This window comes from Eulemur rufifrons, chromosome 7 (assembly GCF_041146395.1).
Source record: "Eulemur rufifrons isolate Redbay chromosome 7, OSU_ERuf_1, whole genome shotgun sequence".
Taxonomy (NCBI): Eukaryota; Metazoa; Chordata; class Mammalia; order Primates; family Lemuridae; genus Eulemur; species Eulemur rufifrons.
This window is the reverse complement of record NC_090989.1, coordinates 204,418,004-204,562,182: the sequence shown is the minus strand read 5'-3', so window position 1 is coordinate 204,562,182 and position 144,179 is coordinate 204,418,004. Positions and strand designations below refer to the sequence as shown.

Sequence of the window (144,179 nt, the reverse complement as noted above, 5' to 3'; positions counted from 1 at the left end):
AATTCTAAACATATTTTTCAATTTTCCCACTTATACCCTGGTTTACAGGAAAGCTGAAATTTGCTCCTGAGTCTGGAGACATATTTGACTAATGGAGGTGTAATGAACATTGCTGGATACCATCATTCTTACCTTTCTCCTTTCCAGCCTAGGACCCATATTTTCTTCAGTATCCCACCCTCCCTCATGTAACTCAAGTGACCCAAAGCAAGCTGACCCCAACCCCTAGCTCCAAGGGTAGGCCTGACAATCTAAGGCAGTTGTTCTCAACCTGGGGGTGATTTTGCCCCCCAGGAATATTTGGTAATGCCTGTGTGATATTTTTGAGTGTCACAACTGAGGGGAAGGTATCTACTGGGAGGAGGCATCTACTGGGTAGAGGCCAGGGATGCTGCTAAACATCCTACCATACCCGGGACAACTCAACACAACAAAGAATTATCCAACCAAAAAGACAATAGTCTGGAGGTAGAGAAACCCTGGTCTGGGGTGATGGTATCCCCCTTAGTACAGACAGATTTAAGAAGAAGGCTTTGACCCAATTAAGGATAGATTTAAGAAGGCTTTGACCTAATTAAGGGTCAAAGATGTAATAACAAGAGGTAGTTTGCAAGAGTTTCTTGAAAAGTTCTTGGTGTCTGGTGTCTCCTGCTGGACATTGTGGTGGGCAGATGTGAAGTTAGAAGCTGTCACTGCCATTATGCCACTCTGGGGGCAGCAGCCTGAGATGTCCACACACACAGTAGAGTACAACCACTGGATGAAGCTGGTATTGAGAAAAAAAATAGTTATGTGAGGTATGCAAAATTTATCAGGTCCATAGAGACATGAATATAGGACTTCAGTCACCCAGCACCATCCCCTACTCTCACACTCCAGGCCAATTGTATAAAGGCATTTTGTTCCTTACTAACTGTTTGACCCGTTACCTTCTTGTTCCTGGAATTTGTAATACAAAGAACAATGTATAGCCAATCAATAGCTTATGTTATTTTCATGTAATTCCTGGTAACAACTTAGGAACTGCCTCTTCTTTTTCCCTTAAAAACCCACTTGTAACTGCTGCTAATTGAAGTGTGTATTCGGGGCCACTTGAATGCATGCTCCTGGGTGGCCATCCTCAAGCTTTGGGCTCAAATAAGTGCTGTACTTAATCATATTTTCTGAATCTCACTGCTTATGGTTGACATTTTGGTGACCCAGCTGTGACCTGAAGCAGCCTTCGGCAATCCCCACCGCTTCACTGACAGGTGGAGCCTTGGTACCAGCACAAATGCGTTTTGTTCACCCAACCTTGCCAAAGTCATCAGGGATCTCTGGTAAGGCCCCTCACAACTCTTGGCACAGTTTAGGCTTTAGACTTCATCTGAGCCATGTACGTTCCTAACTCAAAAGGGTTGGAATTGAGGCCTTTCTGAAAGGTAAGCATTTAGTTTGTTATTCTGTAAAGCACCTGAAGACTGCAAATTTGTGATTTTTACTTTTCTCTTAGGTTAAGCTTTTGTTTGTCTTACTCATTAGAGTGTGTGAACTTTTCTCTTATTTGAAATTTGTCAAGGAGAAAACGGTTTCTCTTTGAAAAGAGGAAGTGAATCTTTGGGGCTTGAGCAAAAATTTTGTAATTTTTAAAATGGGCCAGATTCTGAAACTTGGTTCAGTTGACAAATCTAAACTTTCTTCTTGAGTGACCAAAACAATAAAAGTCTTTTTATGAGGCCTGCTAAGTTTTTGGTCATTCAGGAAGGAAAATCTAAATTATGGGCAATCATACTATAACAGAGGTAATGATCAGAAAAAATGCAATGAAATGTTTTAGGGATTGTCTCTCTAAAACCCCTACCCTTTTTGGAAATTAAAACCTTCCCGAGAAGGACATGAATAGAAATTTTTCAAAAGAATATTTAAGAATGGCTAACAAACACTTGAAAAAATGTTCAACATCTCTAACCATCAGGAAAATGCAAATCAAAACCACAATGAGATATCACTTAACTCCAGTGAGAATGGCCTTTATCAAAAAGTCCCAAAACAATACATGTTGGCGCAGATGCGGAGAGACAGGAACACTCATACACTGCTGGTGGGACTGTAAACTAGTGCAACCCCTGTGGAAAGCAATATGAAGATACCTTAAATAGATTCAAGTAGACCTACAATTCGATTCAGCAATCCCATTATTGGGCATCTACCCAGAAGAACAAAAGTCATTCTATAAAAAAGACACCTGCACCCGAATGTTTAAAGCAGCACAATTCACAATCGCAAAGATGTGGAAACAACCCAAATGCCCATCAATTCATGAGTGGATTAGCAAAATGTGGTATATGTATACCATGGAGTATTACTCAGCTATAAGAAATAACAGCGATATGGCATCTCTTTGGTTCTCCTGGAGAGAGTTGGAACCCATTCTATTAAGTGAAGTATCCCAAGAATGGAAAAATAAGCACCACATGTACTCACCAGCAAACTGGTTTCCCTGATCATCACCTAAGTGCACATTTGGGAATAACACCAATTGGCTATCGGACAGAGGTGGGGGCTGGGGGGAGAGGATGGGTGTATATCTACCTGATGAGTGCGATGCGCACTGCCTGGGGAATGGACACGCTTTAAGCTCAGACTCGGGGGGATGGGGAGACATGAGCAATATATATAACCTGAACTTTTGTACCCCCATAATAAGCTGAAATTAAAAAAAAAACCAAAAACCTACCCTAGGCCAGTAATCAAAGGGGAAGAAAAACTGTTGTTTGCTGTTTGTTTCCTAGTATCTTAAACCACAGGAGATGGCTCAAGAGAATTGTCTGCACAAGGATCAGAAGATCATTGACATCAGAGATAAGAACCACCAATTATGAACAACAATAAACAATTATTAAACAACAATAGCCTAAAGCCACAACATGTGACATTATGTAGACCCCAGTCCAGCCATTGAAAACCCCCCTTTTAAAAAGCCCTTTATTTCTGCTTAAAGACAGGATAGCAATCTTTGTGATGCTAGTCCACTCCCCTCCTCATTTGCAGGCAAATTAATAAACTTCCCTTTCCTTTTCCTCAAACCACCTGTCCTCCTTCATTCTCACTGATTCGGCCTCGGGGACAAGTACCGAAATTTTGGTAACGATACCTCTAACAACGGAGTCTTCTTCCTTAAGGAGAGATCCACCATTGGAAATATAAGCTGGATTCATGTTGAATTCTTATGGCACTTCTTTATGCACATATCTAGAAAAATGGTCTCACATACTTTATGAAGACCCCACGTTACAATGGCCAAAATGGAGTACCTTTGAAATACCTGAACTGGTTTATCTGCACACACAATTAGAAAACGCTAGTTTTAGAACCAGAAAAATTAAATGAGAACCTTGCTTTCAAGAAGCTTCCTTTTCCTCTAGCTTCTAAAAGAAATTCTGAAAGAAAAAGCTGCCTACATTCAAGAGGTAAACAAAAGGATATTTGAAACTGTATTTAAATTAAAAAGACTTTGGAGGCTGTCTTCTTTTTGCCTCTAATTGATCCTTCTCCTGCTCCCCCTGTGATCTGAACTCATCCCTTTCTGCTTGATCCCTCAGCTCCCATACATCTCTCAGGCAGAGAGTTTTGGAATTCCACAATGCACAAATTTTCTTCTCTCAAAGCGGCGAGGGGTAGGAGGGTGAATGTATTTAAATTTGGAACAGAAGGAACAAACAGAGCAACTACAAAAAGAGAATAAAACTATTCAGATTATAAAATACAGATTCAACATTTTTTTTTTTTCTCTAAACAGGGACTAATGAATTGACACTAATGATTTGTTGACCCAATAGCAGATGACACCCTTTAAAGGCTCTGCTGGACTTCGTAGTCCCTAGGAGATTTAAACCTTATCATGTTTTTGAATATGATATGATATGATCTTTGAATCCCCTGCAGAGTTTATAAACGAAATCTCCATTTGTAAGGATGTCCGCCACCATGCACCTGGAGGAAAGGAAGGGCTAAGTCATTAGAAACTGACCATTGGCTTAAATTTATATAACAAGTGTTTTCTTTAAGGTACTTTTTCTGGCCATCTTGTCTTCGCTGGGCTTTTACCTACACCCTTCTTCATTGGTTTGGGCTCAGCTCTGTGCCTTGAGATGTCAATTTTTCCCACCTTGTTTCACCTAAGAGTTATCCCTTTAGAATGCAAATTTAAGGTTGCCTAGCTAACAATTGCTTAGGGCAATGAAACAGTTAATTGGAAAACTGATAGTCTAAAAGGGGAAAATAAAAGCTATTTGAAAGCCTACAAATGAAAATTCTTTCTGAAAACTGTAAGATCTGCTTCTGTCTGTGTGTCTGTGTTTATATGTGTCTTTTATGTGTGATATTTATGAAAATATATGAAAGAGCTCTAATTCATTTCCCTAAAGAAAAAGTAGGTGCTTAAATCAACTATTAATATTTTATCAGAAAATTAGAAATTGACTCAAATGCCTTTTAGTTCATGTGACTTAGATACATCTTTGGTTAAAAGGGCCAGTTTAATACTGTCAGTTTTAAAAAAACAAATATGTCTTCTGAGTTGTCAATAAAAATACATGTACTTATTATTAAGGTCTTTTCTTTTATAATACTTGCCTAATATGGTAACATAAAAACGGTTAATAGAAAAAGTAACTTGAGATGATGGCTAGCTTTGTTTAATGAACTATTCAAGCATAATTGGTAAGAATGAATAAATTCAATAAATGTAAATGGGAGAAAAGTTTATAAATGAACTTTTCATAGTTTTAAAAATCTTTTTCGAGAGTGATAGCAGCAAGATGACAGACTAGACAAGTCTGCCATCCATCCCATCCACAAGGAAGGACAAAGGCATCGAGTAAACAGCTAAGATTTGACTGGAGTGTCAAAGCAAGAGTGCTGGAATGCAGCAGAGGAGTGGAGAGGTGCCTGTGGTGACTGGAAGTCCAAGAGGGAAGCAGGGAGACACCCAGCCTCTGTAGCCCCATCTCCTCCCACCCCCAGATCACATCTGCTTGGAGTCAGGAGGAACTTCTTGTCATGTGGAAAAGGTAAGCAGAAGATCCCCACCAGCCACCACTGCCACTACAAATACCTACAGTCCTTACAACAGGAGAATAGCATAGTCCTTGAAAGCCTTAAGCCCAGTTTGGAGAGCTGCCAGGAACACACATCAGCTGCATTGCTCTGGATTAGGAGCACAAGATGTGCACTCCCCAGACCCCTCCAACGCACTGTGAGCAAAGCTGTGGCAGCACAGCGCCATCCTGAGACCAGAGCCACCTCAGGAGGGCACGGGGTGGGGAGGGAGGAGGGCAATAGCACCTCTCCCGCACTGGGGCTCTGTCTTCATTATACCAAACCGATATAAGTGGCTGAACACCACAACCCCAAGTGTGTGGAGCTTGGGCCCAAGATCGGCTATGAATCTGCTCCTGCACAGCAGGGAAATCAACTCCTGTCACTGCATTTCCAGCCAGAGGAACAGTCAGCGGGTCCCACCTAGAGCAACCCCACCGTTGAGCAGGCCAAACTTCTGTGCACCCTCCCCCAAGGGGAGAGGCCCTTGAGCCTCCAAGAAGATAGCAGACTAGCTAAACATCCACACTTAGGACTTGAGAAACAGCCCCACAGCACATCCACTTCCCACAGACACACCCCTGGCTTGCCCAGTGGTCTTGAGTCCCCAATAAGACCATAAGAAATAGTCCTGCAGGCCACCCCAGTGGGCATACCCCAAGTTAGCAAAGCAGCTATGTGCGTTCATACCAACCCTGAGAAATAGCCCTGTGGGTCACCCTCAGTAGGCACAGCCCTGAGACGGCCAGGGAGCCTCACACCCATGACCCAGACCTAACAAACAGCTCCATAGGCCACCCCAGTAGACATGACCTCAGGCTGGCTGAACAGCTTTGTGTCCATGTCCTGGGCCTGAGAAATAGCCCTGCCAGTGACTTCTGGAAGACACACACACAGGCCAACTGAGCAGCCCTGTGACTACATCTCAGGCCTATAAAACAGCCCTGTGGGCCAACCCCCACCAAAATGCCCTTAGGCCACATGAGCAGCTGGGCAGCCATGAAAGGAGACTGAGAAAAGGCCCTATACCTGACCTTGGCAGACATGCACCCAGTCCAATTGAGCAACTTTGTGCCTGCATCACAACCTGGAAAGTAGCCCTGTGGCCCACCTCTAGCAGACATGCACCCAAGCCAATCAAGTACCCATGTACCTATATACCACACCTGAGAAATAGCCCTGCAGGCCACCCCTGGTGGGAATGCCCCCAGGCTAGCTGAGTAGACTTGCACCCACATCCCAGGCCTAACAGCCTTGTGGGCTGCAACCAGCAGGCATGCCCCTGATTTGACTGGAGTGTCTGGCTGAGCAGACTTGTACCTGTGTCCCAGATCTGAGAAATAGACCAATGGGCTGCCCCTAGCAGACATGTATTCAGGCAAGCCCAGCAGCAGTGTGCCCATGTCCTGAGCCTCAGAAACAGCCCTGTGAGCCAAGCCAGGCAGGAACACCCCCAGACCAGCTGAGCAAGTGTGTATCTTTGTTCCTGGCCAGAGTAACTGTCCGATTGCCTCAACCACAGTGAACCAGACCCCAAGTTGGCTGACCCACCATGTGCACACATGTAGCCCCAACGTGAGAAACAGTCCAGTGATATCATTCCTGGCAAAGCCACACCACCATCACCACAAACTCTCTCAGCCTAAGCCACTGAGAAATATAAATGCCACTAGTGTGGATTATAGCAGAGGAAACTATGTGGGGACTACACTACCATGTCCATCAAGAACGAAGGCCAACACATGAACCAAACTGACATCCCAAAATCCATTCATACAAATATATCTTTCCCTACAAAACCTAATCCATAAAATTGGAAGAGGTAACTTTTCCAAGACATGGGTAGAAATCAATGTAGGAACACATCAACCAAGAAAAAGAAAGAAGAAAATATGTCATTTCTAAAGGAAAACAATAGTTCTGCAGTCATAGACCCCAATTATAAGGAAATACATGAAATGTTAGAAAAAAAATTCAAAATAATAATCTTAAGGAAATTCAGTGAGATACAAGAGAATACAGATAGACAATTCAATGAAATCAGGAAAACAATTCATGATTTCAATGAGAAATTCAACAAAGAAATCAATATAAAAGAGAACCACACAGAAATCCTAGAGCTGAAGAATTCAATGAATGAAATAAAAAAATACAATCAAGACCTTTAATAAGTGACTAGACCAAGCAGAAGAATTTCTGAACTTGAAGACAGGTGTTTTGAAATAATGCAAGCAAACAAAAAAGAAAAGAATAAATAATAAAGAAGAATGAAGCAACCCTACAGGATTTAAGGGATACCATTAAATGAACAAATATTCACACTATTGGCATTCCAGAAAGAGAAGAAAAGGGAAAAGGTGAGGAAAACATATTAAACAAAATTATAGCAGAAAAATTCCCAAGTCTTGGGTGAAAGACGGACATCCAGATCCAGGAAGCTCAAAGAATCTCAAATAGATTCAGCCGAAACAGGTCTTCTCTGAGGCACAGTATAGTCAAGTGGTTAAAGACAAAGACAAAGAAAAAAAAATTTAAGCAGCAAGAGAAAAGCATCAAGTCATATATAAAAGAATCCACATTAGACTAACAGAGGATTTCTCAACAGAAACCTTACAGGCCAGGAAAGAATGGGATGATATATTCACAATGCTGAAAGGGGAAAAAAACACAACAACAACAACAGCAACAACAACAACAAAAACCTGCTAACCAAGAATATTATACCCAGGAAAGTTATCCTTCAGAAATAAAGGAGAAATATAATTTTTCACAGACAAGCAAAAAAAAGGAATCCATCACCACTAGACTGGTCTTACAAGAAATGCTCAAGGGAGTCTTACATCTGGAAGTGAAAAGATGATAATTATGATACCATCATAAAAACATGTAAAGCTATAAAACTCACTGGTAGAGTTTATACACAAAGGAGAAAGAGAAAGAAATCAAACTTCATCACTACAGAAAACCACACACTGCAAAAATAAACAATAAGAGAAGAAGTAAGGAACAAACGATATACAAAACAATCAGAAAACAATCAATAAAATGACAAGAGTATGTCTTCACCTATCAATAATAACCTTAAATGTAAATGGATTAAATTATCCATTTAAAAGATATAGACCAGCTGAATGGATAAAAAAAAATTAAGAACCAACTATACAGTGCCTAAAAGAAACTCACCTCAGCTGTAAAGATACCTATAGACTGATAGTATAGGAATATAAAAAGATATTCCATGCAAATAGAAACCAAAAGCAAGCAGGAGTAGCTATACTTACATCAAACAAAACAGACTTCAGGTTAAAAGCCATAAAAAGAGACAAAGAAGGACTTTATATAATATAAAAGGAATAAATTCAGCAAAAAAATGACAATTGTAAATAAATACGCATCCAACACTGGAGCACCCAGGTAGTAATATAAAGCAAATATTATCAAATCTAAAGGGAGAGATAGAATAAATACAATAATAGTTGGAAACTTCAACACCCCATGTTCAGCATCAGACAGATCATCTAGACAGAAAATCAAAGAAGAAATATCATATTTAAACAGTACCATAGACTAAATGGACCTAATAGACATTTATAGAACATTTCACCCAATAGCTGCAGAATACACACTCTTTTCACCAGTACATAGAACATTCTCCATGATTCACCATATATTAGGACATAAAGTGATTCTGAAAAAAATTTTAAAAATCAACATTATATCAAACATCCTATCTGACCAAAATGGAATAAAACTAGACATCAATAACAGAGGAACATTGAAAACTATACAAACAGATGGAAATTAAACAAGATGTTCCCAAATGACCAATGCATTAAGAAATAAATGAATAGCACTCTGGGAGGCCGAGGCGGCAGAATCGCTCGAGGTCAGGAGTTCGAGACCAGCCTGAGCAAGAGTGAGACCCCGTCTCTACTAAAAATAGAAAGAAATTATCTGGCCAACTAAAAATATTTATAGAAAAAAATAGCTGGGCATGGTGGCGCATGCCTGTAGTCCCAGCTACTCAGGAGGCTGAGGCAGAAGGACTGCTTAAGCCCAGGAGTTGGAGGTTGCTGTGAGCTAGGCTGATGCCATGGCACTCTAGTCCGGGCAACAGAGCGAGACTCTATCTCAAAAAAAAAAAAAGAAAGAAAGGAAGAATGAAATTTAAAAGTTCCTTGACACAAATGAAAATAAAAACACAACATACCAAAAACCACAGGACACAGCAAAAGCAGTATTAAGATGCAAGTTTACAGCAATAAATGCCTATATGAAAAAACTAGAAAGATCAAATAAACTACCTAACCATGCACATCAGGGAACTAGAAAAGCAATAACAAGACAAGCATGAAATTAGTAGAAAAAAAGAAATAATGAAGATCAGAGCAGAAATAAATGAAATTGAGATTTAAAAAAATAGAAAAGACCAACAAAACAAAAAGTTGGTTTTTAAAAAAGATAAACCAAAGTAATAAACCATTAGCTAGACTAAGTGAGAAAAAAAAGTCACAACAAACACCACAGAAATAAAAAGGATCACAGAGACTGTGAACAACTATATGCCAATAAACTTAAAAACCTAGAGAAAATAGATAAATTCCTAGACACATAAAATGTATGAAGATTGAACTAAGTAATAGAAAACCTGAACATACCAATAACAAGTAATGTGATTGAAACAGTAGTAAAAATTCTTCCAAAAAAGAAAACTCCAGGATCAGATGGCTTCATCACTGAATTCTACTGAACATTTAAGGGTGGATTAATACCAATTCTTCTTAAAGTATTCCAAAAAATTGAAGCAGAGGGAATTCTTCCTAACTCATTCTATGAAGACAGCATAACTCTGATACCAAAACAAGACAAGAACACAATAAAAAGCAAGAAAACTACAGGCCAATATCCTTGATGAACATAGATGCAAAAATTCTCAACAAAATACTAGCAAACGGAATCCAAAAACATATTAATGATCAAGTGGGATTGATCATGGGAATGCAAGGATGGTCCAACCTTTGCAAATCAATAAATGTCACATCACATCAATAGAATGAAAAACAAAAGCCATATGGTCATCTCAATAAATGCATAAAAAGCTTTTGATAAAATTCAACATACTTTCACGATTAAAAAAAACTCTTAATAAATTGGGTATAGATGGAAAGTACTTCAACATAATAAATGCTATATAGACAAACCCACAGCTAACATCTTACTGAACAGGGAAAATCTGAAAGCTTTTCCTCTAAGAATGGGAACAGGATGAGGATGTTCATTGTCACCACTCTTATTCAATATAGTATTACAATTCTTAGCCAGGGCAATTAGGCAAGAGAAACAAACAAAGGGCATTCAAATTGGAAAGGAGGAAGTCAAATTGTCCCTGTTTGCAGACAACATGATCTTATACATAGAAAAATCTAGACTCTACCCAAAGCTCTTAGAAGTGACAAATGAATTCAGTAAAGCCACAGGATACAAAATCAATGTACAAAATCAGTAGTGTTTCTATACATGAACAAGAAGCTATCTGAAAAAGAAATGAAGGCAATCTCATTTATAATAGCTACCAAAAAATAACATCAAATATCTAGGAATAAATTTAACCATTAAGGGGGAAGAACTCTATAAGAAAAACTAGAAAACACTGATGAAAGAATTTGAAGAGATACAAACAAATGAAAAGACATCCCATGCTCATGAACTGGAAGAATACTGCTAAAAATGACAATATTACCCAAAGCAACCTACAGATTCAATGTAATCACTATCAAAATACCCATGACATTCTTCACAAAAATGGAAATAAAAATTCTAAAATCTGTGTGGAACTGCAAAAGACCCTGAATAGTCAAAGGAATCCTGAGCAAAAAGAATAAATTTGGATGTATTATACTACCAGACCTCAAAATATATGACAAAGCTACAGTAACAAAAACAGAATGATACTGTCATAAAAAGAGATACATAGATCAATGAAACAGCATACAGAACCCAGAAATTAATCCACATATCTAAAGCCAACTGACTTTTGACAAAGGTGCCAAGAACACTCACTGGGGAACAGTCTCTTCGGGAAACGGTGTTGAGAAAACTGGATATCCATATTCAGAAGAATGATACTAGACACCCACTTCTCACCCTATACAAAAATCAACTCAAAGTGGTCAAAGACCTAAATGTAAGACCAAAACCTATGAAACTACTAAGAGAAAACATAAGGGAAATGCTTCAGGCCATTGGTCTGGGAAAAGATTTTACGAATAGTATCACAAAAGCACAGGCAGAAAAAGCAAAAATAAACAAATAGTAAACTAAAAAACTTCTACACAGCAAAGGAAACAATCAACAGAGTGAAAAGACAACCTAGAGTATAGGAGAAAATATTTGCTAAATATTTTATATTCTGGGACTAATATCTAGAATATAAAAGGAACTCAAACATCTCAACAGCAAAAAAATAAACAATCCCATTTAAAAATGAGCAAATGATCTGAAAAGATATTTCTCAAAAGAAGACATACAAATGGCTAACACTGAGCCTGAGCAATATAGTGAGACTCTGTTTCTATAAAAAATAAAGCAAACAAACAAAAAAATGGCTAACAAATGTATGAAAAAATGCACATCACATCAGAGAAATCATCAAGGAAATGCAAATCAAAACCACACTGAACTATCATCTCACCCCAGTTCAGATGGCCATTATTAAAAAGGCAAATAAATAAATAAATAAATAACAAATGCTGGTGAGGATGTGGAGAAAAGGGAATTTTTATACACTGTTTGTGGGATGTAAACTTGTACAGCCACTAAGCAGAACAGTATGAAAGTACCTCAAAAAACTATAAATAGAACTACCATATGATCCAGCAATTCCACTACTGGGCATTTCTCACTCATATGTGGAAGCTAAAAAGTTGATCTCATATAAGTAAAAAGTAGAACAGAGTATAGTACAGGCTGGGGAAAGGGATTCAATAAAGAATACAAAATTAAAGTTAGATAAAAGGGAAAAGTTCTAGTATTCTATATCATTGTAGGATGACTATACGTAACAACAATATATCATATAGTTTCAAATAGCTAGAAGGAGAATATTAGGACAATGACATTTTTCAGACAGTAGTCTTCATCTTCCTCATTTGCCTACAAATTAATAAAATCTCTCTTTCCTTCTCAAACCACTTGTCCTCAGTTCTTCTGATGTGGCCTCAGGGACAAGTGCCAAGCTTTCAGTAACAGATATGGTGTCCCTGGGTCGGCCCGTCAGCACCCTGGTGGAACAGCATCTTACAACCTCTGAAAGTGGCAGGGATCTTCCAGAAGCAGGGAGCAGCCCCAGGACAAGCCATGGGTCTTCTCTGGTAGGAGTGGCCTCTTTTCAAGGTGAGAGAATACAGGACGGTGCCAGCAGCTCCTGAGGCATGTTTTCACTCCAGGGAACTCCTGTCTCTGTCACCCCAAAGTAGATGGAGCTTCCCACAACCTGAACTGAGTTGAGAGGAAGAAAACAGATTTGGGAACTGTCTGGATGCCATGGCCATTTGTTTGTTTGGTAAGTTCCCAGAGGTGCACCCTGAGACCTTTGATCCCAACCATTTGGGAGGTTTTCAGACCTCCATGTGTTCGTGGCACCAGTTTGGGGGAGGGAGACACAAGGTTGAGTAGAACTGGGGGACCTGGTTTGAATTGGGAGCTCATTTGCAGTTCCCAGGGAATGGGGGTCCGGGGAACTAGACCACCATTTGAGCATGGTTTTGAAACTTCCAGCCCTGTCGTGGAGCAGTGGTTTGGAGCTCTGCAGCAGGGCATTTTGGGGTGGTGTCTGTCTCCTTTGGATTCTCATTTGTTTGATAAGCCTGGCGTTTGTGTTGAGAATTCTCTGTATAGTCTGTTTTTGTTATTTGTGAGTGTCGTTGCAACAGAAGAAAGTTCCATCTCAAAGTCACTGGGGAAAAATTTTGGCTGAACAGTCAATTTACAGTGACAAACCTATATGTAAAAAAAACAGTGTTATTGTAATTCAATGTTTGTACTAGAGTGTGAGGAAAAGTGGCTGTTAAATAAAACCTTAAATAGAAAAAAAAGAAGAATATTAAACATTCCCAACATAAGGAAATATAAATGTTTGAGATGGTGGATATGCTAATTACCCTAATGTCATCAATCTACCTTATATGTATTTAAATATTACTATGTACCCCATGAATATGTATGATTATTATTTAACTTAAATTTTTTAATTAATTAATTTAAAAATCTTCTTCAGTAACTTAATCTTAAAGGCACATTATGTTATTAATAAGCTCAGTAATAGGTAATCATAAAATGTCTGAATCATTTATATGGTATAGAAAAACTAAATATATTTAGATCTGTTAATAGACAAAAAAATTCAGGAAACATCTTTCTAAAAATTATGAAATAGTTTTCATCTACAAATCCTAGTATAAAACAGCCCAAAATTACTTTCTAAAATTTTCACTGAAAATTAGGGTTACTAAGAGTTAAAACTGTAGTCAACATGTGTAATTAAAACACTGGTTATAAGAGAAGCAATTCTATATACAGAGCGTATGAAGAAAGTAAGATGTGCTTTTGGTAAATAAAGTTGAAAGGAGAGAGTGACTTTTCTTTTTACAGAAGAGAGAAACTTGTATGGTCAAAATGATAACATAGAAAGGAGAGCAAACTTTTGTCCTAAGGTAGAATGTCAATATCAAAGGAAGTTTAGGACAAAACTGAGGGTTTAATTGAGTTGTGGCAGATTAATATTGTGAAATGAATTTTGTGTGTGATCAAATTGGCCAAAATTACAATAAAATATTTCATTGAAATCAAAAGTATACTGATGCAAGGCCAGAGTCTGATCCTTTGTATCAGAACAACAGAGTTTTCTTGGAGCATTGATCTGTTCTTTAATAGAAATTTCTAAGAGATTATAAAAGGTTTATGGAAAATCTTATTCTGTGTGGTCAAAGCTGACTGAGAATGGATGGATTTGTTTATAAGGTTTTGTGGAAATTAGCTTCAGTATTGATAATACACCTATGTAAATGTAAATTTTGCTTTTCTCCTTTGAACTAGAATTTCATTTAGTATTAATAAGAGATAGTAGGCCAAGTGTGGTGGCTCACACCTGTAATCCTAGCACTCTGGGAAGCCAAGGTGGAAGGATTTCTTGAGCTCAGGAGTTTAAGACCAGCCTGAGCAAGAGCAAGACCCTGTCTCTAGTGGAAAGTAGAAAACTTAACTGGGAGTGGTGGTGTGTGCCTACAGTCCCAGCTACTCAGGAAACTGAGGCAGGAGAATTACTTGAGCCCAGGAGTTTGAGGTTGCAGTGAACTATGATGATGACGCCACTGCACTGTATCCGTGGCAAAGACAGAGTGAGACTCTGTCTCAAAATAAGAAGAAGAAGAGAGACTGAGACCAGAGCTCTTTCTCTCCCACATGTGAGTACACACATTTGCAAGCACAGAATAGAGCTTTAATATAATTTAAAAATTTTTAAATAAATTTAAAAAATAAGAGATAGTAAAAGATTTTTGTTCACCTTTGAGTGAACTACAAAAAAAAAAAAAAAGGGAGGAGAAAGGAAGAGACAGATTCTGTTGGTCTCATGCTGTCTTTACCGGGTCTTTTCATTGCTTGGGAAACTGAGTCTCCTCTTGATCAAAGAGTAAAGGTTTTTGCTTTTCAAATCTTTGAATTATCATTTTGGCTAAGTGAATGACCATCATTTCACAGTGACCTGTGATCCTATTTTGATCATGTAATTTTTTTTTTTTTTTTGAGACAGAGTCTGGCTCTGACATCCTGGCTAGAGTGCAGTGGCATCATCATAGCTCACAGCAACCTCAAACTCATGGTCCCAAGCGATCCTCTGCCTCAGCCTCCTAAGTATCAGGGACTAAAGGTGTATGTAACCACCTCTGGCTAATTTCTATTTTTAGTAGAAACAGTGTCTTGCTCTTGCTCAGGCTGGTCTCCAACTACTAAGCTCAAGCAATCCTCCTGCGTTGGCCTCCCAGAGTGCTAGAATTACAGGCATGAGCCACTGCACCCAACCTGACCATACATTTTAAACCTTTCTTATTTTAATATCTAGTGTTTTAAACTTTTAATATTTGATATACTTCCAAAAATTAAATCTTAAATTCTAAAACTAAGTCTTTTTGACCCCAAACTAGCTTGAACATAACACATAGGAACCCCTGGAAATCCAAGAGAGACATATTAGGCTTATTTTATTTATTTATTTATTTATTTATCTATTTTTGAGACATAGTCTCACTCTGTTGCCCAGGCTAGAGTGCCGTGGCATCAGCCTAGCTCACAGCAACCTCAAATTCCTGGGCTCAAGCAATCCTCCTGCTTCAGCCTCCCAAGTAGCTGGGACTACAGGCATGTGCCACCACACCCGGCTAATTTTTTCTATATATATATTTTAGTTGTCCATATAATTTCTTTCTATTTTTAGTAGAGATGAGGGTCTCGCTCTTGCTCAGGCTGGTCTCGAACTCCTGAGCTCTAACAATCCACCCACTTCGGCCTCCCAGAGTGCTAGGATTACAGGCGTGAGCCACCGCGCCCGGCCTAGGCTTATTTGGTATGTTAAAATTATACAGGAGGCATTGTCAAATAAGAAATGGTATCTAACTCTCTTTAAGTTATATTTGTATATATGTGTTATTAATATGTGTTCCAAAATTATGTGAGTTTCCTAAAATTCTTCTATATGTTTTGGTATATATTACCACTCTTAATTATGATTATTATGTTAAGTCACCATATGCCACAGAAATGATCGAATTTCCTTGTTTATTGCATCTTTAATTATGGCTACTCTAAGTCTCTTGTTATCCACAGACAATTATTTTTTTACTTTGAATCTTCTCAAAAAGCATTTTATAATCAGTTACAGTCCAAAATTTGTTTCTTCTTGAAGGAAATTCATGAAAAGGACCCAAACAAGTACTCTTAGATATAGATTTCTGATAACATTGACAATCATACAGTTGAACTAGTAAAAATTCCAGGACTGTAATTTAAAAGCTGATGAATTCATGAGAGCTACTAACCTAACATCTAGCAACACAAGAATTAATTACATGGACATGAACTGATAGAGGACTCAAATGATTTTTAAGACTTTTTTTTATTTGAAACCTTGCTGATTCTTGTCATGTTCTGTTTTCCAGAGTAAAGAAAAGTTTTTGTTTTTCTTGACTCTTAAAAGTACAAGAAGTTATATGATTTTGATTCAAGCAGTAGAGAAAAAAATTATAAAAGCTATAAAAAGTTAAGCTATTTACAGCTTATAGCAGTTGGGTAAAGTATTTTTTGTGAGCAAAATTGAAACAGTTACTTTTTTTCCTATTTTTTTTTTTTTTTTTGAGACAGAGTCTCAGTGTGTTGTCCTGAATAGAGTGCCCTGGCGTCAGCCTCGCTCACAGCAACCTCAAACTTCTGGGCTCAAGGTATCTTCCTGCCTCAGCCTCTCGAATAGCTGTGACTACAGGCGTGTGCCCACCATGCCCGGCTAATTTTTCTATGTTTAGTAGAGGTGAGGTCTCACTCTTGATCAGGCTGGTCTCGAACTCCTGAGCTCAAGCGATCCTCCCGCCTCAGCCTCCCAGAGTGCTAGGATTACAGGCGTGAGCCACTGCACCCAGCCAGAAACTGTTAACCTTTCTACCTGATTTCTCCAGAATTCAGAAACTATTCATGAGTATTCTTATTTCATGACAATATGAGTATTTGCATAAGTTTAATAAGAATCTGTTTTCTTTTGTAACAAGACACAATTGGAGACACTGGTTGTTTTAGCAAAGCTTTGACTGGAATGGCACACTTTCAGATACAACCAGACTGCTTTGAGGAATTGAGGTTGACTTTATGGAGCCAACAAAAAGCCCTCTTAAAAAGACTAGCCTGGTACTTTTTCTATACAGTTCCCTTACATGTTTTCTGACCTTGTGATAAGTAAAGAATATCACTTTCTAGCAGGCCTGGGAACCTCAAGGTGTTTTGAGACCTCAAGAAGAGGTAAATTCACTCAATTTATACAGGTATTACAGGCATAGTCTGATGGTGAATGCTTGCCTTGGCTTCCTATCCTTGAGGCTTATAAAAGTCTTGCCTGAAATTCCTTATGAAGGTTCCAGTAAAGACAACTTAAAATTAGCCTATAAGGCCAATGACTATTATTTTTGCACTTTGTCACAAATAATCAGGCTGTGTATAACACTAAAACTTACTTTTCAAGAAAATTGGTCCTCCTAAGACTTATCTTTGGTAGAAATCAGGAACTAGAGAAAAATATCTTTCAGAAGAAAACTATAGCACACCTATTAGTAGATTCCAGCCCTGACCTTTGTTTTTGAGGTTTTTATTATTTTCTTACAATTTGGACTAAATCCTGAATTATTTCCCAGCTAACACAAATCTCTTCATAATGTTTTTAGTCGAGTCCTCAGTGGAGGACTGTTTGTTGTTGTTCTGGCAAACAAACTCTCTTCTTGATTATAATTATTACATGCATTTATATTTCTCTGATGTATCTCTCATTGTCTTACATCTTCTGAGAAGACTAAACTCGTGGTATTCCAAAGACTAGAGATGATTCAACAAGCAACAACACCTATATAAATCAGTGACTTGACTGAAGTCTCATTTTGCCACCTTGTAATGCTGTCCTAATTTGGCTTTTGGCATCTTAAAATTCCTCAGTGAGATGTATCCTCCCCGTCCCATCTATGTGGGACAGGACCATCTGGGAATGAGCCTTCCTACTGGTACAGGACTAGCTCCTCACTATAAAAGAAGCCAAAACCGTCTGTGTTCATCCATGATACTTTCTTCAAAAGACCTTAATGAAAAGGGGGGCAATGAGAAAAGAAAGATAGCCCAGAGCAGTCTGAGCTACGTGAGGTATACAGAATTAACCAAGCCCAGAGAGACATGAGTGTGGGCCTCCAGTCATGCCCCTGCACCCATTTCTAGGGGCAATTGTTTAAAGGCATTTTGTTCTTGACTAGCTGCCTCACCCATTATCTTCCTGTTCCTGGAATTTTTGATACTAAGAATATACAGCCAATCAATATCTTATGTTACTTTAGTGTATTAGTAAATTCTTGGTAACAGCTTAGGAACTGCCTCTTCTTTTTCACTTAGAAACCCATTTGTAACTGCTGCTAATTGGAGTGTATATTCAGGGCAGCTTGAATGCATGCTCGTGGGTGGCCATCCTCAAGCTTTAGGCTCAAATGAACTCTAAACTTAATCATATTTTCTGAATCTCATTAGTTAAGGTTGACACATTGAAACCCGCACCACCCCTCTGAATTCTTAGTTTTGTGAGTCACTCAAAGTCCTTATTCCTCAAGCTAGTTTAAATCAGGTTTTATATTAAACTCAAGGCTATATGCATCCTAATTGATCCAAGAAGTACTCTAACACAACTATCCATGAATTTTTTTTTTTTTTTTTTTAAAGGGAAAGCTATTATGAGGGTATTGAAAACTCTAGCTAGAGAGTGAGGGAGGGGTACACTATTTTCAGCTTTATTTTTACTCCTACTGTAGCATTAGACATTTGTAAGAGAACTATCATACCTTAGTAAAAACAGGAGAATCAAATGCATGAAGAACCATTGCTATAGAGTCAGGCTTGCCTGTATCTTTCATTCATTCCAGAAATAGTTTTAGAGAGCCTGCCCTGAGTCAGGTGGTGTCCTAGGTCCAGGGATGACGTACCAGTAAACCTAACAGGCAAATCTCCCCCCTTGTTAAATTTGTCTTCTAGTGGAGGGAGACAGAAAAGAAACAAATAACAATAATAAATATTTATTTATGAGAAGTGACATGGCGTATATATCTCTATAACAGAAAAAAAAAAAAAATAGACCAGGTATTGGGAAAGCAGAGAGAGAGTGGTGGACTACAATTTAAAAGGGTGGTCAGCGTAGGTCACATCGAGAATGTGATCTCTGAGCAAAGATACGAAGGGGAAGAGGAGGTGAGCAAGACAGATACCTAAGGAAAAGTGTTCTAGGCAGAGGGAATACCCAGTGCTAAGCCCTAAGACCGAAGCTTTCCTGGTGTGATAGAGAAATTGCAAGGCTAGTGTATCTAGGGTGCAGGGGAATAGGAGTGGGGCTGTCAAGGAAAAAACAGTTTCCTACTTTACACTCATACTCAACACAATACACTTCTGTGACCATATTGGGGTTCTCCACATACCAAGTGTTGGGGTTCAGAAAATAATACTCCAAAATATGGCACTTTAGCATGCTGAGTGCTTTGAATAAAGGAAATTGAAAGGCCTAAGAAATAAGCCTCAGAATCAGAAGCTTCTCTCAGACATTTTCTTGCCCTCCCCCCCAACTCCACCCCAGGGGCTTTCTCTGAACTTCCCTTATCTGATTAAGGAAAGTTTCTCCAGGAGAAATGCAATCCACTTGGATCTCCTCCCTGGAATCTATATTAACCAGAGAAGATTAACTCATATTTCAGTAGAGAAGACTAAAAGTCTTCGTGCCCAGGACACCACTCCCAGATAGATTTTCATCAATTTTATTTATTCATTTATTTTTGAGACATGGTCTCACTCTGGTCTCAGGCTGGAGTGCAGCGGCATCATCATAGCTCACTGCAACCTCAACTCCTGGGCTCAAGCAATTCTCCTGCCTCAGCCTCCTGAGTAGCTGGGACTACAGGTGCATGTCACCACACCCAGCTAATTTTTTATTTATTGTTTTGTTGAGATGATTTCATTCTCTTGCCCATGCTGGTCTCAGACTCCTGGCCTCAAATGATCCTCCCACCTCAACCTCTCAAAGTGCTGGGATTACAGGTATGAGTCAGGACATCTGGCTTTCCCCTATTCTTTTAACTATTGTTGTAAGGGCTGTTACTTGAGAGACATCTGCATAAGACAACTTTTGCTGGCCATGCACTTCCTCTCCCCCACCCACCCATGGCTTGTGTCACCATTTCCCACCAGAAGCCCTGGTTTCTTTCTGTAGCTCAGGGTGCGATTGAACCTTCAGCCATCTGGCCCTTCTTTGAGGTCCATATTTTGTGTGGCTCTCCTGAGCTTGCATGTTAATAAATTTGTATGCTTTTTCTCCTACTAATCTCTCTATTGTCAGTTTATTTTATCAATTCAACTTACCAAAACTTCAGACGGTAGAAAGTTCCTTTCGCTCCCATAGAAATAATTCTCCAGCAGACACGAACTAGGTGTCCTATAATTCAATTCAGATGCTGTCTATCTGGTGACATGTCAGATCCCACGGGTTGGCAGCTCAGTCCCCCCAAAACTGCCCCCACTTCAGATGCCAATTGCAAGTCTGAGCCACCCATACTTCTGGCTGTGGTTTCTGGGGTTCCCATGCCCCGATCCTTGGGTTCAGTTAATTTTCTAGGATGGCCCACAGAACTCAGGGACATACATTTATTGGTGTATTATAAAGGATATTATAAAGGATACAGGTGAAGAGGTACATAGGGCAAGGTATAGGGGTAAGGGACACAACTTCTAAGCCCTCTGGACAAGCACCTTCAACTATACGGACTCTCATCAAATCTTGTCATTTAAGAGTTCTTACAAAGCTTGATCTCTAACCCTCCTCCCCTTCCCAAGGTCAATTGGTGGAACTTATGCTTCTAACCCTCTAATCCTCTAATCCCTTGGTCTTTCTGGTGACTGGCCCCATCCTGAGGCTATCTGAGGGCTCCACTCTAAATTGCTTCATTAGCATAAACTAGGGAATTACTAAAGGGGCTCATTATGAATAACAAAAAGCACTCCTATCAGTCAGGCAATTTCAAAGAATTTAGGAGCTCTATGACAGGAACCACTGGAGTAAAAAGAATAAGAAGTGAGATCTTAAGGTAAAGAGAGGGGCTCTGTAACTACGGTAATGACTTGGGTTTTACTCCCAGAGTAATGAAGAGCCATTGAAGGGTTTTGACTGAGAAAATGACATAGTCTGGTTTAGGTTTTAAAATGAGTTTTTTTGGCTACAGTGTTGAGACTAGATTGGAGGACAAAGGTGGAAGCTATTTATTGCAGCAATCCAGCCAAGCAAAGGTGGTGGCTCGCAGTATAAGTGGTGAGAAGTCATTGAACTCTGGGCAGATTTGAAGGAGGAACCAACAGACTTAGCTAACAAAGTGGATAAAAATCATTGCCCATTGCGTTTAAACAGTAGAGCTCTTTTAAAAAAAGTGTCAAAAAAATTGGCTGATAAAGCTATGAATATAATTCCTGCACTTCTGACTCCATGGCCCTATAGGGAAAAAGAGAACTGGGTTTGTTAAAAATTGGCTTGTCAAGATGTATCAAACTATTAAGCTTCTGGTTCAAGACACAAGATATATTGTAACATATGGAGCAATATTAATGTCCTCTGAACAAGTTACTATAGTATAGTTATCTTCAAACCAAAGGGCAGCCTTTCCCCCCACATTTCTGCTCCAAATTGTTGGAAATATCCCTAGATCACAAAGTAATCACCACAAAGATTCTGAAAAACTCAGTAGTCCTTTCAGTGACATCCAAAGAAAGAGCAAATCAAACTTTTCAAATGGATTGTAAGGATTCCCATGACCAATTTAAATTTCCATTACAGTATAACATGTACAGAAAAGGGTATATTATGCTCTCAATATCGTTTGATTAGTATTGCATCTTATTTTAGAAAGCCTCCTGTATCCTCAACATGAATCTTAAAAAGCAAGTAATTTAGAATAAGAGAAGTTAGGCTTTGGGGAAACACATGGAATTAAATGCAAATAAAAATATTTTATTTTATTTTTTTTTTAACATCACCTTTTTGAAATCTAAGAAAATATTTTAAATCCTTAAAAAAAATGTATCCTCTGCTGCTCTTCCAGAACTCTAGGCAACTGAGGCAGACCTTCCCTAAACCAGTTCTTTTGTACAACGATTACTTACTCACTTGGGTGTGGTGACGCTGTTGTCCCATAACAAATGTAATCATGTATCACCATGCTCTCTTTGGCCTTTTATATAAAGGACCATATCTGCCTGTCGAACATATCATTAGTTTGATTCTCATGTATTTTCAGAACCAAAGTATCTAAATAAGTAATTATACATAAAATTGTAGGAACATGTTTTAAATCGCCTTTAGTATGGCCACATGGTTAAGAACAGACTCCTCTATTGTTCGGATTCCAGCAGTGCCATTACTCATTGTAAATGCTAACTTTCCACATCTTTAAAATTGGAGGGGCAGGGTGAGGTGGCTCACACCTGTAATGCTAGCACTCTGGGAGGCTGAAGCGAGAGGACTGCTTGAGGTCAGGAGTTCGAGACCAGCAAGAGTGAGATAGAAAAATTAGCCGGGTGTGGTGGCACCTGTAGAGCACGAGGCAGGAGGATCCCCTGAGCCCAGGAGTTTGAGCTTGCTGTAAGCTAGGCTGACGCCACAGCACTCTACTCAGGGCAACAGAGACTGTGTCTCAAAAAGATAATAATGAAACAAAATAAAATAAAATTGGAATTCCCAGGTAGCCAGGCCGCCAAGCAGGAAGATAGCTTGAGCCCAGGACTCTCTCTCTCTCTTTTTTTTCTTTTTGAGACAGGGGGCTATATCATAGCTCACTGTAACCAGAACTCCTTGGCTTTACCAATCCTCCAGGTTCGGCCTCCCAAGTTACAAGGACTACAGGCACTAGCCACACGTCTTCCCCCGAAACCTGGGCCCCCTCAAATTTTTAAATTTTTTTGTGGAGAGGAATTTCACTATGTTGCCCAGGCTGGTCTTGAACTTCTGGACTCAAGTGATCCTTCAGCCTTGGCTTCCCATAGTGGTTACAAGCATGAACCACTAAGCTTGGTGTCACGTCTTTAAAAAAATAAAAAATTGAATTGGAATAATGATATTTTCTTCCTCAGGTTGTGAGGATTAAATGAGTTAATATTTGTAAAGCCCTTAAAACAGCTCCTGGCAATAGCCAGTCCTTCATGTGTTCATTATTATCCTAAGATCATTGCCCCACATAACCTCATGGATTTAAATTTATATGCTCTAAAAAAAAAAAAAAGTAGAGAAATGAAGACTCACATTTTCCCAGCGCTCCCTAATTTTATGAATTGCTTGAGGCTTTTGAAAGCATTTAGAATACCACATATAGCAAGGAAAGTAATATAAGAAACGGGAAAAAGCAACCTTGAGTTCGAGGTGTGCATTCTTTGTTCAAAAATTCAAGTTTTACCCTCCTTGATCATCCTTTACCATTACACATATTCTTCAAAACACATTGATTTCTTTAAAAGTAAAACTAATCGTCCCCACCCTTTCCGCTCTAGCCCTGCCCCTTTGCCTTTCCCGAGGGTGGGGTGGGGGGAACTAATCCTTACACAATCTAAGGAAAAGGCTAAGCATTTCCCTTGACCACATCGAGATCTGGCTCAACAATGGATGTTTAAATGCTGGTATTTCTACAAGGTCGGCAATTACGACCTCTTTAAAACATTAAACCACTCCAAATATCAGGAAAAACAGCCGCATCGCTACGAGGCCTCGGAGCTAGGCTTAATTCCCTCTGGAAGCAACCAAGGAGCATCCAGAGGCAAAGCCCAGCCCAGAAGCGCGCTGGGGAAGGCGCCTGCGCCTGCCCGCCAACTCCACATCCCTCTCCGGGCGCAGGCGGCTTGGCGCCCCACGCCTCCCCGGGGCAGAGGGGCTTGGCTCCCCACGCCCACAGCCAAGGGGAACCCGAGGCGCGCCGACGCCGGGAACAAGGAGGGGCGCACGCTGCTCACGGTAGAAGGCCGGGCCCGCGCCCCTGAGCGCCGGAAGAGCCGCTGAGCGGCGGACCTGCTGGCGCCGAGGAACTCGCCCCGGGCCGGACCCAGCAAAAAGGAGCCCGCGACACCCGCGGCGCCAGGCCGGGCGGGCCCGGGCGCGGCGGGGCGGGGCGGAGCGGCGATGGGCGGTGCTTCGAACGCTGCGCGCGTTTCCGGCGTGCGCGGCGGAGCACTGGGGCGTGGGCACTGCCGGCACCCAATCACGAACAATGAAACAGCGCTGAGCGCCGGAAGTGGGGCCGAAGGAAAACACGGAGAGGGAGCCCGGCCGGGACAGGAATAAGCTGGGGACCACGGCAAAGGTGGTGAGTGTTCCCGGGTGTCTTCTCCCCGCGTCCCTCCCAGACTCGCCTCTGGGCTGCGTCTGCAAGGGGTTCCCTGGTCTCCAGAGCAGAGGTTGGGCCTGGCCCCGGAGATACGTTGGCTCCATCCTCCGCCGGCCTCCTCGCCCCAGTTTGAGTGAGCGGAGAGTCCCCAGGCCACCGGGGACTGAGGTCTCGGGTTGTAGTTCGCGTCTTCACTTTGCGTCAGACTGTGCGGAGGCAGAAGAAGGGATTTGGGGCTAGGCACTCGGTCCTGGCCCCTTTGCCGGCCAGGGGGCCCCGGAACCCCATTGAGGCAGCAGGTCACTTCCTGCTTCCTGGTCCCCACGGTGGCTTCGTGGCCGGGAGTGCAGGGACGCCTCCTCTTTCTCCGCCTCGGGCTCTGAAGGGTGGAAACTGAGGCAGATCGAGGGTGGGACGGTCAAATGGGGATCGAAAAGGAATGTCATACCGCAGAGAATTGCTTTCGTAACAAAGCCAAACTTGTCTGAGGTTGGAGAACGAGGAATGGCGAGGTTAACTGGAGTTGTCCCTTGGTCTGAAACCTAGCCCCTTTGGCTAGAGCGGTACCTTGATCGGGAGCCCAGCCCCTCCGTAGCATAAGCGATTGAAGCCGGTCTGTTGGAGTTGAGATGGAGCATACTTCGTTCACGTAAAGTTTCGGTTACTGTGTAACACTTAAAAGTAAGGCCAACTTTTTTTTTTTTTTTAACACTGTTTCGAGAGTTTTGTAACAGTATTGGCTTGGGACGAGGTTTTCTTTGAAGAAAAGCACTTTTATATAGGTAAAAGGCGACCGACTTGGTATGAGTAACATTTTACTACACTACAGTTCTGGAACTTTTAGGAGCTTCTTTTATTCATAGATTTAATTTTCATGCTAAATAAGAAGTACTACTTTTCATGAAGGATATTATTAGGATTAAGCCTCCTAATTTCTAGGGTAATGTACTGATTATTACGAATGTGATAGAAATTGTATTAAAAGACAAAATGGGAAAAGAGGAGTGTCTTCTAAGCTTTTGGGGTTCTGTATGATAAATGTGCCATTTTGTGTACTTGTTATGATATCTTGTTACAGTTTGATGTTTCACCAAAATACCTTCTTTCAGGTGCAAAGTAAGAAAATTGAAGTCAAGGACCATGGGAGATACAGCAAAACCTTATTTTGTGAAGCGCACAAAAGACCGAGGGACTATGGATGATGATGATTTCAGAAGGGGTCACCCCCAACAAGATTATTTAATAATGGATGATTATGCTAAAGGCCATATCAGTAAAATGGAAAAGGGCCTTCCAAAAAAAAAGATGACACCAGGGAATTATGGGAATACCCCCAGAAAAGGACCACATACTGTTTCCAGCAATCCATATGCATTTAAAAATCCAATCTACAGTCAACCTGCCTGGATAAATGACAACCACAAAGATCAGAGTAAGAGATGGCTAGCTGATGAACTTACTGGTAATTCAGACAATTGGAGAGAATTCAAACCTGGACCTAGAATTCCTGTTACAAGCCGACCTAGGAAAGACTCATTTCAAGAAACTGAAGATGGTTATAGATGGCAAGATGCAAGAGGCTGCAGAACTGTAAGACGACTGTTTCATAAAGACCTAACAATCCTTGAAACCATGTCAGAAATGGAAGCAGGAAGTCCTGGTAATGTGTTCCAGTTTGTCAGGTTACAACTCCTAAGTCATCAGTGTCTTATTCTTTTTAACCAAACGAGTTTAGTTATTTTTAGCAATTCAGTTTCAACTTTTCATAGTTTTTCTGTTTTAAGAAGTGATCACTTATTTAATGTGATTAAGGGTTTTTATCGTGGTATTTGGGTAACTTCTACACATTTCATATATTGAACCCTTTAAAAGTTTGCTTTGCCCCAAAGTTCATTTTACTTTAGTAAATATTTTCCCTTGGTGTCTTTTTATAGAAGAGGGTGGTTATGTCTCCTTGGAGACCTTATCATAATTGCTGAGTGGTGTGTATATATTTTTAAAATTTTGATTATAATTTTGTATTTGAATAATGCATGTGTTCTTAGTATAAATGATAATATAAAGCTAAAAAACAATTTTGTTGATGTAAAAACAAGATAGACTACATATATCTCCTGCCACAAAAGGGATATGTGTCTCGGGTGGTGTATGAATCTCCCTAGAAGGATAACCTAAGATTTTTGTTTTTCAAAAGAGAGCATGGCAAACAGATTGAGAAACATGATAAGAAATACAGATAAAAGCTTTGCTGTTTGGTTTCAGGAAAACCAAAACCCATTTCTAAGTGCCCTCACATGCTTGGTTAATTGCCTCAAAGTGATGCATTATATGTTTTTGTGAAAGGTAAAAAGTAGATTTTGTCCATGTAGCAATGATTTCTATAAACAGGAATGTTATTTTTATCTAATGGATAGTATTTACTGAAATGAAATAAAGTTACAAATTGGATGGAAAAAATGAAACAATATTTAGTGTGAAAATGAAAATTATACTTGGAGAAATGGACTTGTAGTTTTATTGGCTGAAAGCCTTTATTAGTGGCCATATAGAATGAGTTGCAAATTAGCTAGCACTTTTAAAATTTTTTGAATTTAAATTGCATTCAGGCAATATGTACACTTTGTAGATCTCCAGAGGCCTTTTTTCTTCATGTTATCTCACAGTGGTCAGTTCATATATGTTACCTGTAAGCCATTTGAGTTTGTGAATATGCATGTAGAATACTTGAAAAAGATCATTTTTTAATCTTTAGGAGGTCTTGTGGTAAAAATGAAAATCTCAAGCACTTGTTAATATTAAATGGAGGAAAATGTGCTGTTGTTCTATATTTTTAATAGGAAAATTAGGAGTAAATGCCAGTATCAAGTAGCAGAAACAGAATGAACTGTTACAAAGGAATTAAATAGTAGGGTGAGATAAAACTTTAGCCATATAAATCTTTAAGCTAGAAATTACTTGAAGGAGTTATCTGATGCAGCACTCTGTTGTGATATCTCAAAGGTGGAATCACAATTTTACAAATTAGGCAGCCGCAGCTCCAAGAGGTTAAATTTATCCAGACCTGCTTATGCACAGTTGTAGATTAAAAAGTGGAACTGAAATCAGGAACTCTCTGGCCATTAACTCAGCCTCGCCGGACCTGGAATCTTGACAGAGGAGAACTAAGCTGTTGATTTGTTTTTCTTTTTTAAAAATTATGTATATTTAAGTATTTCTATATTACTGTGTCCAGGTGGGATGTGGACATTTAATTTAGTTACCAAAAGTTGGACTTTTAGAAAAGAAGTTGATCTTTAAAAGCATTTTAAAAATAAAGGTTTATTAGATCAAAAATGTGCAACTAGACATATTTAAAGGAACCATTTGCAGACCAAAAAACTCTTAATATGTATTTATTTGGTTTTAAAAACAACTATAAAGAAGTTGCTTTTAAGTATGTTTGAACAGGAAATGCATTTTCATTCATTGTCTTTATTGAAGGTAATCCAAAATCACGCATGTTTTCTCTATATGAAGTACAGATGTCTGCTTTCGGTTACTAAATGAACTATTCAGCTTCTATCCCTTGAAAATCTTCATAAAAGAAGTATTAAACATGGGTATAACATTATTTACTGTAGAGAGAAATTTGGTTTAAAGTATAAACTTTGCACTACAGTCAAAGGATCCTAAAAAGGATCTCATTAAACAATGTGAGAAGATGTAATGAAAATTATGTTAGAGTTACTTTTTTAAAAAAATATAGTACTACCTTCTGTTTTTTAGTTCTATATTACTCCTACCTCATCCCTCAAATGTCCTAGATTGCCAATTTAATGTATTTGGGACAATGCCATTAATGATCTTAGCTGGAAAACATCCACTCAAATACATGTGTCCTTTGTGAATGGAATAATGGACGATATGCAAATAAAATATGTGAAACGTAGAATGCTGTATATAGAGAATTCTTATTACAATAAATCTGGAATGAACCACGTAGTCTTCTAAGTAATTGTGGGAAGTTTCCATCAGTACCCAGTTTTGCCTTCCAAGAGTCCCTCCAGCTAGATTTTATTTGTTAGTTTTTACGGTGCAGGCCTGTGAAACTCAGAAGGTTATATTGCCTTGTCTGTTCTAGTCTATTCTAGATGTGAATGAGTATGTTCCAAGAAGGGATTTTAGTAATTTCAGTTTTTATATTGTTAGATAGAAGGCTGAATTTCAGAATTCCATCTATATTTTAATCTATATTTCAAATCCCATGAGTCCTTTGACTTAGCCATGTGTCCTTGGACAAGTTACTTAGCCTCTGAGACCAGCATTGTCCCCATCTGTACAAAGGGACAATATTAGCATCCATGACAGGTTACTGTAGTGATTTAGCGAGGCAGTGCATATACAGTGCTTGCTTTACATCTGTTGCATAATACTCAGTATGGTAGCTGCTATTATAGTCATCCAACAGAATTTCTGTAGCCATCCACTTCTCTGTATAAAAGCACTAGGAATAAATTAAGTGAAAATGTACACATCGATAAGTAAAAGAAGTGCTTATCTCAAAAATTTGTTCAGACCAAGAATATTAGCCTTAAAAGATTAATGATAATTTAAGTGGGAGTAGGGCAGGTGTTAAGAAGAAAGTGTTAAGGTAGCCTGATTTTTTATTTAAATGACTACGTACGTTTTAGCATTTTATCTGTTCAGTCCATTTTGATTGAATTTTTGAAACTATGTTTTTTCTGACACTTCCTTAATTTTCCCATACTGGTAATGAGTTCCTCTGAAACCTTGATGGGGGAATTGCCTCATGCAGGGCATTTCAGTAGGTTTATATTTCCAAGGACTAATTTATTTTAATCGTATGTGTTACTACTAATAGCTTCATTTTTCAGAACTTGATAGGAGTTATCAAAACTATTTAAAACATTTTTTTGTAGTTCAATCCCACAGTTACTTTGTTTGACAGGTTGAAAAGTTAGAAGTTTAAAAAAAGAACAGATTCATTTATTGATTATAAAGATTGTAGAACTAACAGCAAAGTTTATAAAAACAAATGTACTTAGAGAAAACTTTTATTTCAACTACCAGTTTTTTTGTTTTGAAATATGCTCAGTATGTAGGCCATTCAAAAAAGCTAAAATAAAAGTAAAGATAAAATGGGAAATAGTCCTCAGTAAATAAAATTTTGGCTTGGACTTCATGTTAATGGAGAGACCCCATTATGTGTTATTGAAGGCTAAATTTGCAGCTAAAGGGTTGATTTTTTTTTTTTTTACTGCAGATACGGATGTAGTTGATTGCTAAGTTCTCCAGATGTACATTGTCCATTTTTGCCCTATAGGAGATTATTTACTTATAAAAAAGTGAAAGCAAATGTGTATGGTTTTAATCAGAATAACAAATGTACTTTTTGGTATTCTAGAGTATATTAGAGGCCGGGCGCAGTGGCTCACGCCTGTAATCCTAGCTCTCTGGGAGGCCGAGGTGGGCGGATCGTTTGAGCTCAGGAGTTCGAGACCAGCCTGAGCAAGAGCGAGACCCCACCTCTACTAAAAATAGAAAGAAATTATATGGACAGCTAAAAATATATATAGAAAAAATTAGCCGGGCATGGTGGTGCATGCCTGTAGTCCCAGCTACTCGGGAGGCTGAGACAGGAGGATCCCTTAAGCCCAGGAGTTTGAGGTTGCTGTGAGCTAGGCTGACGCCACGGCACTCACTCTAGCCTGGGCAACAGAGTGAGACTCTGTCTCAAAAAAAAAAAAAAAAAAAAAAAAAAAAATAGAGTATATTAGATATATGTACATTATGTATTGTAATATATTAAGTATAGTCGAATTATAAATATGCTTGCCTTCTGAGGATAATTAAGTTTTTCAAAAAGATGGTTTCTATGGATCAGTGCCTCCAGGTATTAATATGCTTCCTGAATACACTATTCAAGCTTTTTGTCCGTGGGAAAGCTACTTTTCCTTTTGCTTCCAGTTCAGATGTGATTTATTCTCTCACATGATTTAATTAATATAGGTATAAGTTCTGTTTTTTACTCAGGAGTGGTATTATTCAATATTGCCAACAATATTTTTCCCCTAACTTAAGAAAACAAGAAGCAGAGGTCCAGACCTAGGAAGCCACGGAGGACCAGAAATGAGGAAAATGAGCAGGACGGAGACTTGGAAGGCCCTGTGATTGATGAATCTGTACTTTCAACGAAGGAGCTACTGGGCTTACAGCAGGCTGAGGAGCGATTGAAAAGAGACTGCATTGAAAGGCTAAAGAGGGTAACATCTTTGTACATATGTTTATTAAAATCCTTGTTTTGGTTTAAGCTATATTAGTAATTGAGAGTACATGCTTTGATGAATAAAGTATCCTATCAGTATTTAGGCACTAAAAGTTAAAAGTGATATTCAGTGTTATCTTACACAATTAAGAGTAATTGCTGTTATACTTAAAATGACAATTAGGATAATGATAAAGCGAAACAATAATAGGTAACAATTTTGAAAGTGAAGGAGAAGCTGGGCATGTTGGCACAACTGTAGTACCAACTACTTGGGAGGTTGAGACAGGAGGGTCACTTGAGCCCAGGAGTTTGAGGCCATAGTGTGTGCACTGATCATGCCTGTGAATAGCTACTGCAGTCCAGCCTGGGCAACATAGTGAGTCCCTGTATCTAAAAAAAAAAAAAAATGCTGAGGGGGAAATAATTTTCTGGCTAATTCTGTTTACCTGTATGTTTGGAGATACGTATGTTTATTTATGTACATATATGTATAAATGAATTCATATATATACCAATCTCTTCATATTATAGCGACCACGAAACTACCCTACAGCAAAGTACACCTGCAAACTCTGTGATGTTTTAATTGAATCGGTTGCATTTGCCCATAAGCATATCAAAGAGAAGAGGCACAAGAAAAACATCAAGGTAGGTTTAATGTCACCCAAACAAATATGCTTACCTGTGAGTTATTACTTGTCATCTTTGTGGCTTTCTTCTTCTTAAGGCTATAAAATTGATAACTTTACTACTTTATACTACTTTATTTATTGAATTTATTTTAGCCAAAATACTTTATACTGGTCATATGTGTTTTGCTGGGCAGTCTTATGAATTTCCTTCAGTATCGGGATGCATAAAGTCATTAATAGGACCTAGGTATATGTCCTTGTCCCTGTAATAAGCAAATAATCAGTTTATCATTGCTGGTTCTCTTCTCCTTCCTCCTGCCCATTCTGTTATCACTGATCCATATTGTAGGCATAAAGAAGTATTTATATGTTTAATAGGATGAAGAGTAACACAGCTAAGATGAGAAGGGGGGCTAAGAAAAGGACTCCAGAAAATTTTATAGGATGTTGTCTCAGTGAATGGTAGAAGGTTAAAATTGTGTGTAAGTCATTTTTAATCTCAACTTTTCATCTTAAAAGGAGAAGCAGGAGGAAGAATTGCTCACTACATTACCCCCGCCGGCACCCTCCCAGATAAATGCAATTGGCATTGCTATTGACAAAGTGGTACAGGAGTTTGGCTTGCACAATGAGAACTTGGGACAGAGGCTAGAAATTAAACGTATCATGGAAAATGTGTTCCAACACAAGTTACCAGGTATTTTCTAGATTTTTCTATTTAGCTACCTAAAATTACCTTATTCATTTTTCCTACCACTGTAATTTTCAGCCAATACAATTTCGTTTGCCATGTTCTGAAGCTCTTGGTTTTTGTATTTTTGTTTTTCCTGGCTTCCCCCAAAGTAACAAAGACTTTCTCATGTGTATTGTCATTATAAACCTGTTTTCATTATAAATTTCATTGTGTGCATGAACTTTAGTTGAATGCCTCATTGGGGTACTATGGGACTCTTTGTGTATATTTGTTTACTTGTTTACCTTTCTCCCCATTTAATCGACACAATATTTTGAGTTAAAATCAAAAAAAGTATCTTGAAATTATTTTTAGGTTGTTCATGTCAAAAAAGGTTTTATTTAACCATATTAACATCTAAAATGAGCTTAGAAAACTAATTTATAAGTAATTTATAATGGGTATTGTTATTTTTCCAAGTTATGTCTGTCTTCTACCTATTTTTAATTTTAGATCCTTGGCTTGGGGGGGCATAGTATTTGGAGTATGTTACTTAATGAAAATTTGAGGCTGGGTATGGTAAATGCCTGGCACAGCTGCTGTCAGTCCTTGACAGCAACAACCCCTGCCCCTGCATGGGCACACACACGCACACACATACACATACACACCCTGTTATTCATGTGTAGGTAAATGATTGGAATAGGTTAATTATTCTTAATTCTTGCTGTGCATCATAATTATCTGTGGAGCCAGGGACAGCTACTTCTAGAAAATTACTACAAGTACTTCTGATCCATAGCTAGGGTTAGAACTATTTGTTCTACTGAAAGATCATAGAGGCTGGGCAGGTTGGCTAACACCTGTAATCCCAGCACTTTGGGAAGGCTAAGATGGAAGGATTACTTGAGGCCGGGAGTTTGAGACTAGCCTGGGCAACATAGTAAGACCCTGTCTCTACAAAAGTTTAAAAATTAGCTGGACTTGGGGATGTGTGCCTGTAGTCCTAGCTACTTGGAAGGCTGAGGTGAGAGGATCACTTTAGCCCAGGAATTCAAGGTTACAGTGAGCTGTGATTGCTCTGCTTTACTCCAGCCTGGGACATAGAATGAGACCTTGTCTCTTTAAAAAAAAAAAAAGAGAGAGAAAGATGATACGTATAGTAATTATAACATGTATACTTTCATAAGAATAAGGGGAGAGAAGCCATTCATTTCATTATAGGTATCTCCTGCAAACTCAATTGTGATTTTGATGATTTTTGCTATAGAATTCTGTGTAGAATTAAATGTACTTTGTTATGAAAAAGTATTAAAACCCAAATAAATCAGTTGAATTAGCAAACCTCAAAAAATAAAAAGCTCTGATGAGAAAGGATAATATTTTGGCACAACAGTAGTAAAATATTGAAAATAAATGTCATAAATATAGGTAGTACACATATACACATGCACCTTCCTCTGTAGAGTGAAGTAGCATTTTAAATTATATCAGTGATATTATAATTAGTTTTCAAAAGTTTTTCTAAAGGGATTGTTCTGTCAAATGCTTTTTGTTCATAATATAATGAGTAATTCAAATTAAAAAATAACTTTATGTCGAAAGACTATTTTTGTTATTACTGTTTTAAACATGCTGTTTATAATAAATTATAGTATGTCTGCTTCCAAAAGGTAAAAAGAAATATTTGTATTAGCTCTTGAATCAGGGTTATAAATGTAAAGCAAAGACATCATGGTTTACATTTTAAAAGTCATTTCAGATACTGTTTTCTGCACATAATGTGAGCATGATAATATAGGAATTTTACATGTTTTATAACTTGCATGAAATGGATGGCTATTAAGCTAAACCACAGTTCATACGGTCTTCTCTATTAAGTAAAATTAAGAGAAGAGCGAAGGAGCCACCTATTCCTGTCCTTTGTTTATGCCAGACCTAAACAAAATTTTGCTTTTGTGTGTTTTATTTATTCATTTACAGTGGCAGGCAGGCCAGTGAGCCATGGGGACAGGCAAGCAAGGACATGGAGCTGTGGCCCCACAGCCTGAGCTTCATTCCGGCCACACTCCCAGCTCCAGGCCAGGGCTAGGCTCCTGAGCCTACCTGCCACTGTGCATAATTGTAATTGGCTCTGTTTCTGAAATAGCAGTGTTTTGTTATAACTTTTGAGATATTTTACTTTATTTGTGACTTTTATTTATTTTTTTAGATTGTTCTCTAAGATTATATGGGTCATCCTGTAGCAGTTTGGGTTTCAAAAATTCGGATGTAAACATTGACATTCAATTTCCAGCCATTGTAAGTAAAAAATGAAATGTTGGGATTTTCAGAGTGGTATGGAAATTCTTTCAAATGTGAACTGTTTATGAATATATTTTAGATATTAGAAGATACTTTAACTGTAATGGCAGTTTTCTTTCCAAAAATTTCCATTTTTATGTCTTCTTCCTACCTATGGTTTCAAAGCATTTTTAAAAATTTTCATACTTATTTTACTCTACAGATCTTTTATGCTTCTAACACTGTTTTTTTTTTTTAATCATGTGAATCTATTTAGGTTCTGTTAATCTAAAAAAACTAAATTCTCTTAGTAAAATCGACTTTCCAATGGCATGAAAGGAATTCAGATTTTAAACAGTATAGATATGTAAACATTTATGACTTGAAAGCTTAATTAGCTCCTGAGTTTCCTCTTTTTATGTACTTATTTTGTTAAAATAATTAAGCTTTTAAAGAACCATACCTAGCCTGGATTTCTGGTTTAAACATGATTCAAAAAGACATCGATGAGTCAGAATTTTAAAACTGGTACATACCTGTAGTTCCAGCTACTCTGGAGCTCAGACAGGAGGATCACTTGAGCCTGGGAGATTGAGGCTATAATGCACTATGATCATGCTTGTGATTAACCGCTGCACTCCAGTTTGGGCAGCATATTGAGACCCCATCTCTTAAAAAAAAGAAGAAAAGAAAAAAGAACTGGAAGGCACTTTATGATCTATGTGCAGTCATTTGAGTTGCTTGTTAAAAACCCAGATTCTGGGGTCCCAGCCCCAACTATTCTACTTATACCTGACTGGTATAGATACCTGATCAGCTAACCAATATATCTTACTATTCTTTTAACTTTAAATTCTGATCAGTGATTTACCAGCCATAGCAGTTATTTTGATCTGGTATTCATTCATTTAGCAAATATTTACTAAATCCTTCATGTGGTAGGCATTATACTGGATTATAATGGACAAAACAGAAATGGTTCTTCTTTCCTGAAACTCGTGTCTAGTGAAGGAGATAAGTAATTACCAGCATAATTAATTATAGTGAGAGCTGTACAGGGAAACAAGGTTCAATGGTAGAAAGCAAGGACTGTGCAGAGATACAAAAGTCATGAAGGCCTCTTTGAAGAGAAAACATTTAATCTGAGCTCCAAAAGATGAATAGGAGCCTGGCAAGGGATAGAGGGAACAGCATTTGCAAACACCTAAATCAATAAGGAGCTTGGCATATTCAAGAAGCTCAAAGAAATGTTATATGGATGTGGTGAAGGGACCAAGGATAAGAAGAGTATGAGGTTATGATGGAGAGATAGGCTGGGGCCCCACATGCAGGATTGTGTAGGCCATGGTAAAGAATTTTATTATGACCTAAGAGCAGTAAGAAGTCATTAAGAGTTTTAAGAATCCAGTTTATGATTTTATATGGTTCTCATTCCAGTGTGGAACAAGGATTGTAGGAAGGCAGTACTGGAGCTGGGACCAGTAAGCTGTCTATTGCAGTAGTTTTGCAGAGTGAGAGGTGATACTGTTAGCAGTTTAGTAAATTTCCAGCTACCACTTTAAGATTTGCTTAGAGGAAATTACCTCAAGAAGTAGTTAATCAGTAGTTTACTGTGTAGTAGGTCTCTTTTGCCCATGCTCATCCTTGTTTGGTGTTCATCTGTCTGTCTGTGACACGTGCATACAGCATAATGTTAATTTCTTCACTCTGGTAGCAATGTGCATTTCTAAGTTGGAAGGCAATTTGGGGAACTTCAGATGACTGTATTACATCAGTGAAACAAAAATACTTAGGGATTATTTCATGTATTCATTGATTTATTTCCTAGATGTCTCAGCCAGATGTCCTCTTACTTGTTCAAGAATGTTTAAAGAACAGTGGTAAGGCCAAATTCCACATTTTAAAATTTTTCTTTTGTCTATAATTTGGATATATCTTATTTCTCAAACTTAAAAATAGGAAGTCACATTTTTAAAATTACTCATCAGTAATAGACAAAGCAAAAAACCAAAGCAAATGCCCATGAATTATTAACTAGTTAGAGTCCTGTTAGTAGTTCTATGCAGAATAACCGTTTCGAAAGTAAAGCTTTTAGCTTGATGATAATGTTACTATATGTGGCGGTTAAATGAGTCCTAGATGTGACTAAGAAATGCAAAGTATGTAAAATTTACTCTTCAGTGTAAAACTAAAGGATAATCTGCTTTATTCCATGGTTAAAATTAATATTTTACAAATGGTAAATAGGTGCAAATACTAATACCCTGATTAATGGTAAATGCCCTGATTAATGAATATGCTGAGTTCCCATTTAGGTTTATCAGGTGTCCAGTATAATGTCCAACTTGGGGCTTTGTGCCTTTTTGTGCTTTACATAGGCCTCATCAAACTGGCTCATCCCTTGGATTAGTCAGCCCCATCCTTCTTGTTTTGGTTTAATAAAATATTTAAACATTTTTTTTTTACTTCAATCAATACATACTTTAACACTGAACATTTTAGGAGCTTTTGTAGCAATTTTGTTTTTTAATGTCTTACCCATATTTCTAATTATGTTATCCACAAAACATTTAATGTTCTGATCCAATGATATAGTCTTTTCTAATTAAACATTAGCTTTGCAAAATAAAGATTCTAAATTAATATGATTACTTGATTTTTGAATGTAATATTTTTTTCCTTTTCAAGTCATTTCAGATCTTTATTTAGTAGTGGTCTTTCAAAAGGCCAAACAGATAAGTCACAACTGGTACTTGTACTTTATCTGGTTCTGCTTTTAACCAAAGCTTTAATTAACCTACTTAATTTTTTTTTTCTGCTTTCTTCAGACTCTTTTATTGATGTTGATGCAGATTTCCATGCTAGGGTACCAGTGGTGGTGTGCAGAGAAAAGCAAAGGTCTGTTTCTTTAAGCTGCTTATTTATTAACTATTGACTTGCCAAAAGCACAAGTACTTTACTAAATCCTAGTGTCCAATTTCTAGAATTGTAAACTTTTTATATGCTTATCACACATATTTCCCACTAGCGTTCTTCTTATACTTTTGGCATTTTGATGCAAGAAGGGCAAATCTTCTATTTTAAAAGAATAAAATTACTTAATAGAAAAAAATGTAGGAAGGAAGCATTTTGACCCATATGAACTAGGTAAAAAACAGCCTTATCAAATGGTTACTTGCTCTCATCACCTTTATTTGCCATTGTTTTTAGCAGCATTTGTGGCAGTGCTGAGTAACAGTTAGTGTGAAATTCACCCGTGTATCTCTCGGTCTGAGAGCATTACTATCACTAGTGTAAATGGGTGGTTTGTAGGCTATAATAATTCTTCATTAGGCAGATTCCTCCAACTCTTGGGAAAACACTCGTACTATTACAAAGGTGAATCATGCTCCCATTTGAAACGTTTTATAATATTTTCCTTATTTGCATTTCCACCTCAAAATAGTTTTTTAATGTTTGACAACACAAAGTTCTAGTTCAGCAAGATAAAATTTACTTAGAAAATAGCTTCCATATCTTTTTTTAAAATCCAATTTCTTAAATGCCCTATAAAGTGTTAGTAAATTTTTTACTTTAAGCTTTTTTTCATTTTTTAGGTATTTATTATCAGTGTAAATTAGCTATTGGTGTAAAAGATACCTGAGGCCTGTATAACACTTTTATTCTTTCTCCTTTTCCTTCCCATTCTCACCCCTCACCCCTGCCAGTGATCTTGTTTGTAAAGTGAGTGCAGGAAATGAAAATGCTTGTCTGACAACGAAGCATTTAACTGCCCTCGGAAAACTAGAGCCAAAGCTGGTTCCTTTGGTGATTGCATTTAGGTATTGGGCAAAGGTAGGTTTGAATTCTTTAAATGCATGAATACGTTATATGTATTCATAAGCAGTATGCTTTGATTTTTTTACTCACTAATTTAATCTTAAGCATTTAGATGCATATTTATAGACATCAAAAGGGAAAGCATCTGAATATTGGAACAGAAACGTTAATGTGTACAGAAGGGAGATTTAGTGTTTCTATTTTACTTTAACAATATTGGTCAAAAGATCAAATGATTTATAGTACATATTAAAAATCTGATTTGTGGGTCAAATCCCACAGGATATGGCCCAAGAATTTGCATTTTAACCAGTTTGCCAAGGTGATTCTTAGGCACAGGAAAGGTTGAGATAAAGCTTCTCATATCATTTCCAATAACATACAGAGACTCCAGAAAAAACGAAAGACACTGTATCTGTTCTTGCTCACATTTCTATGATGTTTTAAATATAGTACCCCAATTGAAATGCTCTGATAAACAAGAGAGCATTTAACATTCCCCCAAAATGTAAGGTCGGATCATGATTATCAAGTTGAGGTTCTGTGTATGTACTTTATAGAAAAAAGTAAAAGCTTTACTGATTCAGGTATAGTAGTAACAATAGATAGTTCCTATTTCTGGGATCCAGGATGAACAGAGGATGCCCCATTCACTAGGGGAATGATAATTACAATATGCCTTCCTTTGAAAACTACTTTCTGCTTTATCACAAAGTAGAACATGCTTTTTTAGTTATTATTTGTATTTTCCTTAGTGCTAATGAGTTTGCCCACATTCACTCCCCAAATGGCCTTTGTGACCAAAGCATGCATTTGTAAGGCTGTAGGTTAGGAAGTCCAGTTGGCTTGCACTTGGAACCGAAGCATCATTTTTACTTCATGAACATGTGTTTTAAGTAAGTGAATGGATTTACTGTGGGTATGAAAAAATGAAATAGCAAATAATATTTTAGGGCCCTTCAGGAGTAAGTATACTTAACAGGATTAAATATTTGAAATTGAAACTGTCACTAAAAACCACAATATTTGGTGTCTGCAAAAGTATAAAGAAGTTGTATATTTTGTCACCCTGCTGTTACATTCTGAGGAATCATTGTAAATCATGTAAAACATGAGAATGAAGTTACAGGTTTTAGGCCAAATTGTGTAAATGTAAAGTTGGTACAAAAGGAATGCTTATCCTTTTTTCTCTGTTTGTAGCTTTGCAGTATAGATCGCCCTGAGGAAGGAGGTCTGCCACCTTATGTGTTTGCCCTGATGGCCATTTTTTTTCTTCAGCAGAGGAAAGAACCTCTTTTGCCTGTTTATCTAGGATCATGGGTATACAACTTTTTTTGCTTATACATCTTTTTTGATTATACATATTTTGCTCAAAATATATATATATATATATGTTGCTTATGTATACTGATTTTATTACAGACCCACAATTAGGTTTTGTATAATTTCAAAATCTAAACACCTAACAAGAACTGACAAGGATTTCGTCTACTAGTGTAAATATGTATACCTTTCACTTCCAAAATATTAATGTGTTTGCTTTCAAGATACTGCCCCTGTATCCTGCTAGGGCTATTACTGCCTTTCTAGAGTGCAGAATCTCTTAATTTTTGAAACACATATGGTCCTGAGGGTTTCAGACAAGAAACTGTGACCCTGTACTAAATTTATCATTTGGTACATTCTTTCTTTGGGTACAGTTTTCTAAATTGATACTTGAATTTACATACCACCCTCAGACAGACTATAAGAAACATTTGGTTCACTGTAACTTACCTTCTGTTTCTAGTCTCTTATTTGTCTCCTTAATCTGTAAAACAAAAGAAAATAGAAGCATTGAGATTGCTACCTGTAGCACAGGATGCAGAGCTTAATAGTTACCTCTTAGCTGGGTGCAGTGGCTCATGCCTATAATCCCAGCTTTTTGGGATGCTGAGGCCAGAGGATCACTTGGGCCCAAGAGTGTAAGACCAGCCTAGGCAATATAGTGAGACCTCGTCTCTACAAAAAATAACAAAAATTAGCCAGGCATGATAATGCATGCCTGTAGTCTCAGCTACTTGGGAGACTGGGGCAGGAGTATTGCTTGAGCCCAGGAGTTCAAGGCTGCAGTGAGCTATGATCACACCACTGCACTCCAACCCCGTGTCTTTAAAAAAAAAATCACCTCTTGAATAATATTTGAGTATTACCTTTGAGATGGATTAGAATTCATTAATGTGACAACTTTCTTGATAAATTAATGTTGAGTTGATTTGTTCAAATAAGATTTAAGAAGAGCCCATCTGAGTCAGAATGATGTTATTCCCATCCTCTTAACCTTATTTTCAATCCCTAGGTGTTATCTTGACAAACTGTTAAGTATACATTTATTTTATAGAACGACTCCCTTTGTGAAAAGCTTACTTTGGCACATTGGATATTTTAACTACTTTTCATCTTACTGCACACAGGTTTCTCTCATCATTTAAGTAGGGTATGTTCTAGAACATCAGTTCTTAGCTATGGGCACATATAAAAAAATAATTATAACGGATTTTTCCTTTATACTTAATAAATTGAGATTAAGCAGGGACTTTCATTTGCCAGGCCTTGAGAATAAAGACTGAAGTAGAATAAGCTATCTGTAAAGCTCTGTCCTGGCCCAAGGGATCACAGTATGCTGTGTATCCTAGTTGCCTAAAGGTAGCTTTCTTTGCCTATGGTACTGAAATGGAAGAATTTAGGACTGAGAGAGGGTATCTCTACCAGACTGCTCTCCTGGTGGAAAAAAGAGTTAGAGAACAGTCAACTCTTAGTTGATAAATAGCCCTTTCCACCAGACCCAGGTAGGAATCTGTGAAAGTCTTTGAGATTTTCCATTCACTTTGATCCAAGAGAGAGTAGTTTAGGATGGAACTAAACCAGTTGGACTCCTGTACCTAAAAGAGCCTTGGAGCAAGTTGATTCTATTGGCTTGTTCACTGCTGTCTTACTGAGTGAGATCTGCCTCTTCATGTGTCCTGATCCTGTCTCATTGTTGTCAGGCTGCAGGGAAATAGGTGTTTGTCTTACAATGAGATTCTCCTCAGGATGTGCTTACTTAAGTAGTATGAATACCCTTTTCTGTCGCCTGTATATGACTTCCTTGACAGTAATACTGGAAACTCTCTAAAGTGACACTGAATTTGATTTTGATTGTGTCATTTATTTATTCAAGATTTAATGACAAAAACAGGTATGTGGTGATCAAATACTGGATTGAATTCTGTGGATTAAAAAAGGTAAAGTCTGGCCGGGCGCGGTGGCTCACGCCTGTAATCCTAGCACTCTGGGAGGCCGAGGTGGGCGGATCGTTTGAGCTCAGGAGTTCGAGACCAGCCTGAGCAAGAGCGAGACCCCATCTCTACTAAAAATAGAAAGAAATTATATGGACAGCTAAAAATATATATAGAAAAAATTAGCCGGGCATGGTGGCGCATGCCTGTAGTCCCAGCTACTTGGGAGGCTGAGACAGGAGGATCCCTTGAGCTCAGGAGTTTGAGGTTGCTGTGAGCTAGGCTGACGCCACGGCACTCACTCTAGCCTGGGCAACAGAGAGAGACTCTGTCTCAAAAAAAAAAAAAAAAAGGTAAAGTCTACTACCTGAACCAAAATGATCTGTAGTTTTCAGCATTTTAAACTTGTCAGGCATTGTTTTGCTGGTTTCTGCCAGAGTCTTAATCTAAAATATAAAGTAAGTGAGGAGAAAGGAATTAATATTTATTCAGTACCTTATTTTTGCAGAAAAACAAAGGAGGCCCTCATCATTGTGTATATGGAAGTATCTAAACTGTTAAGTGTTTCAGTATCTTTAAAGCATTGTGTATACTTGTCATTGTGCTTGTCCCTGAAGGAAATACGAAGATAAACAAGACTAAATTCTCTGTCAAGTTTAGTGTAGTGTGCCTCTGTGCTCTGATCTGTCATTTGAAAAATCTTTTAGCCATTCTGTTCCAGCCTACTCAAATCTCTTCCATGTTGGAATCTGTCCCTTCCAACTTTTACTCCCAATCAAAATTCCCATTTTATTGTCATGAGATCTTGATGTGAGTAAAGTTAATCACAATCAAAGTTGTGAATGGTGAATAGGTTTAGATGTCTTTTCAGCATTTTTTACCTAGTACAGTATGTTACTGGTTTCCTAGTAGATACTATTTGGAATCTGACTTATTTTGTATTATACAAAGCAAATCCTTACCAAACAGTTACTCATACTTTAGGGATGCCAGATAATGTAGTAGAAAAAAGAATAGTTTTAAAGTTTGACAACACTTACATCCTTGTGACCTTGAGCAAGTTTAATTTCTGAGTGTCAGTGTCATTCTGAACCTTAAATGAGATAATGAATATAAAGCTCCAGAAGCAAGGTAGGAGAACACATGTTAGTCCTTTTCTCCTTCAATAGAATGTCAAGTTCCACTTAAATGGTATGGAGGTGTGAACTCCTAACCAAGTGAGCCATCTACAGATAACAACTATGAACTCTGGACAAAATACAAAAACAATAGTATGAATGTCCTGCAGACTGAACAAATGCAAACAGACTTTGGAGGGAAGTCAAAATTTGGAGCAAGTGACCAACACACAGAGTGAGTTTCCTGTTTTTCTGTGGCTCTACCCCTAAAGGCAACTCTGATAAAAGCAAATAAAGGCCTCTTTCTGGCCAGAGGAACCAGGGCCACCAGAAAATAAGGGAAGGGGGGACCAGAAGGAAAGTAACAGAGAAGTGGAACCTTTAATTCTGTGTAAAAACTCAACGTGTCTCTGGCCGACTCCTAAACCAGTCTAGTTCTGCCTGAAAGCAGCATGCAAATTGTCACTCCCGTCCTCACAACAAGAACAAAACTGAACAAAGTGAAAATCAACAACTCTTCGTAGATCCATCATCTAATTGAGGTCATGGGGCAAATCACTGTTCTCCAAACCGGAGACCAGGCTAATATGGTGAAGCATAGCTTGTTAGAACAGAAGCCTAGAAGCAGAATCCTCCCACCGGAGCCAGTACCAGGATAGAAATATTTAGTGTAGTTGACAAATTCCTAGAGCCTTTGTTTGGATAAGCTTGAGAGTTAGAAACTCCTCCCATTCTTAGGGCTTCCCCCAAATTTTATGAGCTTTTTCCTATAGGAATACCACCAAGTTTTGAAGGCGAAGATCTAAGAAAAATGCCTAATGCTTCTGGCAGTGTGGGAGGAAAAGTAGTCATTGAGAAGTACAGCCTGAACATTCTGTTCATCTTAACAATAGTCTGCCCTAGGCCGGGCTTGGTGGCTCACGCCTGTAATCCTAGCTTTCTGGGAGGCCAAGGTGGGAGGATAGCTGCAGCTCAGGGGTTCTGACACCAGCTTGAGGACAGTGAGACCCCGCCTCTATTTAAAAAAAAAACAAAACAAAAATAGTCTGCCCTCGAGGGGAATGTAAGAGCCTAACGTAGCCTAACTCCTAGCTCCACTAAAAGCCAAGCCTATTTGCCTCAGTTCCTCTTACCCTGTTCATCATGTCAAGCTTTCAACCAAAAATTACAAAGTAAGCTAAAAGGCAAAAAGCACACTTTGATGAGACAGAGTAAGTATCAGAACCAAACTCAGATATGGCAGGGGTATTGAAGTTAGACCAGGAATTTAAACTAACCATGATTAATATACTTAAGGCTCTAATGGAAAAAATGGATGACATGCAAGTACAGCTGGGTAATATTAATATAAACTGAGAGGTAGAAACCTTAAAAAAGAAACGGTAGAAATCAAAAACACTGTAACAGAAATGAAGAATGCCTTTAATAGGCTCACCAGTAGACTAGACACAGCCAGGAAAAATCAGTGAGTTTGAAGTTATAGGAATAGAAACTGCCCAAACTGAAAAGCAAAGAGGAAAAGGAAGTGGAAAAGAAAAGAAACAGGATATCTAAGAACTGGGTTAACTACTCAAGGTTGTAACATATGTAATGGGAATACCAGAAGAAGAAGAAAGAGAAAACAGAAGAAATATTTGGAGTAATGACTGAGAATTTCCCAAAATTAATGACAAGACTCCCAAACCACACACATGTGGGGCAGACTGAAAATAGGAGCTAAGGTATAAAGAGATCTGAGCCACCACCTAACTGGAGATGTGAAAATCTGCAATTTGTCAAACCAAGTTAATTATCTGCTAAAACAAAATGTCAACGCTTTTTGGACTAACACGAAGGATTCAGAATTCTTACAGTATAATATAATATTTATAATGTCTAGAATAGAATCCAAAATTACTCAGTATCCAAAGAGCCAAGAAAATGGGACCTACTCTGAAAGAAAAAGAATCAGCAGATGCCAACCCCAAGATGACCCAGTTGTAGGAACTATCAAAGACTTTAAAGCAGTTATTATAGCTGTGCTCCATGAAATAAAGGAAATAGTACACTTGGAATAAATGAAGATATGGAATATCAGCCAGAGAAATAGAAAATACAGAAAGAACCAAATGGAAATTTTATCTGAGTGGACAAGTAGAAAACAAATGCTAAAATGTTAGACCTAAAATCAATGATATCAATAATTATTTTTAGTATTAATGGACTAAGTACCCACATTAAAATGCATAGATTATCAGAATGAATAAAAAAAGTAAGACCAACTATTTTCTGTCCTGAAGAAATACAATTAAAATATAAAGACATACAGGGTGAAAGTAAATGGATGAAAAAAGATAATACCTATAAATTATAACCAATGAATGTGGACAGGGTGCATTAATATCAGATAGATTTCAAGGGATAAAAGGTACATTTCATCATGATAAGGTCAATTCATCAGGAAGACAAAACATTCATAAATGTTCACACCTATTAAAATAGCACCAAAATACATGAAGCAAAAATTGGTGGAATCCATTCCACCATTAGAGTAGATTTTAACACCCGTCTCAGCAGTTGATGCCTTTGTTAGCTAAACAAAATCAGTATAGACATAGGGGATCTGATAGACACTATTAACCACCTTGACCTAATTGATACTTGGGAACATTATACCCTAAAACTGCAGGATATACATTTTTTCCAAGTACATATAGTAAGTTCACCAAGATAGACTATATACTGATTCATAAAAGTAGTTTTGGTACATTTAAATGGATCAAAATCATAGTGTGTTCTCTGACCACAATACATTAAGTTTGAATTTATATGGAGATATAGATCAGTAAGATATTCAGGAAAATCATACATATTTGGAAATTAAGCAATGCGCTTCTAAGTAATCTATGGGTCAAAGAAGAAGTCACATGGGAAATTAGAAAATGTTTTTAACTAAATGATAAAAATAAAAAATTTGTGAAATGCAGCTAAAATAGTTTTCACAGGGAAATGTATAGGTTTAAATGTTTAAATTTAAAAGGAAAGATCTAAAATCAGTGACCTAAAGTTTTATCTCAAGAAGCTGGAAGTCAAAAGAAGAAAATAAATCCAAAGTAGGTAGAAGAAAGGAAATAATAAAGGTAAGAACAAAGTCAATTAATAGAAAATAGGCTGATAGAGAAAATTAATAAAGCCAAACCTTTTTGATCAATAATATTTATAAACCTAATAGACTGATAAAGAAAAAGAGGGATGTGAGGGCGATCTGGCTGTGACATCTGTCACCCCATTGATCGCCAGGGTTGATTCGGCTGATCTGGCTGGCTAGGCGGGTGTCCCTTCCTCCCTCACCGCTCCCTGTGTGTCCCTCCCGAAGCTGCTGCGCGCTCGGTCGAAGAGGACAACCTTCCCTGATAGAAAGAGGACCGTTCTTCAGTCAGGGGTAGACGAGTAGCTTCAGTCCCCTGCTAGAACCTCCAAACAAGCTCTCAAGAAAAAGAGAACACAGATTAATATCAGGAGTTAAGGATTGTCACTTCAGATCTTATACATAAATGGATAAAAAGAATATTCTAAACAACTTTATGCCAATAAATTTGAAAACCTATATAAAATGGGCATATTCCATATTATAAGACTACACACAAAAAGATTATTCAAGGGAAAATAACCTGAATAGCCCTATATCCACTAAAGAAGTTGAATTTATGATTAAAAACTTTCCTACAAAGAAAAACTCCAAGCCCAAATGTTTTCACTGGTGAATTCTGTCAGACATTAAAGGAAAAAATAATGCCAACTCTACACAAACTCTTTTGGAAAATAGAACAGAAGAAATTGGAGGCTGGAATTGCCCTGATACCAAAACCAGACAAAGATAGAAAAGATATATACCAATATACCTCATGAGCATGGACACTGAAACTCAGCATAATATTAACTCAACTCAAAAATAGACGAAAAAGAATAAATTGTAACCAAGTCGGACTTCTTCCAGGAATTTAAGATTGATTTAGCATTTGAAAATAATTATAGGCCAGGCACGGTGGCTCACGCCTGTAATCCTAGCACTCTGGGAGGCCGAGACGGGTGGATCGCTCAAGGTCAGGAGTTTGAGACCAGCCTGAGCAAGAGGGAGACCCCGTCTCTACTAAAAATAGAAAGAAATTATCTGGCCAACTAAAATATATATAGAAAAAATGAGCCGGGCATGGTGGCACATGCCTGTAGTCCCAGCTACCCGGGAGGCTGAGGCAGTAGGATCGCTTAAGCCCAGGAGTTTGAGGTTGCTGTGAGCTAGGCTGACGCCACGGCACTCACTCTAGCCCGGGCAACAAAGCGAGACTCTGTCTCAAAAAAAAAAAAAAAAAAAAAAAGAAAAGAAAATAATTATAATTTCCTATCTTAACAGAACAAAGGAGAAAAGCCATATGATTATTAATAGATATGGCGGGGGGGTGGGGGAGGGAACTTGAAAATTCAACACTCATGATAAAAACTCTGCAAACCAGGAATAGAAGAAAACTAGGCATTCATGAAAAACATCTACAGCTAACATCATACTTAATGGTGGAATACTGGATATTTTCCCAATACCATTGGGAAGAGAAAAAAGAATATCCTCCCCTTCCCCATTCCTACTTAGCATTTCCAGGAAGTCCTGGCCATTGCAATAAAGAAAAGAAAAAGGCATAAAAATCTAAAAGAAGTAAACATTTCTCTATTTGCAGAGGACATTTTTTTTACACAGAAAATCCTCAGAAAAATACTAAGCCCCTAGAACTAATAAATGTAGTAAGATCATGGATACAAAATTAATATACAGAAATCAATTGTATATTTTCATGTACTAACAGCAATTTGAAAATATTTTTAAAATTCCATTAATAATGCCAGACAACATACAATATTTAAGAATAAATTTAACAAAAGATGTGCAAGACTTCTAAACTGAAAATTGTAGAACATTGCTGAGAAAATTAAGAGATAAATAAATGTAGAACTATACTAAGTTTTTATGGATTAGAAGATTCAGTATGTTGTAGTCAGTTGGCTTTTGATAAAGGTGCCCAAACAGTTCATTGGGGGCAAGAAAACTTTTCAACAAATGATGCAGGGAAAACTAGATGTCCCTAAGGGGGAAAAAAATGAGTATTAAACATTTGCCTTACAAAATACCCTAAAATTAACTTAAGATGTTGAAAACTATAAAACTCCCAGGAGAAAATCTTTCAGCAAGGATTTCTTAGAATACTGAAAACACACACCATATCAATAAAGAAAAATATTGATGAATTGAACTTCACCAAACCTCAAAACTATAGTGATCTTCAAAAAACATTGTTAAGAAAACAAAGAAACAAGCTACCTACCAAATTGCAGAAAATATTGAATACATATATCCAACCAAGAAAGTCACCACACCTAGTATTTTCTGAGGTGTTTTCTATGGAAGAGTAGTTTGATTAGTCAGCAAATGTTTACTGATTTGCGTTGGCCAGGCAGTATACTGGGTGCTAGGGTTAGAGTGGTGAACAAAACAATCTTTGCCTTAGAATTTATACAGTCAGTGGGACAAGGGACTAAGAAATACATAACAAGTGGTGGTAACTTCTATGAGGAAAAATAAACCAGGTTAAGAAGGATGGAGTGAAAAGTAGGGAGCTAATGAGAGAAGTACTTGAACAGAGCTGAATAAAGCAAGGGAGAGTGAGTCGATGCTAGGGGAAGAGCATTCCAAGCAGAGGAAATAGCAGATGTCAGGTCTGAGCAAGGAGGATGGAAGAAGGGTCAGACAAGTAGCAAAGGGCCAGATTATGTAGCCCCTGGAAAGGACTGTGAATTTCATCTTGAGTAAGAAGGAAACCACTACGAGCAGGAAAGCGACATGATGTCTTACGTTCTAAACCAATGAAGTAATCCTTTCGGTATAGAACACGTTTAGGAAATGTGATACCATATCCACACTTTACCCCATGTTTATTTTGTTCATTATCCTGCTTAAAGGCTGTGGTAAATCCCATGATACAGTAAAGAAACCTGTTCAACTCTGTTTAACATCTCTCAGACCTTTTGAGCCCTTTTACTTTAGCATTCATTAATAGCACATAAAATTTACTTTGGAAATTTCCAACTTAACCAGAATTAATATTTAAAATGATTTTCTAAATAGGAGGATCTAGCTTTTTCAATTGCATCTCTTATCTATGGTAGTAATTTCTATTTATTGTTTGATTACTACATACTACAAGCAGGTACTACCTGTATCTGGGTCTCTTGTGTCCATTATTTCATATCACAAGTGCCTTACCCAGAGTTATACAGCTGGTATGTGAGGGAGCTAAGATTTGGGCGCTGGCAGTTTTACTCCAGAAGCCATGGCCTTAGCCACTAGGGGCCACATTGCCTTCTCTTAGAATATTTGCTAAAGAATTATTTCACATAGTCATCATTCCTTTTGCAAATCAAAACCTTGTTTTTTACTTTAAAAATTATTTTTACATTTATAGATGTCTCAAATATTCCATAAATACCTTTTGTTTTGTATTTTCAATGAACTATGAATATGTTAACTTTTTCATTCCTTCCAAGATTAATATGTTCTGATTGATATAAAATTGTTTCTGTCTTATAATAAGTATGTATCTAATTTTTCCTAGATTGAAGGATTCTCATTAAACAAACTGGGGAATTTCAACCTTAAAGATATTGAGAAGGACGCTGTGGTCTGGGAATATACTGATAATGCTTCAGGGGACACAGACATAACAAAAGAAGAGGCACCGAAAGAAATACTGGTTAAAAGGGGACAGGTCTGTTCTCTAATTTTTAGTTTTATTTCAGTTGTCACTTGTGGAGTTTGTGGGTTAATCAGTCTTCCTATTTTATTTCCTTAACTATCTTAACTATTTCATGGCTATTTCATTTCCTAGTCTATTCAGTCCCTTGAATAGACAAGTAGCAGGAAAAGGTTTAAAAAAAAAACAACTTAAATTATTAAATCCGAGGTTATTTGTACCCTCTGTGTACAGGGTCCCTTTGAAAGATACTGAGAATTCAAAGGCAAATCCCTATCCATACTCTAAGAACTTAGTCTTAGATGGTATTACGAGGTTTAAATATATGAAAAGTTAACTAACTTTAAATTATTGAAATAACAGTGAATAAGTATGTAATTTGATATACTTATTCCCCAGCTATCCTGTTTGGGTGAGCGGGGGAGTTTGTGCACAAGGAAAGAATGGCTATTAGAATTTCAAACAAAAATCTGTGCAATGTAATAATCCTAGAAATAAGAATAGGATTCTGTCCCAAATAGTGAAAGGTCTTTGATCTTCCCATAACCCTTTGGGCTAAAACGACAATAACATCCACAAAGCATTTCTGAGACTAGGATTCTGATCCTAGTTCAATACAAACAAGTCACATCACTCCTCCAGTCCATGCCTAAAATGAGGAATAGTGGTGAATCATAGATTCTGTTTATGTTTTCTAGAATCCTTGAACATTAGTGGGAGGAAAGAGGTGGTACCACCCTTCCCCTGCTGCCGCCAGAACGGTACCACTTTTATCTGTCTTCTGTTCGGGGTTCCTGTAGTGGATAAGAGTACAGGCTGTGGAGCCAGAAAATGTGAATTTGTATGCCACCTCTCCCACTTCCTAGCTGTGTGCCCTTGGGCAAGTTACTTAATCTTTCTGTGTGCTACTTTCCTCCCTACAAATGGGGATAATATTGGTACCCTCTCATAGGGTCATTGATTTATAGAATGCTTAACTCAGTGCCAAGCATGTGGTAAGCACTCAGTAAATGTTAGCTACCATTGTTACTTTATTTGGAAAAGAAAGTGTTCTCAACTTAAAAAATTTAGTACCAGTAGTCTCGATATTTCAGAGGTCTCTTACGTTCCATGTTATGGTATTAAGTCATTTCAGTGAGATGCTTAAAAATCCTTTGTAATGCTGAAAAAGGCTATGTATAAAGAGGTGAAATTTAATAAGACGTAAAATTTCTGGGGGGTGTCTTTGTGTCCTCAACTATAGTGTTTGGGACATAGACAACTTCCATTTTTAGTTAGTTCTGCCTTGTAATTCTCCAAGATGACTTTATCTTATTGGCAGAACCTTTGTGATTGAGAAAAATACCGTACCACTTGTTTTGAAGCTTGATATATTAAAGTATGATCAGAGACGAATTTGTACACCTTAGGGGAAAATATTTTTTTCGGTGTGAATCATAGGAATAATGTGAAGGAAAAGCCATTACTCTAAGTCCATTTAATGCTTTATTTTTACATTTTTATGCTATTTGGAAAGATTAATCACGTTACCACTTCTGAAATTAAATGAGCTGTAGATATTATGGAGTTGCATATGGTGTAGTGAAAAAGCACCGTCCTGGGATGGGGAGACCTTGTTCTCATTCTGCCAGTGACAAGCAGTGCGACCTTCTGACAAGTCATAGAAATTCTTGGGGCTTCAATTCCTTCTCTTTTAATATATGGGAGTTGAACTGCAGTACCTCTTAAGAGCATCTTAAGTTGTGATGTTGTGTTTTCGTGATATGTGGATTTCTTGTACTTAAAAAGACTACCTAAGTGAAAAAATACAGAGAGCAACCAAGTCTGCTAGATGCTTTCCCTTGTTTCTGATTTAATCCTCATAACTATCCTGTGTTATAGGTGGTATCATCCCTACTCTGCAGATAATGATAGCGACCATTTTTTGAACACTGTGTGCCAGGCACTGTGCTAAGCACTTTACAGACACTATCTCACTCAGTCCTCCCAACAACCCTATGAGGTGGGTACTGTTATCCCCATTTTTCAGATGAGGAAACCAAGGCTTAGATAGGTTATAGTCCTTGACCAGGATCATACACAGCTAGTACATGGCAAGAGTTTGGATTTCAAATCTAAGCTTGACCTAATTCCAAAGCCAGTTCTCTTAGCCACTAAGCTGTACTGCCAGTCTGAGAACGAAGAAGCTAAGTCACAGAGTATTAAGAGTTATGACATGGCAGAATCACTATTTGGACTCATTTTTTTTCCTTTCCTAAGTACTGTGTACTTTCCAATATAATTACATCACAGTATGTTCCAGCTTATCAGAAGTCTGTGACCGTAAAACTAGTATCAGTTTCTCATATCAAGTTATTTGACTTTAAAATTAATTGCCACTGGCAGAGACAGTGTATTTTTATAGATTCTCAGGGCAATGAGAGGAGTGTTTTTCCTTTTTCTCTGTGCCTTTAGCTACCGTCCATTTCTGTGTGTCTGTGACTATAAAGGTGCCTCCAGCGGCAATAACAGGAAGAGTTCAGTGCAGAGTGTTAGCAGCCCATGCACGGTCCTCTCCGCATGTTATTAAGAGTTCAAAATTAGGAGTGCTGTCTGGTTACATAAAACTGATCCTGTCTATTCCTGTGATAATGACTGGATTTTAACATTATCTAATCCTAGGAGTGCAGTGAAGTAATGCTGTTTTACCATAAGCAAAATAGAACCTAGAATTTGATTTATCTAGATGGATTGTCAAGTTTATATTTTGCTAAGGATTTTCACATTTTTTAATTGGATGTCTGAATGATCTCTAATTTTTCAGATTATGCTTACATCTGAAATAAACTGTATGTTTCTCTTTGCTATTAATAGGTGTCATTAATATTTGATATAAAACACCAGCCTTCGGTACCAGTTGGGCAGCTCTGGGTGGAAATGCTGCGATTCTATGCTTTAGAATTTAATTTGGCTGACTTAGTGATAAGTATTCGTGTCAAAGAATCAGTATCTCGAGAATCAAAGGATTGGCCCAAAAAGCGCATTGCCATTGAAGGTATCTAACAATGTTTATCTTTAATTCCCCCTTTTTTTTAAGGTACCAGTCTAACAGCATGCTTTTTATTTCGGTCTCTTTTCAGCTTCTAGACGTAAGGTAGGCCTGGCCTCAGAGGTGAAATAAATAGTTACAATCTTGCATGTGTTACAGTGGGTGATTTCAAGTAATGAACTGTTCCCCCTGGGTTTTTAAAGTATAAGCAACTGGAATAATGGCTGCTTGAGACCTTGCTTTCTTTGTAAATTGCTTAAAAACTTAAATGCTTAAAAAGTTTTTTCACAGTGATGTGTGAACCCCCTTTCCTCTTTACAATTCTCACTTCTGAAATTTTAAACTCAGTCCTTTTGTAAATTGTTGATATTGTTTACGTTTGCAAAGGTGAGGAAAATATTTGTTCTTTTGAAAAATGACATTCTCAGTTGGATTCCTGTCCAATAGAGGGAACGAATAGTTATTTTTGACATATCTGCAGTAACATTAAGGACTTATTCATAAAATCACTTTTTTAGTGAAGGCTCATTTAACTGAAATCACTATATCAAAGACACACTGATATGCCCTGTAGATGTCATTAAATGAACTAGCTCTTCTCAGCTTTGTAAAGTCAGGAGGTTGAAACCCCTCTAGAAATCTTAATTCTCCTCCTTTAAATAATTTAAAGAACCTCCTAAATGGAATTCTCTTATTTTTGCTTGATTTTTTTTCAAGCTTTATGTTGCATAAGAGGGTTTTTTGCATTTTGCATAAATTCTGTGTGCAATCATGGGGATCTCACATTTTTAAACCCTCCCCTGCAGTTTCTCTGGCTCAGCTCTTCTGGCCAATTGCCTAACCTGCTGGAGTTCTAGGGGAGGAGAAAAGATTGAGAGAAGTGGTGTCTCCTCCTGGTGCCTCCCTCTCGCCCCTGAAATTCAGTCCAGCCAATTCAGTGATGGGGCTTCCCGGGGCAGAAGAGTGGAGGTAAGCTCGACAAACCTCAGGGCCTGGCTGAGTGGGGAGGCAGAACACTCAGCAGCAAAGCCTGTCGGGAAGACCTTGATTCTTCCCGAGGGCGTGAGAGCCACATCTTTTCCGCCTCCGCAGTCACAGATGTTTCAGAAAATGTTGCTTTTTGTTCTTAAACTATATTTTCTTACTCCCCACCCCCATTGGTTTTTAAGCATATAAGATACATGACAAATTTTACTATTGTTTGTTGTCTATTTTTATCTGCAGCAGGCTTAATTTTTAAAACATGAAATAGAAGTATATGAAGTGGTAGATTTTTTTCTTTTCTTTTTTTTTTTTTGTTACAGATCCCTACTCTGTTAAAAGAAATGTGGCAAGGACCCTAAATAATCAACCCGTGTTTGAATATATACTTCATTGTTTAAGAACAACATATAAATACTTTGCTCTTCCACATAAAATTGCAAAATCCAGCCTTCCAAAGCCTCTGGGTGTAGTTACATGTGCTTCAGAACATTCTAAAGAAGTAGTAAATCATGACCCAGCCGGACATGCAAAAGGTGATAAGCTCAAAAACTCAGTTTTGGCCCCAGGTCCCAGTGCAACTGCAAATACCTGTAAGATACATTTGCATACTCTTAAAGAGACTGCTGAAAAGTTTGGAAGCCCACCAACAGAGGAAATGGGAAATATACATATCAGTGTCCACCCAGAAAATTCTGACTGTATCCAGGCAAAGGTCAATTGTGATGATCATGAGGATGTTAAAGTACACCATCAAGAAACAGAAAGTAAAAATGAGAAAGAGACAATTGGGAAAAAGGGCAGGCATCCTTTGACTGTTGATCAAGGTTTAAGCAGTAGCGGATGCGGAGAGCTCGTAATCTGTGGCAGCACTCTTAATGATGAGACAGACAGCACTTTGAATTTAGAAGGCATCCAGAATCCTACAGCTAAAGCATGTGATGGATTTGCTACTTTAGATGACAAGGCTGATATTGATGAAGAAAGTATAGAAAATACTGATGAACTAGAAGACTCTCTAAACCACTCTGCCCCTTCAGTACAGGGCCAGACATCAAAAATCATTCACTCTGATGAAGAGGAGGAGGAGGAAGAGGAGGAGGAGGAGCAAGAACCCAGGCTCACCATTAGCCAAAGGGAAGATGAAGATGGCATTGCTAATGAAGATGAGTTAGACAACACCTACAATGGATCAGGGGATGAGGACGGCCTGTCTGAAGAAGATGATGAAGTAGGCGAGCCTGCTAAGTACGAAGACATGAAGGAATGTGGAAAACATGTAGATGGAGCTCTAGTAATGGAACTTAACAAAATAAGTCTTAAAGAAGAAAATATCTGTGAGGAAAATTCACCTGTGGATCCGTCCGGTTTCTTCTATGAATTTAGTAAACTTATCTTCACCAAAGGCAAGGTAATCGGTGCCAGTACTACACTTAGAACTAGGAGACCTTAAACAATTTTAATGCATGTAATTTCGGTTTTTATATTCTAGAGCGGAAGTCTCCCTGTTTTGCTTGTGGTTAACGAGTTGGTCTTTTGAATATGATCACTTGGTCCACTTCCCTCTCTAAGACTCATGGGAATTTGCATAGAAGGAAGGGAATGCTGTTAGTAGTGAAAATAAGTACCTTTTTCTCCTGAAGATACCATAGGGGGTCCTCTTCTCTCAGATCATTTGGAGTGGCTGCATATTGTATTTTCATTTCCTTTGGAAAGTGAAGAGTTGACTAGATATTTACAAAAAGATTCCAGACCTCACTATTTGGCAACTAAAGTGTTATCTTAAGTTTTGTTTTGCTTTATCATGTTCCTGCAGTCTCCTACAGTAGTGTGCAGCTTATGCAAACGAGAGGGTCATCTAAAGAAGGATTGTCCAGATGACTTCAAAAGAATCCAGCTGGAACCCTTGCCACCGCTAACACCGAAGTTTTCAAATATCTTAGATCAAGTTTGCATCCAGTGTTACAGTAAGTTATTCACATTTCTTTTGATTTGTTGAAATATTAAATTGACATTTACTCAAGAGTCATCAGAATCCCTATCCTGTTAGCTCTCTAAGCACTTACAGAGACTAAGTCTGTTCCATTCTCTGTGGTATCCACAGTGTTCTATGTCATGCTTGTCCCTTTTAGGACATGCAATAAATATAAATGAAAGACAAGGAAAGAAGAAAGGAAGACATTTTAAGTCTTTTTGTTTTGTTTTTTCTTTGTTTTGCTTTGTTTTGTTTTGTTTTTTGAGACAGGGTATCACTCTGTTACCCAGGCTACAGTGCAGTGGCATCTTCATAGTTCACTGCAACCTCAAACTCCTGGTCTCAGACAATCCTCCTGCCTCAGCCTCCCAAGTAGCTGGGACTATGGCCACATGCCACCATGCCCAGCTAGGTTTTTTTTTTTTTTTTTTTTTTTTTTGGTAGAGACTGGATCTCACTATTTTGTTTAGGCTTCTCTTGAGCACCTGGCCTTAAACTCCCAAAGTACTAGTATTACAGATGTGACCCACGGTGCCTAGCCCCTTTTAAGTCTCAAGATTAGAGTGCTAGCATTTTTCAGCTGGTGTTTCTTGAAAAGTTTTTCTAGATGCAGTTAATAATATTTCATGACCAGAAGTATTTCCAGGCCAAGGAGGGAATAACTCTATATACTGCCCTCTCACCTAGGGTAGTAAATCTCCCCATAGAGATTTCCAGGGCACATTGGCATAATGAAAGTGTCTGAGAAGTATTATTTCCAAAATTTGAGCATGAAGTACTTTTCGAGTAATGCTAAGTAATAGCCTACGTAACAGCCCTTTAAGGAACACCAGTTTGGGGAAGCCTTCATAAAGAGAGGTTTACAAGTTTTACAAAGAAAACATTTAAAGGAGAGGCATTCAGCTGATTAGAATGATAGAACTTGTTTGACATGGCTACACTGTGAGCTATCCATCTGTGCCAGAACACACTTCGCTTTTAATCAGTGATTTTTTTTTTTTTTTTAACAAACCTTTTTGGAGGGTATGAGCTATGAAAGAAAACTAGATTCTCTTTAGACAAAAATACATGCAGACACTCACAGACATTTTATTCACACTCTGTGAAGTTCCCAGAAGTCCCTTTCTAGACCCCGAGAGTCTGTGAAACCCAGGTTCAGATCCCCAGTTCAAATTAGTTTCCATTTCAAAAGTAGCTCTTGGTGATAGGCTCTTTATAAAGGGGCATTTTTTATTTCACATTACTAACACTATCTACCAAAAAGATACAAAAATTTAGGAGGTTTTTTTAAGCTTGTAAGTTTTATTTTCTAAAAAATATAATTTTTTCAGCCTTTTCAAAGTATATCTACAGTCTTATTTTCTCAATGTGTCTATTTTAAACAGAGGATTTTTCTCCAACTATTTTAGAAGATCAGGCTCGTGAACATATTCGACAAAACCTAGAAAGTTTCATAAGACAGGACTTTCCAGGTAAATGATTTTTTCATCTTTAAGAACAGTATTGTGACCTTCCTTCTGAATGAGTACATGGCTTACAAGCATAGTGATTTTGAGAATCATAAAGTGATCTTGTGGGGATGGCGGGTCAGGGTTTCAGGTTTCAGTTCTACAATATGCCTGGGATGTCTTTGGTCTGCCAAGTCCTAGTTTACCAATAGAAAGAGCAGTATCGGCCGGGCGTGGTGGCTCACGCCTGTAATCCTAGCACTCTGGGAGGCCGAGACGGGAGGATCGCTTGAGGTTAGGAGTTCAAGACCAGTCTGAGCAAGAGCAAGACCCCCACTCTACTAAAAATAGAAAGAAATTAGCCAGACAACTAAAAATACTTAGAAAAAATTAGCCAGGCATGGTGTCGCATGCCTGTAGTCCCAGCTATTCGGGAAGCTGAGTCAGGAGGATCAGTTGAGCCCAGGAGTTTAAGGTTGCTGTGAGCTAGGCTGACACCATGGCACTCTAGCCCGGGCAACAGAGCGAGACTCTGTCTCAAAAAAAAAAAAAAAAAAAAAAAGAACAGTAGCAGTTGTAGCATTTATCCTAGGAGATGCCACAAGTGAATTTCATTTAATATTATAACATGTTTAGAGTCAAAGTTCACATACCTCTAAAAAGTGCATTTATTTAGAAAGTAGTAAGCTTACATTATTAAATATGATGAGGTGATTTAACATTTTTCCTGAAATGTCCGTGCATTTAAGAATAAAGTGGCACCTGATAATCTTTCTTGCCATATATAGCTTATATTTCTTTAAAGGAAACTTCGAGAGGAAAAAATTTAGAATAAATGACTGATTAATAAGATCTGAACATAATTATGAGATTACTATAGGGTAGTTAACTGGGTATTTTTGATTCATGAAAGGACCATTTTGATCACAAAGTTAAATATATCAGGTAATTAGTTATTACTTTTCATATATCCCCAACAGGAACTAAATTGAGCTTGTTTGGCTCCTCCAAAAATGGATTTGGGTTCAAGCAGAGTGACCTTGACGTCTGTATGACAATTAATGGACTTGAAACTGCTGAGGTACAGTGACCACATGAAACTTCGATTTGCTATAGCAGTGTGATTTGACCAATCTTGACTGACATTACAGCTTGATATTTTCCAAATATATCAGGGCATACCATAGGGTATGTGCCATTTGACACAATCTATCATCAAAGACATTAAGCAGCTTAGAGGTGAATGTGAGGAATTACAAAGTGGATTGCAAAGTGACATCTAGGAATTCTACGAAGTTAAACTAGCTTCTCCTGGCCACTGCACCGACTTGGAAGCACATACCCACACAAGGTTATCTGTAAAGGTTTTTATCAGACAGGCAATGTGATAAATGATAAGAGCACTAACCTTATAGTCCAGAGACCTGGATTTCAGACAAACTTGGTTTCATCAGTACCAAGACATATGGTCTTTGGTAGATAATCTGTGAAATGGAAATAATTTCTATTCCCTTTTAGCTCAGGTGATTGTTGTACACATTAGTTTGAATCATGTGTGTCAGGAGTCAGCAGACTATGGTCCATGGGCTAAATTCAGCCCCCGACTGCCTGTTTTTGTGAATGAAGTTTTATTAGAGCAGAGCCACACCCATTCATTTAAGTATTGTCTATGGCTGCTTTCGCTCTGTAAGTGCAGGGTTTAGTACCTGTGACAGAGGCCATATGGCCCGCAAAGCAGAACAAGTTCGCCAGCCCCTGATGTATCTGAAGACATTTATAAAATATAAAATACCATATATATAAAGATACAAAGTCTGAGAAGTGCTGAGTCTCTATTCTTTTTTTAATTTTTAACAGCAGTTCAAATGCTGATTATCCAAATGAGTGATGTTGCTGTTACTGAAGACCCTTTATTCCTTTTCTTAGTTTTAGTCTTTGTATTTGGAGGATGTATCTGATTTGGGAAAACAGTCAAAAGTGATCTATCCTGAACTAGGTGAATAAAGTAGATAAGCAAGATTGGTTCAATATACAGAATGACTCAATTGTACATCCTTAAGGTTGAATTTTTTTTTTTTTAAACATGGCTTGTCAACTAGTTTTGAGGGCATTTCTGAAATAAAATTTCAAATATGTTCTGGGATGTATATAACCATCAAAAGGGCTTCTGTTGGTAGGGTCAACCTAAATGTTTTTAATTATGATTTATTTGAAATATTATTTATTTTTGGTATATGACTTTACTTTTGTGCATTATTATTTTGGCTAGTCCTACGGGGAAATAATGTGAGCTTAATCACCCTCCACAGCAATTCAGTCAACTCTTAAACTATAATGAATGTCTACCCAGAATAAATAAGAAGGGGCACAGAAGGCCTTCTTACATATTCTGGCACATGGGGTACTTCTGAGTGATATAAATATATAGTGGGAACAAATGGAGGTCCTCGACCATGATTCAGAGACTTTTTTGGAAACCTTGGGTCTGCAGGCTTCCTGACTAATTTTAGCCTTTGTTACATGTCCAAAAGCAATTAGGAAATATGGTATTTGGTGGTTTTTGTATCCACAGGATATTTCCTATGAATACTGACTATGATATTCAGCTATAAGGGAAAAATATATAGAGACTGAATTGAAATTAATTTCCTTGTTTCTGAAGGTAATGGAAACTGTTTATAATCAGTTTAGGAACCTGTCTTCCAGTGTTGGTTCAATTGTTTGTGCCATCTTTGTTTCAGGGGTTGGACTGTGTAAGGACTATTGAAGAATTGGCAAGAGTGCTCAGAAAACATTCAGGTACCTCTATAAACTTTTTCTGAAAATATTTTTTTTCTTTTTATTAGTATTTTACATAGTGTTCTCTCTATCTCAGGGGGTTTGGTTCCAGGACGCTCACACATGCGCGCGCACATACACACATGTGCGTGCACACGCACACATAGATACCAAAATCCTCATATGCTCAAATCCCTTATATAAAATGGCATAGTATTTGCATATAATTTGTGCCCATTCTCCTGTATACGTTAAATCATCTCTAGGTTACTTGTGATACCTAATACGATGTAAATGCTATGTAAATAGTTGTTATACTGAATTGGTTTTTGTATTTGTATTATTTTTATTGTTTTCTTTTTTTCTCCCGAAATATTTTTAGTCTGAAGTTGGTTGAATCTGGGGGTGCAGAACCATGGTTATGGAGGGCTGACTGTACTTAGAATTTACTGATGCTGTGAAGCAGTGTGGTGGCTCATTTATAGAATATTTGCAATACTAGCGTCTTTAAAAAATCTTGTGTGAATAAGTATGAAAGGCCGAGAAATTGGTGATAAATTATGTGCATATCGTTGCCTAGTTCAGTTTTTTTCAAAACAAAGCATACACCAGACAGGCAAGAAACTCTGGAAATCATTTTGCCTTATTGACATTGTGTGTAAGTCAGAATGTAGGAGTTGCTGAAGTATTTATAGCAGTAAAATGTATATTCTACACATCTATAAATTGTGCACAGAATTGAAGTGCCATTAGCATTCTTTTGCTGCCGGGGTAGCTATGGATTCTATTAGCAGTCAAAATCTTCTTTTAAAATGTGACAGCAAACTTCTGTGCTGAGGGCTGAGAATGAAAGTAAATATGGTCTGTCCTCAGGGAACTTAAAATCCATGATCTATCCATGAAAACCTTTTGTTTTGTTTTGTTTTGAGACAGGATCTTGCTCTGTTGCCAGGGCTAGAGTACAATGGCATCATCATAGCTCACTGCAACCTCAAACTCCTGGGCTCAAGTGATCCTCCTTTCTCAGCCTCCCAAGCAGCTGGCACTACAGGCAAGTGCCATCATGCCTGGCTAATTTTTCTATTTTTTGTAGAGATGGGATCTCTCCCTCTTACTCAGGCTGGTCTCGAACTCCTGGTCTCAAGCAATCCTCCCACCTCGGCCTCCCTAAGTGCTAGGTTTACAGGCGTGAACCACCGTGCCCAGCTGAAAAGCTTTCTTATATTTCAGTCGAGAATAGACTTTTACTCACGGCATCGACATGCACACACACCTAGGCACACACAAACATACACCTTGAGTGCCCCTTTTCTTTATAATTTTTATTTCCAGACCTTAAATAAAGCAGATATCATGTTTAAATAAAAGGGAAAAAATATTAATTTTGATTTCTTTCCAGTGAAAATTAACCTAAGACATCAGGTTTTTTGGTTTTGTTTTTTTCAGATATATATCAATATAGTTTTCATTGGTCATTGAAGGAGATGTTTCCCTCACTTGGGAATTCTGCCTGTACAGGATGTGTTTTTTGTTTTGTTTTGAAGATATGTAAAGAAAGTAAAGTACTAAGTTACCACCACTATTAAGCTTTTTAGTGCTGAGCTAGATTTTGACTTGTATTTTTAAATAATTTAAATAATTTCAGACTTAAAGGAGAGCAGCAAAAGTCACAAAAAGAACTCTGTATAACCTTCATTCAAATTCACCAATTAACATTTTACCACCTTTGATTTATCATTTTATCTCTTGCTTGCTCTCAATTTCTTTCTGTACCATTTGAGAGTAAGCTATAGACACTATGTCCCTTTCCCCCAGAAATATCTCAGTATATATATCCTAAGAAGGAACAATGTTAAAAACAGATCATTTTTAGACTAGAAATGACTTAGACACATGGATCATGATAATCAAATGCAGATTGCGTGGAATAGGAATTTAATAACAGCTAGAGGGCTATGTCTAAAACTTGATATGTTCGAAAGCAGTCTCCTCGGGTATTTTATTGTGTGTTTCCTCTGTGCTTATCTCTGTGTTAGCACTTAGGGATACTGGAAAAATAAAGAATCTGTGTAAGTCTTACAGTTCTTAAAATAAGTAAGATAGTCTCAAACTGTAACAACGTAAGGTAATATTCAATTAACTTTTGAGGAGAGAGAGAATATGAGAAAGAGTTGCATAGGGGAGGTCCATGGAAGAGATGGACTTGTTATCTCAAATGATAGTGACTACTACTTGAAAAAGATGGGAAAAGAAGTCATTCCTAAGTGCATAGGCATGAGCATGAGAATTACTTTGGAATATTCTGGAAGACAGAAGATTGGTACATTTGGAGAGGATTTTCAAGTGGGAAATATTAGGAGATAAGATGAAGTGTACAGATATTTGGAAGCCACTGAAGTTTCTTCAGTAGGGGAGGGACCCAATAAAAGAAAATCATAGGGTTTTTAGGCAGCTGGTGTCATCTCTTTTAGGAAAGGTACAATCTAGGTGACAGGGCAGCAGGCCCTCAGCCAGGACGCCACTGTATTAAAAGGATAAAAGATATGAGAAATTCCAAATGGGAAATTTTGCCACCTATAAGTAGGAAAGTAAGGGTTAAGGCTGATGGCTGGGTACTTGAGAAATGAGGATGTTTGCAGAAAACACCTGTGTTGAGGTGTTTAGTTTACTGTGAAGGTATGATCTCTAAGAGTTAATAGTCCAGCAAGCAATTAGAAATAGGTGGTTGTCAGTCAGAATTGAAGATGAAAATAAAACAGTTATGCATTGAAAGCCTCAAAGAGAAAGGGAGAGAAAGAGATCAAGAATAAAACAGAATTCCAAGGAATTGTTTGAGAGAAGTTGAGGACTGAGCCTCATTTCAGTGGACAGAAATTAAGAGACTGAAAAGGGAGGCTTTGGAATGGTTTTTTTTTGGATTTATTTGAAAAAAATTTTTAAACTGATAACCAGAGAGGCAGAATGGAATGGTTTATGAAAGGACGAGGATGGTATACTGTGAAGAAATGCTAGAGGACAGGCTCATGAGTGTTACAATGATCAACAGTGTCAAATTCCAAATGTGAAGAACATGAGGAAGAAGCTGTCTCATTTAGAGCCAGTAAAGCAAAATAGTTGATGGAGATTCTAGAATCAGACTCTGGTTTTAAATCCTGGCTCCCCACTTGCTGGGCTGTGTGATCCCAGAAAGTCACTCAGCCTCATTACAGACACTCAGTTCCTTATCTGTAAAGTGGAAATAATAGAACTAGCATTTAAGATTAAGAAAGAAAATACATTAAAGTACAGGGCCTACCAAATTCTAAGTATTCGGTGAATAGTTTCCTTTCCCCTTTTCCCAATCAGTGTGTTAGATTTGCTTTATCTGCCATACAGACCTTTCTTCCTGAAATTTCTGCTGTCATCTATCTTGTAATATCATAACCTTCATGGCAAACTAAACACCTCCACACAGGTGTTCTCTGCAAACATTCCTGTTTCTCAATGATATTTTGTCCTGAGTTGGGTGATACGATCACTATGCATCTGTCCTAGATACCACCACCTCTCATAACAAACTACATCTCAGAGTGAACTCTTCTTTCTCTTTACCACCTGCCTTCCACTGCAGCCACCTCCACTACCTGCCCTTGCTTCGGAATCCTCTTTCTTGGTTGTTGACATTGGCATCCTTGGAATTACCAAAACAGGTGAAGTGATGATTAGCCCTGACCTAGATTAACCTGACTAGATTCAGTAGAAGTTTGGAGTCAGTCTTTCCTAGATTTACATCCTAACTCCACAATTTATCAGCTGCGTATTCCTAAGCAAGTGACTTTTGCCGGGTCTCTGTTTCTTCATCTGTTAGGTGAGAGTGGTAAATAAGCCTTAGTGTTTGTAATGAAGTCTTCACGTGCTACTGTCACACTTTAGGTGCTCAGGAAGTGGTAACCCTTACTGTTAGCGCTCTTCCTCTTTTATCACCCTTCCCTTCCCATCCCGTTATAGAGAGTCTCAAACATGACTTGCTTCTTCTCATTCTGATGCCACCCTGAGAGTTCAGGCCCAGATATTGTTCATAAGCAGTCATCCTTGCCTGACAAAGACAAGATAAGAAAAAGCAGCAGAAAGTAAGAATATTTATAGAAAAGAAAAAAAGTTAAATAAAAATAAAAAAATAAGTGGTCATCCTGCCTCTGTTATTCCAGGTGCCTCCAGTCTACCTATCGCCTGGGCATTGTATAATTAGATGTGGTCAGTGATTCCTACCTAGTTCATTGGCTCCTCTTTGCCTCTAAGGATATTTCTTAGCAGGATATATATGTTCTCTGTTTGGGCTCTTCTGGTTTCTCCTGCCTTTCCTGTTCCTCGTATTCCTTTCCGCGAAGCTCATTCTACAACCTGCACAATTCCATGGAAGTTCCCTGAGCATGCCATTCTTTTTCAGGCTGTCTCTTTGTTCATGTGCAGTTTCCCTTGACTGGTAAATCCCCTCAGCCACCACTATTTTTGCCTGTTGTTCTTCTTTTTCAAAGCCCAGCTCAGGCAATTTTCTCCTCTCCTATGGAAGTTGATTCCTTTCTATTACCTTTGTAACTTCTAACTCCATGGTAAGTGGCTTGTTTTGAGGATTCGTAACGATTGCCTCTAGGGTTTTCTCCAAATTAGATACAGTCATATGGAGAGAATAGGTAGGACACATAATTCAGACTCTGTCACTTGAGGCCAGGAGTTTGAGACCAACTTAGGCAACATAGTGAGACCCCATCTCTACAAAAAATTAAAAAATTAACTGGGCATGGTGGTACACACCTGAAGTCCTAGCTATTCGAGAGGCTGAGGCAGGAGGATCCCTTGAGTTTGAGGCTGCAGTGAGCTATGATTGTGCCACTGCACTCCAGCCTGGGTGACAGAGCAAAACTTTCCTCAAAAAAACAAACAAAAAAAGACTCTAGTAGTTTTCTCTGTTTTGGTATTTGTCAGGCAAACCACACCCACACAGGTACATACATGCATGCACGTGCACACACCTGTGCACACAAGAAGTGAGTACACATGAACCATTAAATTCCTGGAAGGCAGTGGCTTGCCTTTTTGGTTCTTGTAGTTCAAACATTAACGTGTTTAACAAATGTAAACTTTGCCAGAATAGTCTTCCCAGATATTTGTTAATTACAGAGAAGTCTTTAGTCCTAGTGAATGCAGTGAAACAAGCCAAAGTTAGGCTTACATCATTTTATATTGGGACGTTAACACAAGAACCACTTATATCCGTAGCTGCTGCATTTAATGGTACAATCTTATTTCCCAAACTAGGTTTGAGAAACATCTTACCTATTACAACAGCAAAGGTGCCAATTGTGAAGTTCTTCCATTTGAGAAGTGGTCTGGAAGTGGATATCAGTTTGTATAACACATTGGTGAGATTTTCTTCCAGCTTTTTCTTTAGGGAGGTTAGGGGAACAAATGTTTCACTTGAGAAAATCTCGAGTGAACCATTTATTTTATCTTAATTCTTTCAAGAGTTATTTATGAGTGCTTGCTATGTACCTGGCAGTGTTCTGAAGCTAAGGATATAACAGAGAATTCATTTAAAATGAGGCCAGAGTGGCGGGCTCTTGTATTTGGTTTGAACTTTGTTTGATTATTTATTTAACTTTTTTTTTTTTTTGAGACAAGAGTCTTGCTCTGTCGCCCCAGATAGAGTGCAGTAGCACCGTCAGAGCTCACTTCAACCTCAAACTCCTAGGCTCAAGCGATCCTCCTGCTTCAACCTCCCGAGTAGCTGGGACTACAGGCGCATGCCACCACGTCCAGCTGATTTTTCTATTTTTTTAGTAGAGATGAGGTCTCGCTGTTGCTCAGGTTGCTCTTTAGTGCCTGAGCACAACCAGTCCTCCTACCTCAGCCTCCCACAGTGCTAGGATTACAGGCCTGAGCCACCGTGCCCAGCCTGAACTTTTGTTTTAATTTATGGTGTAATGTGTCTTTGGAGACACTGCTACGCTTTCAGATGGGCACAGTGTAATCTAGATATGCTCAATTCTTTTTACGCTCACACCTGTTTTGTTTCAGGGCTTTATGGGATCTCTCTGGCTGCTGAGGACATTTAATTGAAATAATACCATGGGTGAAGGGATCTTACATATACTTAAAGGGAACAGAGTATTTAGTTAATAGCCCTTATTTTCTAGTTGTTCACACTAAAGACATATTAACATAATGGAGGTCATGAAGTCAGATGTTACTTAAAATTCTTTATTATCTAGTGAATTAATGAAGCTTGTCTTCAGAGAGAGGGAAAGATAATTTCAGTCTAAATGTCTTCTCTGTGTAACGAACCACAGTGTAAACTTATTTAGAATATTCCAACTTAAAGCCTTTTCATCTAATCGGTAACCTTGTAGTGTAATTTCCCTTTTAACAGGCCCTTCATAACACAAGGCTTTTATCTGCTTATTCAGCCATTGATCCCAGAGTGAAATATTTGTGTTATACCATGAAAGTATTTACAAAGGTGAGTATGCTTCCTGTTTATTATGAAATTTCATTGCATCTTCATACCTTGTTGAAAACATGAAATCTGTACTTGTTAATGAATTATAGTCGTGTCACATGCTTTCTGTAACTATTTGGGAATCCCTGTGGAGAAAGCTAAAATTTTTTTATCTGAAATTTTACACTGTGATATGATTTTGCTTGTCCCTAATTGTCCACTGCTTTGTTGAATTGGGTTGGTTTGGGTTGGTTTTGTTGGCATATTTTAGCCATCGAAAATGTGATTTTTATTAGTACCCAAAATAAACATCTCTTACTTTTATGGTAATCAAATGGCTCCCAACTTAACCGTAAACATTGGTGCTCTTTTCTTTGTTCTTTGTTTTCCTTCCCTCCAGATGTGTGATATCGGTGATGCATCTAGAGGCAGTTTATCATCATATGCATACACTCTTATGGTGCTATATTTTCTCCAGCAGAGGAATCCACCAGTCATTCCTGTCCTTCAAGAGGTATTAGTAAATAACATTGTAATTGTTACCTGTAAAACTGGGTGATCTCTGAGCCCTCCTCCTTCTCTAAAATTCTGTGGTTCTATAGTTAAATTTTTAACTATTTTCCTAAAAGTTTTTGTATCAATGCATTAAGTTTGTAATCTAAACTAATAGTTTAAAATTTAATTTCAGATATACAAAGGTGAAAAGAAACCTGAAATATTTGTTGATGGCTGGAATATTTATTTTTTTGATCAAATAGATGAACTGGTATGTATTTTAAGAGTAAAGATTTTCCTATATCGTTGACTAAAAATCAGCTCTACTATGCTGTAATGTAGCTTTTCAACAATTTTTTTGTTTGTTATACTTATATCATAATAATGAAAAACTAGCAATTTATAGATGTTTTCTTTGAAGTGAAACTATTTTATTAAGCCAGGTGAGGGTCTAGGGACTATATACAGTATTTATTTAATGCCTAATAATTCTAAATGGTTAAGTAACTTTATTCCAAGTAAAGGAACATTTGCTTTGTGGGAGTCTTTGAGTTGTAGAGACGTAATAACCTAGGCAGCACCAAAACTCTCAGAATTTATTTCGGGATTCTCTCACTAACATGTTCTGAGGTTTAGCACTAAAAACTGAGCATTCCCTATCTCCAAGTCATATAGTTGAGATTAATAAACTCATATAAATGGTATTTTTAAATATGAAAGGAAAGTTATATATTTTTGTCTATTTAAACTAGTTAATTAGAAATAAATCCAAATTTACTCCCCAAGATACAAATAAATGTTGATTTTAACACTTTACTATAGAGTTTGATATCCCTTGTTCCCTTCTATTTCTAGCCTGCCTATTGGCCAGAATATGGAAAAAATACAGAATCTGTTGGGCAGCTGTGGCTGGGCCTTCTTCGTTTCTACACAGAGGAATTTGATTTTAAAGAACATGTTATTAGCATCAGGAGAAAAAGTCTGCTTACAACTTTTAAGAAACAGTGGACCTCAAAATACATTGTTATTGAAGGTACAAATAGAATTACAACTGTTAGAGTATAGAGATTGAACTATGAAGGCATTGTTCTTCCTCCCTACAGAGCTTTTCCAGAGCAGCTAGGAGCTGCTGCTCCAGATACGCAGTGCAGCAGTCCCACTGTTGCTCACACCAAACCAGCTTGTCTGTTCCTAGCCTAAAGGTTTATTTGTAAATGTCTACTGTCCTTTCACCATGACAAATCTTTTGCTATTATTGGGCACATACTGAAGAATAAGGTAGCAGTATAGATAAGACATCTTCAAGACAATGGGACTTTTAAAACCTTCCTGTTAAAGGGTTTGAAGAGTGCCACTAGGTGAATTTTCACGATCTTTGTTTACTGTTGATGAAGGAGTTTACCTGTAAGTCAATTATATGTAAATTTTGACATTTATTTCAACAGTGGACAAGCCTTTTCTTTTTCCATTGAGTGCAAGGATCCATTGAAGCTTGCCAATTATTAATGATTTGTTTTCAATTTTTGAAGGTTTATGTTTTGCTTTTATTTTCTACATTACTTTCAGATGAACTCTTAGTAATAGGCTAAACTATAAAGAAGTCTTCATGATTATATAGCCAGCTATTCTAAAATTGGGAAACTTCAGTGGTGGTAGTTGTAGTGTTTTTAACTATACAGTAGCTAATATTGTAGTATCTCTACTATACCAAGCAAATAACCAAAAATACCTGCACACATAAAAATCACCAGAAGAAAGCATCACCAAACTAAGTAGGTAAGCTTTTTATAGCAATTAAAATAATACTCCAAAACATATCAGGTATACAGCTATCTAAGACACTTGAGATGCAGACATAAAAGATCATATGAGAATCTGTATGAAGATTTTACTGGAAATTGTATCCTGAGACCCAAATAGCCTTTGGCATGACACTGGGAAAGGTGAATGTGTCTGTGTATATTTTAATTCATAGTGTGTTTTATGATCTCCATGCTGAATTATTTTCTAAAGTGATCTTTACGAAACTTGTTAGTTAGCAGGAAAATTCAGTGCTAAAGTGTTATAAATTTTGTGATTTCTATATGCATCCAGAACTAGTGTCACCTCATATCAGGCTATTGTGTCTTCTCCAAACAGTATTTATTAAAAATTAGTCAACCAATCATAATATACAGGATTTTGTAAGGAATTAAATATAAATCAACACCCTCTTTTCTGATGGACACTTCTGTGGAAAAACTTGCCTTAGGCAAGTTTTTCCACAAAAACTAAACATTAAAAAAATAAAATTTTAAATTTAAAAAATTTTAAAGCTGATTAAAAACTTTTAATTTTTTTTAAAATAAAGCTATATTATTTAGCTTTATTACAGATTTTAAGCTCATTATAAAAAGGCAGTCATTTAATACTGTTATTAATGATAAAGTAGATGATACTTTCTTCTCGTTATATGGGCTTCACGTATTAGATGAATAATGGCATTTCCTGTTATCTTATTTACTCTCCTTAATTTTGTTTCCTTAGATCCTTTTGATTTGAATCATAACCTTGGAGCTGGATTATCAAGGAAAAGTAAGTTATTTTGTTTGTAAATTTTAATGCAATCTCTTTTCTTTTTAATCCATCTAATTGAGTTCTTACTCTTTTCTTCTTAGTGACAAATTTCATAATGAAAGCTTTCATCAATGGTAGAAGAGTCTTTGGTATTCCTGTCAAAGGATTTCCAAAGGACTACCCCTCAAAAATGGTAAGTGTCTGTTGGACATGCCAAAAAAATAATTTCAAAAGTGCCTAATTTGTACATAGTCCATCAGTAATAACTATAATACTCTGAAAGTCTGGTGAATCTAGCCAAGATAAATAGTTATTAATACAATGCAAAATAATTCCAAAAGCCCGCCCCCCGCCATTTCTAAATGTCCCTGGGTGGAGGTTTTTTATCAGGAGAGCAGAGAGAGGTAGACTTAGGGTGGGAAAATTAATTTTGCTGCTGTTTCTTTTCCTTGGGTAACACATACCAAGGAAATGAATACCAGCACTGAAGCAACTTTGAAAATGAAAAAAAGAAAAACTACACCTTTAAGCCTTCAAATAGCTTCTTAATAGAGGTGAATTTAAATTTGTTAAATTTTTGGTTTTCCCTTTGATACCTTTTATTCTTGATTATCTGTGCCAGCCTTTGTAGGTAGCTTCGCTGTTCTGCTAGCATTCAGCTTTATTCGGGCCTCGGCCAAGCCCAGTTTGTACATATCTATGTACATCCTCCACTCTCCTGATGTGAATCTACATTTTCCATTCTGCTTGCAAGGGAATAATAAATCCTCTTAATAGGACTAGGAGAATGACAGTGCTGCCTGTACTAAAGAACTGTCTGTTCTTATGTAACCTGATACTCAGGTTTCTAAGGAACCACAGTTATTGAAGACAAACCCAAATGTTATTTCATAGAAAATATATTTCAGCGAGAGAAAAATGGTTAGAGACTAGATGATTTTGCTAAGACTAAAGTTATTTTTTCTGCATTAATTTCCTTAATAAAGACTTTTTAATTAATGTTATTTTAAATTGATACATAACAATTATATGCATTTATGTGGCACAGTGTGTTTTTTTTCTGTTTGTTTGGTTTTGTTTTTTTGTTTTTTTTTTTTTTTTTTTGAGACAGGGTCTCAGTATGTTGCCTGGGCTAGAGTGCCGTGGCAACAGCCTAGCTCATAGTAACCTCAAACTCGTGGGCTCAAGTGATCCTCTTGCCTCAGCCTCTGGAGTAGCTGGGACTACAGGCGTGCACCACCACACCTGGCTAATTTTTTCTATTGTTTTCCATCTAATTTCTTTCTATTTTTAGTAGAGCCGGTCTTGCTCTTGCTCATGCTGCTCTCGAACTCCTGATCTCAAGGAGTCCTCCTGCCTCAGCTTCCCAGAATGCCAGGGTTACAGGCGAGAGCCACTGGCACCTGGCCCACAATGTGTTTTGATACATGCATACAGTGTGGAATGATTAAATCAAGCCAATTAACATATCCACTGCTTTACTTGCCATTTTTTGTGGTGTGACATTTGTATTTACTCTCTTAGTTATTTTGAAATATATAATACATTCTTACTGACTGTAGTCACCCTGTTGTGCAGTAAACCTCAAGAGTGATTCTTCCTGTCTGTCTGAAACTTTGTTCCCTCTGACCAACAACTCCTCATTCCCTCCCACCCCACAATGAAGACTCATAAAACATCCAGTGTTGGATGACATCTGTACATCTGTTTTTTGCTGGATATTGCGGTGACAGTCTCCTACAACAGTGCATCTGAAACTTGTTCAAACAAATCAGCTGGTGATTTTGTTAAAAAGCAGACTCTGATTTGGCAGGTCGGGGGTGAGGCCCAAGATTCTGCATTTCCCGAAGCTCCCGAGTCATGCCAATGCTGCTGGTCCCCACTTTAATTTTAGTAGCAAAGAGGCCAAACCCATTGTCTTTCCTTTCTTCTGTTATTTTTCTGTCAGAAGCCACACTAAAACAATGCAGTAAACACATAGCTGTTTTCTTTTACTCAATGTAATCTGTGTAATACAAATCATGTTCCTCAGTTCACTAGGTGTTAGTCTTTACATTTTATGAGAAAACAAAGCCTTTGTACCTGGCCTTACTTCGTCACACGTCCTAGGGAAGCTGACTCGAGGGGAGGTGTAATGTGATTATTTAAAAATGTGCTTAAACCTTTAGGGTTAGTGTTGAACTGTATGACAAAAATGGATTTAGGTAAAATTATCCTGACTTAGACCGTGATGGTTTTAGATTTTTTTTTAATTAAGTGGTAAAAATACTTATTGAAAATAATTATACGTCAACATTAGTATGTAAGATCACTGTTTAATGTATAGTTATATATTTTGATTTTACGTTTAATAGTTGAGGCTTTTATACATTTCTGTTCTTCTAGGAATACTTTTTTGATCCAGATGTGCTAACTGAAGGAGAGCTGGCCCCAAATGATAGATGTTGTCGAATTTGTGGGAAAATTGGACATTTCATGAAGGACTGTCCTATGAGGAGAAAGTAAGTAAATGTTCAAAAGGGGTGGTTTCATTTTGTTTTCTTATTCCAGGTTTTAAATGGGGTTCTATCGTAAAAGAAAATAAGCTTGTATGAAATCCAGTATTTTTCAGATAAATGTTTTGTTGTTTTGTTTTTGTTTTTTTAAAGAAAACGAAGTGATTTAAAACATGGCTTTAAGTACAGATGACTAGGATTGACTCAGGGGTGCGGGTGGCAGTCTTTCAGGCCTGATCTCCTTTCCTGATTTTGATCACGGCCCTAATCATTAGTTAGCCTCTCCAACAAGGACAGAAGAAGAAAAGAGGAAACTAAAATTCTTTTCTCTTACAGTAGTGAGAAGTTCAGAATCTTTTAGTCAGTGAACAGTTGAATGAGCTTTTTCAGTATTTCAGTTACATTTCTAACGTACAACAACTGAGATGTAGCATGTTGGGATTTATATTCATGAACAGTTTCCTAGAATGCAGGACCCTTTGTTTGTACTCAGCCTAACCCTTATTAATTGCTATGATTAGGTGAGCTGCTCAGTTTGGTCACCCTGCTTTCTTCTGGTGATGCTTATAGGGAGCAAAGAGGGGTGTGTTTTTGACTGCTTGCTTGAGACATGTTGTTTGGGGCGGTAATAGTGGTGGTTTTAACTGTACAATAATATTCTTATTTTAAAACATGCTACTCAAATTAAGTCACCATCTGGAATTTGAGGAGCTCTTTTTGTAGTGCTTTTTCCTGTTACTCAAATAATAGTCAGTGATCACATAGGGCAAGGAGAAATGATATTGATAATTTAAGAACACAGATCTCCTTATAACCATTGTTCTTTGTGAACTTACACTTTCACATCTCAAATTTCCAGCGCCTAGTCAAGAATGCTAATGTACCAGAAAGGCTATTCAAAACACCACTCCAAGGACAATTTGAGTTTCACTGAACCAAGGAGTCCCACTAATTGCAAAAATTGGTTTTATAAGACTAGAGCAAGTTTGAAAATGAAAAATTATACCTTTAAGCCCTGAGGTAACTTCTTAATAGAGAAGGTGGACTTTAGTTTGTTAAGTTTTTGCTTTTCCCTTTGATACCTTCCATTTCTGATTATCTCATAACTCTGGAGTTGGCTTAATATTGTGTAAGGTTTCTATTAAGATTTTTCCTACTAGTATGATGTCTTCTACAGAGTGAGGCGACGGCGAGATCAGGAAGATGGCCTGAACCAAAGATACCCTGAGAACAAAGAAAAAAGAAGCAAAGAGGACAAAGAAATTCAAAACAAGTATACAGAAAGGGAGGTGTTAACAAAAGAAGATAAGCCCATGCAGTGCACACCTCAGAAAGCCAAGCCAGTGAGGGCAGCTGTCGACCTGGGGAGGGAGAAGATTCTCAGGCTACCAGTGGAAAAATGGAAGAGACAGGATGACAAAGACTTAAGAGAAAAACGTTGTTTTATTTGTGGAAGAGAAGGGCATATTAAAAAGGAATGCCCACAGTTTAAAGGCTCTCCAGGTAGGGACACCTATCACACCTTGATGTTTGCACTAACATCTCAAGGAAAATCTCCTTTTTAGAATTATTGACTATTTTCGTTATATTCATTGCTTCAACAAATATATTTACTCATAAGAGATACTGTTTTTAAGAAAGTGAAATCCCACTCCCCCTTTAATTCTGATCCTCTGTACATCTTAAACACTTATTCCTGGCCTTATTTAGAGTCTTATGAAAGTCATTTGATGGGCTTTTCTAAGATTATCAAGGAAATGAAAGTCTAATCATCCCTAGTACCTGAACAACGGAGCCTCAGTGACCAGAAAACGAGCTACAACTTAAGCTTTGCTACTCAGTATGTGCACTTTTGAAATCAAATCACTGGCCAGCCAACGGGGGAGGCAGTAGCCCAGGTTAACTGAGGACACTAGACCGTGTTTGCAGGCTCACAGTGAGCCACTGGTAGTTTTGTCTGTATGCACGCAGGCGCGTGCACCGGAAAGGGACTAGAAGAAGTATGCTGCACGGTTAACACTGCTTATGTCTGCAGAGGGGAATTATGGAGGATTTTTTCTTTAGATTTTATTTTCATTTTCTACAAGTAAGCATGATTATTCTTACGATGAAGAAAAAATATATATTATCAGTAGTTCAAAATCATGCACAGATCTTGCCCCCTTGAATTGTTGGATGTGAATTGGCCATTTTTACTAAATGGGTGAAGTGACTGTTGTGGGTACCTTTTTAAGAGTCTATTATGTGCAAGAGTACCTTGTGTGTGTACAGTAAGCTATAATTTACAAAGCAATTTATACATTCTCACTTTGTTTCTCAGAATAAATTTGTGCCAGTGGATGGAATTTGATAAGCATAGAAAAGAAACCCTGGGGAGTCATTTTTTTCTTTTCCTAATTGAAGTAGTTAACCCTGTTGCTATCCTTAGTGTGTATGTGTTTGGGAATAGCATTAAAAAAAAGAGTCGGCGCTGCTTTGCAATTTCCTTAAAATACTCCAGTGTTTATAGTTCTTGGAACAACAATACCTTTCTTCCATTTTATTTTATCATATTCAGCAAAATAGTGTACTATCTTTTTCAAGACAGAAGATTTTTAGATTGCCCATTCTTGTGGTTTTTTTTTTTTTTTAGGAACTTTATACAAAAAGAAATATAGTTTTTAAATTTTTATCCATTATTTTTTAAATAGGACTTAAATGTTTATGGGCGAAACAGCTTTGGCTAGCTCACATGGGACATACACCAGAATAAAAGGATTTTCTTTTATGGTAATAAGAGGAAAATGTGTTTAAGTGAAATTAAAGTAGTAACAGTTGCTAACATTCATTGAGCCTTTACTATGCGTCAGGCAGTATTTTAAGTACTTTACATGGTTTTACATGGATAATCTCATTTAATATTCACAACATCTCTGTTAAATGTGATGGTATTAATATCCCCAGTTTACAAATAAGGAAAGTGTAAATAGTGTAGATAACGATTTAAATCATTTTACCAAAATTATTTTTGTAGGCTGCCCTTCATAAGAACTCAAGGTCTGTGTTTACCAATAGCATGAAACAGATTATCATTGTGTTCCTCTTAGGTACAACAAAGTGGTAAAGTTGCCCCAGCTTTGATGGATTTCTTTTTTCTAGCTAGTTGCAAGTTTTAAGTTGTTTACTAGTGAAGCTCTCCAAACAGAGCAGTGATTCTGGCAGTCTGAGGGTGCAACAGCAAATCAAAGATGGGGGGTGCATATCCTGGTGGCAGGGGGATTATCAGGCCTAAGGATGAGCACACATCTAGGACTGTGGTTTCTTCAGAATGCAGTAGTCACACATGGAAGTAAGTAGTCATCGTGTTACAAAAGTGAAATCAGAAGGGAGGAGTGGGGATAGAGTATGGTGAATCTCCTTCAGTAGCAATTGAACATAATCAGCGTTTTCCTGTCTAAAAATTATGCTCCTACCTCTCATTTCTTCAAATATATTAATTTTTTGTTTGTACAACGTCCTGAGTGGTGCTTCTGTCATAACAACAAAAATTCTTTCTGTGAAAGTTTGAAAACAGAACTGCTTTGAGTTGAAAGTAGAAACAAAAAGTGCTGATTTCTTTTTTAGGTATGACTAAATCAGATTATGTATTTGGACCCCCTTCTTCACCTAGCCCTTTGAGACCAACTGGTACATTTGTTCAGGTAAACCTAGCTCAAAACTGAGAAGGAAGCCGCTCTGTCATCTCTTTATTCAAGAGACACTTACCGAGTGCTCACCCCTCTGTGCCAGGTCCCCATCGAGGTGCCAGCAGCCCCGGGCCCTCCTTCCTCCTGACTAACCCTCAGCGCTCCTCTGAGCCGCGCACCTGCCGTGTGTGGTGAGGCTTGCTGGGCACTGGGTGGCAGGGCCTTGTTTAAATATTCCAGCTTATGTGTCTTGCTTTTCAGTTAACTTGCAAAATTCCGCTACCCACACGACTAACTTCAGCTCTCCTTGGATACGGTTTCGGTGTTAAGGCTGTTTCAGATGCTATTCCTTCCGATTTTGTAAGCCAGTGTGTTTCATGTTTTAGGCAGTGCTTTTACATGAAGACAAAAAGAAACAAAAAACAACAGTTTTTTTGAGTCCCCAGTCAGGTATGTGGGTTTAAAAATGAAACAAATGTGTGTTATTTTATTTACTGTATACTTTACCACAGGCCTTTTGCACTCTTCCTTTGAATAAGTAGTTTTAACAGGGATGGACATCAGAATCACTTGCGGTAACTTTTAAAAATACAGTTTCCTGGCCTCTACCTTCATTTCCTAAATCTGATTTTTCAGTGGTTATGCATGGGCCTGTGTATTTTGTAAACGTTCCTGGTGATTCTTATACTACCCCTGAGTAGTAACCATGGTCTTCAATTATTTGTTCCTCCCCCGTGCTTTTTGTTTCTGCTTTGAAATTGCTTCTGTCTTAACAGCAGTGTTTTCTCCTGGTGGAATTATTTGCTATGCACCATAATAAGGAAAGAAAGTAATTGTTAGCCTGAACTCCACTCCTCACCTCTCAGCTACACCATTTATTCATTCCTTCAGCAAATATTTAAGCTTCCCCCTCCCTTCCTAAGTGCAGGGCACTGGCTTCAACACTAAAGATACCTCAGTGAGCAAGCAAAGCCCCTTCTCTCATTGCCTGTATGTTCTTGTCAGAAGATACAGACAATGAAGAAATGCGTAAATATTAATAATTCACATGCGTAAATATTAATAATATTTCACGTGGTGGCAGATGCTAAGAAGAAATACAATGCAGGAAAAGGGAAAGAGAGTGTTGGACGAAGAGGCAGCCTCTCTGATAAAGTAACATTTAAGCAAAGACTCAAATGAAACAAAGGGGCAAGTCAGGGGGAGATTGGCATTGGACTGTTACATGCAGAGCTGAAAACAGTTCTTTCTGCAGCACCACTGAGGCAGTGTGGCAAGAGTGGAGTGGGCCAGGGGGTGAGCAGCAGGAGGTGAGGACAGAGAGCAAATGAGTCTGAACTGGGAAGTGTCTTCAGCAACCGTAGCCACTGGAGTTTTTTTCTCTAAGTTAGATCTGAGAGACTCTTGCAGGGTTGTCAGCCAAGGAGTGATGTTATTTTAAAAGACCTAGTAGGAGGCTACCGCAGTAGTTGAGGAGAGAGAGATGACTGGTCATATTCGGGATGTTTTGAACGTAGCACCAACAAGATTTGTTGATGGATTAGATGGTGAAGTGTGAGAGAAAAGTGATTCAGAGATGAGAGTTCAATTTTTGGCCTAAACACTGGAGAAATGTAGGTTGAATTTACTGTGCAGGGGAAGACTCAGAAAATAGAAGGTTTGGAGCAGAAATAGGGTTCTATTTTAGACGTGTAAGTTTAAGATACCTTTTGGATACCCGAGTAGAGATGTCGAGCAGCCAATTTAGAGACTCCAGGAAAATAAACAAAGGAGACCAAGACAAAGTGGTCAGTGAGGGTTGTCTCTAAAGTCCATCGTATCCTCTGGGGATTGGTTCTAGGATCCCCCGCGGATACCAAACCCATGGATGGCCGAGTCCCTTGCAGGCCCCCTCCATAGCTGCAGGGAACCTTCCTGTACTTTGGATGTTATTAACAGGAGAAAAATTAATGGAATTATTGACTTATTTAAGTGTCTGTCAATAGCAAGATGGATTATCTCAAGTAAAAAATGATCTAAATAGAACTAGGCATTTTTTTTTTCTTGATGTGTGAATTTTACAGTTTTTTGGGTTTTTTTAGATGATTGAGGAAAACATTTGAAATGGCATCAGATCTCTTTATGATCAAAATTTAAAAGAAAGGTAAATAGGCAGATAAGTAGGCTCTATGAGAAAACATTAGAGCAACTGTGTCCTGGGAAGGTTTGTAATTATTCTCAGTGGAATCCATGGACTTAAAAATAAGAGTGTGGTGAGTGCAGTGTCTCACGCCTGTAATCCTAGCACCCTGGGAGGCCGAGGTGGGAGGCTCACTTGAGGGAGGCCGAGGTGGGAGGCTCACTTGAGGGAGGCCGAGGTGGGAGGCTCACTTGAGGGAGGCCGAAGTGGGAGGCTCACTTGAGGGAGGCCGAGGTGGGAGGCTCACTTGAGGGAGGCCTCAAGTGGGAGGCTCACTTGAAGTCAGGAATTTGAGACCAGCCTGAGCAAGAGTGTGAGACTGTGAGACCCCTGTCTCTACAAAAAATAGAAAAATTAGGTGAGCATGGTGGCGTGAGCCTGTAGTCCCAGCTCTTCGGGAGTCTGAGGAGGGAGGATTGCTTGAGGCCAGGAGTTTGAGGTTGCAGTGAGCTTTGATGATGCCACTGCACTCTAGCCTGGACAACAGAGCGAAATCTTGTCTCAAAAAAAAAAAAAGAGAGAGAGAATAGTTCTATTGGGAAAAACCCCTACATCAAATAAAAGTGAAACGAGAATGGGGCCTGCTGTGGGGTGAGCTGATATTGAGAGCAACCCTGAAAGGTAGCTGAGGAGATTGATGCGCTAGATCACACCCAAGTTGACTCTGAGAGTAAGTCCAAGAGATGAAAGTACATGGGAAACACTCCAACCCATGTTGGTGGAATTCTTTTCCCCATAGCTCCTCTGAGATTTTGAGATTCACATAGATACCATGTGTAGACAAACCAAAAGAATGTTACTTTTTTATAAGCTTCAGCCTTCAGATATTTTCAAAACATTTTACATAGGAAAAATACTCATCATTCTTTGGTCAAGATGTCCATTTTTCCAAGCATATAAAGTATCGTAGTGTTTAAGAACATGGTTTCCCGCAGTCAGATCACATGGCTGTGACTTCTAGCTTCGTGATCTTGAAAGACCTCCTTATCCTCCACGTGCCTCAGTATTCCCACCTGTAAATAGGGGATGATAATAATACCTGACTGGCAGGGATGTTGAGAAATTCATGCGAAAGTACTCAGACCAGCACCTGCATGTGTGAGAGCAGCAAAAAGCTTGTGGTGTTGATTCCATTGATAGGTCGTTATCTCTGCAGGGTATTGCCACGCCTGCAGGTCCCAGCATTGTTCCTGCTGAAGACTTCACACATTTGAAAGCAGAATTTTACTATAATTTTATAATTTGTTTTAAAGTGGGAGAAATAGGGATGCTTGGCATTACCAATTCACAATAAGATAAGATTTCTGTAATTATCTTATCAGTAAAAGACTTACTACAGAGAAAATGTATCACAATAACTATGCTACCTTATACGAGAAAAAAAGAAAACATTTATAGGTGGTTAAAATCCATCCAATAAATTAAACTCTTCAAGTAAGTATGTGACAGATTAAGTTTTTCCTTGATAAATGCATGCAAATCACCTACATTGTTGTAAGTGTGAAATAATGTCTCAACTGTAAGTAGTATTGATTTCCCCAAAGCTCTTCCTTTCCGTAGTATTAAGTCTGTCTGTGACCCACTAGTAGTTTCCTAAGAGAGTGTGCTGGTGTGGACAGCCCCTGCTCTCATACTTAGCTGCATGGACCTTTGGCATGAGGTTTAGCTTCTCTTGCACCAGATGTCAACTCCATTGAATTGGTGTTAACACTGCCGATCTTACAGGGTGCTAGAGAAGATAAGCGCACCCCCCCCAGTCAGGTTCTTTCCTCTCCTGATACTGCCTCCATGCCTTTCTACTAGGCTGCATAGAGTTCTTAACTCCCAAACTAGGTATTAGTAGACAGAAAGTTCCAAGGATTTCCTTGCTCTTCATTGTTACCTCCCTCCCCCACATACACATGGCTAACACAGTGCCTTATATATTCAGTAAGTTTTATTGACTAAATGTGAACAAATTTTGAAGAAATAAGACTAAGAGGGAGAATGGTCAAGAACATGAGTTTTGGCTGGATACAGTGGCTCACACCTGTAATCCCAGCACTTTGGGGGCCGAGGTAGGAGGATCACTTGAGACCAGGAGTTCAAGACCAGCCTGGGCAGCACAGCCAGACACCATCTCTACAAAAAATAAAAAAATTAACCAGGTATAGTGGTGCACGCCTGTAATCCTAGCTACTTGGGAGGCTGAGGCAGGAGGATCACTTGAGGCCTGGAGTTCAAGGCTGCAGCGAACCATGATGATGCCTCTGCACCTCAGCCTGGGCAATAGAGTGAGACCCTGACTCAAAAAAAAGCATGAGTTTTAGTCAGACCCTTGGGTTTGAAATCCAGCCCAAACATTTACTAGTTGTGTGATCTCTGTCAAGTTATCTAGCCTGTCTGTGCCTCGGTCTCCTTATTGGTAAATTGGGGCTAACACCTCACAGGACAATTGGTAGGATTAACTTCGTATAGATAAAGCACTCAACACAGCATCAGACACATCACACAATAAATTATCGCTTCCCTTTGTTATTGTAGTGAACAGAAAGTCTCCAACCTTGCTATAATGTATTTCTTCTGATTTATAGGACAAAATAATCTGTGTTTTTTCATTTATTTCATTTTGATCTTGGCTTGAAATTTTAAAAATTAGAAATGCTGTGAGAGATTGGTGGTTATCTTTTCATCCTCATGAGGATGTATACTTAAGTAACTTTGATCAGAATTTTAAAGCCTACTGATTTAAAAAAACAAAAACAAAAAAAAAAACAGTGATCTTTATGATAAATTTAGAATAATAGAAATACTTTTAAAAATAGTATGGGGAGATTTCATTGTCAGATATAACATTATTTACTAATCATTCCTTATTAATAGAGTGGCTGTTTTCAAATATTTGGTATATCAGTATCTTCAAAACTTTTTTTACTTACTTACTCTCTCCCAAAATATTGGAAGCTCATATATCATCTTGTACATTTTTAAGTCGATACATAAATTTTTCATTATAATTGCCAAGCATATAATTTTGAGGGGAAGTGTTATAAGACATTTTAAAATTTTTAGATCAGCTTTAAATGTGTTTTTTTTTTTTTTTTTTTTTTTTTTTTTGAGACAGAGTCTCACTTTGTTGCCCAGGCTAGAGTGAGTGCCGTGGCGTCAGCCTAGCTCACAGCAACCTCAAACTCCTGGGCTCAAGCGATCCTCCTGCCTCAGCCTCCCGAGTAGCTGGGACTACAGGCATGTGCCACTATGCCGGGCTAATTTTTCTATATATATATTTTTAGTTGTCCATATAATTTCTTTCTATTTTTAGTAGAGACGGGGTCTCGCTCTTGCTCAGGCTGGTCTCGAACTCCTGACCTTGAGCGATCCACCCGCCTCGGCCTCCCAGAGTGCTAGGATTACAGGCGTGAGCCACCGCGCCCGGCCTAAATGTGTTAAATGAAATATAAGTATCATTGCTTTTTCATACCCACTCACAGCTCTTCTTTAACAGACAGAAATTTTATATCATTTCCCTTTCCTCCTTGAATGCCTTTGCTGTACTTCCTCTACAGGATTTTATCATAAAATGATTTATTTTTATTATACATATCTTCAAGTTTATCATACTTACTATTAGTTTGGAAACAGAAGATGTATTGCAACAGTGCCACTCATTTATTTTGATTCCTTAATTATATGACCAGAAATCACATAGTGATGTAGCATCAAAAAGTATTTGTAATGGTTATCGGCTATCAATGTAATTTTACAAAAGCTAAACATTTGCATGTTTATTAGAGGCATTCACATTTACCACAGCTGTCAGCATTTTGTTTGCCTCCTGCCTTTCCGGGTTTTTTCACCTCGTGACACTGCACCACAGTAAGATTTGGTGGTTAGGAGATGACTTTCATTTGGAAAGTAGGAGAAGAATAATTGGTAAAAGGGAGTTGGAAAGGGAAAGTGGAGTGATTGCTGAGAACCGGCCCAAAGCTTTGACCACAGAGGCATTCACAGACTTACCAGTTTTAAGACAGTACGTGTATAAGTTGAGGATCTGGGAATTGACTCTCTTAAAACTATCCTTGCCTACATGCCCTGTCAAGTAGGGGCAGGGACACATGGACCCGAGTTCGAAGACCACTGTTTATATAAAGCACTATAATGAATGTTTGCGTATTTGCCTAGTTATTTCATCAGGATGAATCCCCACTTACACGAATGATAGGTTAAAAAGTATGTCCGTTTTGGTGGTGATGCCAAATTGTAATTGTTCCCAATCCTAGAGAGTCAGTGTTGACCTGTTTCCCATACCCTGACTTCAAAGGGTAGTCTTTTTTTATTTTGCCAATCTTCCTGAATTTCTACAATTACCATTGAACTCTAACATTTTTTTGCCTGTTTTCATTTGTATTTCTTTATGTCTTTATATTTTTGTACTATAATATTCATATCTGTTTTTAGGAGTGCTATCTGTGTAGGAATTGATTCATGCTTTGTCAAATATGTTGCATCATCCATTACCACCTCCGAAGCCAGTTTGTTATTCTTTTAACCTCACTTAGATGTGTTTGTCATACGGATGTATGTTTGTTTTAATAGTTTGATCTAGCCAACTTTGGGGTGGTTTCAAGTCATGCTTACAAAATTTTATAAATTTTATGTTCTTCCCCTGCATTATATAAAAGTTTATTCTTATTTTTAGTACTCTGTTTTTTTACGTGCAAATATTTTATATGATGTTCAGGAATAATAAAAAAGCTTTATTTTATTTTATTTTATTTTTATTTCAGGATATTATGAGAGTACAAACATTTTGGTTCCATATTATGTCTTTACCTCACCCAAGCAGGGATTAGAGGCATGCCCTTCCCCTCTGCAATGCTCACCATGTCCATTAGTTGTGAGTCTACCCCTCCCCAGTCTCCTCATCCCTGGAGAATATTACTACCCTGTGAGCACCATAGTGTTGATCAGTCAGTGCCAATTTGATGGCAAGTACATGTGGAGCCTATTCTTCTGATTCTGTGATACCTCACTTTGAATAATGGGCCAAAGGAAAATATAAGAGGTTGCTAGATCCCTGTCGTTTCCTATAATTGAGTAATATCCCATTGTATACATATACCACATTTTAATAATCCACTCATGAATCAACGGGCACTTGGGTTGTTTCCACATCCTCACAATAGTGAATTGTGCTGCCAGAAACATTCAGGTGCAGATGTCTTTATTATAGAATGTCTTTTGCTCTTTTGGGTAGATGCCTAATAGTGCTATTGCTGGATCGTGTGGTATTTCTATTTTTAGCTCTTTGAGGTATCTCCAAATTCTTTTCCACAGAGGTTGCACTAATTTGCAGTCCCACCAGCAGCGTAAGCATGTTGCCGTCTCTCCACATCCTCGCCAGCATTTGTTGTTTTGGGATTTTTTGATAGAGGCCAATCTCACTGGGGTTAGGTGGTATCTCATTGTGGTTTTCATTTGAATTTCTCTAATGATTAGAGATGTTGAGCATTTTTTTATATGTTTGCTGGCCATTATTCTGTCTTCTTAAAGTTTTAATGTGGTAGATTACATGTTTAAATGATATAGTAGTACAACTGTTAGTACTATTCTTAGAGTAACATTTTGGGGAAAACAAACAGGTACAAATAATGATATAACAATAACTCATCTTCTAAAGAATTGGCATTGTTTTTCCGTCTTTTTTAAAACAGATCAATTACTAAGGTGATGGAAGTGCCCTTGACTACCATCCCCAGGCCCACTTCCTCTGTCGTATCCCCCTTAGCCCTAGAGGCATCCATTATTATGAATTTAAGTGTCCTTCCAGTTCTTTTTCTTTTTTTACCCATCCCTCTTCCAGTTCTTTTTAAAATTCTTATATATGTATTCCTTAGCAAATGTATCCTTGGTAAATATTTAAATTTAAATGGCATATCATAGTGCATAATAAGAATGTTCTACAAGCTGGGTGCAGTGGTACGTCCCTGTAGTCCCAGCCACTCAAGATGCTGAGGCAGGAGCATTACTTTGAGCCAAGGAGTTCAAGGCTGTAGGACGCCATAATTGAGCCTGTGAGCCTGGGCAACATAGTGAGAACCCATCTCTTCTTTAAAAAAAAAAAAAAAAATCCTCGTTAATATAGTGATAAAAAAGTAAAAAGATAAAAAAAATATAAAGTAAAACAAAAGAAAAATAGAAAAAATATTCTACAACCTTTTTCATATCTAGTTAACAAAATTATCTTAAAAATTTTATATGTTGCTATATGTAGATTTAGTTTTGGTTTTATTTTATTTATTTATTTTTTTTACAATTTTCCATCATATGAATACAAAATATTTTATGTATCCATTACCCAGTTCATGAGCATTCAGGTTGTTTCTGATTTTTACTGTTGTAAACAGTATTATAGGGAGTATCCTTGTGGGAGTGTTCTTGAGCATGTATGAGAGATTCTATGAGGGTATGCGTATCTGCAAGTCAAATTGTTAGATCATAGCTTATGTGCATTTCAGTTACATATTTATCGAAATTACTCACTTACTGGCTGAAACAATTATAATTCCCACCAGCAGTATGTGGGTTATTAATATTTCTGCATATCCTTCCAAATACTTGATTCTTGTCAAAATTTTTATGTTTACAAATCCGATGGATGAAAACTACTTTGGTATTGTTCTCATGTATATTTTCTTGACTCTGGTGATGCTAAGGACATTTTTATTGGCCATTTGGAGTTCCTCTTCTTTGAATTATCTCTTCAAATCATTTGCCCATTTTCCTGTTGAATTATCATTTCCCTATTAATTTGAAAATATAAATTTTCTATTAATTTGTAAAGGTTCTTCATTTATTCTGAATATTGCTCTTGTATTATTATATACATTCCAAATATCTTCCTCCAGTATATCTTGTGTTTCAACTTTTTGTGTCTGTTGCTACTCTGAAGTTTTTAATTTTCAGATAATCAGATTATTGGCTTTCCACAATTAGTTTCATGGTCATGCAGCTAATGATTTAGGATCATCTTTAAGAAATTCTTCTCTAACCTGAGGTCATGAAGATACCCATCTCTGTTTTCTTCCAGCAGTTTTTAAACTTTTTTTTTCAACTTAGACCTTTAATCCATCTGGAGTTTCTATGTGTACAAAGTATAAGGTAGTGATCTAAACTTTTTTCCCTCTAATGAAAAGCCTAATCTCAATACTTAGTGCAGTTCAGAATATCAAAGATAGACCTATAAACCTCTAGACAGTGACACTCTGTGGTAGGAATAATAGAGTGGTTTGTTGCTTCCTGACTGATACTACAGAATTCCCTGGCTGATATTTTTCACTGTGAGTTGATTATTTAGATGCCTTGCTTTGAAAATATGCTTTTGGGGAGGATGTTTTTATTTGCATACTTAATATATTTGCTTTGTACAATTTAGAAGGTATAGTTAAGCAAAATGAAGAAAATAAAAACCATCTATACTCCCTCCATTCTATCATTAGCTGTTTACTTTTTGGAGGCAACATTTTCCTGTCTTTTTTGCATTAATGTAATAATATTTAACATTTATTGAGGATTTTCTATGTGCCAGGTACTGTTGTTCCATTTGCTTTATGTATATTCATTTAATCTTCACAATAACAAGGGGAATAGGTATTATTGTCCTTATTTTACAGATAAGATAAATGAGGCAATAATATACAATTGGTGGGTTTTCTTGTTTGTTTTCAATTTTTGGTTTTTATGAAAATGATATGTAATTTTGTGACTTCATTTTTTTCATATTAATTATCCTTTTGTGTATACCTAGTATTCCATTATATACATAGTTCATATATACCTAGTCATATCACAAGTTTGGGACATTTAAGTTGTTTATATTTTTAAATTATTAAAAGGTTTTTAGGAATATGTATTTAGCAAAATTTCTACCCGCCTTCCTGATTTCCTGATCATCTATTCCTCTAACAAATTTGATAATCAAAAATTGATATCTTGTTTTAATTTACATTTCTTTGATTACCCACTGATACTGAATATTTTTTCATATAGTCATGCCATTTTTTTTCTTTTTCACATATTGCCTTTTCGTTACCTAGTTAGTTATTGTTGTTTACCTTTTCTCTATTGACTTGTAAGTCCATTAGGGATGGTGGTTGGTGGTGTGCTTAGAAAAGTGTTCCCCACCCCATATTTATATAAATATTCACCTCTACTTATACTGTGTGTTTGCATGTGTGTATGTGCAGACAGGGTCTCACTGTGTTGCTGAGGCTGGAGTGCAGTGGCAGCATTATAGCTCAATGCAACCTCAAATTCCTGGGCTCAAGGATCTTCCTGCCTCAGCCTCCAAAGTAGCTAGACCTAGAGGCATGAAACACCATATCTGGCTGATTTTTTTTATACACTGGTCTCTTCACTATGTTGCTCAGGCTGGTCTCAAACTCCTGGCCTCAAGCAATCCTCCCACCTCAGCCTCCCAAAGTTCTAGGATTGTAAGCGTTAGCCACCAGCCTGACATTCTTATATGTACATTAATTATGTAATTCACTTGGAATGGCTGGAGATTAAGGTTATGGTGTGAGGAAGGAAAGCAACCCGCTTCTTGTCCCCCAAATTTACTTATTTGACATAATACCAGTTACTGAGTAATCCATACTTTCCCCTGTTGGGTTGAAATGCACCCTTCATCATATACTACTTTATTATACATAATCACTTAAGAATTTCTCAACTCTCTTCTGCTTCGTTGATCTATTTGTTCATACTCCAGAACAAAATTTAGTAACTGTTCTTTGGTATGGTTTTAATTAGTAATCCTCATTTCTGTCCTTCACCTGTGAATATAATAAAATTCCATTTTTTCCTTTAATATCAATAAGTCATTAATATAATATCACCATGTACAGCTTCATATTTGCAAAGTAATGATGCAAGATATTTATTTCTGGCTAGAGAATCCTTTGCGGTCTATTCTGTTTGGTTGCAAGTGAAGATACTGATTTATGCTTTGAAAAGTTTGGCTCATCTGGCCCTCCGCACCAATATGGAAATAGTGAACATGCAAATATATTAAAATGGTATCACTCTAGATCACTCTAGAAACTTGTCTGTATTTAGAAAGAATTTTGACTAAGCTTATGTTTAACAGATCATGTTCATATATACTTTTTTATATCTAGTCTAATTACTCGATTCAAAACAAATGACCAATTCCAGTGTGAAAACTTTCTGTGACTAACAATATAAGTAATTTTATGGCTTTTGTGATAAAGTGAGGCTTGTTTCATTTATGTTGGGTTTTGTTTCTTCCCCTCCTCCAGGTAGCCTTTCCAGTAAATACATGACTCAGGGAAAAGCCTCAGCGAAGAGGACCCAGCAAGAATCATGAGGGAAGGAAAATGCAGCACTCTAAATGGCCACTCAGGCGTTCCTTTTGACTTGGAAAATTAGGTTCATTTCACAGGACACAGCAGCATAGATCAGGTTTCAACTTAACATTTAAGGGAAATGTCAGATTTTTTTTAATTTAATGAAATTGTTAATGAAAAAAATTTTTTAATATAGTCTTATCTATCACAAATTACCATAGATTTAAGGATTTTAATAGAAAGCCATGATGTATGTATTTAAGCCAGGTTAAAAGTAAAGATATAACTATGGACCGGTATTCAGTGAATACAGCTTCATGGTTTTTAATTCTTTCAAAGCACATTAACAATGGTGTGCTGATAAACCCAAGTAAATTAACCCCTTTTTTCCTATAAATCCCTTTTTTGTTTTGAAGAGGGGAAATTATATTTATTGTTGTTTACCGAATCCTTGTGTGAAAACATATCAGATATGTGTGAACTGCTACTACTGTACTTCCGATTTACAAACATTATTTTATTGCTCTTTGTAGAAATGATAACATGAACATGCGCACCTGTTTATGTGGGCCTTCGGTGGGTGAGCAGTGCCACTCAGAGGTCTCTGGGTTTTTCCCTCTCTGATTTTAAATAAGTTGACATATAACTACTATGCTCATAAAAATGAAGTAGTCCTGTTTGCCACGAAAAACATTTTCAAAGAAAACAATGACAAAATGAAAGTGCTTTTTACATTTTATGATATTCAGAAATTAGGATGAAGAACTTTTTAAAATCCCTGAAGATCAAAGAGGCTATCTCTGCCAGTCACAAATGTGGTTGGTGACATTCTGGGTCTGACTGGAGTCCCCATGGAACTGTTTCTCTAACTTCACAAGCCCTGCAGAAGTAGTACATGGTCAGAACTACGCCTCGGTTTATTTATCATTTTGAAATAAAATCAAAATTTCAACCTGTAATCTTATCCACATTATTGTCCAGTGAAAGAGCCCTAAATTTCATAAGGAAAATAGATAAGGAGTAAGGATAGTGTAGATCTGCTGCTCTACTAGAGTGTACACAGAGTTCCCTTTGACTTGTGCCTCGCGATCATCGGTGTCTGTTGACACCTGCTTCATGCCAGGCTCTGGGAACGCACAAGTAAAAGGCACAGATTGCAGGGGAGGGATACATTACGGCTGGCCTTACAGTTCTTGTCACGCTTCCTTTGAAAAGCCTGTTGATGCTGTTCTGTTATCTTCTGGGAGAAGTCTAACCAGGCTAATTTTTGTTCCCTTGTAGGTTTTGTTTTTCTGCCTGGGTGCTTTTATTTTTTTTTTTTAATTTATCCCTATAATTAAGAAAGAAAAGTACCTCAATCTGGAAACATGTCTCTCCAGTGACTTTTGTCTGGAACGAAAGTAAATCCAGTGTATCTCCCTACTCAGTTTTTTGTTTTTTTGGTTTGTTTGTTTTGTTTGAGACAGAGTCTCGCTCTGTTGCCCGGGCTACAGTGCCGTGGCATCAGCCTAGCTCACAGCAACCTCAAACTCCTGGGCTTAAGTGATCCTTCTGCCTCAGCCTCCTGAGTAAGTAGCTGGGACTACAGGCATGCGCCACCATGCCCAGTTAATTTTTTCTATATATTTGTAGTTGTCCAGATAATTTCTTTCTATTTTTTAGTAGAAATGGGGTCTCGCTCTTGCTCAGGCTGGTCTTGAACTCCTGACCTCGAGTGATCCTCCCGCCTCGGCCTCCCAGAGTGCTAGGATTACAGGCGTGAGCCACCATGCCCGGCCAGGTTTTTTGTTTTGTTTTTTGCTTTTTGTTTTTTCACTTTAAGAGAGTATCTTACATTCTTAATTTTTTTCCTCAGACACTGTCCTACCTCTGTCATCTCCCCTTTTCTTCATGCTAGAAAAACTCCAAGTTTAATCTCCACATGACTGGCATGACTTTTAGTGTTATTTTTCTGCTTTGTGTTTCTAATGTGAGAGTTTTGTCATTGCACTTCTAATTTCCTTGAACTTACCTCACCCACCTTCCTTTTCCTCTCATTCCTAAACCAGCTAATTTTTTAATTTTTTGTAGAGACAGAGTCTCACTAAGTTGCCTGGGCTGGTCTCGAACTGCTGGCCTCAAGTAATCCTCCCACCTCTGCCTCCCAAAGTGCTGGGATTGCAGGCGTGAGCCACCACACTCAGCCACCCTTCATTCTTTACTTGGATGTTGCTCAAGTCCCCATCTCAGTGCCTCAGCCAGGGGCCTGGTGCATCTGCTCCATGCCAAGTCCATTTCCCTAGCTATCTTTTTTTTTTAATAAGAGAAAATGATCAAATTTATTTTAATATGTATATACGGGAACCTCCAGAAAATGAGTTGAGGATTCCTCCCTAGCTATCTTTTGAATGCAGCTGGCCTATCTGTTTTCACAGGCTCCACAAGTACCCCACTACCAAGGTTCTCCTTGTGACCTTCTCTCAGGAGCAAACAAATATATGAAATCCATTTTTTATAGCAGTGGTGCAATGGCCCCAATGTATGATTTTCAAAACTCTTGCTCAATGTGTACAGTATCAGCATGCAGATTTAAAAAAAATATTCTTGGATAACTACAATTTATTTTTCATCTTATGTGTTTAGAAATGGCTTCTATTTTTGAAAAATATATATTTCCTGGAAAAGATCCTGGATAGATAGGTCAGTGGGGCTCACATTGTTACAGATCCAATATTTTAAAAGTGCTGAAAACACAGAATTTAACAAACCCTCATTAAACTGTAAAGATGTGCTCAGTACTTTTTTCTTTGGAAGCAGGAGTGTTTGGACAGCAGCAGTCAAGAACTTCACACACTTTCACTGACTTGGGCAAGTCGGCCTGGCTGGTTTTCCAGCTTAAGCTCTGGCAGTTTGGTTACCATTCCTATGAAATGGAAATCATTCCTGCATCTCCACACAGTTGTGAGGGTCAAGTGAGGTCTTACTAGGAAAACGCTTTTTAAAACGCCTACAACTGTGAAAGTAATCCCTGAAGTCCAGTGTTGAACGTTTCCTTATTGTAAATTCCATCGCATATTAGTAGAAATGTAAAGTGGTTACAGCTTCTTAACTCCTTCGATGCTTCCCACACCCACCTCATTTTGACACCACAGGACAGCTGCTGCTCTGAGATAAAGGAGCTCACATACTATTAATACTTATATAATCATGAAAACTCTTCCAGTGTACCAACTTACTACAGGGGCTTGGCCAGTTTCCAATGACATTATAGGTATGCCTGATCCACTGACAAGTAGATTATGTGACATGATGCTTAATGCAAAACAACTAACCAAGTTAAAAACTGAGTAGTGGATATTAAATAGACAGAAAAAGAGTGTTATACATCAGATCCAGAATCAAAAAATTTACGACTAGATTTTTTAAATGATGTCTAATGCACTCTACTAAAAGACTTGAGTTTAAGCATCAAATGTAAAATAGCGACACCAGTGCTTTTGCCCTACTCAGTTCAAAGTTGTGAAACCAGTATGAATGTTCTCAGGGTTCCTTTGAAAACTGTAAAGTGCTACACAACTATGTAACATTTCAATAACTGGAAAAAAATGATTCATGGAATTCTTTTCTTAAATGTATTTTTAGAGCAGCTTTAGGTTCACAGCAAAATTGAGCACGAGTATGGAGTGCTCCATATATCCCCTGCCACCACACAGGCCCACCTCCCCCACGATCATTCCTCACCACAAAGAACACATCGTTATCACACAAATTCCATAGTTTACATTAGGGTTTACTCTTGGTGTCGTACACTGTATGGTTTTTGACAAATGCATAATGACATGTATCCACCAGTACAGTATAATACAGGAGTAGCTTCAGAGTACATGGCATCTTTAAATATCCACTAACAATTAGAAATTGTGTGCTTTGTGCCATGCACTCTTCTAGGGACTTTTCCTATATTAACTCATTTAATCTTCATAGTATCTGTAGTGGGAAGGGCATGAGAAGTAAAATGCCTCATCCCAAATTATCCAGCTAGTCAAAGATGTAGCCAAGGACAAACCTATCACATTGCTGCCTATTTCTTTTTTTTCTTTTTTTTTTTTTTTTGAGACAGGGTCTCACCCTGTTGCTTGGGCTAGAGTGTGGTGGCATCATCCTAACTCACTGCAACCTGAAACTCCTGGGCTCAAGCGATCCTGCTTCAACTACTGGAGTAGCTGGGACTACGGGACTACTCACCACCACGCCTAGCTAATTCTTCTTTCCTTCCTCCTTTTCTTTCTTTTTCTCTTTTCTTTTCTTCTTCTTTTTTTTTTTTTTTTTTGGTAGACATGAATCTTGATCTTGCTCAGGCTGGTCTTGAACTCCTCTCGCCTAAAGCAATTTTGCCCTGGCCTCCAAAGGTGCTAGGATTACAGGCATGAACCACTGCGCCCCCAGCGTCAGGCACCCATAGTCTTTTGTATGCTGCTGAGGCTTAGAAGAAAAACATCCTCGCAATTACGTTTCTGTTGCAGACAGAACTACTTGTGATTTTGAACTACCCCTTTGGACCTTGTAGCCTCTAGGGATCAAAGATAGATTGCGCTCAAAAAAATGCTACCCTGATTTTTTCCACATCAAAACATTGCGAAAGAATCTATCCTCCCCAGTAGTGCTCCATGGAACCCCTCCTGCCTTCTTCCCTTCTCTAGCATTTCGTGAGAAATGCCACCTGTCGTGATGTCCTCCTTTTCTCATCTGCTAACCCTGCTTGCACTTCTGTCCTACTAGGATCTCTCATTCTTCCCTGGCCCCTCTTTACCCGGCTTCCTGTGTGAGCAGGTATGGTACCTGGTGCTTAGGAATACTGCCGGGTCAAAAGCGGAATTAAGCCCCTTGAGCGGACAGGACATGGTCTGACAACAGGTGTTCAGTTAAGTTTATTAACTGGTACTCGCTATAAATGTGACTGTTCACAGTGCTGCCCAGTCATTTCTCAGAGTAGAATCGAGTTCCAAATTCAGCACTAGAACAAAAATTGCATTACTCACCACCCTTCAGCATCCCCAGCAGTGTGGAGGGGGGCGGGGAGTGGACATTTGTTTATTATACCTCTCGTTGGTAGTCCTATGCTCTTAACCGCCTAGCCTTACCAAAAAAGAATGCAAATGGTTGTAGATAGGGCATGGGAACTATTCTGCCTTCGAGAGCATAAGCTCCGCATGCTGTCTTGACTTCTGCGTTCTTGAGCTGCAGCAGCCTGTAAACAGTATTCATTTCAGTGAGCATTAACGTAGTAGGTGCCACCGCACCTTGCCCCTGGGGCAGGTGGTGAAGCGACGACGCACCTCCGGAGTCGGCAAGGGCACAAGTTATGGCCGGTCCTCCAGCCCCACTGGCCTACGACGCGCCGACTTCTTAGCAGTGACGACACTCCTCCCGGGCTCCTGCTCCCCGCCGCGTCTCCAGTCCCCACACGCGACTGCACGCAGCACCGCGGGCAGCCTGACCCCGCTGAGCGGCGAGACCCCGCCCCCAGCAGCCACCCGCCCCCTAGCCCGTCAATCACGCGGCTCTCCCAATGGTGGCGGCGGGGCGGGGCCGCGAGTGCCGTGCGCCGTGCGCCGAAGCTTGTGGCGTCAATGCGTCCGCTGTGTCCATGGAGAGAAGCTGAGGCTGCTTAGCTCCGGCCCGAGGCACCGGGGCGCCGGGGTGGCGAAGATGTCGGCTTCCTTAGTCCGGGCCACCGTCCGGGCTGTGAGCAAGAGGAAGCTGCAGCCCACCCGAGCCGCCCTCACCCTAGTAAGTGCCTGCGGCGCGCGGTCAGGCCCTTGACATTGGCGCATGTTCGCCCCCGGCAATGGGAGGTCACGGCGACGGGGAGCGGGGCGGCGGGGACCGAGCACGTCCGAGCGCTGGAGTCGCATCGCCGCGCCACCTCTTTCCTTTCTGGTCCGCAGCCCGAGCGATAAATAAGCCCCGGGCGAGGCTGCTGAAGGGACCGTGGCGTCCCGGAACTACGTTTCCCGACAGGCCGTGCGGTGGCCGCGTGCGGGGGAGGGGAGGGCCAGGGAAGCTCGGCGGTGGGTGTCAGCGCGGCAGCCACTCTGAGGCTGTGCGCCTCGAGCCTCCTGCCGGCAGCTGCTATGGGACTTATGTTGCTCAAAGATTGAGCTTGGTCAGGCCCGGGAATATCTGGATGATGACCCGGGAGCCCTACCCCGAAGGTGCGTGAGGAGGGGCGAAGCTCCTGGAAGGACACAGGAGTGTCAATACGGTGAGCGTCAGCGGAAAGGGAGCACAGCCGTAACAAAGCACCCTGGCCCTTGCCCAGGTCCAGTCTGCGGCGCACAAAGGGTTACTTCCTTGTGTCCTGGCTGGCGGAGGCTTTTGAAACACCCTTTGTGCCTCCAGCAATCCTAGGGTCTTACTGGGGACAAAAGATGAAGATTTCTGCCCTGAGCCAGTTTACAGTGTTTTCTGGGTGAAAGGTCAAACGCACTGGAAGGGCACCACAAAACAAACCACAGATGTTTGAATTCACCGTGCTTACTGCAGTTTTTTTAGTTAAGGGACGTCTACATAATATAAAAGTGCCCGTCTTAAAGGGTATGATTCAGTGGCATCTAGGACATTTACAATGTTGTGCAACCATCACCTCTGTCTAGTTCCAAAAGACTTTCACCTCAATAGGAAAGCTTGTGATCAGTTCAACATTCTTCTCACATGCACCCTACTCTTAGTTAAGGAGAAGCCTTTGTGCGAGCATTCACCTAGAGACTGGGAAAAAATGATTTAAATTGATTCATGGGTTCTAGTCCATCTAATGCCATTAGAACCTATAGCCAGAAATTAGTTATAGCAAAATAGAAGAAAATCGTGATTAGGTGGGAGAATTAATTTTTATAATCAATGTTTTAGGCCCTTGAGATTATCCTGATTATATATTGTACTAATCAGTACTAGCATTCTGATCATGTATCACTACTGTATTACTTTCTTCTGTACTTGCAAGCCCATGTTCATGTCTAGAAAACACTCCATGGAATCTAGAATTATTCAAGGTCTTGAGAATTAGAGGGCATAACTCATGCTTTGTGTCTCCTTTCAATTACAGTGAAAAGTATGCAGAATTTGAAAGTTTTCCAGTGGTAATGGTAGATCCAGAAAGAGTCACAAGGTGTGGGGACTGTTTTTTGTCTTCTCTTTCTTCATCACCCTTTGGCTTGTTACCTGTTCCTTCAGAATTTCTGAGTCACTCCTTCCTTTTCATTCCTACTCATTCAGCAGATGTTTATCAAGACCTCCTGTGTTTCAGGACAAGAAATGAGTTGTACAGTTCACCACCTTCAGGAACATAGATGCAGGCCAAGCCTCAGGCTTGGTCTCTTTCCACACTTGCTCCCGTCTACTTCAGTACCTCTTACAGCAGTTTGCAGTTCGCAGGTCACAGGGCTCTGTGTTGCCTGGTTCAACTGTTCTGATTAACTTGCAGGAGTCTATTTTCTGAACTCATCCTACTTACTGTTACTGTGGCTGACTTTAGAAGGTCCATTCCTTGTGATCTTTCTTAGAAGCTGGTACCAGAGGAAAAACACATCAATGCTGCTTTCCACCACAGCCTGTAGTAGTGGGCTTGCAGTCATTTGAGTCCTGGCATTTGTACCCTAGTCTCAGGATACTATAGCATGAATATATTGCTGTTCGTGCTTAGTTTCACCTCGACATGTACTGTCAAGTGCAAAAGCAGTAAGGTAATCAAAGACCTAATGAGTGGAGACAGATAAGAGCAAACAAAAGTAGAGATAATACAGTAAAACAGGTAAGAGATAAATATTACTTGGAGATATAAACTTTATACATGTCTTATAAGACATGTTGCAACATTTGAAAAGTACCGTTCCTGTAGAGTGTACCAGAGGTCAGCAAGAAGCTAGGAAAAGTAATAGATGACACGAAAACATGATTCAGTGTTGCCAGCACCAAATTATCTGCATTAACTGATGTTAATCCTGGAGACGATTGCTGATTTGCTGGAGAGAGGGGCTTAGACTGATGATGGGCTGCCTCGAAACTTTTATGCAAACCAGTGATGGATTCTTGACTGAATGCTTTAAGCTGCAGTCCCCAACCCCCTGGCCAGGCTGTGGCCTGTTAGGAACCAGGCTGCATCACCACCTGAGCTCTGCCTGCCCTCTACCCGACCCCCTCCCAAAAAACGTTGGGGACTGCTGGCTTTAAGGTTCCAACCCACCACATGAATGTGAGTATCCTTGGACACCTCCAGATAACATCCAAGGATGCCTGCCCACCCCAATTTCCTTACATATCTAGGAATTGACAAATAGATTTGAATTTATGGGAACCAGAATAAAATATGATTTTAAAACCTGAAGAGTAAACACTGCCCTTCTGCCTGGCAGAAATGTTTATTTCCATCATTTTACAAGTCAGGATTAGTGCAATCCTAATTTAGAAAGAATTAAGGATGGCCCACAGCTGTTGATAAAACTCAACCATCATTGTGTGAGAGAATGATGGTACACAGCCACTATCAGGTTTTTTTTTTTTTTTTTTTGAAACAGAGTCTCACTCTGTTGCCCAGGCTAGAGTGCCGTGGCATCAGCCTAGCTCACAGCAACCTCAGATTCCTGGGCTCAAGCAATCCTTTTGCCTCAGCCTCCCAAGTAGCTGGGACCACGGGCATGCATCACCATGCCCGGCTAATTTTTTCTATATGTTTTTAGTTGTCCAGCTAATTTGTTTGTATTTTTGGAGAGATGGGGTCTCACCCTTGCTCAGGCTGGTCTCAAACTCTTGAGCTCAAACAATCCACCTGCCTTCGCCTCCTAGAGTGCTAGGATTACAGGTGTGAGCCACTGTGCCTGGCCCAGCCACTATCATTCTTGAATTCATTGTGTACCAAGGGTGCCTTGGCTTAGCTTTTTTTTTTTTTTCTTTTTGAGACAGGGTCCTTCTCTGTCTTCCACACTAGAGTGCAGTGGTGTCCATCATAGCTCACTGCAACCTCAAATTCCTGGGCTTGAGCGATCCTTCTGCGTCACCCTCAAATAGGTAGGACTGTAGGGGCATGCCACCACACCAGGCTAGGTTTTCTATTTTTTGTAGAAAAATAGAAAAACTCTTGATCAGGCTGGTCTCAGACTCCTGGCTTCAAGCAATCCTCCCACCTCAGCTTCCCAGAGTGCTAGGATTACAGGCATGAGCTGCTGCCCGCTGTCCTGAATGTCTTAACTTTCTAGTGGAACCTGGGTTAGAAGGGCTGGGTAACCCTTAATGCTCATTAAGGAGCTGTGTGTTAAGTCATTGGAGTAGGATCAGAAGTCCTTTAGAATAGTGACCAAGCACTAAGATTTGTATGTGAAGGCAATTTAGGAGATAGATAATATTACACAGGAAGCATTGGAAGTAGCCTGTCTAACAATGAGAGAGTGGTTAAGTACATTGGAGTAGATCCTTATTGGTGAAGTATTATGTATTTAATGATTTTTTAAAAAGAAAATTTGAGTCATAACTCTTCACTCGTTGACTTACTAGCCCTATGCAAATTTTTTAATCTTTAATGCCCCAATCACAGAATTCTAAGAATAAAAAGATGATACATACAAACCATTAAACACTTAGAAGATACTCAGTAAATGCATATTTATTACCATGTATCAAATGAGAAAAATGCATGTTAAATTTTTTAAATGGAGGTTCCAAGATTGTGTGTTAATGTAAGTATATGTACATATACACACATATATATACATAAATATGAAAAACCACCATAATGCCACCCCATAGCTGGTAAAGAATGAGTTTAACAGAATATACTAAAGCTTATTCAGTGGCCGATATTTCTTTCTTTCTTTTCTTTCTTTTTTTTTTTTTTTTTTTTGCGACAGGGTGTCACTGTTTTGCCCAGGCTAGAGTACAGTGGTGCTGTCATATAGCTCACTGCAACCTCAAAGTCCTAGGCTTAAGTGATCCTCCTGCCTCAGCCTCCTCCCAAGTAGCTGGGACTATAGGCATGCACCAATTGGCTATTTCTTTACCATCTTTCTTTTCCCCAAAATTTCATGTGTTGAATATTTAGTTTTTTTAAACAGATAAAAATGAAAATTGCCTGGGGAATTACTTAAGGAAATACAGTATTGAGGATGAGAAGTTTCTCCTGCAAGGAATAGAAAGTGGCATTGGATAAAATACAAGTGTGTTGCTGTGAAGTAGCAATAAGACATGCTCATCTATAGCACCTTTCCCCATAATTTTAACAACAAAATCATTCTGGAAATACATTTTTTTAAAAACTGAGCCAGAATATCTTAAAGATATTAATATTTTCTTACTTTAGTGAGTTATGTTTCCATGGTTCACATGAGTAGATTAAAAACCATCATATTTCAAAATCCCTTAAATTTTTTTTTATTATTATTTTTTTTAGAATCCCTTAAATTTTAAAACATAGGACAAATTTCAGGCAAGCTATGGTCATTAATTGTAGTTAAATTTCTTGAGAAAGTTTGGGTTTTTTAGTTGTTCCAGGGAGTGTATTGATATTGGAAGGCTGCTATGCCCTGTGGCAAGCTGTTTAGTTGAAGATTTTATGCTGTTTCCCAGACCAGTTTTACCTAAGGACACAAAGTCGTCAGAGTATATAAATAGAGCAAAGTAGGATTCTTAACTTCTGCCTGGTACTAAGATACAAAAAGTACTTATTATAGCTAGAATATAAAAAAAAAAAAAAAATCCCAAGAATTCCCTGTTTAGTAATTCTGACTAGTTCTGAAAATCAGAACAGTCACTTTGAAAGTTGTAAGAACCTTCTTTTCCCCATGGTTGAGCACTCAGCTGGGTCATCTATCATTAGTAACACTTCCCCAGTGGGATATACTTGATTTTCTCCTGACACAAAAATTAAGATACTTTTTTGGTTCCTATAACAGCCTCATAGGCACACAGATTCCTATGTAATGTTACTTTTCCCTTAAGAGCCTTTCAGTATAAGATGTGAAGTTTGTGATAAGCAGACCATTCTCTCTGAATTCCTTTCATTTACTGTGTTTAAGTGTTTTCTACTAATAGTTGAAAAAAGAGGGAAGTGTATTGTTTTGTAAAACCAAATTAGATAATTTAGAAAACCATTTGGAGATAAAAATTCTTAGGGCTGGTAAACTAGTAGTATGAGAGCCTCATTTGTTTAGATCATGCCATGGTGCACTGGTCTACGCCTTTGACCCACCTGAGTTAAACCAAGACTGAGAGTCAGATATTAGTTCCGACAAATATTTTCCCATGGCTTTGCCGCCGACTTTTTTGTTTTTGGTGTGGTTTTTTTGGAGAAAGGGTCTCACTCTTGCTTGGGGTGGTCTCGAACTCCTGGCCTCAAGCAATCGTCCTGTCTTGGCCTCCCAAAGTGCTAGGATTACAGGTGTGCATCACCAGGCCAGCCGGCTTTGCCTTTTTTTAAAACTTATCAGAACTCTCTTTTTATTTGACAGTAGATTAATTTCTTCAGCACTCAAATAGGAAAATATGACCATGGAAATTTACCAGTGGCAGTTAAGAAAGCTAACTTTACTGGCAATCATTTAGAAGTCTAAAGGAGCACTTTTCCTTAAAAATAACTTTTTAAATAAATATTCCTGTCACTATTTGAAGTTGATATTCTATGATTAAGAAAAAAAAACACCATAGTTCTGCTCTTCAGCATTTCCCTCTTCTGCCCCCTGCACACTATTCCCAGTGTTGGGCTGCCTGGCTCCTCTTCTGATGGAACCGTCGGAAGAGGCCATTAGAGACCACTTACTGGTAGTGATTTTTTTTTTTTTACAGATATATATAAACACACACACACATCACATATTAACTAAAATAAAAGTTTAAACAACATTCATTTAAGTGCAGTACATTGGTTTTTATTTTTTTGAAAATGCTGTTCTCAACTTTCTAAATGGGTTTCATGACCCTTCAAAATTGGCCCCAGACTGTGTTTAAGCATCCTCCCCTGGCAGACCCCCACCCAGACACAACAGGAGAGTGCATTCTAGGGCCATCTATTGGGTCTGCTCCCCCAGCACGGGCTTGAGTTCTGGCTACAGTTTACTGTCAATTCATAGGTCATAATATCCAGGCTTTGGGACCTCACAAACCAATATAACGTCAGTACAAAAAAACGGTGAGGGGGTTAGCACAGCATTGCCAGCAACAGGAGCTAATACAACGGAGCAGGAAGAACATAATCCATTCTCTCATGACTGTAATAATAGCTGGCATGTATGGAGCTCTTTGTGCCTGGCCCTGTCCTGAATGATTTTTAGGGATTTGAATAGTTAATCCTCACAAGAATCCTGGGGAGGGACTATTATCTCCATTTCCCCAGTAAGGGACTAGAAGTCAAGACAAGCCACTTAACGTGACTGCCCTTGGGGCATAGCTAGGAAGTGGACCAGGAATGTCCTGGAGCAGACTGTTTCCAGCAGCCTCCTTCCCAAGAAAGTGGGGTTGATAACTCTGACCTATATACATACAAAATGTTGTGGCCTTTGTCATTCTGAGGCCCCCTGGGCTAGGTTAAACAGCATTCTTCTTGAAAAACAGCTCCTTCCTGTTATTTCTGTGGTTGACTAATTTAGTCCTGTTCATATGTTTGTCCTGACGTGTTGGTTTAATCCACATTGAAAAATCTATGGGAGCATTTGGTGGGACTGGTACGAGTAGCCCACCCTGGGTTATTTTATGCTAGTAACATTCTTTCCTGGAATTATGCATTTTGGTGGATTTGAAATAGATTGTGAGTAAGCAAAAAAACAACAATAAGGTTAATAACCAACAGGAAAAACAACAGAAGAAGGTTGGCCTTCTCCATGAGGTACTTGATTCATTCATTGCCTTCTGGGTGTCAGGCAGTGTGCTTACTGCTGGGCATACAGTAGGTGCACCAAATAGATGCTGCCCAGAAAAATTACATTTACGTTTGTGATATAAGTCGGTAATACCATGGACAGTGCGGCAGGGAGCTAACCTGGACCAGGAAGCAAGATTCAAAGGATGTTGCTAGCAGATATTTTAAAAATAAAAACAAGTTACTTTGCTCACTCTAGCCCGGGCAACAAAGTGAGACTCTGTCTCAAAAAAAAAAAAAAAAAAAAAAAAAAACAAGTTACTTTGGATTGAGTAGAATTCATGTGTTTGTGTATAAAACAGGTACTCTGGTGAGAATAGAACATAAATTTGTCTCATGATTTTTTAAAGACAGTCTTGAATAGTCTTAAAGACTAGTAAATATAAGGCTTTGAAGAATGCAGGTTTTGTAGCTAAAAATTTAATATTTTCTTTTTTCAGACACCTTCAGCAGTAAACAAGATAAAGCAGCTTCTTAAAGATAAGCCTGAGCACGTAAGTAAAACTAGTGAAAGACTGAGTAAAATGTTGAAGTTATATTTTCAGAGTGAATTTATCTTGTGATAAGCAGTATGCTTTCATTAGTTAGGGGGGAATTATTTAAAAAGTAAATTATGCTCATGGTTTTAAAAAATGCAAATAATACAAAAGGGTATTTAATGAAAAGGAAGTCACTGTCTCAACCCCAGATCCTTTGTCATCATTCCTCCTTTCAAGAAGTAACCTCATCAGGGTTCTTCCAGAGATAGTCTGCATTTGATGTAGCTAGACCAGGGTTTTCATCTTCCATGCTGTTGACGCTTTAGGCTGGATTGTAGGAGGTTTGGTGGCATCTCTAGCCTCTGCCCACTAGGTGCCAGTAGCAGCTCCTCTCTCCCTGATGTGACAACCAAAAATGTCTTGCGGGTGGGAACTATTGGCCTAGACTGTGCTTGTTATTCTTGTGTGTATTTCTACTTTCCTAAATAGATGAGAGCATACCATATGTGCTGTGGTACATTTTGCTCTTTTTCCCTAGTGAGCTTGAAGATCTTTCCATATCAATATAAAGATCTGCTTCCTCCTTTTTTGTGGCTGTATATATAGTATATTCCATTGAACAGGTTTGATTTCTTTAACCAGTCCACCGGATTAGAGGTCAGTTGGGTTGTTTCATTCACCGTTGCCACAGACAGCATTCAGTATCTATGTAGTGGATGTAGGTACCAGTCCCATTGTTCCAGATCTGTAAGCTTGGCTTAGTGCATCTGCATAGGATCCATTCCTGGATGTAGAATTGTTGAGTTAGGGCTGTATGTATCATCTTTATCGTAGTACACTGTTAATTGCTGCTGGAATTCTGTAAATCCCTTCAAGTAATGGCCGGTCATTATTTAATAATTAGACTATGGAGCAGTTTCTGGGTTCCATTGTACAATCTATGTTAAAATGTAATGGAAGTTCTCGAACCTGCCTTCCAAGAACTATTAAATGCTAAAGGATATCACTGTTCCAACTCAATTTGAATAGACTAACGATTAGAGTATAAATTGACAAATGGATGGAGGCATTCCCCACAGTCCTTTGCGGTGGCTCAAGATGGTGGCGCTCAATGGCGCCATGAGCGATTCAGATAACAGCAGCAGCGGAGGAGCTGGGTGGGTGCCTCGAGGTGGCAATGCCGGCTTGGGGTTGGGAGCAGCGCCCGAGTGGGCCAGAGAAACCAAGAGCTGGTACTGCAAATAACCAGTTGCCAACCTCGCACCGCAGCCTCAGGCATAAGGTGGATGAGCATGAACCAGATGGCAATGAGCTTCAGACCACCCCTGAATTCTGAACCCACATGGCCAAGAAACAGGGAGTTCTACTGGGCAGAGTCATTACCATCTCACAAGTAGTGAAGGAGCCAAGAAAAGCTGAGGTACAGAAAGTCACCTCGGAGGATGATTGTTTCCGCCTTTTCTTCACATCCATCCTGGAAAGCGCTGAAAAGGAAGCTTCTCCCAAACCCCACTGAAAGTTACAGCCCTCCATCTCCAGCAAGGACAGCGACAAGGAGTGGCAGCGGTACGGGGAGGCAGCGGTGTCGGCATCCGACATCCTGCAGGAGTCAGCCCTCCACAGCCCTGTCAGGGTGGAGAAGGAGCCAGGAAAGAAAAGGAAGTCGAAAAAGAAAGCCAAGAAGGTGGCTGGTGTCGACTCTGCTGTAGCCTCCACTAGCACCACCAGAGGGGCTATGGTCCAGAAGCAGGAAAAGGAGCCAGGTGAGCTCACCGGGGAGCATGTGCCACTTGGGACCAAAAAGAAGAAAAGGAAGAAAAAAGGCAAAGAAGGCCTGTGAGCCTTCTCCACTCCCACCAGCAAAAAGTGCTGCAGCTGAGCCTACAGACTGCCCCCTCTCCCCTGTCTGTGGGCAGAGGGCCCAGCTAGCTCCACGGACAAGGTGCCCACTGAGGGTAAGGCATTTCCAAGCCCCACCTCTCTCTCTCCAAGTTCAAGGACTTGGCTGGCAAGTCCAGACTCTGCCCGTGAGATCCTGGTCGTGATGGGGGCTTGCCCAAAGTTGGGACAAAGACGTGGCTATAGGGTGAGAAGCCTAAGCAAGGCCTGCCTCTCTGTGCTCCCACAAGGCCTGGGGCAGACCTATTGTACCAGAACATTCCTTCCAGTTATTGAAGACTACTGGCCAAGTGGTACAGCTCCCATCTCCCCAGAAGTGTCTGAGGTGGGCCAGTAAGGGGACACCTTTCTCTTGCACCCACCTTATCAGCCTGGTGTGAGAAACCATCTGCAGAAAATGAGGGAAGGAGTCCCCAGGATGCCATGGCCCAGAGAAACTTTGGTTTCCTCCCCTCAACCCACATAGACTTGATAGAATTTCCTGAAAAAGAAGAAAGATATTCCCTCCCCCCCTCCCCGTTTTCCAGAATTTTCTTTCTTTACATTTGTGAATTTACTGGGCACAGCGATATCTCTGAGGCATCCAGATTATCGAAAATAAATTGTCAAGAGACCTCTCCAAAAAAATAAAATAAATTGACAGATGAAACAGGAACTTAGCTTTGTAGATCTGAGGGATAATGACTTATGTTGACATGAAAAGGTGTAGTTTATAGCACAAGCAATCCCTTTTCCAGACTCCATTTACCTAAACCTGTAATTTCACATGCTTTTAAAAGTGTCTGTATCCATTCCTAATAATTTGGAATTCTGCTTACTTAAGTCTTCTGTTTACAAACATAAAAACGTATGTTAAGTACTTATGACATGTGCTTCAGAATTTAAACTATCATTTATCCTTCTGAATGCATGAAATTTCCTCACACATTCTCTAAGCTGTCACTCCCAAGGTGAATGAAGCTGTAGTTCTTTCTCCTTGTTGTTCAGGGACGGGAGAGACTACCCTGTGAACGCTTTGGCTTATCAAAATGCCCAGGCATCTTAACATTCTGACTCATGCCCTTCACCGAATTTCTTCCCCCGTCCTGATTGCTTTCCTGAAGCAGGCACACACTGCTGCTGAGAATCAGAAATACTTGGAGGAAATAATGGATGGTTGCATCTGTACTGAACATGTACAGACTTTTCTTCTTGTCATTATTCCCTACACAATACAGTATAACAACTGTTCGTAGTTATATGGCATTTATTTACATTGTAATAGGTATTATAAGTAATCTAGAGGTGTCTTAAAGTATACAGGAGGATGTGCATAGGTTATATATTACACAAATACTAAGCCATTTTATGTAAAGGACTTGAGCATCTGCAGATTTTAATATCCAAGAGGAGTCCTGGAACCCTCAGATACTAAGGGACAACTGAACCCTCAGATACTAAGGGACAACTGTACTTAAATGAAAAAGCATATTAGGCTCCAAGATAGAGAGCCTAGGTAGATATTGTTAGAAAATTGCATTAATGCAAACACTGGTATTTTAATAGTACTGTTTGGTCACTTTTTTAACTTTTTACATCTGTATTGACTGCAGTCTTCTGCTTTCTGGTATTTGAGAATATTTATGCAAGTCCACCCTAGAATTAAGGCCCCCATATAGAGGTAAAGTTGCCAGGTAATGGCCTAAGAACACTGGTGAACTCTAACCCTAAGGAAACATCTCACAGAATGAAGTGAAGCAAAAACATTTTAAAGAAAGTCCATTTTTAGGGAGAGGACCTCTGCTATCAGATACTTTCTTAGTATAATTGTTTGATCTGTATTACTTTAAAACTAAGTTTATATTTTCAAAATCTTTTTCAGGTAGGTGTGAAAGTTGGTGTCCGAACCAGAGGCTGTAATGGCCTTTCTTACACTCTAGAATATACGAAAACCAAAGGAGATTCTGATGAAGAAGTTGTTCAAGATGGTGAGTTTTTTTTCTTTTCTTTGGTTTGGGGTTTTTGGTTTGGTTTGGTTGTTTTCTAGCCACCACGGATGGGTAGGAAGAATGGTGAGTTTTTAACAAACTTTTTCTGGGCACTTTGTTTTACCTAAAATTTTTAGTCTTGCCCACCATGGAGTAAAGAGCAATAATAATGGTAGAAATGATGTAAATAGTGTTCACTATGTGCTGGGCATTGTTTGATGGACTTTCACTTTTTAACTGATTTATACATGTCAAGTGAATGAGGGTGACACTATGTTTTACCCCTGTTTTTCTGATGAAGAAACTGAGGCACAGAGAGGCTAAATAGTTTGCTTGAGGTCACACAGTAAGTGGCCGAGTAAAATTTGAACCCAGTCAATTCTCTCCAGAGGCTGCGCTCTTAGTAAGTAAGGGATAAATTATTGGATAAGCTTGTTTGTTTAATTCAACTATGACAGGTCATCATTGTGTCCAGAAAGGTTTTAAGATCATAAAACTTAAAAGTGAACCAACCGTTTTTATGTGAAGTAGCAGTTTTACATCTACATCAAATACATACAGGTTGAGCATCCCAAATCTGAAAATCCAAAATCTGAAATGCTTAAAAATCTGAAACCACTTAAGCACCAACATGACACACAAAGGAAATGCTCTTTGGAGCATTTCACATTTTGTAATTTGGGATGCTCATCCTGTAAGTATAATGCAAACACACTGATGCATTGCCTAATTGTTCTAAGAAACGTGTCCTTTGATGATTTCATTGTTGTACAACATCACAGAGTGCTTACCTAAATCTAGATGTTACAGCCTTTACACACCCAGGCTACAGCGGTGCAGCCTGTTGCTCCTGGGCTCCAAACCTGTACAGCATGCGGCTGTATGAATACTGTAGGCACTTGCAACACAATGCAACTGTATTTGTGTATCTAAACATAGAAAAGGCATAGTAAAAATATGATGTAAATAAAAAATGGTGCACTTGTATAGGGCACTTACAAATGGAATGGAATTTGCAGGACTTGAAGTTGCTCTGGGTAAGCCAGTGAGTACTGAGTGAATGTGAAGGCCTAGGACATTACTGTACACTACTGTAGACTATAACACTGTACACTTAGGCTACACTACATTAATTTAATTTTATTTTATTTTATCTTTTTTTTTTTGGAGACAGAGTCTCGCTCTTTTGCCCTGGCTAGAGTGCCATGGTGTCAGCCTAGCTCACAGCAACCTCAAACTCCTGAGCTCAAGCGATCCTTCTGCCTCAGCCTCCCAAGTAGCTGGGACCACAGGCATGCGCCATCATGCCCAGCTAATTTTTTCTGTATATTTTTAGTTGTCCAGATAATTTCTTTCTATTTTTTTAGTAGAGATGGGGTCTTGCTCTTGCTCAGGCTGGTCTTAAACTCTTGACCTCAAGCGATCCTCCCTCCTCGGCCTCCCAGAGTGCTAGGATTACAGGCGTGAGCCACCGTGCCCAGCCTAAATTAATTTTAAAATGTTGCTTTTTTTCAGTAGTAAATTAAAGTTGGCTTACTGTAACTTCATAAACTTTTAAATTTTTTTAGCTTTTTAACTCTTTTGTAATAACAAACTATTTTATTATTTTCTCATCCGTATTCTCTAAGCTTTTTCCTATTTAAAATTTTTTTTTTCTTTTTAAACTTGCTGATTATAAACTAACACACAAACACACATTAGCCTAGGCCTACACAAGGTCAGTATCATCAGTATCAGGTCTTCCACCTCCACATCTTGTCCCACAGGAAAGTCTTCAGGGACAGTAACGCAGATGGAGGTGTCATCTCCTATGATGAGAATGCCTTCTTCTGGATCCCTCCTGAAGGACCTGCCCGAGGCTGTTTTACAGTTATCTTTTATTTTTATAAGTAGGGAGGAGTACACTCTAAACCATAAAAGTATATTACAGTAAATACATAAACCAGTAACATAGTCATTTGTTACTGTTATCAAGTATTATGTACTGTATATAATTGTATATGCTAGACTTTTGTATGGCACCACAGCAGGTTTGTTTACACCAGCATCACCATAAACTTGTGTTACATTGTGCTACAGTGTTACCACAGCTACATCACTAGGTGGGTAGGAATTTTTCAGCTCCATTATAATCTTGTGAGACTACTGTTGTGTATGTGGTCCATCGTTGATCAAAACGTCACAGTGCAACACATGACTGTATTACAAAATCTGAAATCCAAAACACTTCTGGTCCCAAAGTGCAATATCAATTCATGCTTTTGAAGAATTTGGTATTTCTAATTTTTATTAAAAATATCAATTTATTAATTATATTTGCCATTACCCCCTACTGCCACCCAATAATCTGATAAAACCTGTCTAAAACAACCTAGATAATGCTAGAGTGTTGGGAGAACTTGAATGTCCACGGGTTTTGCCATGGTGGTTTAGTGCACTGGAAGTATGCTCTTTGCTAGCTTGTAGTCCATATTAATTTAAAAATCAACTCATAAACCTTATGATTTTCATCTTAAAGAAAAGGAGACTTAATAACTATGTATAGTTTATATTTGGGTAATGAGTTAATTTCTTATAAGGAAGAAAGATTTCTTAACTGATTGTATTTATAAAGCTACCAACCTCTACCTACATAATTACAAGGAAATACTACCTGTTTTCTGGCTCATAACCCGAACAGAACTAGTGTGGTACTGATTGATCTTATTAAAATAACTCCATTCTATCACGGTCCATTATATCTTTAGGCTTACCTATGTATCAGGTGTATAGATGTCATTGTAGGTTTGCATAAATTGTATTGACTCTGTCTTAACAAAACTGTCACTGAGAATATGTACATTTTCTTCATTTTGTAAGTTAGAAAAATGAGGGAAGTATAATGAAAGGCAAATTTTAGTTTTTGCACAGAATTGTTATGGAATTTACTTGTGTAAACTATCTACCCTAATATAACTGTTTTTGACATAGTGTGGGAAAGAGAAGGCAGACAGGAAACTGAATGCTTAATCCCTTAAAGAAATAATGTGACATATTCACAAGCTTCCTATTTGACTTTTGTTGGCAGTTACTATTTAAAGTTTACTTGTGCTTTGGATCAGCAGGTTCCAGAGGATGCAGGCTTTATATGACTCATGTTTTCTTTTCCCCAAGGAGTCAGAGTGTTCATCGAAAAGAAAGCACAGCTAACACTTTTAGGAACTGAAATGGACTATGTTGAAGACAAATTATCCAGTGAGTTTGTGTTCAATAACCCAAACATCAAAGGAACTTGTGGCTGTGGGGAAAGCTTTAATATCTGAAACTTCAGGACTCCTCTGGCTATGAGCTCCAGGAACACTCACGGATGCCTTGGGGCTTACTGAAGAAATCATGTGACTGTCACCTGTTTAATGTGTGGCTGCCTTGTAAGAAAATAAAGTGATGCATTTTGAAAATGAAGCCAGTGTATTAGATTCAGGAAGAAGTGATATTTGAATTCTCTGTAGGGGACAGAAAATGAAGTACCATCACCCTCTTTGGATATTTCTTTTCTTGTAAAGAAAAAAATCCTACCCTTCACTTAACTCTCTTGTACTCTTTCTTTTAAAACCAGTTTCATTAAAGTTGCCTTCCTGGGCACCTGTCAGTCCATTCAGGAAATGGATTGGATCTCTATTGAATGACTTGAATGTGCATCTTACCCTGCATTTTTCCCAGATCGGTGACTCCTAAAATTCAAAGGCATGAAGTCCTGACTGCTGGTAGTAATGTGGTGGTACATATTTTTCCACCCAAACTTGGCATAGCCTTTTTACATTTTTATCAAAATTTTGATTGTCATGCCTCATTTGCATACCTTTTAACAGACTGAGCAAAAATTTTCTTCAACTATAGTGATCGTAGCAAAAGGTGAGAAATAGTTCATCCACCTGTTTTTAAATCCATTTCATTTGCCACCCTAAATGTCTGCTCAAAGATGGGGTCTCTTTCTTTTAGTTGAAAGATCTCTTAAAAGCCATCTAGCCCACCGCACTCAATTCTGTATGTGAGAAGGCCAAACTCCAGGGAGGCCAAAGGGCTTTTGTCACCCTCAGGGGTGAGCAGGAACTGCACCCCCATTGCCCCTTCCTAGTAGGTGACAGTGCTCTCCCCTCTGAGGCAATCGTCAAGGTTAATGGCAATCTGGCTTCTTTGGTCAACATATTGATAGAATTTCTTTTTAATTTGATGGAGATCATATTAGTTTTGAGTAAGAAGAATCTTATTTAAAACTTTTATGTGAATTACCATTTGTTTCTTTAAATTTTGAAACAGTGGTTTATACTACCAGAGAAGACATTGTAGCAACCCAGAATTACTGGGAATGTAGTCATAATTATGAAGGAGAACATGGGGGTCTTAAAATTCCCAATATGCGCACACTTTCTGGTTCCTAAGTCCAATTGCTGAAGTTTGTTTTGTTTGTTTGTTTTTTAATATGAAGGGGGGGAAGTTTTGGGGGGGTTTTGTTTTTGTTTTTGTTTTTTTTTGAGACAAAAAAACAGTCTTACTCTGTTGCCCTGGGTAGAATGCAGTGGTGTCATCGTAGCTTTCTCCAACCTCAAACTCCTGGGCTCAAGGGATCGTCCTGCCTCAGCCTCCCGAGTAGTTGGGACTATAGGCGCACACCATGACACCTGGCTAATTTTTTCTATTTTTGGTAGAGCCTGGGTCTCGCTCTTGCTCAGGCTGGTCTCGAACTCCTGAGCTCAAGCTATCCTCCCACCTCGGCCTCCCAGGGTACTAGGGTTATAGGCGTGAGCCACTGCACCTGGCCCAATTGCTAAAGTTTTTAAACAATATTTTAACCTAACATTTTTATTACCAACTTTTCTTTTAAAGGTTTCCTTTTGTCACTTAGTTACTGATTTTCCTGGGTTTGACATATTAAGTATTCTATGCGATGATGTGTATGCTTTTTTTGAAAGCTGATTCTCATGAATTTGAGTAGCTGAGTTCTATGTTTGTTTTATTTACTGAAGTACCTGGCACAAAGAGCACCAAAACCTAGAGCGGTAGTTTGTGTAAATGCTCATGAATTTGTATCATTAATATAATTGTTGATCCACTTATAATTTGTGCAATACTGTATGTATGTAGAGAGTGAGTTATCCATTAAAAATTGTGGCCTCTTTGTGATCATAAAATTGCCTTTTCTTGTTGAGGGAGGGGTTTGGGGTGGTAGCTGCCAAAGCTACTGATGAATAATTGCCATGCTTTCTGCCCAGGCTTCCTGCTGCCCGGCGTTTTCCCCTCCTGACCCTGCTTCGGCCAGAGTCTTAGCTGCTGCTTCTCACGCCCTGGAGAGACAACGTCTGATGGCTCTTGTCTCTCTGGTCTTGTTAGCCTTGCTTTTTCTTCCCTGTCCCACTGTGAGGAAAGCACCCACCCAACCTGCTTCCTCATGGCCTGCCTCACAAAGAGAGAACATTATTCCCACCCAAAATGATTTTCCCTTTGTCACCAAGCTTTATCGTCACCTCTTCCCAGAAGGTTCCTAACAGTACACTTCAGGCAGAGCAGTGAGCACCTGCTCTCCACTGGCCCTGGGGCTTCACAGATAATTGGAGACAGGAGGCCCTGACCTCAGAGATCTCGGAGTTGACAAGGAGACACACCAGTGTCAGCGTGGCAAGTGTCAGTGCTTGCTCCATGCTGAGAACTGTTGTAAGTAACATCATCTTCGCAACAATCCAGGAAAGTAAGTCTGACAGCTGTCTTTTTCTTAGATGAGAAACCAAAGCACAGCTTGAATAAAACATTTTACCTAAGGTGACACTGAGTGGCCGAGTCGAGCCGCACCCTGTGGCCTGGCTCCTGAGGCTGTGCTCCTAGCGGTTACGCCGCACTCCTTGCATGTCATGTGGAGAACCAATGGAGTGTGCTTCTAAAAAGGTGACCTAGAGGCTGCGACCCTGAGCCCAGTCTTGAAAGATGAGATTTGGGGAAGAGAATGAACAATAGAGGGTCGAAAAACTGTCGAGGAGGGCTAAGCACTCAGCAGACTGAGGCCTAGAGGAGACATAGACAAGGATGGAGGGCAAGGTAGAGGCCCGGGGCATCTGGGCTTCCCAGAGGTTCTGTGGGCATAGGGGCCACTGAAAGCCTTTACAAGGGAGTCCCTAGAAAACAATCACATTTGGAAGGGTCATCGTGGCACTGGGGTGTGGACTGGGGGCATGATGAGGGTGGGAGGAAGCTGCCGCAAAGCCCCAAATAGGACCTGAGGATGCCCTGGGTGAAGAAGGCTGAGGAGGCAGCATGAGCGGACACCACTAACAGTCCTACTGTTACTTAGTGGCTCTCGGCTTATATTTGTGTGGGTCATATTTATATTATTCTTTGGTTTTGGTCTGGTTTCTGTCTCTTGCACACTGTTGAAAGATTCTGGAAGGCAGGAACACAGTTGCTTCTTTAATGTTCATTTAGCACCGGGCGCATCAGAACTATTCTTGTCAAAAGGGCTCCATCCCACAGCACCATAGCGCCATGTCGTGCAAGCCTTAGCCCGACCAGGACGGTTCTGTCTGTTCTGCCTCACATTCATCCACACTCCACTAACCCCACACCTCGCATGACGTCATTTGGCAGTGCCCCTGGGCGGCACGTAGGCCCACAGATGTGGTAGGAGCCCCCCGAGTGGCCAGCCTCTTACTGTATATGATCACAGAAGCCCACTCTTCCACATCAGGATGCTACATTGAATGGCTCAGCCCACTGTGTGGTTAAAAATACTCATTAAAGATTCCAGAAGACAGAGGCCCGCTGTGCTTCATTGTTACAGAGCATGTTGCCGCCCTCTGTCTCCAGGCCCACAAGAATGATTTTTTTTTTCAAACAGGAAAGTGGGTAGGGGGTTGGAAAAAAACCTGCAAGACCAGATGTCCCTGAGATTTCCAGTGCTTCCTAGGTTTCGTTCAGCAGGAAATACCTCAAAAAATAGCCTTTCTTGTCATGTTTTGATACCTGAGAGATCAGGAAGTAGAAAAGCCTGTGATGTTACGCCGAGCTGTGAGCACCATCAGGGTCTCGTCTGAGCCTCAGAGTAGATGTGACCTGGGCCAGAGACAGCATCAGCCCAGAGTAAACCCCAGGGCAGCTCACCTGAGGTCAGTGCGGTCCCAGAGGCTGGAAAGCTGTAGGTTTGGGGGTGCGACATACCTGGATTCAAATGATGATTTCTGTCGTTTTGCAGCCATGTGACCTGGCACAGGTTAGGTCATTTCTCTGAACTCGTTTCACCTTCTGTAGAACAATCTCAGAATTTGGGGTGATGTGGGGAGCTAACCACACATCAACAGCATCCCGCTAACAGTAGCCGTTCAATAACGTTGCAGTTCTTGTTCCTTCTACCTGGCTGCCTGTGCCAAAAGGGATGATGGACTAGCGGATTATCAATCAAAGCCAGAGCTTAGGAAAAGGAGAGTTTCAACACAATTAGGGAGTCATTGTCCCATATTCAAATCTGGGGGAGATGCATTGTATTTCCTCCAAATAAATGACTATAGTGACTTGGTTGAAAAGAACCATAAATTGGCCGGGCGCGGTGGCTCACGCCTGTAATCCTAGCACTCTGGGAGGCCGAGGCGGGTGGATCGCTCGAGGTCAGGAGTTCGAGACCAGCCTGAGCAAGAGTGAGACCCCATCTCTACTAAAAATAGAAAGAAATTATATGGACAACTAAAATATATATATACAAAAAATTAGCCGGGCATGGTGGCGCATGCCTGTAGTCCCAGCTACTCGGGAGGCTGAGGCAGTAGGATCGCTTGAGCCCAGGAGTTTGAGGTTGCTGTGAGCTAGGCTGACGCCACGGCACTCACTCTAGCCCGGGCAACAGAGTGAGACTCTGTCTCAAAAATAAATAAATAAATAAATAAAAAATAAAAAAAAAAAAAGAACCATAAATTATTTGTAAATATAATCATACTGATAAGTTTTGTTCTCTTAGTGGCTGGTTGGCTATAGAGAAACCTGCCTTAACGGAGGAGCTCTTTTGACAGGGCCACTCCCCAGTAGAAGCTGAGTGTCCTGGGCCTGGCTGGGCCTCACCAGACTGGAGGGGAGGGAGCCCACCCTACCCTCAACCCGTCGGGATGCTGACCATGCGGGTGTTTAAGTCGCCTTGGACAGGCTTCCTCCCTCACCACCCCACCACAAAGTACTCGGTGAAGACTTCAGATCTGATCAATTCAGCCTTCAGCTGGGCAAGGGCTCTGGACCAGAGGTGCTCCCTCAGCGTAAAACCAGCCGATAGGTTCCTGCTCTTGCTGAGTTGCTGCTCGCTCTTCCACTGACTAATAATTCCCAGACTTTTCGTTGTAAACTACCTGGTCGTGGCTGTCTGTGGATTCCACGTCGTGAAGCAGTCCTTCTAAAACTTGAAGGTACAAATAAATTACCCGGGGATCTTGTTAAAAAGCAGATTCTGGTAACAAAGTTCCAGGGTGGGGCCTGGGATTCTGCATTTCTAGCAAAGGCCTGAGAGAAGCCAACGCTGTTGCTCTGCAGACCACCTTTGAATAGCAAGGGTTTCAAATGTTTCCTCTCCTGAAGAACCTGGTTGTATTAAGCGGTAGTTGGTACCTACATTTGTTTTTGCAAGCACCCGCCGTGGCATTCAGGGTTTCTGATCAACATGGGATAGATACCAGTTTGCTTGGCAGTAAGTGCTGTGTATGATTCCTTTGGGTATTTGAAATACTGAAAATATCTCAGTGACCACCCCCCCCCCAGCCTCGTTCCACGCTGTGGCTTTCTTGGGAGCTGTAGTTGCCAAGTTGGCCACCTGTACAACTGGGGGGTCCACAAGTCATTCTTATCCTAACACTTAAGGGGTTTGTTTGTTTGGGGGGGTTGTTGATTAAACCAAGCTTTTACACTATATATCCACCTACAGTCTGTAAAGAAATACTGTACACAGGTAAGGAAAAGGCTAGCAGATAAGAACTCATGGAAAAACTAAAGTTCCCTTTGTATACCGGCACCTCACCACACACCCTCCTCAAGTCCATGCCATGGGACCACGTTATAGTTAAGAGTTAAATGAAAAGCCAGAAGTTTAGCTCAACTCCATCTCCTGGGGTGGATTTTTTTTTTTTTTTTTTTAATATGGAACGTTTCACGAATTTGCGTGTCATCCTTGCGCAGGGGCCATGCTAATCTTCTCTGTGTCGTTCCAATTTTAGTATATGTGCTGCACTGGGGTAGATTTCAAGATAGTTACTTGTTCTACGTTATAGGAGAGTGAATTGTAGCAAGGCAACTGTGTGGTTTTTACATTCACAGATTGGCTGAAATAGTACAAATTAAACTTCTAATCAAGGTATGTCCCTCCCTATTACCATAGTTAATATGTGAATTAAAATAAATGATGGACCACAGATGATTACAAAGATAACTCACAGAGTAATAAATATCTACAGTTAGCAAAACATAAACTTATAAAATTTGCCTTTTTCCATAATGTGCAGAATATTGGAAGTATGTTCAAGAGGTTCAGTCAGCAGACTTCAGAGTAGAACCGTGAAGGCATTTGTTTACAGAAAAACACTGAAGTACAAAACCCAGAGTAGGAAGCTGACTGCAGATGAGAATACACAAAACACACAAAATCCTAACTCCTCACCCCTTATCATCGTTCTTAGCAGACGCCACAATTAGCTTACAGCCTTTTATGTATCTTAAAAAGTAACTCTGTTACCTAGGTACAAACTTTAAAAAAGATTTCTCACGAGACAGGCAAAAATGATTAACTTAACAGTGGCACTAAAACCATTGAAACTTGTAGCATTTTGTGTGCTTTCATATATTTCTGTGTATGGGGCTTTAAAATGCCCTCCAAAATGTTTTACATAGAGTTTTTAAAATTTCAATGAAAATCTATTCTATAATCATTTCAAAGTACAGAAAGAAAAAATCCCAAACTGAGGTTGCAAGGACTAGCCCAAATCTTACAAAGTAACTGAAATTTCATGAGGATATAAATTATATTCGTATGTTCCTTTAACACTTATCAAGTGGTATATAAGGTAACTAACTGTATAATGCTACTCTAAAACCAATCTCATCTGAAAGGTACAGTAATTCCCATTCTCATTCTAGAATTAAAAGCATTTATTCCACATAATGTGCATTTCAGTGACGTTGACATCTACTTTGTTGGATGACAGTGTCACTGTAAAGCTTCACCAAAGATTCATGGCAGACCTGAACTGTAAAAGTTCAGAACCAACAATACCACAGGTAGTTACTCATCCTAATTTCTTGCAGGGGGTGAAGGGTCTACTTGAGTTGTCCTAAGGTCATCTCAGCCTAGAACAGTGTTCCCCAAACACTTGCCAAAGTTTCCTTGCCATAAAATGTCCATAGTCTCATGTGTTTGGGACTCGCTGGGTTAAGTAAACAGGCTCCACTGACATATTAACATACATTCTACACCTTCAAGAGGGGTGTATGGGTGCAGCTTCTCCCAAACTCGCTTGACCTTTCCGGGGAGCAGCTGGAACAACCACTGGCTCCCAGGACACTTGTTTCCTACAGAACACGGTTTAAGGAATGCCAGGCTAAAGTAAAGTTTCTAAAGTAGTGGTTCTCAAATTGTAGTGAGCATCAGAAACGTATGGAAGACATGCTGAAGCCCAGATACCATTACCACTTCAGGGGTCTGGGAGGGGACCCAGAAACCCGCATTTATAAGGGCCTCGAGTGAAGCTGGTGCTGCCGGACTGAAGGCCACACTTGGAGTGGCCTCCGTCCAGATGATGATCTGAACGAACCTCAGCTGTCGGAAACCCTCCTGTGGCCTCAGGAAAGGCTGCACACAGTGTTTGCCACAGCCAGTCAGCTGGAGGTCAGATCAACCCAGTGACTCCTTAGAAGGTCTTGCACTTCGGTGCTACACTTGACTACTGGCTCTGTCCCTGCTCACCAGGTAATCAGGTGTCTGCATCTTACAAGAGGATATAATAGCAGCCTCTCTCAGAGGATCTGGGAGCCTTAAGAGAAATGTGTGCGAGAAAGCACTAACTCACCAAAAGCCTCATACAAGTGTCTGTTGTTAATCAGAAGAATGTGCAGTCACAGCAGGAAAATCCCAGATGAGCTTTCTGTCTTCTGCCACTGCTGAGCCTTTACAGAAACACATTCTGGCAGCTAACAAAGAGGGAAAAAAGGCTAAAAATGCAGAAAACGGCAGTGAGAGGAAAATATATCAGTGGATTATCGAATTTAAAATATCTAATTGTTAAAAAAAAAAAGATCAACCCACAATCAAAGTAGTTAATTATGCTGGCTTTGAGATAGTGTTTAACAGTTAAATCTGTTGATCTTTGAACACATTGACCCCTGCATTCTAACTACCATGTTAAAAAATATGGGATGCTTCACAAATTTGCATCTCGTCATTTTGTAGGGGCCATGCTAATCTGTTATCATTCCAATTTTAGTATGTGTGCTGCCGAAGAGAGCACTTTATCCTAACACTTTTGAACCAGAGTTTTCTCAATTCAAAAGACCAAGTTAGACATCTCAGGAAGACATGAAAGGACAGACTTCCTTTGAGCTGCACTTCAGGAGGCACAAGGCCTTGCCTTTCTCAGGAGATACAATGTGTTTCTTTTTTTTTATTGTGGCTGTGGAAAAATATACACAACATAAAATTTATCATTTTAACCTTTGCTTTTTTTTCTCGAGACAGAGTCTCAATGTGCTGCCCAAGCTGGAATGCAGTGGCTAATCACAAGTGTGATCATAGTACACTGTGGCCTCAAACTCCTGGGCTCAAGTCATCCTCCTGCCTCAGCCTCCCGAGTAGCTGGGACTAAAGGTGCCCCCACATCAGGTTAGCTATTTTTTTAGTTTATAGTTCGGTGGCATTAACTACATTCACGTTGTTGTGCAACCATCACCACCATCCATCTCCAGAACTTTCTCATCTTCCCAAACTGAAACTCTGACCTCATTAAACAAAGACTCCCCATCCCCCCTCCCTCAGCCCCCTGACAACCACCATTCTGCTTCCTGTCTCTATGAATTTCACTACTCTAAGTACCTCATATAAGTGGAATCATACATTATTTGTCCTTGTGTGTTTAGGAGATAATATTTTAAATCTTTTTCTCTTTATCAACATGAGTCTGCAGCCTAAATACTGACCAGTTATTACCATTGTTCTTTAAGCCTCACTGATGGAGTCTTTAATTATTCAGCTGTGAAACTGTCCTTTGATGACAGTTACTTATAGACAATTGGGGGCATTTCTAAGAAAGCCTCAAAAGATTGCACACTCCTAGATGAAGTTCTTTATGAGCACCCTGCGGCTCATAAAGATCAGGTATGATAAGTCAATACGTGAGGACTTCCCTCACTCTTGTCAGAAAATTAAGTCAATCTGACCTATTTGGTGCTGCCACGGACCTTTTCTTATTCCTTATTTCCTTATTTTCTAGTATTCAGTCCACTCATTCATTCATTCTATCAATCAACAAAAATTTTTTCCATGCCTACAGCTGTGCTGGAACCTTTCAAGTTCGATCCTCCTGCATCAGCCTTTCAAGTAGCTGGGTCTACATGTACGCCACTGCGTCCGGCTAATTTTTCCTTTTTTTTTTTTTTTTTTTTTTTTTGTAGAGACAGGTTCTTGCTATATTGCTCAGGCTGGTCTCGAGAGCGTAACCTCAAGCAATCCTCCTGCTTCAGCCTCCCAAAGTGCTGGGATTACCACCGCACGCCCAGCCCACCCGTGTTTATTATTAACCACACCAAAATGCTTCCATCACATCCCCAAAGATGAGGATGAGCCTGCAGCCTAGTTTGCCCCAGACAGGCCTAGTATATGCCTGTTGTCACAGCAGTGGTCCCATTCGCTCTCAGAAATGACCACATTTGGCTGGTAAATTATATGGTCGCCCTACTGAAGATTCCATAACATCAAACATATCTAACGGTTTCTATATTTATTAATTTCTCCTTAACAAGGTTAACTTTCTTGTACATCCAAGTTCATAGCAGCGTTATTCACAATAGCCAAAAGGTTGAAGCGACCCAAATGTTCATCAGCTGGGGAGAAGGGGGCTGGGGAGTTAGTTTAACGGGCACACAGCTGGGAAGATGAAAAAGTTCTGGAGACGGGAGGAGGTGACGGTTGCACAACAGTGTAAATGTACTTAATGCCACTGAACTGTGTACTTAAAAAAGGTTAAAATGGTAAGTTTTATGTTATGGATATGTTACCACAATTCTCATAAGTTCATAGCCCTCAATCAGACTATTTGCCCAGTAGACTCCATTCTGGGGACATGGTTGTTTCAGCAAAATTTTCGGTGATTGCTGCAAGAACCTCCCAAGGGTGGTGACGGAGTTTGAAGCACAGCTGCATGGGTCAGATAGAGAATCTGCACAGCCAGGCAGCCCCCAGCCCACTCCTCCCCATGTCTGGGCAGGTGTAGGGAGCATGGGTCTGCCTCCTGTCTATTCAGCTGCCTCAGTTTCTCCTTTGCACTTTGCCCATATCTATAAAGGGAAAAACTTGACAGATTAGAAATTATATTCACCCAGGTACTTGGGAGGCTGAGGTGGGAGGATCGCCTGAGGCTGGGAGTTTGAGACCAGCCTATGCAACATAGTGAGACCCTGGCTCAGAAAGAGAGAGAGAGAGAGAGAGGAAGAGAGAGAGAAATTTTAACCACAATTCATCTACTCAATGTTCACTGATGCCTCTCCATCCTCCACCATCCTCTCACCCGTTACCCACATGCAGGAAGATTATCCCCTGCCCCTTAGTGTCACATAGCTGTTTATTTGACCTTGAGAATATCCAGATGTCACAATGGACGGTCACTCAACACTTACTAAGCATTGGCACATGCCAGGTAGGGGCTAGGCCGTGGGGCTCCCAGATGAGTAAGACCCTGCTCCTGCCTGCGGAGTGTGGAGACTCACCACGGAGATGGACTCGTGCACAGTCATAGAACAAGTGGTAAGTGCGGCCACACATATAGTCACGGGGCGTTGTAGGAAAGCAGAAAAGTGAAAGTTCAGCCAGTCTGGGCTTGGCAATGAGAGGTGAGGTGACGCGGCGGTGGGGAGAGAGACGGAAAGACCAGAGCGGAGAGAGGAGGTGGTGTTTGTCTACCAGTAAGGGTTGGGAGGCTCCTTCAGCTCCTTCTAAGAGGGTCACAGGAAGCTGGGTCCCAGCTGGTCACCGAGCCTGCAGTCTCCCTCCTCCCTTGGTCCTTCACCACTGACGGCCCTGCCCTGCTCCAGGTCTCCGTGCCTGCATCCTCCTGACCACGTTCCCATGGCACTCAGCCCTGACTTTGCGCTGTCCCCCTCACCTGGTGTCCTTTCTCCTCCTTCTCCCATGTCCAGCCTTGAGAGGGCACAGCCTCGCAGATATGAGGCTCTGAAAGGAGAGGGAGTCGGTGGCAGAGAGCGTCCTCTCCCCAGGTGAATGGTGGAGACGAATGAACTGGCCATCCATCCACAGGCGAGAGGTGCTGGCTCCACTCCCTGTTCCCTGTCCCCACAGGCCTGTCAGTCCTCAAGGCCACCCCTGAGACCACAGCCCATGCAGCTGATGACGTCCCCTGGGGACTGTCTACAATGCTTGGGACCCCAACATTAAGCACAGGCCGCTTTCCGTGCGATTCTATTGGATGGACTTTTACAGTCTCTGATCCGCCCCACCCTCTCCCACCCTTTCTGCCACCTGCCCAGCATCTTCCGTCTTTCCTTCCTGTGTGCCGCCTGACATTTCAGGCTTCCAGGAGCACTCGGAGGCACACCATGGCATTGAGGATGGCACACGAGGCTGAGGTGGGGACCCCAGCCAGGGTTCCAGACTGGCTACATCTCACTCCATACATTGGCCAGCTCCCTCCAGAGCTTTTCTTGGGTATCAAAGGAAGGACGTAGAAATGATTGTTGGTACAGAGATGGGTGGGCACAGTTGGAGTGACTCATCGGAAACACGAAGGAAATCTGTCCCTCCTTTAGCCTGCTGCGCGCTAACAGCACCTCTTCTGGGTTTCCACCGCCGGGCCGCTCCTTCCTTCTGAGATCCCAGCCCACAGGCCAAGTGCTGCTGCCCCCACCAAGCGACAGCAGCAAGTGCTGATCTTCCCTGGAGCCTACACCAGGTACCAATGCTCTTCCATTTCTGTACAGACTGGCATCTTCCACTGCCCTCTCCTGAGGCACCTGGGCTGTCCCCACCGCGCCATTGCCTGAGACCTGTGACTCAGCCAACTCTGAACTGCTGGCGTCACAACAAAACGCTCATTACCGTGTTCCTTCCGGAGGGCTGGGAGAAGAGATGGGGCTGCTTCATGTGGAGACTGCTCCGAGAAATGCCCCTGCTACTGCTCACGGGTTTGTCCTGTTGGTTGTAGGCTTGCTTTTTGGCAGGGCCACAGGACTTCGGCTATTTTATCACTAAAGGTGTGTTGAGCCCTTGCTGTGAGCATCGTGGCTTGCATTATGGAGGACATCAAGATGAGTGTGACGGACCCTGCTCCCCAAGAGCTTACCTCTCTCTAAAAAGAGGGGCAGTGGGAGTAAGAGGAAAACCGTAGCAGTGGTGGTGGTGGTGGCAATTAAACAGCCAAAACACACAAGAACACTTCCTAGGGGCCAGGCAGTCTCTGCATGAATTAGTTCACTCGATCGTCACATACCGCTGGTGGCGGATGCCATACTTACCATCCTCACTTTACAAATGTTGTGTACGAAATACTGAGGTCAAAGGCTAGCAAGAAAGGCTTTGATTCCAGAGCGTGTGCTCTTATCCGTGGTGCTCAACTGGGGAAAATAAGACAAGAACAATGAAACAAGGTGCAAACTAGTAAGTGCCACTGAGAGACACAGGGACACTATGTGAGAGGCCCAGAGAAGGGGGGACGTCCTGGGAACAGCTCTGGAGACAGGCTTTGCCGAGTAGACTGCAGCTATGAGGAGAAGGGCGCGAGGGTTTTCTCCCGGAGAGAATGACTTAAACAGGCACAGAAGAGTGAGGGCACATGCGGGAATGTCAAAAAAATACCATAGGCAGGGGCAGAACCGCCTGGAAGGGCAGTGGCGGTAGGCACGGTGGAGTTAGCGCTTGGGGCTGGGGGACGAAGAACCCTGCGCTCCGGGCTAGTGAGTCTGCACACCGTGGGCCAGGGAAGCCACTGAGGTTTTGAGCAAGTGCGGATCCGATCAGAACTCTTTTGGAGGAGGGGTAACCCAGAGCAGCTTATAGAAAGTAAACAGCTGGAGCACGGTGGATTTTTAGGACACTAAAACTGTTCTGTACGAGACTATACTGTGGATGTGTGTCATTATACATCTGTCAAAACTTGTAGAATGTACCACACCAAGAGTGAACCCCAGCGTAAACTCTGGACTGCAGTTAGTAATCATGGATCAATCTGGGCTCATCAGTTGTGATAGCAGGGGGAGCTGCGTGCAGGGGAGGGGCATGCGGGAACGCGGTATTTTCTGACCAATTTTTCTGTTCACCTAAAACTGTTCTAAAAAATAAAGTCCAATAATTATTTTAGAAAGAAGTATTTTATTAAATCAGCAATGTAATGGAGTAGTTGCTTACGCAAGAAAATTCAGGCTTTCCAATATTGCATTTGAGAAGCAATTATTTCAAAGGTAGGATTGAGAGTTTTACACTCTGACCAAGTTAATTTTTCCTACAAAAATTTCAGTAATAAAGGTTGCTCTTAACAGTGGAATGTGTGCAGCTGTAAAACCCACACAGGAGGAAGCAATCAGGCCTTTGCATCTAACATCTGCTCAGGATGGATGCCTCCCACCGCCCTTTCCCTGAGGCCATCGTGACACCGCACCATCACCTTCATCAGCCATCGTGTTGGTGAAAAAGCCACCCAGCTGCTCTGCTCCTGGCCAGTGCTAGACTTTCCCCCCTTTCTGAGGTGCTAAGTCTGATTGCTCCATATTTTCAATTCTGAATGTTACAATCAATAGTAGCAAACCCTATTCCCTAATGAACCCTGTTATATTCAACTCACCCTGTGACAGCTGGAGCAGAAGGCCTGTACTCACGGAGTGCCTGTCTGTGCCAGCTGCTGTGCAGGCGCGTGGCTGCCCTGGGAAGACAGACAGACAGACCTCAGGCTAAGGAATCAGGGAAGAGCCCATGGGGCATCTTGGGGAGAGAGACCAGGCAAAAGCTAATGAGTCCAGATGAAGGGTGACAGCCGGGAGAATTGGAAAACGGGGCACGTGTGGTCTCGTTGAGCTCAATGGAGCCTCACTGATTAGAAACGAAAGCCGACAGGGAGGAGTTAAAAAGGCCTGCCGCAAATCCTCAGGTCCCTGTGGGCTCTCTCCTTCCCAAAGAGTCTTGTCACTTAGATGAGCATCCCCAAAACATGAAACCCAGTGATCTCTCCAGTGGGCCACAGGCACTTTGGGGGTTTCAGAGGGAAAAGCAATGTGCTGACCTAAAGGAATTAATGTAAGTGGAAAGTTTATTTGAGCCAAATTTGAGGACTGAACGCTGGAGACAGATTCAAGCCGCCCTGCGTATATCCTCCGATTACCAGCAGTTACAACAGAGTTTTTAAACAAGAAGAAGAAAGGGTGGTTCTTGTTTCCCAAGAATTTACATTGGTTCACAAAAGTAGCATAAGCCATGGACTGGCTGTACATTTTTCTTTGTATCACAAATTCCAGGAACATGCAGATAATGGGTGAGGGTCACACTGAGCAGCTATGGTAACATTTTAGGTAATTTATCAGCTAGTATGGAAACTACAGGAAAGGAAAGGAAAAAAAAAAAAACCCAAATGGCTTTAAACAATTAGCTCCAGGTATGGAGTTAATGAGCCTGAGGTCTCATTCTCAGGTCTCTTCGCCAATAAATTTCTCATTCTCACATTCTTCAGACTGCCCTGGGCTGCTTTTCTTCCTCAGATGTAACAGTTGTAGTCACAATTCATAATTTGGAAATGTAAGATTGTAATATTTCACAGAAATCCCACTTTGTTCTTAACAGCCCTTGCATTTGAGTGTTTTCCAACATATTAGTCCGATTAATCAGGACTATGTTAATCAGACTGTCTTAAATAACATTTAGTTAACAGGATACAGTTCACCCATACATTGAAACTATCATTGTCAAAAATGCATTTAATACACCTAAATTAGTGAACATCATAGCTTAGCCTAGCCTACTTGACATTAGCCTATAGTTTGGCAAAATCATCTAATGGGAAGCCCACTTTATAAAAACGTGTTGCATATCTCCTGTAATTTATTGAACACGGTATACTGTAGGGTGGAGTACCATTTGTTTACCCTGGTGATCGCGTGGCTGACTGGGAGCTGCAGCTCACTGCTGCTGCCCAGCGTCACAGGAGAGCATCGTACCACGTGTCACTGCCTGGGAAAAGACCAAAATTCAAAATCCAAAGTATGGTTTCTACTGAATGTGTTTCGCTTTCGCACCATTGTAAAGTTGAAAAGTCAAACCATCATAAGTCAGGGACATCTGTATAAGCACGTGCAAAACAATTAGCTTCATTATATGATTACCTGATGAAGGGGCTGGAAGGGAAGGCAGAGGTGAGGAGGAAGGGGCAAAAAGGACAAGCAAATTAAATTGCCCTGAAACATGCATGAGTGACACAGATAGTATTTCTGTACTATAGCGAAATATACAAACTATGGGTTCTGAAGTCAGACTACCTGATTTCATCCCAGATTTACTACTTACTAGCTCTGTTATACTGGGTGAGGTGCTTACCCTCTCTGTGCCTCAATTTCCTCATCTGTAAAATGGAGATTGTAATTGTATCCATGTCAGAGAGTTGTTGAGTAGATCAAATAGGATAATACCTTTAAGTTCTTAGAACCATGTACAGCACATAGTAAATGTTCACAAAATGTTAGCCAGTTCTCATAGCCATTACTGATGGTCAGTGTCATCCAATTTGCACGCTCTGCTACCACAGTTATCTATAAGGCACAACTGCTGAGAGAACTGAACTACTCCACTATCAGGCACGTCTTTCCCTGAACAATGCAGGGTTCGTCCTGCAAAATTCTAATGGCCCACATTCCTTTTTGTACATGCCAGGCAGGCCCTTCTGTCAACACGGTTTTCCCTCAAGCAGATCACAGTATCATTGATTATTTTTTGTTTGTTTGTTTTGACTTTAAAATTTTGTTTTCTTTTTAAAAAAACAGCTTTATTAAGGTATAATTTACATAAGATCAAATTCATTCCTTTTAGCACACTATCCAGTGATTTTTAGTAAATAAGTTTACAGAGTTGGTTCAACCAACATCACAATCTAATTTTAGCACTTTTCTGTCACCAAAAGAAATTGGAGCCCATCTGCATTCACTCCTGCTCCCCTCCAACCCCAGGCAAGCGCTCACAGTTTGCTGTGGAGCTCCGGCTCCAGCCGGCCAGCTGGGCCCCTTGGGAAGTGCAACCAGACACCTGGTGTGGATTCCCTAAACCAACTCCTTGGTGAAAGCTTGTAAGCAATCTTCCACAATGTGCAATTTCTACAGACAGTAGAAATTCATCTGTTTCTTTTTCTTTCTTTCTGCTGATTTTAAAATGTTTTTTTAATTGCAAAAGTAATAAATGCTCATTGTAAAATACATAAAAGCACAAAGAACCATAAGGAAGAAAATATGAATTACCCATAATCAATCCTACCACTAGAAGAAACTGTTAATATTTTTAAGTGAATCATATATGCTTTAAAAAAATAAAATAGGATTATATTATAGACACCTTTTTAGAATGTTTAGTATAAATACTGTTTTAAAATTTTCCTGTCATTAAACATTTTTGTATAATTTTGTGATTTTCCCCAATTTGTTCAATTATGAGCTCATCATTGGATATCTTTTCCCATTTTTTTCTATTACATATAACACTTCTTGAACATCAATTTCAGCACACATCTCTGTCATCTGTCACACCACACTCTCTCAGGCTAGTTTTTCTAGTTTTAGTAAAGACAGAGTCTCGCTCTTTCTTTGGCTGATCTCAAACTTCTGAGCTCAAGCGATCCTCTTGCCTTGGCCTCCCAGAGTGAAAGTCTGTTTCTTGTAGTCAACATAGAGTTAGTTGTGTCTTCTTTTTTGATCTACTCTGACAATCTCTGTTTTTAGTTGGTGCATTTAGGCCATTGACATTAAAAGTGATTATGATATAGTTGTATTAATATATGCCACATTTTTACTGTGTTTTTTTTTTGTTAGCCTTGTTCTTTGTTTCTGTGTTTGTCTTCCACACTTTCTACCTTTTGTGGTTTTATTAATAATTGAGCATTTTACATGATTCCATTTTTCTCCTTTCTTAGCATATCAATTTTACTTATTCTCTCTCTTTTTTTTAACTTTTTTTAGAGTTTGCCCTAGAGTTTGAAATATACATTTACAACTAATCCAAGTCCACTTTCAAATAATCCCAATTCCTCCCTCCCATCCCTTGTGTCATTGCTGTCATTCATTTCACTTACTTATAGTAAGCTATAATCATGGAATATATTTTTGCTATTATTATTTTGAATAAACTTTTCTCTGTTAGATCAATCAGGATAAAAAACATAAACATTTTACTTTAACCTACATTTATTTCTTCTCTAATGTTCTTCCTTCCCATATGTAGATCTGCGTCTCTGACCTATATACATAAGTAATAATTTTCCTTCTCTCTAAATCTTTTAACATTTCTTCCAAGGCAGGTCTACTGGCAACAAATTCCCCCAATGTTTGCTTGTCTGAGAAAGCCTTTATTTCTCCTTTACTTTTGAAGGATAATTTCATAGGATACAGAGTTCTAGGTTGGTGGGTTTTTTCTCTCAACACTTTAAATATTTCACTCCATTCCCTGCTTACCTGGTTTCTGAGGAGAGTAGGATATAATGCTTACCTTTGTGCCATATGGGTAAAGTGTCTTTTTCCATATATGTAAGGTTTCTTTCAAGATTTTTTTCTTCATCTTTGGTTTTCTGAAGTTTGAATATGACATGCCTGTGTGTAGTTTCTTGAGGTTTTGTTTTGTTTTGTTTTGTTTACATTTATCATGCTTGGTGTTCTCTGAGCTTCCTGGGTCTGTGTTTGGTGTACGACACTAATTTGGGGGAAATTCTCAGTCATCATTGCTTCAAATGTTTCTTCTGTTTCTTTCTTTTTCTTCTCTTCTGGTATTCCCATTATGCATATGTTACATCTTTTGTAGTTGTCCCAATATTTTTGGATATTCTGTTTCAATTTTCTTTCAGTGTTTTTTTTCTCTTTGCTTTTCAGGCTTGAAAGTTTCTATTGACATATCCTCAAGCTCAGATTCTTCCTCAGCCTTGTCCAGTCTACTAATGAGCCCATCAATGGCATTCTGCATTTCTGTTACAGTGTTTTTGACTTTTAGTGTTTCTTTTTGATTCTATCTTATAATTCCCATCTCTCTGCTTACATTAGCTATTTGTCCTTCCATGTCGTCTACTTTTTCCATTAGATCCCTTAGCATATTAATCATAGTTGTTTTAAATCTACAATCTGATAGTTCCAACGTTCCTGTCATATCTAAGTATGGTTTTAGTGCTTGTTCTGTCTCTTCAAATTGTATTTTTTGCCTTTTTAGATACCTTGTAATTTTTTGTTGAAAGCTGGACGGGATTCTTGTACTGGTTTCTGCTGTGGTTCCAGGAGAGATTTCTGCTTTGGTAAGCTGTGACCCTCCGTGTTTGCCTGTCTCTCCCACTTAAGGGGCAGCAGTTTGCCTGTGACAACTTCTCTGCCAGATCTAAGAAGAGTTGTTGAATTTTCAGTTTGTTCTGCTTTTTATCTGTTGTTAGGAAAAAGTAGCAACTTCCAACCTCCTTACATGCCAGAGCAGAAACCAAACTGGAAGTTCTTTTTGCCCTTATTTCAGTTGGATTGTCTTTTTTTTGTTGATTGTGTTTTTTATACATTCTGGATACAAGTCCTTTGTCAGATGTATGACTTCCAAATATTTTCTCCCATTCTGTGGGTTGTATTTTCATTGTTTGGGTTTTTTTTTCCACAAAAGCACAAAATCTTTTAATTTTGATGAAGTTCAATTTATTTTTTTTCTATTGCTTATGTTTTGGTGTTGTATCCAAGAAACCATTGCCTAACTCAAGGTCACAAAGATTTACTCCTATGTTTTATTCTAGGAGTTTTACAGTTTCTTAACATTTAGGTCTATAATCCATTTTAAGTTTTTATGTAAGGATTGAGGTAGGGTATCCAGCTTTATTCTTTTACATGTGGATATTCAATTGTCCACAATTATTTATTTATTGAAAAGACTGGCCAGGCGTGGTGGTTCACGCCTGTAATCCTAGCATTCTTGGAGGCCGAGACGGGAGGATTGTTTGAGCTCAGGAGTTTGAGACCAGCCTGAGCAAGACTAAGACAGCGTCTCTACTAAAAATAGAAAAATTAGCCAGGCATAGTGATATGCATTTGTAGTCCCAGTTACTTGGGAGGCTGAGGCAGAAGGATGGCTCAAGCCCAGGAGTTTGAGGTTGCAGTGAGCTACTATGAAGCCACTGCACTCTAGCCAGGGCAACAGAGCAAGACTCTGTCTCAAAACAAAAAAAAAATCTGGAAGCATCACATTATCTGACTTCAAATTATACTACAAGACTATAGTAACCAAAACAGCATGGTACTAGTAGAAAGGTAGACACATAGACCAATGAAACAAAATAGAGAACCCTGAAATGAAGCCATATAGCTACAACCAAATGATCTTTGACAAAGCAGACAAAAACATACACTGGATAAAGGGCGCCCTGTTCAATAAATGGTGCAGGAAAAATTGGATAGCCACATTCAGGAGAATGAAACAGGATCCCTATCTCTTACCACATATAAAAATTAACTCAAGATGGATTAAGACTTAAATGTAAGGCTTGAGACCATAAAAATTCTAGAAGAAAACATAGGAAAAGCTCTTTTAGACCTTGGCCTAGGTGAAGACTTTATGACTAAGACCTCCAAAGCAAATACAGCAACAAAAAAATAAATCAATGGACCTTAATTAAACTAAAAAATTTCTTCACAGCAAAGGAAATAATCATCAGAGTAAATAGATAACTTACACAGTGGGAGAGAATATTCACAAATGATACATTTGACAAAGAACTACAAAGAGAATCTCCAGAATCTACAAAGAACTCAAACAAATCATCAAGAAAAAAGCAAATAACCCCATTAAAAAGTAGGCAAAAGACATGAACAGATTTTCTTCAAAAGAGCATAGAAAAATGGTCAACAAACATATGAAAATATGCTTACCATCACCAATAGTTGGGGAAATGAAAATTAAAACAACAATAAGATACCACCTTACCCCTGTCAGAATGGCCATTATTAGAATGTCACAAAACATTAGATGTTGACAGGGATGCAGTGAAAAGGGAACACTTATACATTGTTGGTGGGAATGTAAACTAGTATAACATCTATGAACAACAGCATGGAGATTCCTCAAAGAACTAAAAGTAGACCTACCATTTGATCAAGCAATCCCACTACTGGGTATCTACCCAAAGGAAAAGTCATTTTACAAAAAAAGACACCTGTACCCAAATGTTTATTGCAGCACAATTCGCAATTGCAAAGATATGGAATCAACCTAAATACCTGTCAACTGATGAATGGATAAAGAAAATGTGGTATACATATACCACAGAATATTACTCAGCCATAAAAAGGAATGAAATAATGCCATTTGCAGCAACTTGGATGGAACTAAAGACCATTATCCTAAGTGAAGTATCTCAGGAATGGAAAATCAAATACCACATGTTCTCACTTATAAGTGGCAGCTAAATGAGGGGTATATATGGTCACAAGGTGGTGGAATAGATATTGAAAACTAAGAAGGGGGAGGGTGGCAGGCAGGTGAGGAATAAAAATATGTCTATTGGTTACAATGTACACTATTCTGGTGACGGGTACACTAAAAACCCTGACTTTAACATGATACAATTCATTCATGTAACAAAAAACACCTATACCCCTTAAATCTATTGAAATTTTTAAAAATGAGGGGATAGTTAATAGTTGAGATGGAGAAAAATGAGGACTATAAAAACTACACTATTAATAGAATTGATGGTTAACAAGTCACTATTACCTTCAAGAATTCAATTTTAAGGCTGGGCATGGTGGCTCATACCTGTAATTCTAGCACTTTGGGAGGCCAAGGCAGGAGGATCTCTTGAGGCCAGGAGTTTGAATTGCATGAGATCAGGAGGTTGAGACCAGCCTGAGCAAGAGCAAGACTCTGTCTGTACAAAAAACAGAAAAATCAGCCGGACATGGTGGCCCATGCCTGTAGTTCCAGCCACTCGGGAAGCTGAGGCAGGAGGATCTTCAGCCGGGATGTTGCAGTGAGCTATGACCATGCCACTGCACTCTAGCTGAGGCAACAGAGCGAGATCCTATCTCGAAAAGAGAAAAAAAAAAAAATCAATTTTAGTTCATCAGCTAGGGTGAATGATGAGAATATAAAAATAGCAAGTACGGAGGTAAAGAAGAGACACAGGTCCATAATTGGTGGTAAGATCAGAGTTGATAAGCTGTATTTTTCCCCCAGATGGAAGAAACTTTGCATGTTTGTATAGAGAGGAAGAAGCCATAAGGAAACAGGAGATTGAAGATAAGAGAGAGTGATAGAGCAGCAGGAAGGAAGAAAAAGAAGAGTTGTTGAAGGGGAAGAGAGGACAATTGAGGAGGAGATAGTCCGCAGCAGTTATGAGGAGGATAAAATACACCACCCCGGGTGGGAGAGAGGAAACTCCTCCTGGTCTGGAAGGAAGGGGGAGAGTTGGCTGTGAATGCAAATGGGGAAGAGGATACCACTCTCGGGAGTTCTTGTGAGATGACCTTGCTCTTCTCAGCAGAAGCAGAATTTACTGTGGGAATTTCTAGGAGTAACAAATGATGAGTAGAGTGCTCAAGAGCCCTAGCAAGAGCTCCATTCAAGGAGCTTGGATCCATAATGGGCCCATTGGCTGTATTTCCAGAACTTCTCCAGGAATGCTCTCCACGAAAGGTTGGATTAAAGGGTGAGTTTAGGTTTAGGCATTGGCTTGGCTCAGGCAAAAAGCCTGAGGTTAAAAGTATGAAGTGAAGTCAACATTAAAGTGTGGGAAAGCATCTTTGGCTAATGATCTGCATTCTGAATCCTGACACTTCGGTGAGAGGGAGATGTACCCAATCGTAGCTCAGCAAAGAGGAGCCACGAGAACCTAAATTTCTTTGTGCCCCATGCTCTGTCGTCAATACCACTGTAATAAAGTGAGTCCATATTTCTTAGATATTGCTTTGAATATGTGTGTAGAGAGTGGCAAGATTGACTTCTAAAGTTGGACATTATTTACCTGAGTCGGCACTGTTCATTGAAGTCGTGTGTGTGTGTGTGTGTGTGTGTGTGTGTGTGTGGTTAAATCTTGCCCTCTTTTGATAGAAGGAGAAGTGAAAAGATTTACTGTCCCATGGTGATGGGAGAAGGCAGCCTTCCCATGGTGGACAACACTACTGAAAGGTAACAGCTAGAAGACACTGAGAGGTTTTAGATGAAGCAGGTTTGGAGAAATATTTTCTTTTGTAGGAATCCAGTCTTATGTTCGCTGGCCAGGAATAGACAGGGCTGTGGTGGGCATGCTGCACTGTGTACCTTTTTTCCCCCCATATATTGATATAGTAATCTCAGTAGTGACAATAACAGACAGTAACAACATATATATGTCCACACATACATATAAACCTAGAATGGGTTTTTTTACTTTGGGAAGAGGGAGGAATGTAATTGTTTTTGCTTCATCCCAAACACCAAATGAGTGTTTCATCTCTTTTGAGATGAGCTTCATCACAGACACTCATCTCAGTGACTACAGCAGCCAGTCAGGGTACAGTGGTGCCCAGGAATACATCTTCCCTCCATGTATCCCCTTACTTACCAATAAAGGTTTCACTGGATAAGTTAAACCAAGAATGTGAAGTATCATGGGGTTTATCTGTATTCATTGCTATACAACAATCCACTCAAAACTTAGTGGGTTAAAGCAACAATAATTCACTATTTATCATAACTTTAGAGTTGGCTGGCTCAGCTGGGAGGTGGTTCTTCTCCATTTGGGATCAGCTGGGGTCACTCATGTAGCTGTAGTCACCGAGAGCTGGGGCCGGTGGACCCAGATGGCTTCACTTACATGTCTAGTGGTCAGTGCTGGCTGCTGACCTCACATGGTCTCTCCAGAAGGGGCATCAGACCTCTTCTCATGGTGGCCCAGGCTTCCAAGGACGTGAAGTAAAGCTTCTGAAGACCTCACATGACGTCACTGACACAAATGTCACAGCTATTGGTCAAAGCCAAGCATAAGGTCAGCCCAGAGTCATATGTGGGAGGGGACTTAACTGTCACTTAGTTATTAATGAGACAAACTGTTAAGATTCCATGGCCATTTCTAATCTCTCACAAAGGGATTAAACGAACTCTATTTGCAAAATGCCTCGCAGAGTATCTGGCTCAAAGCAAATTATTTCAAAATGCTCGTTATTTTTATTATTATTATCATTACATATATGCCTCTTTCTCTTGAATAAAAAACACTTTTTCTGGGTAAGGAGGTGCATGAGTTTTTCTTCAGATGAATTGAAAATTGATCAAAATATGTAAGCCAAAAAAAATTCATATAGGATTCATTGAACTAGTATTAAACCTGCATATACATGTTACGTAAGAATTTGGGATGTTTCAGAGAAAATGTTTGGTTATAACATGGTAGATTTGGCAGACCTGGCCTAAAGAGAAAAACAAAAGAAAAATTTAAATGATATAAAATCCTAAAAGTGTCTCACTCACAAAGTTTGAAGATTGAAAAAGTGTTAATCCTCTTCCTTTGTATTTTATCTGAATTTTGATCTTTGATTTTTGTTTTTGCTTATACTGCTTTTGTAGGAGTAAGAGAATAAAATCCCAGCACAATGTTCCCCAAGGGAGACACAAACCCAGCTGAAGACAGTACTGAAGCAGTGTCTCCCCAATGTTCGGTATGTACTTAAAATTTTATAGTGTATGCAGGAAACTTTATATTCAAGAACTGTAGGCCGGGCGCGGTGGCTCACGCCTGTAATCCTAGCACTCTGGGAGGCCGAGGTGGGCAGATCGTTTGAGCTCAGGAGTTCGAGACCAGCCTGAGCAAGAGCGAGACCCCATCTCTACTAAAAATAGAAAGAAATTATATGGACAGCTAAAAAATATATATAGAGAGAAAAAATTAGCCGGGCATGGTGGTGCATGCCTGTAGTCCCAGCTACTCGGGAGGCTGAGACAGTAGGATCGCTTGAGCTCAGGAGTTTGAGGTTGCTGTGAGCTAGGCTGACGCCACGGCACTCACTCTAGCCTGGGCAACAGAGTGAGACTCTGTCTCAAAAAAAAAAAAAAAAAAAAAAAAGAACTGTAGAAATTCAAGCTATTGAATACGCACCTGGGAGCCATAGGGAATACTAACATTCCACATCAATGACTTAGCATTTTTTGTTGGGCAAAACATAGCTCTTCCCAGGTCAGGTGAACAGGAGTGCTGAGCTGCTTTCTTGATAGTAGTACGGGTTTTAGAGAGCCATCTGCCAACTTTAGTTCACTTTCTATTTGTTGCCCCTGCAGTAGAACCAACTAGAATTAGAAGGAAACCCTGAGCCAGGCATGGTGGCTCACACTTGTAGTCCCAGCTACTTGGGAGGCTGAGGCAGGAGGATCATTTGAGCCCAGGAATTCGAGACCAGCCTGGGAACTTAGTGAGCCTCCCATCTCAAAACAAATAAATAAAGGAAAGGAAAGTCAGCATTGAGTGAAGTGACCCAGATTTTGGCTTTAACCCGAGCCTTCCAGTTTAATGGCCTGAGAAGCCTCTTTAGGAATGATGGGCTCTGTAGGCAGGATGCTCTAGAAAACAAGACTTTATTCCTTCAGTATAGGATTTTAGATGGGAAAAGATACTCTGAGAAATAATGTATTGTTTTTTTTTGTTTTTTTTTTTTCCGGCCAACAACTGTTCCCAAACACGCCACAAACACAAACATGGCTTTGGTAAAGTATTCCAATGAATAACGATTATTACAGCCTCCTGTACACTGCATTCCTGAACATTCTGAGCTCTTTGGAACCTGGATGAAGTGTTGATGTCTAAATGATCTAGCTGTCTTTCATTCTGAAAGAAATGTAGTATTATTCAAAACAAGCAAAGGTCACTCAGAATTTTAGAGTTGGAAAGATCTTCAAGACTTGTGAGTCCAAGGGTAACTGGCTCATTTTATAACAGGGAGTTTAAGAGATGTGTCTAAATAATACAACTTTTGTGGAATGAGATTTGACCTTCTGGTCTCTATTCCACAGGGCCACTGTTGAGCTGGTTTAGTTAGGCAAAGAGAGTTTCCAGAGAGAAATGCTTCTGTTTTGGGGGTTATTTGTCATCTTATTTGTTCCAGGGTCTGCCAGCCTATTACATGTTCATCGATCTCATGACTTCCCACTTTTTTCCCCACAGCTGCCAGAATTATATGCATTTGTTGAGAACTTCAGTAAGAAGAGCAAGAAATTAAATCTCTTAAAAACATGCGGTATTTCACTTGATGAAGCACAGAAAATGCTTACTAAAAACCTGGACGCCATGTCCTTTGCCAAGGGCGCTGTCATGGGGAGAGAAGATCCCCAACCTGTTTTCATGTGCACGGTGGTTAAACAGGAGGAGGAGAAGCAGCCAGAGTCCATGGCGGACCTCCTGCACCGCAGCCTGCTGGGCGGCTCGCAGTTGCCAGTGGAGAGGCTCTGCCGGTCCCAGCAGAGGCTGTGGCAGTGTGGAATCCCCGTGCCCGCGCACACCTTTCCTTATGACATTCTCAAGGATCACTCGAAGGCTCTGTCCCGGTTCGCCAACCTGAAGAAGATTCAGAGCACCAGAGTCTCGTGCAGGCTAGGCCTTCCCAAGGCCAGCTCGGAAAAGTTCACCTGCGAAGACAGAATTCCTAAACACATCTTAGTTGACTCAGGTAATCTAAACAGATGAGGCCACGTAGGAGAAATGGAGTGGAAAGTTTATGGCAAATTTACATCAGTTTAAAATAGTCAAATATTGACCCACAGAAATCTTGCAGTTCTGGGCTTCATAGCCACTGCAGGAGTGGCAATAAAATGCAGAACAGAGAACGTAAAATTCCAGGCTCAATCCCAGAGTCATTCGTGAAAAGGCGTATTATTTAGATACACCACTTAAACGTTCCTTTATGAAATGAGCCAGTTAGACTTGGACTCCAAACCACCCATAGCTCTTTGTTTCTTGTGACATGAAGTTAGTTGAGTATTTTCTTAGCTTTGCTGCAATTAAGGGACTTTTTAAGAGATCTTTTTGTTCATGACCCTTTATCCTTTCCTTACTTTTCTATCTGGGCTTTCAACAGAGGCCACGAACAATGGGAAGGAACTCTCATTTCCGATCCTGTAATGGAAAGGGACCCATAAAAGGCCAAAGACCACACAGAGAAAGTTAAAATAAATACATAATACATATGATGCTAACTTCTAATGAGAAGGGAGTATTTTTTACTTCAGGTATGCAAATTACTTACGTAATTGAAGGGAGATGATATTTGTCATTCTAAGGAGCTATAAAATAGATTAAATCAACATTTGCACCCCTCTGAAGTAGGTTCTTGATTCAAGATGAGACCATTTTCACAGCAAATATTTTGACACCATCATTTTTATCTGGAAAGTAGTGGGAGCGACAGAAGGAACAGATTTAAAGGAATAGGTTGACTACTCTGAGCATATTTGGTCCAACGAACTGAAAGAGCCTTTGCTGTAACTCCCTACATTGACATCTTGACAGAGCTTAATGCAGGTTTCAAATATGACCTTGACAGAGTCATATTTTGTGTGTTTTGGAGGATAGGCAGGGGTAGAAATTAGAGCAATTGTAGGACTGGCTTAGGTAATCCACAAACTATACGAGTAAAGTCTGGGACCAGAGAGGAAAAAGGATGAAAAGCAGCGAGAATCAATAAGAAGAACTAGTGAAAAACCTATTGAAGAAGAATTCTGGATGTTTGATAGGATCTTGAACCTTTATGACTTTGCTGCCAATAGGGGCCGAGTTGTCCTTTCTTCCTAATGCCTGTGTTGCCTGTTGTCTACCTAACTTCTGGGGCTGTCAGGTGTGGCCTCCCCGACTCTGAATTGAAGTCTCTTCTCTGCCTACATGACCTTAATTTCCCGAGATCGTGGAGGTCAATTTCCGGGACAGGGGTCCATATGAAGGATGTTCAGTAATTCCTTGGGTTTAATTGATATTGCAACAATTCATCTTCGACTCTTCTACTCAGTCCAGAAGAACTTTGGAACTCCTTGTATGCCAAAGAATGCTATAGGATATATCCTCACTAACACCAAGCCCTGAGGGAGGAAAAGAGAGGAGATGTTGCCATTTTGCTCTTCTCCTATCCTATGAGCTCCTCTTGCTCAGGCTAAATCCTGTAGGGTCATGTAGGTTAGGAGTGTGTCTGACCAAAAATAACAGAGAAACCAAATAGGGGGTGTTTTTCTTATATAATTAGAATTCTGAAGGTAGAAAGACAAGGGCTGGAACAATGCTCTTTATTTATTTAATGGGTGCATTGTGATTGTACATATTTGTGGGGTACAATTTGATGTTTCTGTGTATATCTGTGTTGTACAGTGATCAAATCAGGGTATTTAGCAGGACCATCACCTTATGCACTTATCATTTCTTTGTGGTGAGGACCTTCAAAAGCCTCCCTTCTAGCTATTTTATAATATACCATATCCTGTTGTTAATCACCCTCACCCTACTGTGCAATGGAACACCAGAACTTATGCCTCCTATCTACTTGTAACTTTGTACCCATGGACCAACCTCTCCCCATCCTCCCGCCTCCCTCTCCTCCCCAGTCTCTGATAATCACGGCTCTACTCTCTGTGCAACAACGCTTTTTGATGTCTCCAAGGACCCAGTCTTCACCATCGTTTTGTGTGTGGCTTTTATCTTCATGTCTAACAGACATCTCCTTCATCTGTAGGTGCTATGGTCACATTCCAGGCAGGAAGAGGTGGGATGGGACAGAGGGCCATGCTGGTATTTTTGTCCTCTTTTAATAGGGAAGAAACGGTTTTCCAGAACACCCCTCCTCAGATGACTTCTTCCTACACTTTATTGGCCAGAATTGTGTCCAATCATCACTCCTTCCTGCAAGGAAGGCTGGCGAATACAGCTCTTAGTGAGCCCTCGCTGTAGCAGAGGTAGGCAGAAGAGGATTGGAATGGGTATGGAGGAAGCCAACCTATACTGTCTAACACAGATCATGACATAAAGCTCTTTAGCTGTCAAAATCATCAACTCTATAGCCTTCTCTTGCCAAATATTCCCTTCCTTCCTTTTACCACCACTTCTTGCTGTGCCAGGCCTGCGAAGATCTTGTCAACTCCCTGAAACTTGGCAACTGGCCCTAGGGACAAACTGTTGAACATCTGTTCCACTGGGGAAAGTGGGAACAGTCTTGTCTTTTACTTCAGGCCTGTACAGAATATATGCAAAGACTTCCTACCAGGCAGACCCTGGGAGGCTAACTGGGGCAGGGGCAGAGGCTGCTCAACCCCCGGACCACAGGTGACCTGCTGAAATGTCACCACCCAGAGAGGATGGTACAGTCACGTACAAGAAATAGACCAGCCCTTCTGCTTGTCTGCTGCACCCATTATTCTCCTATGCCCTTTATACTGATCTCTTGACTCTGTGGCCCCTGGTTTTACACTTAAGCCCCTGCCTTCAGCCTTGCTTTTGTTGTTGTTTTTAGCTTTCCGATGTATTTAGTCATGAAAGGAGCTGAAGGGAAGGGAAAGGGGAATGTCTGCTGAGTGGGGGAACATGCAATATATCTTGGCTCGGTTCTTCTTGTCTCATTGGTTCCTTGAAGGGATTGTAACTGCTAATGACACTCCAAGCTGGTAGGCCCCGAAAGAGTATGGAAAATAGCCAAATTCTACCTGAGCCCCTGCCCTTTTATATTCAGGGCTTACATGAGCATCTTGAAGCAAATGACGCTAAAAAATCTATGTACTTCTGGTCAATCTTCCTCGTTGTTTTAACCACTTATTAGGGTCCTTCTCTCCTCCCTGTGTAGCTCAGTGCCCTGCAGGGCTCCCCACTTTCAAATGCTGTTAGTATCCAAGCACAGAATGAGACGCTCCATCTACCTGCCGTGGCCCTGCAGGATCCATTCAAGCCCAGTCAGCCAGATCCACCCAATTTCCTATGTAGGAGAGGGTTTTAGATAACATCATAGGGTCTCCCTTTGTCTATAAAGCTTTAAAAACAGCTTTTTGCCGGAAAGAGGAGATTCAAGTTCATCAAAAGTTTATTCCGTCCATGAAACATCTCTGTGTAACAGGAGGTTGAATAGTAACACCATGTGATTCTTTGAATATATGATTCTTTTCAGAAAAGCAATTCTTGGATCTAAAGGATCTGGAATGGAGATACTTTAAGGGGATTACAAAATGGAAGCACACTATGAAGCCTTCATTGCTAGACATAAAATACGACACTGAGAAGAGATTTGTAGAGAGCCAAGACATGCCTGGTGTCATTTTCCCCCCTATAGTTCATAAATCAGTGGTTATTTATCCTCAAATCGATTATCGAAAAGAAGGAACTTATTCTCTTAAATGGGATATGTAGTTTACCAAAATATTTTAGATGTATATTTTTGCTTTTGAGAGCGTTGAATCTATACATAAAAAGTAAAGAAGCGGGGTACCCAATAGAATATCTGAACTGAGTCTATACAACACACATGTAAAGTCCAAAATTAAATCATTAATATGGAGTAAAAGATCCAAGTTAATCTGCTAATTAATATAAGACTGGTTTGGACCTGTGAGACCCATTTGGACCAGAGCTGAAGCAAATGTAGATCATATGAAAAGAAAGGGTGCATATGAAAGAGAACTCCCAAGCAAGAATGGCTCTTGAAGAAATTTGAAGCACGTGAGGGAGTCCATCATGATAAAAATATTTCATAAATTCAACAAATGAAAGAATTAACACCTGTGGATATAGAGATCAATCTGAGAACTTTAAAGTAATGAGTTAACTGTTCAAAGACAAAGGAAGGAAGCAGCATCCATGAAACAAGAACAAGAAGATTTGGAAAGGAACAAATTGGAAATCTTGGAAGTAAAAAATATAGTCACTGAAAATAATGACAACCTTCAATAAATTATTCCAATGCTACACTGGATATTTTTGAAGAGAGAGGACTCATGAGTTGGAAGATAGCACTGAAAAGCTTCTAGATCAAAGCACAGTAAGATAGAGAAGGAAAAGTAATGGAGGGTAGAGTAAGAAGCTGAGAAATATATCCAGTAGAATTTGCAGAAGACAATAAGCCGAATGGAAAAGAAGTGATGTTTGAAAATAAAACAACTGAAAATTTTCCAGAAATGAAGAAACACAAAAGCTTGAATTGAAAAATCTCACTGAGTTACTAACAAGATAGTCAAAATAAATCTCTACCTTGAAACACTGCAGCAAAACTGTAAAGCATTAAACAAAAAAGGAAAATATAATCTACAAAAAAGAGATGGATTAAATACAAAGAAATGACAAATTGACAGCTTAACTCTCATGAACAAGAGATGTCAGAAGGTGATGGTGTCGTATACTCAACATGCTGAGGGAAAACAGCTGTCCATTTGGAATTCTATAATTAGCCAAACTCTCTTTAAAGAGTAGAGGTGAAATAAATACACTTAAAAATACATAAGTGCCCCAAATTGTTTACTATTCACAATCCTTTACTAAAATTCTAGTAAAGTATGCACTTTAGCAAGAACTCAGAAGAATGCAAGAAATAATCGTGAGCATTTAAACTGTTAGTAATGTGTGTAGATATTAAAATATATTTCTGGATTCTATTTTCTGATATTTTATGTAGAAAATTTGCCTCTATATAAGAGAAATTATTTTGTCATTTCCATTTTTTGCATTATTTTTCAAAACTAGATTTTGTTTTGTTTTGTTTTTGAGACATAGTTTCACTCTGTTGCCCAGGAAGAGTGTAGTGGTATAATCATAGCTCACTGCAACCTCAGACTCCTGGGCTCAAGCAATCCTCCTGCCTCAGCCTCCCAAATAGCTGGGACTATAGATGCACCCCATGTCATCCGGCTAATTTTTCTAATTTTAGTAGCGATGGGATCTTGCTCTTACTCAGGCCATTCTCTGAACTCCTGAGCTCAAGAGATCCTCCTGCCTCAGCCTCCTAGAGTGCTAGGATTACAGGCGTGAGCCAGCGCACCCAGCCTAGTCATGACATCTTTTCTTCCCGTTTTTATTACGAAAATATTTAAACATTTATAAGAATAAATAGAATTGTATAATGAACCGGCACATACCCATTTATTTCATCTATTCCTTTTGTTGTGTTTGCTGTTTCTGCTGAAGGATTTTAAAGCAAATCTTAGGCCTTATGTCTAAAATGTTACTTTGGTGTGCATCTCAGAAAAATATGGACTTTTTTTTATAACCACAATAACATCCTTTACCAAGAAAAATTAACAATAATTCCTTGATTCTATGCTCACTGCAACCTCCAACTCCTGGCCCCAAGCTATCCTCCCACCGTAGCCTCCCAAAGTGCTAGGATTACAGGCGTGAACCACTGCACCCTAACCCGTAATACTATCTTTGTATCCATATTCAAAATCCCCTTATTGAGACAAAACTGTCTTTTTCTAGTTGGCTTGTTTAAATCAGAATCCAAGCAATATCTAAAGATTGTATTTGGTTGTTAGTTCTCTTAAAGTTCTTTGAGTCTAGAGCAATTCCTTGTTTTTTTTTTTTTTATGCAATTGATCTACTAAAGAAATAGGTCTATTGTCCTGTAGAAGGTCCCACCTTCTAGATTTGTATCCTTATGGTGCTTTTAACTTATTCTTCTATCATATAGATTTAGTTAGAAATAAATCTGTAGGAGCCAGGTGCAGTGGTGTGTACCTGTAATCCTAATATTTGGGAGGCAGAGGCAGGAGGATTGCTTGAGTTCAATACCAGCTGCCAGATCCCTGTCTCAAAAAAATAAGAGAAAGAAATCAAAAATTTATTTCTTGTAAATTGGATGTTTGCTAAGGCTTGATTAGATTCAGGTTCACTGCTTAAAGGAAAGAATATTTCATTAGGCGGTGCTATGTACTTTAGATCTGCAGTCCCCAACCCCTAGGCTGCGGACTGGTACCAGTCGATGGCCTGTTAGGAACAAGGCCACAGAGCTCCACCTCCACCCTCGCCCCCCTCATCTGTGGTAAAATTGCCTTCCATGAAACCAGTCCCTGGTGCCACAAAGGATGGGGATGGCTGCTTTAGATTGCTTCACAACAGAAGGCAAATAATGTCTGGTTGTCCCTCTTTTAAGTTTTGAGCAGGTGGTAACAGTCTGATGCCTCTGTTTTATAAAGTCCTCCATTAACTTTTCATCTAGTGGCTTCCATCCATTGATGACTATGGTAGACAGTGTCCAAGTCAAATAAAAGATAGAGACATATCTCTAAATTTAAAATATTTTATTTGAGAAACAAGAATTGCAATTCAGGGCACACACAGAGAACAGGTGATCTTCAGTATGTCCAAAGAACAAAGGGAAAGTTGGAGGTTTTAGAAAAAAAGAGAACTGGGCCGGGCGCGGTGGCTCACGCCTGTAATCCTAGCACTCTGGGAAGCCGAGGCAGAAGGATTGCTTGAGGTCAGGAGTTCGAGGCCAGCCAGAGCAAGAACGAGACTCCGTCTCTACTAAAAATACAAAAAAATGACCTGGACAGCTAAAAATATATATAGAAACAATTAGCTGGGCATGGTGGCACATGCCTGTAGTCCCAGCTACCTGGGAGGCTGAGGCAGGAGGATTGCTTGAGCCCAGCAGTTTGAGGTTGCTGTGAGCTAGGCTGATGCCACGGCACTCTAGCCAGGGCAACAGACTGAGACTCTGTCTCAAAAAAAAAAAAAAGAAAAAAAAAGAAAAGAAAAAAGAGAATTGGTAAGTATTGTTCTGACAGAAAGTTCACTGGCACTGGTAAGGTTTTGGGGAGCTGACCAGCTCCGACTGGTGACTGTGGTGGATAAAACTAGTCTTAGAGCCCAGCAGTTGCTTCAGTAGCTGTTAGATAAAACTGGGTTCAGGTCACAGCAGGCGGCTTCAGCAGTCAAGCTTGCAGAGAATTCACATTCTGGCAACAATGTTATGTGCCCTGAGGGCTTTCTCCCCCAGCCCCTCCACTCTGATTTAGTTGGGTATGACAAGAATGACCCAATTTATATGATCACTGTTCCCAGCAGCCTCTAAGAGGCTCAAAGTGATCCCTGCCTCCTGGTATTTACATCCTTGTAAAATTCCCTTCCCTGAGTTTAGCCTGGACTTTAGAATGCAGCAGAGGTAATGGGATAGCACTTCAAGATTAAGTTGCCAGAATCCTGTGGGTGCTGTCTTGGCATCTTCCCTTGCTCTCTCACTCACTCGCTAGCTCTTAGGAAAGCCAGCTGCCATCTTGGGAGGTGCTCTAGGAGACGCCCGCGTGACCAGTAACTGTTTCTGGCTGACAGCCAGCAAGGACCTGCGGTCTGCCCACAGCCACGTGAGGGAGCTTGGAAGTAAATCCTTCCCCAGTCAAGCCTTGAGATGACAGCCCCAGCTGACACTGAGACTGTAGCCTTGAGAGACAGCACCTGGTTAAGCCACACCCGGATTCCTCACCCACAGAAACTGGGAGATAATAAATGTTTGTTGTTTTAAGCGGCTACATTTTAGGGTAATCTGTTACATAGTGATAGATAACCAATACCATGATCTTTGCCTGAATTATTTCATTAGAGCGTACTCATTGAAGATTTTCTAATTCTGTCATTAATTCCACATTTATTAGTTGGAAATTGTAAAGAAAAACTTCCTCAGCAAGTATTTATTTAATTACACTGAAATTCAGTCTACAAGAAAGGCCAGTTAATTGCTTACGTTTTCCTTGTTAGTTGCCAATTTTCAGATGGAAGGAGTTGTCGTTCCAGTCACTTCCAAAGGTAGCCAAAGAAATGTTTCTCCCTTTCTTTCTTTTTAAATAGCATTGTAGGCATTAACAGGTACAATGAACACTATCTGGGTGACGGGCACACTTATAACCCTGGCTCAAGCGTTACAAAAGTGATCCATGTGACCAAAAACATTGGTACCCCCGTAATACTTTGAAATAGGTAAATAAGTAAAATAGCATTGTGAACTCAGAAGTGTTTGTTTTGTTTCTTGAAGTTTGATATTATACAGAAAATCATACACTTGCTAAATTACAACAAACTGAACATCCCCGTGGAATCGCTGCCCAGGTCTTAAAACAGAACATTGCCAGTAGCCCCTCTCCTAATCAATAATCCCTCTCCTCCAAAGACAACCAGTATTTAGCATAGATAAGTTTTGCCTATTGTTGTACCATCTCACACAAATGTAATCATACAGTATGGGTTCTTTTGTATTTGGCTTCTTTTTTTCTTTTTTTTTTTTTTTGAGACAGAGTCTCGCTCTGTTGCCCAGGCTAGAGTGAGTGCCGTGGCGTCAGCCTAGCTCACAGCAACCTCAAACTCCTGAGCTCAAGCAATCCTCCTGTCTCAGCCTCCCAAGTAGCTGGGACTACAGGCATGCACCACCATGCCCGGCTAATTTTTTTATATATATTTTTAGCTGTCCATATCATTTCTTTCTATTTTTAGTAGAGATGGGGTCTCGCTCTTGCTCAGGCTGGTCTCGAACTCCTGAGCTCAAACGATCCGCCCACCTCGGCCTCCCAGAGTGCTAGGATTACAGGCGTGAGCCACCGCGCCCGGCCTGTATTTGGCTTCTTATGTTTGTAAGATTCACCCTGGTTTTGTATGTAGCAATATTTATTTATTTTCATCGCTGCATGGTATTCAATTGTATAAATATAGCCCGATTTACTTATCCATTCTGCTGTTGACAAATATTTGGGATATTTGCAGTTTGGGGCTATTACAAATAATGTTATTGCAATAACAGTGGCAGTTAAACAGGGTTTAAGAGAAGGCTCACTGGAGCCAAAATGGCCATGCTTACAAGTCTCCAGTTTATTGCAGGAAAAGCCTGGATCTGACCACAGGTCCTTACAGAGTAGGGACAATTAAAGCCTGGGCCTGGTCCCCTGGACCCCTTGCTACTATCTATGATGCATAGACTTCCTTAAGGCTTTGGCTGAAAGAAAACTAGAGTTCAGGGCCCAGGGAAGGGTACCTTTTGCCAAGTTCTAAGCTTAGTTACTATATATATAATATATACTCCCTAATATGTAATATATATCTTCACAAGTGATTATATGTATATATATTGCCTAATATAAAATGATATTTTGTATCCCCACAAGACATTATTTGCATTGTTTTATAAAGTTTTATACAGTTAATATTCATTTAGGTTGACCTACATATTCACCTTTTCTATCATTTTTCATTTTTTTCTGCATCTCCAAGTTTCTATCTGGCTTAACTTTCCTTCTGCCTGGATGATAATGTTTCATATTTCCTTTAGAGTGGGTGTCCTGGCAACGAATTTTCTAATTTTTTGTTTGTCCAAAAATGTCTGTATTTCACTTTGATGTTTGAAGAATATTTTCCTTGGATGTATAATTCTAGGTTGGACTTTATTTTCTCTCTGCTCTTTGAAGATGCCATTGCATTGTTTCCTTCTATTTTGTTTCTTTTAGATAGTCAACAGTCAGTGTTATTGTTTTAACTTTGAAAAGCAAATAGACAATCAACATTAAGAAGATGAGCAACAAATTTTTTAAAATAGGCAATAGATTTGAGCAGACCTGTTACCAAAGTTAAAAAGATTCTACATCAGACATTATCAGAATTTCCTAAAATTTGGTTTATACTGCAGGCCTGTCAGGCAACCTAGGTTGAAATCCTGGATCTTTAACCTTAAGCAAGCCACGTAAGCTCTCTCTATCTCAATATCTTCATCTGTGAAATGCAGATAATAACTGTAAATGTTGTTCTGAGGATTAAATGATTTAACGCATATAAAGTACTTAGAAGAGTGCCTGGCACATGGTAAAGACTTAAGGAATGTGAGATAACTTTGCTGTTATTATTATCTTTACTACTATTAGTAGAATTAATAGTAGTGCTAGTAGTTGTATTGAGAAATTTCCTCTTGATTTTGGCTTCTATAATACTTGGGACCAAATTCAGGATGACATATGGCAATAATGCAAGGCTAGCTTTGTCTTCTTCTGGGTTATCCTTATGCCTGGATTATTTTAACCAATATTTTCTACAGTTCCCTAGACTATTATTTTTTCCTATTCTGTGTTGTATGATTTAGGATTGTTCTTGGTTACAAGTGTGAGAATGCCTGGATGCTAGCACTAAAAACACATAAAGATTAGTTCATTGCATCCAACAACATGTGCAGAGGTTGGAAGAATTGGGGAGTACAGTAGGTCCATAATGCCATTAGTTTTCCCAGACTCCTGTCTTTCTCTTATCTCATTTTTTATTTGTGGCTTTCATTCTCATGGTTTCAAGATGGCTGCTATACCCAGACATTGCATTAGTGTTCCAGGCAGGAAGAACAGGAAAGCATGAAAAGCCATCTTCTAGAAGTTTTCTTTTTTAAATTTATTTACTATATATATAAAATATATATATATATATATATATATTTTTTTTTTTTTGAAACAGAGTTTAGCTCTATTGCCCGGGCTAGAGTGCCATGGCATCAGCCTAGCTGACAGCAACCTCAAACTCCTGGGCTCAAGCGATCCTCCTGCCTCAGCCTCCCGGGTAGCTGGGACGACAGGCATGCGCCACCATGTCTGGCTAATTTTTCCTATTTTTAGTAGAGACAAAGCCTCGCTCTTGCTCAGGCTGGTCTTGTACTCCTGAGCTCAAGCAATCCTCCCACTTTGGCCTCCCAGAGTCCTAGGATTAGAGACATGAACCACCATGCCCTGCTGAAGTTTCCTTTTTTACTCTGAAAGGGAATTTCTTCTCATTCTGGATACATGTTATTAACCAGAACTATGTGATGTGACCACTCCTCCCATAGCGGACTCTGGAATTAAGGGGTTTTAACTGGGTACAGTGCAACCCCACACAAAATTGGGGTTCTGTGAGAGAGGGAAAAAATGGGGATGGATGTTTACAGGGTAGGTACCTGGCAGTGACTGCCACACAGGGATACATTTAAGCCTTCCTCTACTCCTGTGTTCAACAATGTGGGATTTAAGTACCCAGGTTTCTGGTCCCTCCATACCCACTGGCCTCATCACATGCCCAG

At 39.5% G+C, this 144,179-nt stretch overlaps 2 protein-coding genes, 1 non-coding gene and 2 pseudogenes across 4 annotated transcripts; 3 read left to right on the top strand and 2 right to left on the bottom strand.

Moving 5' to 3' along the window:
- The first annotated feature begins 24,199 nt into the window (after positions 1-24,199).
- LOC138388332 (terminal uridylyltransferase 7) lies at positions 24,200-87,467 on the top strand. 2 transcript variants are annotated; one of them, XM_069476290.1, is made up of 29 exons: positions 24,200-24,239; positions 25,370-25,920; positions 30,342-30,523; positions 31,060-31,176; positions 31,680-31,857; positions 34,046-34,134; positions 35,945-35,996; positions 36,945-37,014; positions 37,824-37,950; positions 39,136-39,255; positions 48,949-49,101; positions 51,940-52,120; positions 53,419-54,506; positions 54,912-55,062; positions 56,456-56,542; positions 57,499-57,599; positions 59,260-59,317; positions 64,592-64,695; positions 65,703-65,792; positions 66,172-66,285; positions 66,460-66,537; positions 67,122-67,299; positions 68,793-68,840; positions 68,924-69,015; positions 71,208-71,323; positions 72,495-72,820; positions 74,921-74,997; positions 75,369-75,432; positions 86,093-86,137. In XM_069476290.1, the coding sequence occupies exons 2-29, from the start codon at positions 25,401-25,403 to the stop codon at positions 86,128-86,130; spliced, it is 4,599 nt and encodes a 1,532-aa protein (XP_069332391.1). In that variant the 5' UTR covers positions 24,200-24,239; positions 25,370-25,400; the 3' UTR covers positions 86,131-86,137. The 2 variants fall into 2 exon arrangements, with proteins under 2 accessions (XP_069332391.1, XP_069332392.1); XM_069476291.1 differs by lacking the exons at positions 74,921-74,997; positions 75,369-75,432; positions 86,093-86,137 and adding an exon at positions 86,461-87,467.
- Positions 87,468-92,125: 4,658 nt separating this feature from the next.
- On the top strand, positions 92,126-108,852 carry ISCA1 (iron-sulfur cluster assembly 1). The gene is made up of 4 exons (XM_069474050.1): positions 92,126-92,277; positions 99,826-99,879; positions 103,625-103,730; positions 106,884-108,852. Exons 1-4 carry the CDS (start codon positions 92,197-92,199, stop codon positions 107,030-107,032), a joined length of 390 nt encoding a protein of 129 aa, XP_069330151.1. The 5' UTR covers positions 92,126-92,196; the 3' UTR covers positions 107,033-108,852.
- LOC138387148 (protein CUSTOS pseudogene) lies at positions 101,036-101,973 on the top strand (annotated as a pseudogene).
- Positions 108,853-112,856: 4,004 nt separating the features above from the next.
- On the bottom strand, positions 112,857-112,953 carry LOC138388793 (U6 spliceosomal RNA; annotated as a pseudogene).
- A 2,166-nt stretch (positions 112,954-115,119) lies between these two features.
- LOC138388862 (U6 spliceosomal RNA) lies at positions 115,120-115,222 on the bottom strand. Its single transcript, XR_011234338.1, has one exon. It is a non-coding gene; the product is annotated as a U6 spliceosomal RNA (small nuclear RNA).
- Positions 115,223-144,179: the final 28,957 nt, after the last annotated feature.

Excerpts from the sequence above, each read along its gene's own strand:
- LOC138388332 (XM_069476290.1), top strand. The coding sequence starts at position 25,401 with ATGGGAGATACAGCAAAACCTTATTTTGTGAAGCGCACAAAAGACCGA. Across the intron at positions 31,858-34,045 it reads GTTCCAACACAAGTTACCAG|ATTGTTCTCTAAGATTATAT; the intron begins GTATTTTCTAGA and ends TTATTTTTTTAG. Across the intron at positions 71,324-72,494 it reads GACTGTCCTATGAGGAGAAA|AGTGAGGCGACGGCGAGATC; the intron begins GTAAGTAAATGT and ends TGTCTTCTACAG.
- ISCA1 (XM_069474050.1), top strand. The coding sequence starts at position 92,197 with ATGTCGGCTTCCTTAGTCCGGGCCACCGTCCGGGCTGTGAGCAAGAGG. Across the intron at positions 92,278-99,825 it reads CCCGAGCCGCCCTCACCCTA|ACACCTTCAGCAGTAAACAA; the intron begins GTAAGTGCCTGC and ends TTCTTTTTTCAG. Across the intron at positions 103,731-106,883 it reads TGAAGAAGTTGTTCAAGATG|GAGTCAGAGTGTTCATCGAA; the intron begins GTGAGTTTTTTT and ends CTTTTCCCCAAG.